At 41.1% G+C, this 119914-nt stretch overlaps 2 protein-coding genes across 8 annotated transcripts; both read left to right on the top strand.

Annotated features, from left to right (window-relative positions):
* Nucleotides 1–2722: 2722 nt before the first annotated feature.
* arhgap21a (Rho GTPase activating protein 21a) lies at nt 2723–103119 on the top strand. Of its 6 annotated transcripts, none has more exons than XM_026180094.1 (26): nt 2723–3149; nt 3838–4097; nt 51688–51876; nt 55489–55510; nt 71507–71599; nt 72499–72577; nt 74938–74992; nt 78003–78026; nt 79448–81416; nt 87971–88117; nt 88208–88310; nt 88832–88868; nt 89163–89282; nt 89581–89880; nt 91571–91635; nt 91729–91871; nt 92744–92886; nt 92977–93135; nt 93433–93511; nt 93601–93674; nt 93788–93877; nt 94050–94175; nt 94254–94295; nt 95284–95389; nt 98821–98852; nt 100227–103119. In XM_026180094.1, exons 2-26 carry the CDS (start codon nt 4020–4022, stop codon nt 101910–101912), a joined length of 5961 nt encoding a protein of 1986 aa, XP_026035879.1. In that variant the 5' UTR covers nt 2723–3149; nt 3838–4019; the 3' UTR covers nt 101913–103119. The 6 variants fall into 6 exon arrangements, with proteins under 6 accessions (XP_026035879.1, XP_026035881.1, XP_026035878.1 ...); XM_026180096.1 differs by lacking the exon at nt 2723–3149 and adding an exon at nt 3623–3671; XM_026180093.1 differs by lacking the exons at nt 2723–3149; nt 3838–4097 and adding an exon at nt 12492–14138.
* Nucleotides 103120–103901: 782 nt separating this feature from the next.
* LOC113029294 (apolipoprotein D-like) lies at nt 103902–111105 on the top strand. 2 transcript variants are annotated; one of them, XM_026180097.1, is made up of 6 exons: nt 103903–105301; nt 105597–105666; nt 108355–108470; nt 108554–108675; nt 109293–109378; nt 110361–111105. In XM_026180097.1, exons 3-6 carry the CDS (start codon nt 108360–108362, stop codon nt 110588–110590), a joined length of 549 nt encoding a protein of 182 aa, XP_026035882.1. In that variant the 5' UTR covers nt 103903–105301; nt 105597–105666; nt 108355–108359; the 3' UTR covers nt 110591–111105. The 2 variants fall into 2 exon arrangements, with proteins under 2 accessions (XP_026035883.1, XP_026035882.1); XM_026180098.1 differs by lacking the exon at nt 105597–105666 and having other exon boundaries at nt 103902–105301.
* Nucleotides 111106–119914: the final 8809 nt, after the last annotated feature.

The raw sequence follows: 119914 nt of genomic DNA on the forward strand, positions 1-119914 counted from the left end.
TGGATAAGTGGCAGAACACGGATGAGCAGAAAATTGTAATTACGGCTAAAATTACAGGCTTTAAAGGTGTTTATTTCTGCTGTAAAGTTGGGTATTTTAACACAGGAGTCAATGGAGCCCGACTCACTTTTGAAACCAACGTCAAGTGGCCATTAGATGAATTGCAGTTTTTGGCTCTGCCACACTGTCTTCATTTTATCACACATCAGCTTTGGCTTAACAAAAAAACAAAAAAGAACAGAAATTTTGTGAAATACAATCATTGCACAACCTTTTGTTTCTGAGAGCTTGATTAGAAAAATATGTTTGAAACTTTAAATTTCACTAATTAACACAAAAACCTTGTTATTTCTTTATGCTTGCAGATTCAGCTTTAAAATAAATTATTATGTACTGGACTTTTTACTCTACCCATTTATTATATATATGCATAATATTAATTAACAGAATTTGGATCTTAATAAAATACTGCTTCACTTTTACTGACGTGTCTCAGTACACAAATAGAAAGAACATCCTCTCCGCTTCTGTATTCCACTCAGTGACTGGCTGTCCAGTGTGCTTGATAGATTGACTGCCGCTGACTTTCGTCCAGTCATCGAACTGTGTGCCAGATCCACTTACACAACCTGGAGTAGGGAGTGATCCTCATCCTCTTAAACTCTCAAACTCTGCTACAGCTTAAAAAAATCCTTAATGAAGTTATATATGCCATGTCTGATGAATGTAAACCTTGCCCAAAGATTGTTTATGCCTCATGGGTTGTTGAGAACCTATTTTACATACACTCAGCATGCTGTGCTGGAAAGGCGTTTCCACCTGTCCTAATCCTAACGCTGCTGGGCTTTGAACTTGGGCTTCATGTGATGTACTAATCCAGCCAAGCATTTTGCTGCCACGAGAGAGCTGGTAATCTCCTCTCTGCTGAATGTCTGAGTCAGTCTGACTCTGCAGCGTTTGGCACGATGGAATCAGCAGTGAAAGTATTTTAAACAAAGTTTGAAACCCTGGAAAAATGCAGGGGAGATTTATCTGCTTCAGTGAGATATGAAAGAGGTTTCACCCACTCGAATACAGCAGCCTGCAGACTTTCTACAAGCTCTCAATGAGCTTTGTTCATTGATCTAAAATCCTCTGTCCTCACCATTCATAAAAACAGAACTGCGTGCACTCAATGTGTTGTGCACGTCAGAGTCTGCAGTGTTGAAGTAACTGAAGTGGAGGGAAAGCCCCACGTAAACAGAAACCAGTAAAACGTTTTATTTTTTATTTTATAGTTTTCTGGAGAATTTTTATGCACACGTGTGATTCATAGAGAAGCAGATTGTGGGTTGTTTGTGTGGGAAAATACTCCACCTCCAACTGAGTTTTGTCTCTGATGCAGAATAACACTTGATGTCAACTGCATTGAATAATGTGGCACGGGTTCAGTAAACAAATTAAATGAATATGAACCTCATGTTTACCATCACATAATGCAAGAGTCTCACTTGAATCATTTTAAAGTTCCCCATTGTCTGAATGAGGGTGCACCGGCTCTTTAGACAATAGAGATGCTCTCTGAAACCGGGGAAACCTCACCACAGTATGGGTGAAAAGAGTCCTATTGTCCTATCTTCTATTGTGCTGCTGGAGTAGCCTGCAAACAGAACACTGTCAGTCTTTGTCTTTGTCCGGATCAGCTGGGCATCCCTGTTTTTTCATGCTCTGCGGAGCCCCATGTGGCTGCCATGCCCTACATGTCACCGTAATAAAGTTAAGGACACTGCTGTTACAGTTGATAATGGAAAGGCAAATATGTTAGAAGCTCGGCATATGTGTAGCCCTCAAGCCTTTTTCCCCCCTCAGTATTTACAATGATGTTCTTGTGATTTCATTTGCTGTCTTTAAAAGGCTTAAATGGCTTATTGACACAGTAAGTGCTGATTAGCAAATGACTAGCTGTTTATTCTGTGAGTGTATAGTTGTCCCTGTCATTGTCACGAATGCCGATCATTAGTCATCAGTATTGGAAGATGATTTAAAAAGGGGTGGGAGGGTAAGGAGTTCAGTACTTCGGTAATTTTCAGATAAGCAGATTGACAATACGTATAAAGCACTAAAGCAAAAATAAAGTGCTAAAGTACTTAAGATTAGGAAACCACTTGAGAAGCCCCTCTTTTATTTATTGATTCATTCATTTATTTAAATTTTCCATTACTGAATTTAAAAAGACAATCTCAGTCATGTAAAAACATGAAGCTGTATTTGAATATAAAAGTGGTAACATAGTAACAAGCCTGTTCAAACAAAGAGTAAAGCTTCTGTTCTCAAATTTATTTTGAGTTTAAATGAAAAAGTGTTATCAGAAAAACTACATCAGAAGATTTATAAGGAGTATGTATAGTACTTTGAAATTATTTTTCAGTGTGTACAACATGTTATGCTTTAATAAAAATTAACTGGAAAATTAATTAGAAAAAAAATATATGGGTAAAAAATATATTTTGTTCATAGACTGGGGTAAGAAATACCGTACACACCGGAATACAAACTTAGTGTAACATAAAATACTATAGTAACAATGTAGCAAATAATAGTTTTCATCCAGTAACCAGAATGAACCAGCTTCTACCTTTTACTGAAATTGTTATGTAACAATGCTTTCCATTGGCCCGCTTTAAAATTCCAAATTTAAACTGATCACCTGATTGGGTTTCCACCAGCGGGAAGGCAAGGCCGAGGGGCGGAGCTTTGTGCTGGTCCGGAGATTCGTCAATCTATGTACAGATTGTCGCGCCGCCAACCGGGACCACATAGGAGTACACGTTACTTTTTTGTCTCTATTTGGAGAAATTTAACATCGAAGTGAAACACGCAAATGAGTGGAAATGAATGAGGTTTAATTTTCGTCGGGTCTCCCTGACGGAGAAATGTACACTGAAGGGCGTTTTCCGTATTTTTTCCAGTGTGTTTTTCCTAACAGGTAGTGAGCCTGAGCGCTCAGTCAGTGCAGCTCTGTAAGGAGACTGAATATCCCGCTTTGTAATCTCTTGACAGCCTTTTTAACCCATCTTTGGCTCGACGGAGGCTTGTCTACTCTCAACAGAAATATGGACTGTGTGTTTTTTTTGGATATTTTTGGGCGTTATTTTCTGAATTTGTAATAGGTATGGGTTTCTTCTTTTTCTCTTTTTTTCAATGTTCGCATTTATGGCAACAACCTGTCGTCCGCCTGGTTAGTATTTGGCAACAGGGAACCGTATTCATAGCCACAGGGGACGATTTTGTTGTTTAAAGTAGCCGAAAAATAACAAAAATGTTGCTTTTTCTGCAGCCTTTGTGTCATGTGTGAGAGAGAGTGAGCAGCGTATAGTATTATACACGGTGGCTGATGTATTGCCTTTACACCGCAGTGGCATACGTGGGGCTTGATGTGCACTTTCCTCCCCATGGAGTCACGAATAACGCTTTCATTTAACGCGCATATATTTGTGCAGATTATTATTTCAGGTGTGTCTTTAATTAAAAGCATTCGTTTAAAGAAAACAAACCCACTCCCCCTATGCACCTGCCACCGCTCACTTTTAGCTCTCCCTCAATTGAACTAGAGCTAGATTTTAGACAGGTGCTGACTGATTTCCCACTTTGGTATCTGTGTGCTACGATATCACTGTCATATTTCTAATTCTGTAAGAATTTAAGGCGGTATAAAGTCTATTAGAGACGTGTTGTTTTCTATCAATAATGATGCAAGGATGTGGCGTTCAGTGGCTGTAGTAATTTTCTAAAGGCTTGCAAAAGTCTGCAAAAGCTTGACTTAGTTTAACTTTTTTTTTTTAAATTATTTGTGCGTAGGTTTGAGCCATTGATGGACATGAAGAAGGAAGACGGTGTGGATTAGGATCTTCCCCTACCCATTTTTTCTTTTCTTTTTTCTTTCTTTCTTTCTATCTTTCTTTCTTTGGTTTAATCCCCCCTCCTCTCGTCCTAAATGTGGGCTCTAAAGGACTTCTTCCCCCTCTGCGGCTTGGAATGAAATGATGGCAGCACGTTGGAGTGATTCACCCCAGGACAATGAGGAGCGTAAACACAGAGCCATAACTCCATGTGGCAAGGTAGGACTAGCTGCAGGATGGTGGCAGTTGATCATATAACTGTTTATTGAGTGCATCAAAGTTCATTAAGGGCATTTTTTCCCCCTTCCATATGGACCATCTGTTTTTGACACAATGTGAGTTCTGTGCTGTTGTGCAAGGTGCTTGCATGTGGACTCACTTGTCAGAACTCATCACCTAAAACCTCCAAAGTACCTAACATCATCAGCGCTGTCATATAGAGGTATCATCACTTGCACAAAACCTGGGGCAAAATTTCAGAAGAGGGCAAACAAGGGAGTGTGAGCGTAGCGCACAGCACATCTTTCAGTGTTCGGGTTGACAGGGTTCATCTTTTTTTCTTCACTCTTGCAACTGTTTAAGTGCACAAAGAGAGTTTTATACTTGCGGCACTAATCTTACTGGGTCCTTTGTGTGTCTGCATGCCAAACTCTGATAAATGGCACATTGTGGAGCTCATCCTTTTCCTCTTGTGCGCCAGAGCTTCAGCGGTTACATCATCATAATCATCATCTCGGACCAGCTAGGCTTGAAGCATGTCATAACAGCATTGGACTGGTGGCATGTTTTGGATTAATCCATCATCAGAAAATGGCAACAGTCCTCTCTCTCTCTCTCTGTTTGTGTGTGTGTGTGACTCTAATCCTCTTACTGTGTCAGTACTAGCTGTGGATGGAGGACATACATTTTTGGAAATGGAGTAACTCAGCATCCTAGCAGAGCTGGACTGTTTTTGCAGTGGTTGATGGGGTTAAAAAGGAGGTGCCTGCTAATGCTTTTGGTTTAAAGTGAATCTTAATGAGGCCATCAGGCTGGATTGTCAGCAAACATAGTTTATATGTTGTCTGTAAAAACAAACTGCCATGAGGCAAAACCTTTTCCTTGTGTCTCAGCGGTGAAGTTTTCCACTTGCCTGTTTCTGCAATCTAATAAATGCTTGCCACAACATCACTTAACTCTCCCACACTGCGGAAAACTCCAATCACCATATCCCAGCAAGCTCCCAGCTTCCTTTTTCACTGGAAGTCCGATACTTAGAGCTTTTAATCAGCTGAGAACCACAGCTGATACTCGTAACATGCTCAGGGACAGCCCACTGAATCTGCAGGTTGATACAATTGAAATCTGACTCTCCATCACACCTCTGCTTCGCTGCTGAAGCCGTGACTCACCCATGACTCACCCATGAGTCAGTGCCTGTGTTTAACCTGAATATTTGCAGCCCGGGGCCTGACATATGAGCGAGGCAGGTGTTTTTATCCACCTGATGCCTGCCGCAGACAAACGCCCAATTTTAAAGCTTGGCTGCTTATGAACTGCTGTCTCCTCCCAGGGGTCTAGTGAGAGTGCTCCCGCTCTTCCTTCTCCAGCTTCCCACCCCCACCTCCATCATCTTGGCTTGTTAATGAGGGAGAATTCAGGGGGTGGCTTCTCTAAACCTGCCCCCACCAAACCCCATCCTGCTACTGCCAAAGCAATGGCAGCAACTCTGTGATAATTTAGACACAGCTGCCCGGGTCATTAGGAGAAAAACACCCCACACTGTCTATCCGTCTTATTTGTGTTCTTTTCTTTAGTCGACCTACTGTCACGTTCAGGCTAGCAGGGCAGCTATAAGGCAGCTGAGGCCCTGAGTTGTTTACATCTCAAAGTTCCAGTAAAAATATATTGAAAAGCAAAAGACTACACTATCTGTGAATGTTGTTTTTTTTACTATGGAGTCAGAGTGTGTGTCCTAAATAACCTTTTGTTTCAAGAACAAAACACATCAAACCAAAAAGAATATAAGCAGGTTAGCTCTTGGTTGCAGCTCATGTGTGCATGCATTATTAAATAATACCATATTAGGTGCTTCTGTTATAATAATAATAATAATAATAATGGATTGGATTTATATTGCGCTTTTCAAGGCACCCAAAGCGCTTTACAATGCCACTATGTCCTGTGGACAGACAAATGAAGCAGTTCTCCACCTGCTGTGGGTTCTGGTTAGACCCTCCAGTTTGTGGTGGATCTCTAGAGCAGAACAGGGACTACTGTTCAAAGACCATCTGTATCCATCTGTAGAGTGTGAGCCTCACAGTCAGCACATGAGCGTCTCTGGGCATTGACTTACTTTTGCTCCCAACCTCAATCGTCCACCATAACAAGTTTTTGGCACTACTGTGCTGACTTTTATTCGGACTCAGAGGTTGCTGTCTGGTTATCAACAACCGAACTTTCAAACTAAGAACGAAGGGGTTGTGCTCTAGACGATTAGTCATGGATGGCCTTGGTTTTCTGGGACACATGAGGCAAAAACGGGAAGAAAGGCTAAAATGGCTTTTTTTGGTCCACATGATGACTACTACTGGGAAAAACCTTTCTCTCTCCAATTCAGTTTCATTGTTACTTTCGGTGAAGAAAGAATTTGGGTTTCCAAACTAAAGGAGAATGAGAAATTGTTTGTAAAGGATTGGAAACATGTATGAAACTCTCCAGCTCTCCATTGATTGCATCCCTTGTTGAGGAGGAGGAGACCAGTGATGGTGCTCTAAGCAGCGGTGATGCTCTCTTTCTTGGACTAAATATAGCCCTTACTAATTCTGTAAACCCCTGCGCTTTTTTTCTTCTTCCTCACCCGTCCACATGCTTGTCTTTCACCCGTCCTCTATTCCCGCGTGTTTTCTACGATGCTATATTTAACCCGTGGAAAGACGAATGCTGAGAGGGGAAAAATGGAGTCACTGTACTGGAATCGCTGCCTTTTTTCTCCCGAATGCAATTAAAAGCAGCAAACACGTGAATGTTGGTCAGCACAAGTATCATTTTAGGGTTCAGGGAATGCGACACTGGTCAGTTTCTGTGGAAATTACAGAAAGAGTCAGGTTTTTTTTTTCCAAACAGATACCCAGCTGGACACGTCTTCAGTGTCACCTCCCAACCCTAATATGATTTCATGAAAATGAAATATCTAGCTATGGAGTGCAAAGTCTCCAAAGGATCTAACCGTGTTTGGGCCATGATGTTTTATCAGTCAAAGCAGTGACAAAGGGATGTCGATTTGCATACATCTGAAAAACAAATGTGTCTCGTTGCAGTAGATCAGGCCGCTTTTATGTTCTGCAAACAAGGCATTGACTTGGACATGACCTGGCTTCTGATTTAGCACACACACACACACACACACACACACACACACACACACACACACATAGAAGGTGTAATGGGAATAACCAGGAGCACGGTCTTTGAAGGGTTTTCCCATTTGAGAACGCCACTTCTCCCTCGCTCTGGTGATCAAACTGAAAGTGGAGTGCATGTGTGTATATTTTGGCATCTCTTATCGGAATCAAGCTTCCCAGCTATTTTTTTTTTCCTGGAAAAGACAAAAAAGGAAATCTGCATGCATGCTGCACTCAAATCAAGGTCACCCGGGATATGTGTGCATATGTGTGTTGGACCGCACCCGTATCTTTTCCTCTTGTGGAGGGGGTGACATTAACGCTCGGTAAGGCTTCTCCGCTCGGCCACACAGGCTGCAGTCACGCTGGACGCTATTTTTCCATTAGTTAGAAGCACAGACAGATGATTGATGGATGTGTAGGGGGGAAACAAATGGGTGGGAGCAGGAAGCGGGAAGATGAGAGTTTATCCAGTGGAAAAAAAAACAAACCCTTTCCTCATCTTTTGTTTATTTATTTATTTATTTTTTTGTTGTTGTTGCCAATTGGCTCAGTGTCGCAGCCTCTTCTGCCTGGATGCCCCCGCCCCTACGTAAGATTAAGGGAGGGCAGGGGGGTGGTAGGAGTTTGGGTGGTGGTGGTAGTGGGGGGGTTGCACATGTAGGCAGACAGGCAGAACAGAACCAGTCTAATGCTCAGTGAGCATGATACACTATCCATTACACATGCCCAAGGCACCTCCATCAACACTTGCCCCCTATCTGGCTCTCTTTGGCTCCGAGGCATGACATACACTGCTCAGATGTGTGCTCAGTTGATCTGCATAGCACATTTCTTAAGGCGGTATTCACACTCCTCCTCCTTCATCCTGTCATATTCTACACCCTGCACGCTTCATGAACCACAGATTATGTAATGCACTGCGCTGTGGCTGCTGGTAGATAATGAATATGTGGAACACATACATCGAAAAAGAGCAAACATTTCATATGACCTTTTCTTACATTTATTATTTATTTTGGAAGTGAAGCATATACTGTATAGCTGTTATTCATTAGCAGTGTCTGCGTAGGTTCTCAGTCATCCAGGTCATGGTAATCTAATGAGCTTAAAGTTTCTTGAAGATGTTTCACCTCTCATCTGAGAAACTTCTTCAGTTCAGCGCATTAGCAGTGTTTGTTTTTGAAAGGACCTTATGTAACAGGCTGTTATCAGAATACATATCGTAACCTGTGGTGTTAGTCTGGGTTCTGAGGTCTTGGCAGGAAACCACATTATTTCCTGTTAGCATCAGCAGTGGAAGTGAACAAGGGCACTCTGATGAAGGAATGATTTCATGAATGGATGGCAGCAAAGCCACTGGAAGCTGTTGGAGGTTTATTTAATATGGCCTTTAAAGTGTACAACACCAAACTGAACACAGCTTCTTGATCACAGTCTGGCAGTTGTTCACAGAAAAATAAGTGGAACTGGTGAGGTCAGCGTGAGTATATTTAATGTTGCACATACTGGAGCGCTCTCGGTCTGCTATAATGCTAACTGAGTGACACAAGACAAATAGGTGAGCTGTGCAAGTGCTGCTCTGCATGCACATGGTGGGTGAGAGGAGAGACATGGAAGCATGTCAACTGAACAGGCAAATAAGTATGAAGTCATAATATTTGCCTGTTGTTTTCTATGTTTGTTTAAAGTTTCTTTATAGTTCTTTCGAGTTATTGTTGCAGGTGTTCAGGCCTGCCAGACTGTCGGGATGCATGCTGCTGGTAGGAACTCTTGACCACAGTTACTAAATGACAAGCTAACAGTTAATGCTAGAAAACCTCTGCGATTTAATACTCTAATTTACAGTTGGGGAATATGGGATGTTTTTTGTTTGTTGAAGCCTTAAATATAATTTTAATCAGAGCTAGGCCACACGGGAACCTTTTAGACCATGGGTCTTTGGTGGAAAAAAGTGGTCCCAGTGGGTTGTGGCATCCCCAGGAGAAGGAGCTGGGAATGACCTTTTGGCTGCTGGGGATGCCTTAGTCATGACTGATGAAAAGGTGGAGCACGAGCTGGGCTGGCGGATTGGTGTAATGTCATCAATAATAAAAGCATTGTACCAGACAGTTTTAGTCAAGAGAGGATTGAGCGGAACGTGTCTTTTTCGATTTTACCAGAGCAGAGAGTCTATGTTCCAGCCGTCACTTATGTTTGTGAGAGCTGAGTGATGACCGAAAGCATAAAGTTGCAAATACAAAGGTCGGAAGTTTGGCTAGCCTCTGCCTTAGAGACAGGGTGGGGAGGTCAGATAGAAGTCTCAGAGCGGAGCCCCTGCTCCTTCATGTTGAAAGGAGATAGTAAGGTGGTTAAGGCATCTGGTTTGGATGCCTCCTGGGCACCTCCTTTTGGAAGTTTTCCAGGCACGCCCAACTGGGAGGAGACCCTGGGGTAGACCCAGAACCTACTGAAGAGATTTTATATATATATATATATATATATATATATATATATATATATATATATAAAATCTCTTCAGTAGGTTCTGCTTCCACCAGGGGAACTTGAGAACGCCTCAAGTTCCCCTGGTGGAACTGGAAAGTGTTGCTGATTGATCAGCTATTTGTTTTGACAAAAATGTAATAATAATCAATGAAACCATTTTGCACATTATACAAACAAACAATAGCAAATGTGTTTCTAAATTAGTCTTAAAACGTTAGGTTGAAAGAACAAGCAGTCTGAAGTCATTACACAGGGTAAAATCGGCTGCATTTAGGCAGTGCTTTTCTAGACTTATTAATGTCTCACAGCACAAGTCATAATCAGATTATTCTGGTCACCATTGACGTCATGTTTATTTAACACAATAACTCAATAACTTTTGAAAGAGCTTAACAAAACAAATTGATTTGCAGCTGTTTTTTCTTGTTTGGCTTCTTGAAACTAAGGTTACCAAATGGCTTAATTTGTCGTAGCCTTCTTGTTCAATAACGACTTTCTTACTGTCATCTTGGTCCAAGCAGAACTAAACCTGAGCTAGCATGCTGCCGTCTGAGGTTTGAGTTTGAACACATAAAGTACAGTTTTTAAATATCACTCACATACACAAATTAATGATACATAGCGCAATGATTTTTTGGGGTGGGACCGTGGGAGGGTTTAGTTTCTTGACTAAAGGCACTTCCACGTACTTTCCTCTTAGCGGATCGCCTGCTCCACCTCCTTGGGATTTCTTTACCTGCATTTTCTGTTTAGCAGTCATAAAAATTAGCTATCTGGATGGATTTGGACTGAATAAAAATGCTAATTTTGATGTGTATTAACTCTTCTCCACTGATGTTAATAACCCACCTCATCCATCTGCTGTCTCAATAAGCCTCGTGTCCTTTTGTGACTTTCATGGCGTTCTCTTCCTGATGGCCTCATCTATTTTCCGTCAGTGAACTGAGGTAACGTGGATATCTGTGGAACACACATGCGCTGTGTGTTGTTTTGAATGCGAGGTCGTGTGGCACTGCCTGCGTGAGAGCGCCACGAGATCCATAACTCACAATTGATTGGATTATATTGGCTTCATCGTGGGGGGAGGGCACATGCTTTTGCTCTTTACCGGACTATTCCTGGCATGTGACGGGGGGAGTTTTGGAGCCACATGGTGCTGCATTATGTCACAGCGGTTTACTGTCTAGATGTTATTTAGACAGTTGTGTGTCAGTAATTCAGCATTTTATGCTTTAAATTATTCCAGCATGAGATAATTTGGACTAACGTGAGGTCTTTAATTTCCAGAAATCTAAAACAAATTCTGCTATTATAAGGAAAACTGAACTGATGCAAAGTCCTCTCTCACAAACTGCTTTCAGAATATTTTTCAGAAACATTTTGATGCCTTTTAAGAGGTAATTTCACTTTTTTGAAACATCGCCAAGGAATGACGCACTTTATTAGAATTGCCTGGCCTAGATTTAGATATTGTGGGAACAGTGAGTCCTCGTTGAAGATATTGGTCGAAGATTTGCTTGTATTAATCCCCCTGACTTCTTAAGCATTTTGTTGTGTTTTGTTTTAAATGTAAGATGTCAAAACATCGGCTTTGACGTCCTTAATCTCGCCAGGAAGTCTGCAGACAGCTGGACGGTTTGACTGACATCATGTTTTGACTTATTCTATGTGATATTTTGGCTTGTCTTGCTGAGCATCTTGACAGAAGCCCCCTCCACCCATGTGGTTATTTTTTTTAAGCTAACCAGACATATTTGGTGCCTCCACTCTGGAGGTAAAGTTAGCTGTAAGTTTAAAGAAGCAATTTCACAGTAAAATCAAATATGCATGTTTTAATTCCAGTCTGCAGACTTCACACCAAACATCTACATTTACATCTTGTCACTCCCATGAATGTCAGCCTCTCCTCACAGCTATATGCCATCGACTGCCTATAAAAGATAGAGATAGCCACTGTGACTTCATCCTTATTTACATATTATCTTTTTGTTCTGAAAGTGACCATATTATGGTGAGAGGGTGAGGTACTAAGTTAACTACTAGAGTCACTGCAACTGGTTAAAAATGTACATTTATAAATAGTACGGGTGCAGTGTATAGACACAGATATAGGTCATTAATGGTAAGTAACAGACTAAGAAATTCACGGGAACTGAAGCAAAATTTTTTTGACTCAATAAGCTGTAATGTTTGTCACATAATTACAATAAAAACAGTGTACTGAGACCTAGGACACTGTGTTTGCACACACTGGCCACACTTTATAAATGCTTAAAGCTGGGCTTAAAATCCACATGGATTATTATAAGTAAATTCACATGTTGCATAGTTGTTATCCATATAGATCTAAACAGTTTTTCATACTAGGCTATAATAAGCATGCTTTGGTGTAACGTTGAGCATTTTAACATGTGAGACCATAGTGACTGAAGCAAGCCTCAAGTGGCCAGGTGAGGAACTGCAGTTTCAGGTACTTATTGTGTCTGCACTTTGTTACAGGTTGATTTTGTAGTTTGATAGAATGAAAATAGTTCCTATATGAAATTGCTCACCACAAACTCCCACAGTGGACACCCCTTTAATTAAGTTTAGTAGACATCTCTATAGATGATATCCCTAAAAAAGGGAAACTCATATCAGAGCAATCTAGGTGGGTAAATAGCACTATAGCCCAGAGGAAAAAGCAGAGAAGAGCCAGTGAGTGTTCATCTCCCGAGCTGGTGAGCACTGAGTTTTGGGTAGCCATGTCTGGTCTCCGGTCGAGTGTGGGGACTTGGCTGACCTTTTGGGCCAGACTGTGTTTGTAGCCTCCTGACCTGACACAGTCTCATGTCTGCATGATTACTTAAGCTGTCTCACTCTTCTTTTAAAAATATGAAAGGAGTACTGCTGCTGCTGTTGGTGCCAGTTCACTGTTGTCCCCTTGTGTGTGCAGATGTCACTCAAAAGTTGAACGTTTTCAGATGAGGGCACGATAATTTTATGGATTACATATTCTGAATTTTGCACACGTTTAATTATAATTCCTGCTTAGGCTTTGCAATCTTTAGAGAAGGAGAAAAACAGAAGCTTTTATTAAAAATGTATGAATATTTTAAATCCCACCTCAGGCTGCTTTGTAGTTATGGCGTTTCTCATTTGAAGTGGATTTAATGCATCTCCCTGATGAAGCAGGCTGTCACAGTCACAAGCATCTGGACGTCATAGAGCATCAAAGGAGTGGAAGAAACATAAGTAGTCCCAGGCAGCTGTTTACTGGCATCCAGTAGTTTGCAGATTCTGTCTTCTCACATGTTAAAATGATTCACTGCATACTTTTTCTTTCTTTTAAAAGCTTTATTTCTTTGATATCCCACAGCGAGAGGAAGTCTTAAACTGGACGCTCATTTACTTAAGAGCGCAAGGTGGGACTTTGCTCTGTGAGGGTGGGGGCTGCGGCACTCCTCCAGCCTTTTGTCAGGGAGTCTGAAGAGTTTTTTGCAGAGTAATGAAATAAATAACTCAGGCTGCACAGCGTCCCGCATTGCCGGCAAAGTGCAGCATCACTCAGGTTTTCAGATTGAGGCAGAGCGCCTGCATAGCGCCTCCCTACTATACCTTCTTGCAGAATATCTTGTGCCCCGTTTAGGTATTACAAGCATTTAATTGAGCTTCAGTATGAGACTGCAGAGGAAGATATGGATCAAGTCAAAGACAGAGACTTTTAAGGAGGCAGAGGAAGAGAGGAGGGTAGTCATTTGGTTGTCCTGCATTGTGGCCTGATGCATGTAGATTAAGAGTGATCCTGTGCCGCTCTCAATCTCAAGCTGCCTGTGCCTGGTACCACTACAGAGATGAGCACCGGGAGGCACAGCCAGCCTGGAAGAGAGACAGAGAACATCAAAAAGAGCCTAGCAAAACGCAGAGGCGCATAGCAAGGAGAGGCGCATCCTTCTGCGTTGTCTTTTAGGCGTCGCCGCCGCCGGTCAGCATGCTGTTAACTCTTTTCTCCTACTCCTCTCTCTTTTTTCTTTCTTTTAAATGCAAAGATAATCCCCCGAGTTTCTGTGCAGCCTGAATCATTAACATATTGTTCATTAAGCGTGTCTGGGGCGATGGCCACAGCTGACAGGGTACCTGCTGGGCTTGCAGATGGGCACGTGGACGTACCCTTCTGCTGATGCTTCTCTCTCGGCTCCTCGCACTCGCCTCTCCGGGGTGGAGAAGAAGTAGCGACGGTGCCAGCAGGGTGCCGCTGGGCACAGCGGGGTATGGTACACACAGCTGAGGGGCAGGTGTCTGGGCGGCTCATGTTTCTTCAGTGATAATGGCTCATCTTAAAGTTCTCGACTGTATGATTAACAACAACTGGAGGTTGATCTGTGATCTGTACTGCGCCTGGAGCAATCAGGTCAGTCTTCTCTTTTCTTTTTTCTTTGGTATTATAACAATATTTAGAGCCATCTTGCTGTAAGGCTGTTTTTAGCTATCAGACTAACATAGTTCCCTTACGCGAGTCATTCCCATTGCAGCAGTCATGCAGCAGCATTACTTTGACCTGTAGATATCAGTCACCTCTCCTTACTCTTCTTTACGAACTCGCCTTCCTCCCTAGCCCCTGTTTCTCTCTGGAGTTCTCCAGCAAAGGCATCCCTGACATTTCGGGTATTAATAGCCAGCATTCATTCAGAAGTGCAGTGTGGAATTAGAGACTGTGGAGTGCTCGGCATGCTGACCTCTGAGTGTCCCTGTTCTTGCAGACAGAGTGCCTCGTGTAGCCTCAGGTGGCTCGACGCTAAACTTGGTTTTATAAAATCAGTCTTACGAAGTGATTTAATAAGAAGTATTCTCTGTCCAGCACAACTTATTGGAAGGACTGTGGAGGAAAAACTAGATTGAATACGATAAGCGCGATAAGAGAAATACTGACCCAGTTGGGAGCAGTGGTACATTTTTTGCATCAATTACTATGATGATGGTTGTTTTCTTGCATTGGTTTGCATTTTTTTTTTAAATTAAATTTTTGTTGATTCTATAAATTCAGGTGGAAAGATAATGCTGGACATATTTTAAAGCAAAGGTGTTGGGATAATGTGAATATCACTGTTATATAGCTATTGGAGAAAGCAAAATAACCTTAAAATTATAGAAAAAGACTGAAAAAAATGCTGAACAACTTTTTTTAAAAATTTAGCTTGAAGCAGCAAATGAAACAGGCATTTTCCAAATTTTTGGCAACGTTATCATGCAGACTGAGCTTACAAGCTATCTGAGAGCACATGCCAGGTGTTTAGCTGCGTCTGTGTGCTGCTAGCTCTATCGGCAGTTACCGTAATGCGGTGGCCGGCTTCAACATATCGCCCAACATTGATTCGGGCTCATTTGTAAATGCAAAAAATACTCTTGATTGGTGTTCAAAAGTGAAGAATAAACTTATCGGGTTAGCTTAGAATCAAAGCCTGGCTGCTGAAATCTAGAGGAAGTTGTACTTTTACTCTTTAATGGGGGTGGGATGTCTAGTAAAGGGTGAAGTCGTCCTATGTTGAGAGAATGATGTAAGCGCCAGGACATCCAAGTATATGAATATGGATGTCTCGTCCATACAATGCTGTTTTCTGTGTTATCTAGTTTGGATCCATCTGTCTTTACATGCAGAGAAGTCAACTTGGCACCATAACAAACCCTTCATATCTCTGACATGCCTCTTAGGCTTTTTCACTGGATACCCACACAGACAGCTCATTGTTTCATGCATTTTTCCCCTCTCCCTTTTTTCATTTTGCCATGGAATGCCTGATGTGAGGACTAAAGAAGTCTTGCCGTGTTGAGCAATGTGGCAGCTCTGCTCTCTGGCTTGCCCCTTCCCCTAATTTAATTTTAGCTGCGCTGAAAATTGTTTGCGTCCCAAGCCGAACTGATAGGCCTCTGTTTCCAGAGAGCCGCTGCTGTCCAGGGCGCTGAAAACAGCCTTTGTGTGCCAGTAGCACAGCACCGAGGCTCCATAAAATATTTACAGGCTCACACCTGGTGTGAAACTACGAGAGAGAGGCCAGGGAATCAACAACACTGCCACCAAATAACTGTGAGGCCCCGGCACTATTAATATTCAAGTTAAACAAATAATCAAAGACTATCTCAAAGTTATTATTTGGTTGGGGGATTGCTTTATTCTTAACAGGTTTGAATTAAACACTTATACATCAGATAACACTTGAAATTAATGTCATGTTGTTTAAACATTGTGTTTTATCAGTCGCATGTCTAAATAAAGAAGTAAAAGAAAGTTTTTCAGGCACCAGATGGGGTTAAGTTAAAGCTGTTGGATCTACTCCTAATTTTGGAAACTCCTTCAACCTCCCCTCTATACTGCATTGGATACGGGAGCGACATCTGTAACCCTCTGAAACCAACAGTTGACCAGCTGTGTGACAGTGAGAGTAGCTGGTAATATAGCCTACTTTTGGTTCTTTTTGTTTCCATATATTACTTATTACTGGAGTGTTATGTATATGAAAACCTCCTGAGAGGCCATTACTTGGACCTTTGTACAAGTGCTGTAACCTTTGTGATGGACATTTAGAAATAGAATTTCTCCAGCAGAACTATGGTTGTTTGCCGTTTTATTCTACGAATGCCAATTTTTTTCACCAAACAATGCACCTTAACTCCAACTAGGACTAGGCCAATTAATCACATTTTATTTTCACATTACAATTGGCTTCCTGGGGTCCAACTATCATGGAAACAAGATTGATTACTCTCCTTCGTGAAGCCCGCCCTGTTGAGATTCACTTGAGCCAAGATGAAGGAAAGAGAGTGTTTGGTTATCAGAGCTGTTAGAAGATTAAAAAGTTGTATCAGTGTTTTTGAAGATGAACATAATCACTGCTGCTGTAGACCTTCTGTGGCTCGCAAGATGCAAGATTCACAGTAAAAAAACACATCCTGGTTTTGGCCAAACTCCCATTTGTATCCTGGGAGTGTCCCACTGTCCATCTGTCCACAGTTCACATGCATTGCTACTCCTCCTACAGTATTGGGAAGGATTTGGTCAAACTTGCATGCAACAATCATCCGATGGGTCCTCATCCAGATTGGACTCTAGGTCAAGGTCATATATGTTGTTTTGAGATTATGGTTTTTTTTATACTACTAGAAAAAATCTGATGCCCAACAAATATGTTTCATGCAGCACTGTAATAAAATCATTTCCAGATTTTTTAAGCAGGGTTTAATTTTTCAGTCATCTTTGCATGCATAATTATACCCCAAAGGCCAATTAGGCAACAGAAAGAAACCCTTCATTATAATTTTCTTTTGTTCTGAGCAGCCTCACCTCCAATAGTTAAATCAAAGATTTACTGTAGCTTGTGTTATGCTAATAGTGGCTAACAGACTGGTAGATTATTAGCATCATGCAGATGTGTTGATGTTGATAAAAAAACAAAAAAAAAAAAAACTTCATCAAACAGCATAGTGTTATTTTTTTTTTTTTTTAGGTTTTTTCAGTTTCACTATTTTAAAAACTTGTTATGAGTAAAAACTGTTACTCTTGTCTTTAGGTTTAAGTCTCTTTTAATATGCATACAAACTAAAGCAACTACCAGTCGTAGGTAGCATCAGTTCCACCTTGGCTGGTTGGATGTTTCACCTCACTTTGGTCTGAGGAGTACTTCTGACATGGCACTAGGGGGTTAAACATGAGAGTGTATGTGTCATGGGGGCACACTGTCACGACCTTACGCTGTCAAAAGACCTCAAAGAGCAACTAGAATTAATAATTCATCGATGAGGAAAGCAATTATACAGGGCCTTGCTTGCATTGGGGGTGGGGGGACCCTGGGGACTCTAATTGGCCCACCTGCTCTCTTTTCTCTAAGGGGTTGGTGAGGTGACTGGATGTAAGGGCGCTGTGTATATCCGCACTGTCTTTGTTTGGATGCCTCTGGCTCTGAGCTGTACACGTGGGGGGATGGCTTTTTTTGTTGGTGTGTTGGAAGCCATCTCTGACATCCCCATATTGATGGACCACACCCAAAACCAGAGGAAGGGCTTTCCAAGCGCTCCATGAAGCTTTATTAGTATTTTTATTGGTATTTTAGTAGTATTAGTAAAATGATTTTCCTAAACAGCAGATCCTTGTGTATATTAATAATAAGTTAAATGCGATGGTTTATTTCAAGGTGTTGGGTATGTTAATGCACTTTGACTACTTCTTGGGGCTGAGGTTTTAATTAATTAATGGCAGCAGGAAGCTGCAGATTAGTTAATAGCTCTAAACATAATTAAACTGGCATACACTTGAGTAGAAAACCTTTTTTTTGGCTTCGTGTGGTCTTGCAGTAAACCCCTTTTCAGCGTCTGATGTGTGTCGGCCCACTGTCGGCTGGTCTTTCTCTCTGTCCGTCTGTCCCTTTCTCTCCTTTCTCCTTCCATCTCCATTTCTCCTTTGTGGAGAGGAATTCCAGGCTGTTGGCCCGCACAATTGCCCGTCCATTAGCATATGAAAGCAGCCGAGGGGCAGTGAGATGAGGCGGGAAAAAGGGAGGGAAGGGGAGTCATAAAACTTTCAAATCAGTTCCGAGCAGACTTCAGAACTTTAATCAGCCCCATGCTAGCACATGTGCCTCTGTGGCATGCATTTTCCTCGGGGAAATCTTTATGTTTGTTAATGAAGAAGCGCATAGTTGTCTGCTCATTTGGTTTGATGCTTGAGGTTTTACTCTCGAATTATGTTGAACTATTATGCTTGACAATTTGAGCATGTCAGTAAAAAAAAAAAAAGAGAGAGAAACTTGTTTATCTGTTCAACTACGTTTTTTCAGCCTGAAATGTCCGAACACTCATGATGATATAGTCTGATCATGTGCTTGTCTCAGGCATAAAATCAGTCATTCATAAGGATTTGATTCCTTGAACTTAGATCATAAGGTGGAGGATACATCTAATCACTTGTTTTCTGAGACTTTCTAGCATTCTGTCATCAACACTAGAAGAAGAAAATAATGTGAAAATATTGACATTTTCAGTATTTGATGATTTTTATATAATTTCTGTTTTTTGGAAGTGATAGGTTTGATTGACAGAGAATCCATAAATCACTGGTGTGTGTCGGTCACCCTCTCCATGAAACCCTTGTTCCTCAGTGGCTCATTTAGCTAAGATGGATTGATGAATAACTTGAGATTTTTTTTTCCCTCTTAGTAAGTAATTTAAAGAATTAAAACCTCCATCATGGGGTATCTAGGGTTTCCAGCACCTGGGCTGCATTCAGTCTCAAGAAAAAAAAAAAAGGAAAACATTTTATTAAATTAAACAGCACTTAAGTTATGCAAACAAGGCACTACTGGGAGCAAATCCCCTTTACTTCTAGGTTAATATCTGTGGGTTTATATATATGTGCGTGTATATACGTCGCTGCCGATTGGGTAACACTTCTGACACTCCCACGAAAGAAGAAAAAAACAAATCCTCAAATCCTGCTGCACAGCATTGCAACACATTTGAAGGAAACATGTTGTTCAACCAAAGGTTTTTGGTTTGAATGTGCCCTTCTGTGGTGGACTGACTGTACTTGGTATTCATAATAACACTAAAAGAGAGGACGGGAGGGTTGTTGACATTACTGCTACACATAATTTTGTAAGAGTGGATTTTCATACTCATCCCCAGCAGAGAACATTTTTCATGGCTCTAACTGACTTAATGTTTATGAAAGGAGCTAGAAAAGGAAAAGATTCTGGTAGTAGGCTGTAGCAGCACTCAGGCAGAACTGTACAACAGAAAAATGCTTTGTTTTTGTCTTATTAAACTGATATAAATGTCAATTCAATTAATTTCAATTTTATTTTTTTATAGCACAATATCACAGCAACAGTCACCTCAAGGCGCTTTATACTAGCTAACTGTAAGTTAAAGACAGTACAAAAGTAGAGAGAAAACCCCAGCAATCAGATGACCACCTATGAGCAAGTACTTGGAGACAGTGAGAAGGAAAAACTCCCTTTTATAGGAAGAAACATCCAGCATATCCCGGCTCATGGAGGGGCAATCATCTTGTGGATGGAAGATAGGATAAAAGACACTGTGGAAGACAACATCGTGTATTAAAGTGATGTGTTTAGCCTAGTGCAGTCCACATGCCACCATAGGAGTCTCTGCTGGGGTTTCAATAGTCCGCTGAGCTCATTGAGCTGTGAAAGATGTTGACTTGAAGTGGTAAAACATGTTGCTTTTTCTGTTTGATAAAGGTGAGCAAGCTGAAACTGACAGTTTTGTGCTTTGAAAAGGTTAGGGCTAAAAGGGTAATATTTCAAACTATTGCTTATATAAATAATTAATCAACAGTAAGTGCTGCTCAACAAGTGGTAGTGGACATTTCCAGTAAAAAAATTGATTTTCACTGAAAACTATTCAGCTATTCTTCGAAGATTACCTCCAACACCAAACTGCTCACTTATAGTTTTGGACCACATTGGGCGTACTGAGGCATGAAACCATTAGGCAATGCCTCCCACTGAGACAGGTTAATGTTTACATACTAGAAATATAAGCCACTTTTGGCTGTTTCCTTATTCACAAGGGGTTGCCATAGCAGGTAGCTCTGGGTGTGTGATTTAGGAGAGGATGCCCTTCCTGAAACAACCCCAAAGGGATACGTGTCTCCTCCCAGAACTGAAGCGAGGATCTTTTGCTTGTTAGGCAAATGTGTAAACCACTATACTATGGAGCCACTTGGTTAATGTTTACATGCAAAGGGCACTGCTTGTAACAAAACCCTGTGTGTGAAGATAGTTTATCTATGGGTGCATGAACCTTGAAGATGACAGTAGAAGCATTTTAACAGGGTTTTGTTACAAGCAGTGCTCGCTGGAGGCACACAATTGTGCTCATTTGAGCACAAAACACAGCTAAACAGCCTAGCAACATCAAATCATTCCTAAAGTAACAGAATATCATGAATCGACTTATACTTTTTTTGTTCTCGCACAAAATTAGGTCACGTCTGATACCTAGAAAGGAAACATTTGCATCCTTTGGTGTTACTCCTGCTGCATCAAACTGCCGCAAATTTGGTTTTGAGTCCTCAGCAGCTGTAGTGAAAAGCGGTGTGAACAGAATGCTGATTCACCCCTTACTGCCACAATAACCCCCTCACTCACTCCCCCTCCGCACGCAACCACACAGACGCATAATCCTGCCGACATATGTACTTAGTGCTGCCGTAAAAAGAAACAGGGATGCTGTTTCTACGGGTCTCTGTGGAGCTGAAAAAAATCAGCAAAACCAGCAAACGCCTCATCCTTGAAAGCGTAGACCCCTTTCTTCTTTTGAGTTTAATCAAGAGCAACAGTCTCCTAGAGGCAGAGTGCAGGATGCGAATAGGACGTGTCTGGATGCTGCTAAGACTCCTTGGCTTGGGTGAAAAACCTGCTTGGACAAGATGCAGCTCTCTTTGGTGCAATGCAGACAGGGCTGGGAGGAGCGTCGCCAGTGGGTGGAGCTGTGTGAGCATGCATGTATGTGCGATCGTGTGATTGTGAGAAGGTGTTGTTTTGTTTACACACTGCACACTGGCCTTTTTGACCGCCCCTCAGGATCTGTTGAGGTGATGTTATTAATATCACCCATATGATGGAGAAGAAATGCTGATTATACTGATTTTTATTTGTGTGGGTTTGTTTTCTGTAAATGCACACTGTATATTTAAACTCAGGCAGCCCACTAAGAGCAGTTACGTCATACAAGACGGGCAGAGGAGGAGTGATAATCCATCTGACAGAGAATCTATAGATCACTGGTGTGTGTCGGTCACCCTCTCCATGAAACCCTTGTTCCTCAGTGGCTGATTTAGCTGAGATGGATAAATGAATAAGTTGAGATGATTTTTTCCCCTCTCAGTAAGTAATTTAAAGCATCAAAACCCCAACCACGTCCTCCTTCTCTCCTCTTCCATAAAATGGTGAGCCCAGCATATTTTTGTGTTTTCCTCACACAACCCTGAGGCATCGCAGTAAACGAAGCGCTAATTGGCTGCCGGTCCAAAGCCAGAGCACGTGATTGGCAGGCAGCACAAACAGTGCAGGCTTTACAGTGATAATGATGCCCTCTGTCCCCTATCACTCAGCCTGTGAGCACAGCTTTGTTCTCATGCTGATGAGATGATACTGCATTAGCATTCAGAGCACTTCCACACCTATGGTCCTTTGATAGCATGTCAGAGATTGGCTGATCCCTGATTTATTAATCAGCAGTGATGAATTGCAACCAAAACCAATTTGACAGTGTCATAGGGGAGGTCACAAGAGGAAGATGGGGCTAAATTTGCTATTTTTTGGCAGTCTGAAATCTATTTCACTGCCATTGTTTGTCTTCATCGCGCAAACGACATCCATCTGTTTCTCGCTCTGTGTTTTCTTTTCTTTTCTTTTTTTTTTAAAAGAGGCCTGTGCATGCCAGAGAGGGTGGCTCACTGGTTGACTATGTGTTTACTGTGGTGATGGAGAATGCAGTGGACACTCCCGCTCTGTAATATGGGGCCCACAGATGATTGGAAAACCATCCGATGCGAGCAGACAAAAGGAATGGAAGTGCAAAGGGAAAGAGACACAAAATTAGAGACTGAGATCTAAAGTTGCTGTCAGGAGCAGCGAGAAGGGGCAACAATACAGGACCAGAGATGGAGTGAAAGAGATGAGGAGCACGAGGCTTTATCATTTCCAGCTGGGCCCGGGTGTGGCCATCATGGCCCGGAGACCTGCTGCGTTTACTTCTGCTCCTTCACAGTCCCTGATCCATCTGCCAAATGGCTTCTCTGTGTGTTGTTTTGTTGCTGCAGATGATCCTGCATGTGTTTGACCTAATAGTGATTTAATTCCGCTGTTGTGTGACATTATTTCTCATTGAAATTGTTCAATTTTAGGGATTTACGTGCAGACTGTAAACGTGCAGCAGCAGTGTTTGGCTGCAGTCGGTGCAGGTTCCTTGACAGAGTGATTTGTTGAAATGCACGGAAACCCAGGAACTCCAGATATGTGTCTGCAGCCTGTAAATCAAACTAGATGCTGCTGCGACATGTTTTATTATTTGTTCAGGGTCAGCTGAGGTAAAAACTGACAAGGCTGCAACTTAGTCAGCACTTCCTGTCCTGTCAGGTTACTGTGTATTCTCTTTGTCATCACTGTTGTCTTGTCTTTCATGACAGGTTGAAAGACTATTATATGTACATGAATACTGTACATTGTATACGAGGTAGGGTTTTCCCACCCATACAGTTTACTTAGCCAGGCTTTTGAGGTATATTAATGGCTGCCTAAATAGATTTTGCAAGTCACTTTGTTGTGATTTGGCCCTATATAAATAAAATTGAATCGAAATTGAATTGAATTGAAAAAAATGTAAGCATCTCAGTGTCTTGTTCAGAAGTGAAGGGAAACTGACAAGTGGATTGGTGCAGTGTAAGTTGTGTGCCTTTTTGTTGGGGTGGGGAGAGAGCTGAGTGCAAAAGGCAAACTGTTAATTTACTGGTTAATCTGCGTTGCTATCCTCACCTGTGGCTACGAGCTCTGGCAGTCACTAGAAGGATGAGTTTGTGGGTAGAAGATGCAGAAATAAGCTTTCTTTTAAGCACAATGTAAGTCTCCCTCAGAGTTAGGTTGAAGAGACTCAGAATACAGCTGCTACTCCTCGACATCAACATGAGCCAGTTTAGGTGGTTCAGGCATCTGATTAGGATGCGTCCTGGAAAACCCTGGACCTGAGTGAGGCATTTTATGTCTCTGTTGGCTTGGGAATGCCTCTATGTCTCCTCTGAGGAGGTGGAGGCGGCCATGGAGAGGGAGACCTGGGCTTTTCTGGTTAGACTGCTCCCCCCTGTAACCTGGACCAGGTAAGTGGTAGAAAATGGATAGATGGGTAAATTTTAGCATTTTAAATAAATTTTCCATTTGGTCCAAAAGAGTGACCCACATTTCAGTTGCTCCTAAATGTTAACCAGGTAGCACCTGCTAGCAGCCTGACCTGGTTGCTGTTTTACTGGGTTCCTTGATGTTGGTAGTAACAGTCATTTTCTTAGAGTATCTTGATCCTGGTTGCATGAACTCCTACTCCAGTGTCATGGAGTGCAGCTGGTGAGAGCGATCCTCAGTTTGCTCTGGAGTCTCTTTAACCATAGCATGCAAAAATCAAATAGGATTTTGCATTTCACATCACATTTTTCTTTTCCTTTTTTGTTGTTTATGTTATACATTAAGCAGACCCCTCTTGTTTACGCTGGCATGCTTTTGCTTCTCACTCAGCAGCCAGACCCTGAACTTCAACAGGTAACAAACTGATGAACAATCAGGCTGCAGCCTCCATTTCCACCTATTCATGTTTCTAAAGTCGAATCATTGTGGCGATTGCTTTAAAGTCTCTCTGTGCTGGTTTTCATTTTTGCTTTTTGCTGTTGTCTTTGGGTTCTTACCAAAGTACCAGGACAAAGATCATATGCATGTCCTCATTAGCATAGGGATTTATGTTGATTTGTGGAACTGTAGCCTAGATGTTTATATTGTTAAATGGTAATTGTGAGACGATGCTTTTTGTGTCATTTTATGGAGAAACATGAAAGTAACATAACTTTTGCATTACTTTTAAGAAAATCGTTCTGTGTAATGTGCATAATACATTATTTAATGTAATGACCACAACACTGATCACAACAAACAGGGAAAATAACTCCAACTTGCCCAAACCATTATTTTTTAATGGTTTATTATTATTAGTAGTATTATTATTTTTTACCACAGAGTCAGCTGATTAATTAAACATTTTCCAATTTTATTTATATAGCATGAAATCACAATACCAGTTTCCTCTAGGTGCTTTATATTGGAAGGTAAAGACCGTACAATAATATAAAGAAAAGCGAGAAAACCCCCTATGATGACCCCCTATGATAAAGCGCTTTGGCAACAGTGGGAAGGAAAAACTCCCTTTTAACAGGAAGAATAGCTCTGTTTTATGTTGTTATGATATATGCTTTATTCAGTATTTAATATTTAATTTAAAAATGCATGATTGGGCTTCAGCCTGCTACCATAAATGAAATTTTAATCTATGTGAAACACTGATGAGGAATGTTTTCATTAGAGTGAAACATGCTTTGGTTTTCTGTTTTCCAGTTTCCAGAAAAGTAAAGAAACACCTGCAGCTTCATTGTTTCATTATTCACTGATAATTGTGTGGAGACACTGTGTACAGATAGGATGGAAAAAAATCCAAACAGTTACGGGAAGAAAACAGGCAGCCAGATGGACGGTAAAAAAAACCCATTAGCGAAAAACCTGGCTTGAATTGACTTATATTAGGAAAACTAAATTAGAAAGCATGGATTCAATTAAATATCATAATGGCAGACTTAAAACAGTTGCTTTTGTGATCACTTTGATGGATGGCCTGTGACAGAGGGCTGTGGGGTGGTCAGTTTTGGTGCTCTGTGCAGGATTCACTTTTAGTGAGATAATGAAAGTGTCGCTGACAAGTCGTACAGCCACAGCGGTTATGAAAACACCGCTTTTAAACCAAAGTATTCGTCTCTCACCGCACAATCCTCCTCTGGCAGCCTTTTGGTGCAGATCTCGGTCGTGTGGTTTTTCCTCCTCTCTCATCGCTTCATTATTCAATTAAGCCGTAAAACACATGTTAAGCTTGACATTAACCGCATGGAGGAGCCCCTATTGGGACGAGAGCAGTAAAGCTCAACCGTGGGCTCTTATATCATGCTCTAGCGGCTGCCATGAGACTCTCGGCCTGGTTTCCATTTCGACTAGGGTGATGCTGCTCAACGGGTGCTGCTAGTAAATGCTCGTGGCTTGAAGGGTGTAGAAAGCCAGGTTGGCAGGTCTGGGGTGGATGAGGAGCAGATGGTTAGGTAGAAAAAGTGAAGGCAGAGGCAGGAAAAACACTTCAGTCTATGTGGAAGGAGACTTTTAGTTGCTGTTGATGGAGGTCAATGGGCATAATCCTAAACACTGGATGTGCAGGAGCCATTATGTGTAGGCTAACAGGGTCAAGGAACAGTAAGGCACAGAGCTGTGATTCTGGTGCAGAGATGCTCCCATTCAGCCAGCCAATCAGTCCCAGAGGGGCATCCATCCATCAGCTGAGCTCAGGGCCCCTTCGTCTCAGATTTGATTGATTGCTGTTGACTGGCACTAATGGACGCAAGGCTGCTCACAGATGTGTGATTCAAATGCTCTAATGGATGCATAGACACACAGAGAGCACATTGAATATCCCATACACATTTTTATGAATTTACACACCTCTTAGACACACTTACTCTGGGCCTTTTCTACAGTCTCCACATTCCACTGGCCGTATCTCACTTAAGGCCCCAACTGCTTTTAATCAGCCAGGTCACGAGGCACTCCAGATGGGCCTCAGCGTTGGGTGGGACTGCCGCGGACGTGGTGGAGAAGCAGGAGGAGGGGGGGGGGTTTCAGCTCGTAATAGTCAACATACTTCAGCCCCCTCTCCTCTCTCCTCAACATCCCCTCCCGTCCTGTATTGCGTCACCCTCCTCAGAGACCTGTGTTGGACAGCACGCACTACACTGGCCCTACGGTCTTCAGCTCATGTATTTCTAAGGCTCACACTTTTCCAGCGGTTTAAAAGCAAACATTTTCCATCATCAGACTGCATGTTCCGAGTGTTTTGAAAGGAGCACTGTGTGCCTTTGGAGAACATCATCACAGGATTTGCTTTTATAGCCTCAGCAATGATGTAGGTGTACATTGAAATGTAGTTGCTGAGTTCAATGAGTGCAGAATATCTTGATTTTGAAGACAGAGTATGTGCAGAATGTGGCTTGAGTCTCTTTAGTCCAGGAATCCGTGTAGAAATGTGGTCTTGTGGATGCTTCGCGTCCTTCTTTTGCTCAATATCAAATAAAGTTCTGTCTGTCTGTCTCTTTTTTTCTTTGCACAGTCGAGGAGCGTATCAGGTCACATTTCACTGCGTGTTATACCTGTATAACCATGCACGTGACAAATAAAGAATCTTGAGTCTTCAATTGAATGAATATCAAAGGAAGAAGTTGGCTAAGGAAATTTTGTGAAGCAAAGTGCAGATCAGTAGCCAAAAAGTGGCTGAATGAACGATTCTACTGGCAGGTGTAATATTCACTTTCCGCCATAACGACATACAGCAAGCACGCAAACACAGTGAGTAATTTTATCCATTCAGTTGGTTAACTACCACAAAAGCTGGTCTTTGTCTGCGTATCATTATGCGGTCCAGGGCTTTGATTCGCTCTGAGTTCAGTTGTGCTTTGGCACTGTTTATGACTGTTACCTGGATACTGTAGTACTAATCTCCCATTTCCTCTCTCCCTTGATGTTGAGGTGTCACATTACGGGGACTGTTGTTGTCTCATTCTCAGCTCAGGCCTGTTGGGCTGATACTCGTGCAGGCCTATCGGGGTGAAGACGTGCACTCTGGCTGAAGGTCACAACACATCCGCGCTACAGGAAACGTCTGGGTCACACACACAGGTTGTTCCTCAAAGCTCACCCCAAGCAGAGCAGTTCATAACCTCATACAGAGAATGTGGGTTCAATTTACAAAATGTGGTGTGACACTGAGCTCAGTAGCAGTGATTGTTACCCTTCACTTTATGTAATTTTTGCCAACTTACCAACTTTGTCACTGATATTTCCCAATTTTCACACGCCTTCAGTGGTTTAAAAAATGTCTGAGGGATTAGGATTAGTCTTTGTTATGTTTTTTGAGGGACAGAGCATGCAATGTTTTTATTTTCCTGGCCTAAAATAGACCTTTTTATGTAGTCGGGTCACTATACAAATATGCATGAATCGTCCATGTGTGATTAAAGCAGTCATTCAACATTTTATTTTAAGCTTGAGTAAAGGTGATGTTTTGATCATTAGCTATTGTCTGCAAACGAGGCTTTGGGAGTTAAAAGTGGTATTTTCCCAGCAAGTGACAAAGCCGTGTGGCTATTGTATAATTAGGGCAGATGCAAACAGGGAAGTCCATTTACGCAGAAATGCAGAATGTTAAAAAACCCCCAAAACATCCCACTTCCAACCATGAACATAATTGTTTTCTTACCTTATTTAAACATAATAATTATGATGGTGCAAAAGAACATCTAACCTTGTGTCATAAAGTAATGCAGTACTTGTTCACTCTCTGGCCCCTTGATTGGAGAATGGCTGCTTCAGCTTTTGCTTCCAGTTTATTGCAGTAAAGTCCTGAGGCAGCAACGCAGGGCTATAAAGTGTCTCCTGCCACTATTCCTGATGTGATTGGTGGAACATTCCTGTCAATGGGATTGACTGGGCGAGGTTTACTCTGTTTAGCAGCTGATCTTGGCTCTCCTAAATGGATTAGGAGTTGTTGTGCGTACAGAGTAGATGTTAGGTATTCTTTGACGGCTGATACTGTTACTTAAAGTTATCTGTGGCTGTATTGCTGCCAGTCTTGTCTCACTCTTACCTGCTTGATTGGTCCATGCCAATTTAGATGTCCAAGGTGCTAAATTAATGAGGTCTGGATTTAGCTGAACCCCTGCTGCTTTGCCTTTTTTTTGTCTTTGCACTTCTTCCTTGAGAGCTATTTAATTGTAGCTTTTTGCTTTTACAGCAATCCACAGCCCTCTTAGTATCACTACGTGGCAGTTTCCTACTATAAACAGGTTAAGGGTACCATTGCTACGTTTTGAACTACTTTCTCTGCTTTTCCCTCTTTTTTTTCCTCCAAAGATTAACCTTAGATTTTTTTTCTCATGTCAGTTTAGATGGATTAAGCTTCCAGTAAGCTTTTTTGCATTTGCATTAATGTAAAAAATAACCTCCAGACAGGAGACTACCCCAACAATGACCTGTTTAAATTGTTGTTTAAGTATCAAAACACTGTAGGTTTGTGAAATAAACAAAGACTGTCTGAAGCCTTCCCACCTCGCTTGACTCGGTGCCTTTGTCTCTTGGCGTCTCCACTAAGACTAAGTGTCTTGTGTGCTGCTCTCCTATAACCCTTGACCTTTAGCCTTAACCTTGAAACCTTACACCATTTTACATGCCAGTGAAAGCTCAGTGTGTTTGTGTATGTCAGTGTTTTCGGCACTGTTTTCTCTTTAGTTTTAATATGTGTGAAAGCTGCACAAAAGTCCTCTCTGTCTCCTGTAGAAATCACCCGCCAGCAGATTAGAAACAGATTTAATACTTAACCACCATCACTGACTTCTTCTTGTACATACAAACACACCCATACACACACATACACACAAACCCTCTCCCTCCTCCCATGGTGGTGGCACAAGCAAGTGGCAGTCAGAGTGGTTTGCTTGTGAAGCCATCTGGCCTTCAATCTGGACATGCAGTAGCACCAACAGCCCTTTCTCTTTCCCTTTTACAGTAGCACATAAGCTCACACATGTGCCTTATCCCAGTATAAACAATAGATGCTGCTGAGTCACAGTTTTTGACACCTTTTATTCATGTGGACATGCAATTGTTTGTATTGTTGGGCCCCTCTTTTATATTCTTGAGTTTTGTTTTCCTTCCACTAATTCTGCTAGCCTGCTAGTCCTTTTTTCCAGGAATGGTTTTTGCTCATTTGTATATATTTGTAAACATTATTTATGCATGCTATGTTTGGTTGAATATTTTATGGTTGGTGCAAACCGAGTTTTCTTTGAGGGGAGATCGTTAATAAGCACAAAGGAGACTCTCCCTGAACTGGTTGTAAATGCTAAGAATGTTGACACAAGAAGAACGCAGCTGAAATAATGATGCTCACAAATAAATTAACCAAAATGCCAGTTTTAAAATAACTAGGCAGCAGTGTTCGCTATTATAAGCTTTAGTTGAAAGCTAAAAAATGCAGCAGAGTAACAAGCAGTGATTTATTTTAATTCATGTTTAGATTGTATATTAATGCTTAGGTCGTGTGGACAGCCCCAAGTGGGGAGTAAGGAAATTTGTGACAGTGAGACAGAAAATTTCAATTTAAAGTTCTACGACTGTGCATGGCAGCTGGCACATATGTTAACAATTACTGTCGATCCACACTTTCTTCCTCAGTTAGCAGTCACACTTCAGATCCTTTAGATAATCTGAGTATGAGCCAACAGATGAGGACTCGGAGCACAACTGTCAGAGCAGCCGGATGTTTTCCTCTAAAGTTTAGTAAAGTGAGCATAAAACTGACATCTCATTTTATGCCAAAAGAAAACTGCAACAAGCTTAACAGGCTACAAACCACAATTTGCTAAGAGAACATCCTGAAACCTTTTGTGATCCAGGCTCCTCTACGTGGCCATGTTGAAGGGATTTTACAAAGCTTCTTCAGGACCTTGAGTTGTTTGATCAGTGTGATTTGTCCAAATTGTTATAGAAAATGTGCAGCGTTGTTCCTTTATTTCATAAACGGCTACATTCATTATTTTAGCAGAGAAGGAGTCACGGTTAGAAGATAAGCCTTGTATCAAAGTGCACGTAGAAATGAGATAATGTACCAAAAACTGACTTATTCAGTTCAGTTGAATAAGTTTAAATAATTCCAAATTCAATTAAAAGTAGTGCTGTCAGCGTTAATCTCATTAAAATTATGTTAACGCCATAACTGCATTAACGTGGCAAATCTCTGTTAGCGAGTTAACGTGGATCGCCCCGTGCGTGGGGCTGCAACGAGCCAACCGCGCTAAAGCGTTGACGCCATTAAAAGTAAAATTAGAATTGCATCATGCTTGATATTCATTTTGCTACCAAAACAAAATTAGTATCACATATGCTTAAATTTTAAATCCCCAACATAGTGGCATTAGACAGTTTATTTGAAATGTTAACATTGACTGAAATCGTAGGATGGTTGCCAAGTAGTCTACATAATGTTATTAAAAAGGTCGTTGCATGAGCATAACCTTTTATTTGCAAACATTTTATCTTGTGCACGAATAGTATAAAACATTTTCATCTGGGTCAGAAAAAAAAGTGTCTTTAACCTGCATTTCACATGGAGGCCACCAGATGGCGATAGCTGTGGTTGCAAAAATTGTTCCGGGTCCTTTAGAAGTCTGCGGGAAAACGACTTTCTGTCTTTACCTCCGTAAACACTTTCATGATAAGCCCACTCACTCATTTTAGGTAAATTTGAATTAAAATGGTGATGGGGATTACAGAAGTTCTTATCTTAAGGCTTCAAAATGGGACTTCAGTAAGAAATAGATGACATCAAAGTAGCCACCTCCGTGTTTTCTACTGTCTGTGAGCCAATGCTAGTTGTTCTTAAGCAAAATGGTAACATGGAGAAGGATGTAAAGTACTTCCACACCAAATTTTTACTGCACTAGTCACCAACTTTCCATTTTGCTGGCAATCTTCTGCTTCTTCTTCTTCAGCAGGTAAGACTTAACACTTGTAGGTGTCTGCTGCCTTTATCGGTTCCGGAAGAATTGTATCCTACATATGTACACTGCTTACAGTACCTGCAGTGCTTCAGAAAACCAAGTACTGGCATGTTTTCTGAGTTTATTAGAAAGATCTCTTATTGTTTCCTAGTGTCATTCCTATTCTGATCCTCTACATCCTTGACATTAAAATAACCCAATTTTTGTTGAAACTATGATATTAATTTTGATATAAAGAACAAACTAACAAAAAAACCCTTCCAAGTTCTTGGGGGATTTGCCCACATAACTCATTATTATAGACTCTGGACATGTTTGATGCGCAAGGCATTACAGATTAAAAGTGTTTAAACATGTCTAAGAAAAGCTATTGTTTAAGTGGTTCCTGTAAAAGGTTACTCATCAGTCAGAGTGGTCTCATTTACTCCAGATTTAAAAAGTACAGTCACACAAACATACGTGGTGCTGATTTGTCGACTGTGTGGCTTCAGAGCTTTTGTCCTTCTGGACAAACATGGGAGGAAAACATTCCAGTGAATAATGGCTTGAGCTGCTCCGTGCTGTAGGGAGGGAGGTGGAAAGCTAAATAGTCTTTTCTTCAGCTCAGCTGGCCTAGGTCCTTATTACATAACTGGGTTTTGTTGGATAGACTCACAGAGAGCAGAATAGAACAGGTCTAAGAAAAGCAGGGACCTGTGTAGCTGCAGAGAGCCTGTGATGTCAGCTGAATACATGGATGCTGTTTGTGTAAATACTCTGCATTAAAAGAATGCTTTGATTCAGTATTTGTGTGATGGTCCTTCTTTGAATGAAACGAGGCAGCCTTTAGACTCGAACGGATGCTAGATGTTGGTCAATAATTCAAATGCGCTTGTTAAAACCCAGACGGACATCAAACAGCATCAGTCAGGGAACTGTTCTCCTCCAGGTGACGTCAGCGCTCAGCTGAAAGACAACATTCTTGTCTCCACAGCTAATACAGGACATTACTGTTCGGCCACACCTGCCCCGCCCCGTACAAATCCAATGTCTGTCTCTCTTTCTGCAGCAGGTCACACGAACCCTCATGAACTCCACCCTGAGCGGCAGTGCTGGCTGACGTTAGCAACAGCTATGCACGGTCCAGACCATTTTTCAGTTGAGTCCATCATCTCTTGGGGCTCTTAGTTTATCTGCAATCCCTTATTTCACCCTGAATTCATGGCCTTATCTCACTGATGTCTCCTGGCCCTCCTTTTTCTTCCGAAGACACTAACTTGGAACATCCAGTTTCTGAACTGTTCCCTCTGTTTTTCACTGCCGCTTCCGTCACATCCTCATTCCGATCTTTTCTGGAACGACACAGTGAGAAGTAAGTCCTGACTTCCACCTGTGATTAAAGTCATGGCAAAATCAGACAAAATCACATTTGATCTTTCAAAACACTGGCATAAATCCCTAGGAGATACAAAACTACTACATCCATTCATCCATCCGCCCACTTCCTTCCACTTATCTGACAGACTGGCCTAAAAGAGTGCAGTAAAAAACAAAAGAACCAGACAGATGTTATGACTTAATGCTACTCATTCACTTCCAGTTGTTCAGCTCATATCACTCCATTTATATTTCCAAATGACACTAGGTTAATTCAGTCTGTTCTCTCCTGCTTTCTCCCTCCTAGCAGGAGGCAGTTTATCCAGCCTGTCAAATTCATAGACTTCACAACTGCTGGCATGCAATGCTCTTTGGGTTCACACAACCTGTGACCAACACATCAAACATAAACCATTGCCATGTGGCTGTTCCTAATTTGCAACAACATATGTGGTAATGCAAATACAAAGTGATCAATTAACCCCAGCAGCGCTTTGTCTAACAATGTTTCTGGTCCTGATGCAGCTTTACGTCTTGTGCCATTAAGGAGACAAAAAGCTGCTGGTGCTGCTGCTTTTTCCCACAGTCGATTATTCATTTTCACCATCAAATACTGAATTTGTTTTAATATTTGATTATATAATTGAATCTGGAATATTTGTTGCTTTAATGTTGATCCATCATAAATCAGACCCGGATCATATGCCACCCAGCGAGCTGAGAAGTAATACCCGAACCCAATCAGCTATTAATACATATATGTTTTCTCATAAAGCTGAAATTAGACAGTGTAATTCTGTCCCAGAGATCCTGTTTGTTTGTTTTTTTGTTTTATTTTTACATATTACATCACATCTTCATAATGGCACAGGCTCATGTGCTGTGTCGGACTGTTACTATGCAACAACTGTGGTTTTGCAGAGCGGTCATTTTGATTGAATGCAACATGATGTCACTGAGTGACTTGCTGGGCGTGCATGTCAACGTTTAAACTGATGAAGCTTCTGCGGCTAAACTCGGCGGTCTGATGAAGTGCAGCAAAGGGCGTCGGGAGAAGAGGGGGAGTTTAGAGGACACGCCCGTTGGCAGAAAAATGAGGGATGAAAGGAAGTGGATGAAGGAGGAGGGGAGATCTGCAGTACTGTATGTTCTCCAAGTCAGGCCATGTGTATGCAGGGAAAGCACCATGGTGTTTTCCAAGGACCATCATTCCTTTCTCACACACTCTGGGCTTCCACACTCAGAGTGCTCATTTTCTTTAACTCTTCCTCTCTGTTTCTCTCATATTCTGTCTCACTATTCTCCATCACACAGTCCCTCGCTTCCTGGGTCTTAATAGTGGTGTAATTTACAGCTCTTGGTCAGACCAGCACTGTGTGTGTGTGTTTTAAAGGGCGTGTCCCACAGCCCTCATCAGTGTTGGCTCGAGTGCAGAGTGCCTCTTGTCATAACCAGTACCAGATCTGTCACATACCAGATCTGTTACAGTCCACTAAATGCAGAAATGCATTACAGATTATCTTTTATATGTTGGCGTTAGCATTAGCCAAATACCCATAAATGTTTTGTTACCAGGACTCATCTATTAGTGAAAAGAAGGCCCTCAGCTGTTATTTTCATTATTATGTAATGAATTCAATGTTAAATTACTAAAATTACAGGGCATCAGGGCTGGGTATTAATATTATTTAAATCTCAAGTGTGATTTTGGTTTCCAGTGATTATGAAAACACGATAATTGAGATAAAATGAACTAATTTCTGTTATAAAGTTCTCATTTTGCCTGGTGTTATAATTCAAGCACACACCTTTACTTTACAGAGGTATGCTTTCACCCCACCCTAACAGCCCGAACTCACCGTCTCAGCTGAAGCCAAAATTATGGAAATTCAACCTTTAGTCAATGTGGTCTGTCTAGCGCCATGTAGGTGAACCTATGGAAAGCTGTCTTAGTCTCCAATCACCAATGGTTTCTGCTGTCAGTTGGCTGACAGTTTTGGCTCTTCATTGCTCTACTGGTTGCTGCTACCTGAGAGTCATTTTGCACCCATCTGAACCTGCAGACTTCCTGCAATGGAGCCTCGGGCTATAAAATTGGAATTAATGACTAATTTTCACATTTTACAAACCCATCCAGTGGGCTGGATCAAACCTTTAGCAGGCCACTTTGACGATCCTCCTTTAGCAAGTGAATTGAAATTGTATTTGTAACTACATGTTAAACATGTCATAGTTGGTTACATTTCAAAGAAAACATGAAAAATTCATATTAGGAAGCCAAAAGCCTGAAAAGTAGTGATACAATCCTGAAAGCAGGCTCACTCCTGTTCTGCAGAGCTGTGTGTCAGTCCTCTCTAAAGTAGATGACTCTCAGCAGTAATAATTGCAATCAAGAGAATATTTACTGCTGCTTTCAGCAATGTGCTGCACGTGACAGAAGTAAACATGAGACATTGCCAGACAAGCTGAAAGTGTTCATATCAAGATGAATATTTCATATTCTGTTATGTAGTAAAGGGTATTTTTAGAGCTTGATAGCATCTCTCCAGTAGCTTATGAATTTTGAATGGCAGCTTTGAATATTTCACCAGTCGACTAGAATAGCCGGGGCTGGATGCAAGATATGACAGGCTGGGTATTTACTGAGTGGTGCAGTGACAGGTGATCGCGCGCTTCATTCTGCCTTGTCTTTTTATTAATGGTTGTCTTCTCCAATCATTCACTAATCGTCTTCCTGTAGCAGTTAAGTGTTGTTTTGATGGCATCACATGATATGATTTGCTCTAAATTAAATAACAGATGAGTTGTAGATTAAATGTAAAGCATGTGATTAGAGCTGAAAAGAATATCAAATTTATCAATTAGCCAATCAACAAGAAAAACTATTTGGCAACTTTTCAGTTACCAGTATTTGTTGTAGTGATTTTAACAAATAAAAAAGTAAAATATTCTCTGGCTCTAGTGTCTTTGGATGTGAGGATTTGATGTTACTTGATGTTACTTAGTAAGGATGGTCTGAATTAGGTATGCACCAATCAGTTCCAATCAATTCTGGGCTCATATGAATAGTGATTAAAATGGTAATTTGGTTGGTTAGTGCTGCACATTATTTTTTTTACATTGCTTAATCTCTCAAATTGTGCCACGATAACAAAACAAATCTTCAATGTGCATCCATTCTGAAGTATTTCAGCTCTTCATTGTGCCATAAAATTGATAATATTAGCTAAATACATTCACACTTTGTTAGGCATACCTTTCTAATTCCAGCTTGGATCCTCGTTTGCCTCTTGAATTGCCTCAGTTCTTCTTTGTATAAGTTCAACATGGTGCTGGAAGGATTCCTGAGAGATTTTGGTTTGTACATATGATAGCTTCAAACAGTTGCTGAAGATTTGTCAGCTCCACATTCATGATGCCAATCTCCTGGTCCACCATATCCCAAAGGTGCTCTTTTTTCACACCATTGTGAAAATGATGATTTTGTGGGAAAATCCAGGTAGTTCAGCAGTTTCTGAAATACTCAGACCAGCCTGTCTGACACCAACAAACCAATGCCATTTGACAGTTAACATTTGAATTGTTATACCTAATAAAGTAGCCAGTGACTATAGGTTGATAGTCATTATTTCATTTCCTATAGTAATGACAAACACACATGTGAAACAGGGTTTTGAAATCCCAATAATCCCTCATTTAATTATTAAAGTAGTTTTTAAAAGGTGCTAAGTCGGACATTCTGCTCCCATTCTCACAGGCCGTCATCAGCCCCTGTTAATCCTACATGGTTTATGTGTCATTATACGCCGCTTGAACTCCTGCTGCACCAGTTAAACCACAGTGACAGCCTGCACTACATTATCTTTGCTTTAATGAATCAACATTTTATTAAATGAAGTTTCTTTATGCTGAGCCAAGTGTGTCTGCCTGGCTGGGCGCTGTTCTCCATGTGTTGTCACCCATTACACCATCATTATGCATCCATCAGGCATGCGTCTGGAATGAGTGGACCCTCCACTCCTATCCTCCCTCCAGCAGTGTAGCCTCAAACCTCAGCTATTGGAATTCCAAGATCAGCTTACACCGTTGCTATATGCTCTCTTTATGAAGCGCACGGTGGCAAATAGGAGTAATACAACTTCTCAAAGGAGCCTTTCAGACAGCTCCAAAGCCAGAGTTTACATTCAGGGTGGACAGCTTAGCCTATGTACCATATTCCCACATTTCTGACTCAGGTGTTTGTCCGCACGTGCCAGTGACTGATTGATGATGTCTGCGCTCAGTTTCCACATGTGGGTGGTTTATGGCATTCTGGATGAATAGTGGTATCTTATGTACGGTGAATCCTGTTTCATTTTCATCGGGTTTTTTTGGTTTCTGAAGCCTAAACAGACCCTATAGAACCACATTTAATCACAAATCCTGTGTATGATGTGTTAAATCTGACCCAGTCACATCAAACTGCTCCCACAGTTAATCCCTGATAGCATCTGCTACTGCTGTAGAGTCATTCACACCATTGCCATGCTACATGGTTAAAAATATATTGCTTCAATGAGATTTCTTCATGTCAGGTTCATCAGTACTGGTTGCAGTTGTACTGGAAATGGAACAAAGCAGATATGTGTGAAGTGGTGCATTATTCTGCATTATCCATCCATAATCTATATCCTCTTTGCCCTCCAGTGGGTCACGGGGGGTTAGTAGAAATCCCAGGTGACATTGGAAGAGAGTTTAAAGTCACCAATAATTTTGTGTAGGTATTTATTTATTTATTTTAAGGAATTTTGAGAATCCCGTGGTTTGAGGACCATCTGTCCCAAAATCAGTGACAGAACGGTCGTTGTTAAGGAATAACAGGACAAACTGGGTTGACTGTGAATAAACATCCAGTCTTCTCACAATTCACTTTTTAGTTCTTTAGAAGCAAATGTCAGCTGCATGTTATGGATTTTTTGCAAGCAATTTGAACAGCTGCAACTTGCGAATGTTTAGCGACTCTGCATGATTATTTATCACTGCAAACAAATTCTGCACATTCATCTGCAACTGGAAGCTTTTTGCTTTCTGTCTGAAGTCCTCGAGTAGTATGAGTTCTGTTCAACACTTGGATTTGAGTAGATTTTCTTTGCACAAATGAAAACTTATGATGGTTTAGCTCTTTATTAGCCCATTAATAGTTTTTGGCTACACAGGAAGTCTTGAAAAATTGACCAGTGTCCACAGAGGCTAGCCAACGGGTCCCATGTTGCTTGAAACAGCTGATCTGTCTGATCATTTTAACGCTTTTTTGTTATTATCCCAACTCGTTAAGATCATCACCTTGGTGCTCAACTCGTATTCTGTAAATCTGGATAGTCCTAGACTGAAAAAAGCAATAGTATAGTGTCAAGAGTTGAGAAACCCACTCTTTTATTCTTTGCAGGTAGTCAGCCTTAAAATCTTTATGATAATGCAACACAAAAACAGGGTTGTCAGAATCTGTAGATTGTTACTTTCTGGGATCTTATTATTGCGGTGTTGTGTATGACTTTCAGCTGGAGCTAAGAGGCTCAGAAGAGAGCTTGAGGCACACATTGTCTGTTTCAGCTGTGTCTAATTGGTAGATATGTGTGTCCTTCTGCATTTTGTGTGAAGCTTGTAGTGATTACTGTGTGCCTGTCTGATAAATTATTAAGTTATAACCAGTCAACCTTCTCGTTCCAGTCCCTTTAACTGGTGAGCTCCACAAACCCAGTGGAAAACACCCAGTGGTCTACCCATCTGCTTGTCTTTATTGCTTTATAGCTTTTAATGCAACCAAGTGACATGACTGAAACACATATCCTGATTGCCCTGATTTTCCTAAAAAATAAAAAGTATATAGCTTGATTGTGTCTTACACGCTTGAGGTTACATAATCATTTACAAACATGGAATTCAGAAGAGCCAAAAATAGGGACATAAGTCTGAGATGTCTGAGAGTTAAGCAGGGCCATGTCAGACCTGCTTTGTTTGCATAGTAGCGGCGGCGGGTAAGATGATGCATGTTGACCCAGTGAGGCGGACTTCAAACAAAGGTTTATCGCACATCTCTGTCAGTCCGACAGGAGCATTGCTGTGTCTTCATTAACGCTCTGAGATGATCTGGGCCTCTTTGTCATCTCACCTCTTCTGAACCATATGGTTTCTCCCTGAGGGAAACTGCCTGAGTGAGAAGGAGAGATGTAATAATTAAACATCGGCAGCGATTTTTCTTTTTCATTCGAGAGGTGTGGGTCGGGCTGTCATCAGAAACATATTTGCTGCTTTTCTTTCTGTGTGAGAGCAGCTGCTGAGGAGTGAATGTGCAGACTACTGAATGCTTGATTGGCAGAAGCATTTGTCTGAAGGTGCCTGGGGACAATTGTCCAGATCAGGCAGGGCTCCTTCACAGGGGAGCTTGCTAATACACCAAGCTTATGCAAACCCCCCCACCCACACCCCTGCCACCCTCCTCCTCCTCCTCCTGGACCCAGGCTTTTGTCTTCAACTGTTAGTTTTTCCGTGAGTGTCCAACACATACTTCTCACTGCAGCCGACCTGAAGGAAATCCCCTGGTTTTTTTTTTCTTTCCTGGAAGTTTGAGGCTGTCATGCAATTTCTTCTCTGCTCCACACAGATGGTCTCCATAGCAAACTGTGGATTTTGATAATTGTTTTTGCCAGTGGAAGAGAAGCAATGCAGTGGTTCATAAATATGTCGTGGGCATGACTCACAGGGACTTGGACTGGTAGATTTTGAGATGTTGCATCATGGCTTATGTTTGAGTTGGATGCTTTTTAACATGAAAAGAAAGAAAGCTTGTGCTAACATCCTCCTCATGACCAAAGCATGCAGGAGAAAAGTCCGCTGTTGTGTTGGTAGAGGATTTTTTAGCTTGAGGCTTTTGACTTTTGAAAATCGATTGCAAATGTATCAGCTTTTTAGCAGTCATGGACATGAATTGCCAGGTATTTATCATGTCAGTAAGCTCAAATTCACACGTAATGTTTTTTGATAGGAAGTAGGTAGAAGTGAGGCGTTACCATGGCAAACAAGGAAACAAAGATTAACAAGATGCATCTATTGATGTATGTGAACACAAACTTAAGCAATAAAAAGACGCTTATTTATGTTTTTGTGCAAGCTTCTCCTATTGTATGTTCTTATTTAACTCACTAAAGTATTTCTGATTTTTACTGCTTTAAAGACACTGTTTATACTATTTCTAACTGCAACAGCTTCCCTGACTTTCTTGCTTTGTCTTTATTTACTATCCCTTCCCTCCAGGAGAAAGAGGCTGGTTGTGCATGTACACCCAAACTCTGTCCTCCCTGGCAGATAGAGTGCACTAAAATTATATTATAACCCCTTATAAACAATCATGGCCTCATACACTCAGATTTGGGTACTTAACTGAGCTTAAAACAAGCTCAGTCTGCTTGGATATCTGCCTGATCAGCTCAGCAGCCTGTTACTTCCCCACAGTAGTAACTTGCAGGGTTCATACCCCTTCTGTACCCCTCTGAGAGCATTATGAAGAAGGGCTTTATGGGTGTGCAACAGTGTGGGTGCAGTCTGTCCCCTGTCCCTCATTAGCCAGTCCTTTGTTACAGTAAGCCATACCGCGCGGATCCCAGATGCAGCATGTCCAGATTAGATCTTACACCCGCCAGGAGTCTTGAAAAGCTACCCCTGAATCGAGCCTAATCCTCCTGCAAGACTTTCTCTTTTTTTCTGGCTCTCTGCACCACACACAGACACAAAAACACACACATTCACAGCCACAGATACATAATGGGTAACACGCACACATACACACACTAATTGGAGACTTCAAAATTACTTATTGTAGTTTTTGGAGCCTGGTCGGTGCCTTGTGTCTTTAATCCCCATCCAGAGATCCTGTCAGCTGCGCACAGACCACAGGCCTTTTCTCCTTTGTTATACAAATAAGAGCTGCAGATAATCATCTAATAAATCCGAGACTCCAAGATTTGAGTGGATTAAAATGAAGCAGCAATTCGTTTCCATTGTGTTGTGTCCCTTAGAAATATAAACATCTGATATGAGTTTAACAACTGACGAAACACAACTTTGGCTGTTAGATTTTGAGGATATTTCTGTTGTAAGAGCTAGCTTATTCCTTTACAAGTAAAAGAACAGGACGAGCTCCAGCTTGTTTTAGGCTATCCAAATCCAGAAATCCAAACTGGACTTGATCTGGTCTGGTCTAGTGTATAAGCATGTCACTAATGTGATTTCATCTTAAAGACTCATAAGTGGTCTTTAAAAATCCCACACTAGTCCCTAAAACGCTTGGTTGTTTCTTCATCTATGCCTTTATTTCACCACAGCTGCAGTCTTTAAGTTGTCTTTGGCCTTACAAGTGATGTTGTGTGACACCACAAGGCCATTTGTAGAATTATCAGCAGGGGAGACTCCAGTACCTAATTTTCACCAGTATGGTGCCACTGCCAATGGTGAGCCAGTTTTTGTCCTTTTAGAACACCGCAGCATTTCAGGAATGTGTAGAGCTGAGCATTATGTAGCAGAGACTGGGCTTAACGCCGCTCACAGTTGTCAAAATAACAGCAAAGCTCTTGCTTTAGTCGTAACATCTTGTGCCAGTCTTCTCAGCAACACAACACCAGCACTAGATCCAGTTTTGGTGCTTTTTGAGAACCAGCCCAAGATGGCATTAGATGATTAGATTAGATGGTACTCTGCAAACATGCAAAGCTATAGATGACTACAGCTGTCAAAATCTGTCAAAATACAATCCAGAGTGAACTCTGACACTAACATGTCACAAGTGTGCCACAACAATGCAGAGTTATTATTTATTTATTTATTTTTAGAGGATATGACTGTGGAAAGATCTTTGAACCAAACATTTCAAACTCTATAGAAGTCATAGCAGTTTTCATGGGTGGATAACCAAAATGGACAAAATATACTTACTCATTAGTTTCATGGTACCAATTTTAGGACTAGCCTTTTGTTTTGTTTCAGAACGGGTTTTAGATTAAGCAACAACACCAGACTGGTTAAAAATATGACCAGAACTAGTCTTTTTTTCTGTGTAATGGATGGCTGCATGGAGTTCATGAATGGGCAACAACTCTGCAAGTCCAAACTGCAGTGTGTTGGGTTTAGGCAACAACAAGGGCAGTGACCAGCAACAATCAGTAAACCCTCTGTCTGATGGTCAGTTTTTCACAGTGCCACCCTCCACACCCACTGATAGAATTTCACAACCATCCGTGACTGGCCTCAGGTTGTTTCTCTCAGCTGGTCCAGGCTCGAGTTGTTGTTACTGCTTTTCTTGGGTTGACAGCATTGGACAATTTACACATTTGTGTTGTCTCATAAATTTCTTCAAAGTATTTTCGTGGTTGGTGTTAAAGAGCTGTTTTATTATGTGTTTGAACATGGGCAGCGCCCCATTAACCTGTTGCAGCTCTTCTCTGTTTAATAAACTGAATACTTTTGGTTTTTTGGCTGTCTGAAAGACACGATAAGGTTGACAGTTTTTCAGATTTCATGACATTTTATGAAGTTTATTTAGTGTTTTTTATTTAAAGTTAATGACATTTATTTTATTTCACTTTCTTTATAAACTAACAAAAACATAGGCTGTGCGCTACACAAAAGCCTGAGAAAGACTTGAGTCTTTAAGGCCTTGTAGCATTAATGTTTTTTTTTTTTTGTAGTATTAGACTGCAAAGGTTTGAGCTTAGTGTATTTTATACAGTTAAGTTACAACTACACAAACATGGAAAACACTGAATTAGTTTTTTTTTTCTGAATAGATTTTTTCTTTGGTTGGCCGCCCGATGAATGTTGCCATGAAATGTCTCTGTAGACACAGTCCTTGCAGCAATTATGGTAATTCACTAATATGCCCTGAATTATCCCAGAAGCTGTGAATATTTCAGCCTACAATCCAATTTCCCCTAATAATAATAAAAAAAACCCCAAAGCCAAATCCACAACTCAGTACTTTTTAAAGTTTTTACTACTCCTGTGTCAAACTTTTATATCCATATAAAAAGTTGTACCTATTATGGTCTTCCTTATTTTCTGTCAAATATTTGATTATAATGCTGCACGCTCATATTGAAGATAACCAAAATTTCAAATGCTGAGTTAGGTGTATGTGCAAATAATCCCTGTGAGACAGTAAACACTCATTTTGAGGAGGCCGTTTATTATACTCTTGGCTCTGCATGAAGACAATAAAGGCAGATATTCTCTGTGGTCGAGTCAGTCACACAGCTCTGGGCGTGACCTTAGAAACCCCACCCACCTACCGTTAAGACGTTTTGTTTGCAAGTGGGAGACAGTCAAACAAAAGTTTGATAAAAGGGAGAGGAACTAAAACAGCTTGCACTGAGGTTCACGGTAAGTATTTATAACTGTAACTATAAATCATGTAAAGCTACTTGAACTGAGTTCAATAAAAACATTTAGCTAGAAATTTGCATATCAGATCCCTTTTAAGTCCAATGTGAAGAAAATGATGATTTTTAACATCAAAGAAAGTCAAAGGAAATGATAAACAAACAGTTTTCATAGCTCAAGACGCAAAAAAGTGCTAGAAAGATGAAGTTGATTTTATTTCAGCTTTATTTGATAGACACAGTTTAGAAAGGATAGAAAGGTGAGGGCAGAGATGCGGTAAAGGGCCGTAGGTCTGATTCGAACCTGGGCTGGCCACTCTCAGTCGTATGGCATGTGGTTGCCTACTCCACGCAATGAGCTAAACCAGCACCAAGACAATTAATCAATTAATTAATTTTTGGACCATCCATGTAGAAATTGTTTGCAAAAAACAAACTAACATCCAAAACAAAAAGAAAACAAAAAAAAGCAAAGCAAGTGCTGATCAAAATGAACAGGATGGGAAAGAAAGCATGTAAAAGGACACTGTTGTAATTATTAAGATGTATGAAAGTTGCCATGTATACTTAATAATATCCTTAAACATGACATCCTATTTTTACACTCACATTCACCGATTTCAACTCAACTGCTAAACTCTGCAAAAGTTGAAAAAAATAAAGTAACTTCCTGAGGCTGGAAAAGAGAATCTGTTACCATAACTGCACAAAAACACACAAAGAGAACAATTATGTAGTTATTTAGACAGCTAAAATGGATTATTTCAGTGGAGGAATGCAGGGGCTGCACCAAAGCCTAGTAAAGGAGAGATAAGAATTATTCTTTTAACTGTGAATCATGCACGGCTGTAACACATGACCCCTTTAGGTCCAGTTTGTGGCAAATCATCACCTTCTGTGAGTGGTAACATTAAAAGACATCAGGAGAAATGAGACGGACAGCCAGCGTCAAGCCTCAAATCAGCACTAGTTGCTGTTCCTCTTGATCACGGACACACACAAACCATGAAATCACACTGAGAACACCCGTTTCCAGTGGATGGCATTGTTGTGGTCAGGTATATTGCCGGGGTAACGGCATAATATTTCTGTTTGGCGTGTCTGGTTCTTTCTGTTTGCTTGGCACCAAGCGTAATTCCCAGCCAACACAAATTCATTTTTCTTATCATGTGTTTTAGATTTACAGGAATTCCGATACATATGATGTGGTTTGAAACCCTATAACATCCTTAAATGCATTAATAGAGGTAAGAAGTCTTGTTTGCCTTGAGACACAAGCGGTACCTCATGACTTACCCCCCATGTGTGTAACACACTGTATGCATCTTGTACATAACCATTCTTGTGAGACTTAATCCTTGTTTTGGCTTCCTCAAGTCAAGTGTCTCAGCTGCCTGTGTTTGGCGACTTCTATTTTTGCTGTCTTTTCCATACAGCATACCACATGCTATATCGAGCCGAGTGAATGTGGTAACAAGATGCTCATAACCAAACGCGGAGAAGGAACATTCCACGACTGGGTTCCTGATGTTGTTTTCATGGTCGCTGCTGTCTCGGATGGCAAATATTCCTCAGAATCAAAATAGGCCTGTATTTACATTTTCTCTCTCATTCTAAACGACTTTACACACCACGCCGGCTGTTCACTGATATGCATTAGCTGTTGCTAGAAGTGAACTGCTAATTTGTCCAGTCATAATGCCTCACTCTGGAGACACGCCGGGCTATTAAAGATGGCACCACTTTGTGTAAAGCGCACCCATTGAACATCGGAATCCTGAAGTTGCTGTTAAAGCGGCACAAATGCTCCAGAGAGTGCTTGGATGAAAAATGTGATTAAATATTAAGTTGATGTTTGGGCCGTGCTCTCTTCCGGAGAGATTTACTAAAAGGTATGAGAGCTGAGGTCATCCCAGACATCTCACTGCTCCTAAAATAAAAGGCAGTTGCTGAGCCTCTGTGGAGCTTGAGAGGTGGAAGGATTTGAGAGGTGTTCCCTTGGGGACGTATGAAGGCGTTGGCTGTAGGGTTGCAGAGTTTGAGGGTCTAATTGAGAACAAATTGTTCTGGGCAAAGAGGCGGGGTATCGCTGTCATGCTCAAGGTTATTTGGGGGTTTTATGGAACGCAACTAATGTTGAAAAGCTCAAATGCAGTTAGTGGTTCTTGTACCAGTTGTGTCCCCTCGTGTCTGCAGACAGAGTTTAAAATACCAGAGTGTGCATGCAGAAGACGTCACAGGTGAAGGTAGATAACCTTCTGTGACATGTAAGACCTCAAATTGTGTTTTTGTGGGATTTGTTTTGTCTGCACGCCTTTATTTATTGTGCTAAAGGTGCCTCACAGATGTTCTCAATGACTTGCTACTTCCAAGACGTCACGTGAAGTAATAATGGATTACGAGACTACCCGACAGTCCCTGGTTGAATTCCAGTCTAATCTGAGTGCATCTAATTCCCCTGCTGTCTTTCCCCACACTTTTCAGGAGGAAGCAGCTACAATGCTAACGCTGTAAAGTGATCTAAGAATCCCACAAACCTCTTGCTGCCCATTTCCTGGAATGAGTTGAAAGCTATATAATAACAGATGGGAAAGAGATCCATGCTTTTTGTTCAGTATATAAATTAATTCTAAAGTTCATCTGATTATTTCAGCAGTCGGAGAAGTCAGATAAAAGGGAATTTTAGAAATGACACTTGCTCACTCTGTTTCCTCAGGTTCTGTTTCTTTATTCATGGAATAGTAGCAACAGAAACACCACATTAAAAAGGTTTTCTAAAGACACCTGTTATACTTTCACACATCACCTCCTATTATTTCCTGTTGTAACAGTGGATGCTCTTATTAAAGATGGTCAGCACTTGTACTAGTAAACACTGAGCCTAAGGCTTAGGCTTAAGACTGCAGTAAACACTGTGGTTCAGACAGGTTTTTTTCTTAGTCTTGGCTGTGTATGAACAATCCCTGAAAATCTTAAACTCTATTAACTTTATTCCGGCATCTGTCTTTTGGCTTTGGACAACAGCTGCTAACTCAGCCAGATTGTAGGCAAAATGTGGCCAGAAGCCTAACAGGGACATGCTGCAGATTAACGTTCGCTTTGTAGCTCTGCTTAACTGTATGGTTTCTGTTAAATAAGCAAATAAATAAAGGGGAAATATGCAGCAGTCACCGTGTGTTTGTGCAACTTCTGGTATTCTCTCCGACCACCGTGTGTGCCACCCAGGCATCAGCTCTTTGTAGTTGCCAGATGAGCTGCAGGCATGTAAAGGTGGGTGGATTATTATTAGTACATTTTTGTGGGTTATAGATTTCTCTGGACTATATATATTTCCTTATCTGCCTTAGGCCCACTTGCCTCCTTCCAAAGATGAAGTTGTTCATTTTTCCTGTCAGATAACTTGAAAAACTTTCAGAAACTTTAAATTTGAGAACATTTTTTCTTTCCTTTGACTTGTGTGCGCCTTTTGTTTTCTCCTTTTATTTGTTCTTATGATTTATTGATTGCCCTCGGCACGTGTTGGTGCATGCGCGAGTTGGCAAGCGCACAACTAAAAGTTTTAAGGGGGTTTGCTGTGGGAGAGAAGAGTGAGAGAGAGAGAGATGAAGGGGACTGGAAAGGAGGAGAATTCACTTCAGGCTGCCTGAAAGTGTGTGTGTGTCTGTGTGTGTGTGCATACTTCAAGGAGAGTTTTGTGTGGTAAGTGGGTGGGTGCGTCAGTTAGTCGGCCTGGGCTCTCTGCAGTGCGCTCAGCCGCTGTGCTCTCCTCTCGGCTGACTGGAAACATCATGTATCTCTTGGACGCTTATAGGAACAGCCTTGTTTCCCCAGACTGAGACCAGAACAGACTGAGGAAGAGAGACGCAGCAAAATGAGCTTTGCCAGAAACTTGAAGTAGAATATCCAGAAGAAAAGACACACAAACAGGGGCATTTTTTGAAGGCAGTTTTCATCTATTCGGTCTTGGCTATGCCATGCTGGCCCAGAGGAACGGGCTCCCTCCAGGCTGTAAGCCAGCTCACCTGAAGGATCACCCTGATCTACGGGATGTGGATGTGAAATCCCAGGGTTGTTGTTCTCTCTCTCCTTCCCCATCTTCCGGAGGATGCCCTTGGGCTCGACTAGCGGGTGTGGATGGCTGCTTGTCAGAGCCATACTGTCTTTGGTTCCAGCTTTTGGCCAGAGCCTACTGGGGCGAAGTGGAACTGGGGCTCACCAGTCCCAACCGCAACGTGTCCTGGGCTCGGCTTCGAGAAGCCTCCAGGAAGAACTGCGTCCGATCTCGGGTAAGGAGTGGGTGTACATGTGCATGAGAGCATCCTGGAGAGCATCTTGGCAATTTGAGATTGTGAAGAGTGGAGCTGTGCTCGAGTTTTGAGGCGCTGGGGGATAACCAAACTCCCTAAAAAATGTGTTTAAGGCATATCTGGCAGAGGCATATAGGTTTACATAGGAAGCATCTGAGCGGGGAGGAGAGGTTAGGGGCAGCTACACTTTGTTGTACTGTCTGAGGAATTTTGTGTGCGTCATCCTGCTCCCCAACAGCAGGGTAGTCCTGTTTCACTGACCGATATCTCTGGTAATGTGAGTGTGTCTCTGTGTGTTTGGGTTAGGTTTCGTTTATTGTTATTGGTCCCTAGGGTAGATTCAGAATGACATTGTCAGGGGACAATATTGTTTTTGGTTCCATCTGCACCTCATATTTTCACGATTATTTTCTTAAATATAACCATGACAGCAGCCATTCTTTATTTTCTGTGGAGTGGGCTAAACCTTAGTGAAATGAAGTCAACCGTTGCGCTGCCAAATTAGGGAATTAAAGGCATATTTTCCTATGATAGAGTGAATAAGGATTACTAATGTTAGAGCCTGTGGGGAGAGAAGTTTGGAAAGAAAACGAAGACAGTATGAAAGCTGCAGAGTGTGACTCACACACTTTTTTTAAGAAAAGGAAAGAAAACTGAGTCCACAAGTAATGCCATTTAGATTTGGTCAAACTGCATATACATAAAGAAGCGGGAACAGGTTTGGAAATGTACTTTGATGTCTGTGTTGCCATATGGTACCAGAGCCTGCAGCAAGCCCTCAGCGTGCACATAATGGTGAGTGTTTTGATGAACAGATTGCATGCATAATTGATTAGTATTTATCAGGTAATTGTGAGCTTGTTTAGAAAAGATTTATAGCATTATACATTTCAAATATCTAGACAGTAATAGTTTCCCTTCTATCCTGCTTCTCTTTTTTCTATAATTCAGTAGTAAGAAAAATAAAGCTTTGCCATAGGCATTTAAGCCTAATAGCTCAACTATTGCATAATGCGAATTTAAATTTTAAACACGAAATCAAAACAAACAGCTGAGTTGCACTGCGTCAGCTCTTTTCCCTCTTCTCCTCTGGTTACATTATGGACTGTGGCTTACATCCAGCTCCACACCACTGGATATTGGTGGTGATTTCACCAGTCATACCATTAGGCCCACACCCATCCCACTCTCTGGAGGTTTCTACATGTGCTGCTCCCAGGCAGACAGGCAGGAGAGAGGAAAGAGGAACCAGAGAAACAATGTCTTTGTTTTGGATCCATACCTAAGCCGTATTTTGGTAGGAGAAGAGCCTGTGGAGAGATCTGGGTTGAGGCTGAAACTCTTGGCAGGCTCCCGCATCCTGGAACGACTATGGTAGTGTTAGCAGTAACCGCTAACGCACTCCCTGTGGTGCAGTGGTTCAGCTCCATCGTTACTTTGGTGATGGATGTGACAGGAGTCTCGCTGCTCAGACAGCACAAGGAAAGATCGCTTATGCCGTCATACTGAGTCGCTGTGATTGAGACGATAAAATATTTCCTATTGCTTGAACAAGGTGCAATGTTAGTACTGTTGTAAAGGTTACAAAAATAGTTTGAAAATTTACTTTGGACTAAGCAAAAGATCATTACTTGTGATTTAATGCTTCGTAGTTGATTTTAACACACCAAGCATTGGAAGAGAAGCTCATTTGTACTCTTTTACTCAAAAGTGCGGCTATTTCCTCCTCCATCAGTACTTTATTAATGGTATTGTGGGAAAATTTGAAAGATGAAAGGCTGATCGCTCATGGTGTTCAGCTCTTTCCCTGTGTCCTGTCTCATCATGAGGAGACAGAGCAACAGAGTTGCACCCACTCCGGGTGTCTGCATCTCTTTCAGTGGAAGGATGAGGAGAATGATGGACCTCCATCTCCTTTGTTTTTTTTTGATGGAGGCAGTCTTCAATCAGTCTAACACCTAAATCCAGTCTGCGGCTCGTATTAGATGAGAAATAAATTACTTCACCCCTCCAGTATGTTGTGGTACTTTCTGCCACCAAATCTTCTTCAGTCCTCAATGGTTATTTTGCTATGTGGGCATGTAAATAAAGTTTTTCTACAGCTGTGCATCCAAGAATTCTTACAAAAACTCTTGCATCAGACGAAATGATTTTATATCAGATAGACTTCTCTTGTAGATTAGAAATAACATTAGAAGTTCCAGCAATGTTGCAGCATGAACAGATGGCAGTAAGATAATTAAGCCTTATTTCCTTCCTGTAATGTGGCTATTCATTATGAACACAGTATCGATTCAGCCAAACACCGTGTGATATACTTAGTCGCTACTTTGGTTTCAATTGAGTCGAAATTGGAAAACAAGTGAATACTACTCAAATTTTCCCAGTAATATTCTCAGTGCTCCAAAAACTTAGTTTCACTTAATAGTCCAAAAGTTTAGGAATGGTTAAGGAATCGCAACAGATTACTAATTATTGAGTAATTAACTAATAATAACAATGATACTAACTAATAATGCACTATTAAAGCTAATAATGTTTAATAGTTTTTAGGACTTTGCTGTATGTTATGTTCATCTATATACATGCATATCTCCTTTTTTTCCACATAATGCTCTTGAAAAATGTATTGGCTCACAAACCGATCACATTTCATCAACATGCAACCCTAGATCTATAAGCCCAGATATGAACAACCACACAGCCTTTCTGCACATACAGTTTTAATTTTCATCTTCAGAAAATGAGCATGGTGTGCAGTCAGTGACGCACTGTGTTATCATCTCGGCTACACTTTCTTTTTTCCCCCCCTTATACAACGATTAAAGTGAGAGTTTTGCAGCTCATGTGCCACATGTGTTGTGTTACGTAGGCATAACTGTAATGTTACGCAACATGAGAGCTGCCAGCATTTAAAAAGGTTGTTTTGGGGTTTTTTTTTAATCTTGTGCTAGTCACAGTTGGTATGTAGAAGATAAGTCTGTCATCACGCAAGTATGTCAAATAGCCCTGCAAAGCCCCGAATGTGCAATAACTGAAGCCATATGTACTGTATGGCTGTGTGGAGGTTGAGGAAGCAGAAAAAGGCTTAAATGACAGTCCTGATTATTTTGACAGATACTGTGATCTCTGACATTAACCACAACCCAAGAACAAAATCTTTTTACTGTTTTTAGTCAGAATTTCAACTGTTTTAAACAAAAACATGTGCCCGAAATGAGGTCTTAATCAACAGCTTTCACAGAGTTTGATGAATTTCTCACCATTTTGGCAGATCGTATTGATAATTTTATATTTGAGACATTTTGAGCTGGAGTGCAAAATGTCAGTGAAGTCAAAGTTTAGAAAAGTCCATAAAACAAAACCAAAATAATCCCCTTACGAGCTTCAGGTGCTTTGGTGGAAGTAATCATAAAAATATGTAGCTGTTTGACTTCCCACAGATGTTATATTACAGATTTACTGAATGTTAATCATCCACTGCGATGGTGTTAATCTTCCAAAGTGTTTGTGATGAGAGGAACAAAGAAAGATATTCAACAGCTCTTTTTTCAGGTGGCAGTTATTTATGAAGTATTACTTAACATGAAAACACACTGAACTAACAGTGAACCCTCTTGTTGACTCTATCTTCCTGTTTCTGAAACCACAAAATGACCCGGTGTTATTCAGCTGGAACAACCTGCTCCTCTGTGATACCTGTGAAGAATCGCCAACAAGGGATTTCTCGTGTTTTTACATCAAGTTGATGAATAAGATCTGTGCATAGCCATGGGCAGTTTTTTTTAAAAGTAAAAACACACTTCTCTTTGTTTGACCAAAAACCACTTTGCTTTACACAATTATCAGGGGTGTTGTTAGCGGAGTGAGTGCTCTTTTATGTGGCTCTTAGTTTGTTCTGACTCTGAAATAGCAGATTTCATATCTGATAATGCAGAACAACATCTGCAGCAGGGATTTCCACTCATTTTTAGGGGTGAGGTTATGATCAATTATGCAATTTTTTTTGTTTAGTTTTCATGTTAAAAACAAATTCTCAGTCAAGCTATACTTACAATCTTAGACATTTAACGGGAACCTATTATCCTAATTCGTGCCTGTTTTTATTTTTGCACTCTACTAGTCTAGTTTTCTATTAGTGGTGCATCCCCTCAGCTCATTAACTGTTTGAAATAAGCTGTTTTAGTTCCTCTTCCTTTAAGCCACCTTTGTAGTGATTGGCTGGAATAAGTAAACAGCTCATTAACGACCTCGGAAAAAAGCGAAACCAGTGGTGCTGACGTCAGCTACCGAGCAAATTCTTATTTTAAGAAGAAAGTGAAACCATATCATTAACCTAACACTAGAAAATTAGTTTGTAAAACGTCAAGCTAATGTTTTAAAGACCTCCTTTCTAGTATTTATGTCCGGCTTCCACCTGCACTTTCTGTTCTGAAGATAAACACTCAAGTTCCTGTTTGTTTTTCCTCTTTTCAGGCCAAGCAGAAGGATGGGCGGGATCAGAGCGAGGCGTCAGCCGCCGCTTCTCCCGGAGTGGACGACGAGCCTTTTTCCTGGCCGGGGCCCAAGACGCTTCGCCTGCGCCGGACATCCCAGGGCTTCGGCTTCACACTGCGACACTTTATCGTCTACCCGCCTGAGTCTGCCGTCCACAACTCACTAAAGGTCAATGAATATCTCTGACCTCTCTGGTGACATTAATATATTAAAAAAAAAACTCCCAATACAACCAACCGAAGAAGGATCTCACTTAATTTAAAATAAAGATGCCTCCATAAAAGGTTATTGGTTGATCAAACTTGGGGATCTGATATCAGGCCTTTGGTATTTTTGAGGCATGTTAAACTTGGTTTCATATATAAACATTCAGGAGATCTTTTAGACTTTGTTTTAGCTTCTGTTATACTGCATCCACATTTTATTGGACAATATTGATATTAAAGACATTTTTAAAGTTTTATACTTGGAGGAACTTCAACTTCAGTGTTTTCATCCTTTTATTAGTCTTTTTTTTATCTTTCTTTTACGTTAAATAGCTTTATGGTAGCCACACTGATTAGTGATCATCAAATTTGCGTGAGACTAGAAAAATACATAATCCCAGTTCTTTTAACTGCCAAGAAAAAGCAGCTGGGTTTGTTTTAACACAGTCATATATGCAAATGATAGCACATTCTCTTTAAATTCAAAAGTTTTACATATTAGTAGATAAGAAAAAAATATGCGATTCCCAGCAAATCTTAAATTTATGGTATTACAACATCAGAAGAACAACACTACAGGATGTATCACACCCTGCCAAGCCAAAATGCAGTTTTATGTGGAAGGTGCAATAAGTAGCTGCCAGGAGTATTCAGGTGTGTAAACACAGTGCTGAGAGAGAAAGACATCTTAAAAACTAATTTTAAAGAATAAACCTTTGCTGCTCACCAACCTGGGAAGGCTTATGAGGCCATTTCCATACAATTTGAAGTCCATCATTCTATAGAGAGAAACCTACAGATGTAGGATAGAAATTCAACATTTAATACAGTTAGCAAATTTTCCCAAGATTGGACGTCCCGACATATTCACCCCAATGCTCAGAGAAACTACAAAAAACCCTAAAGCTGCATGTCAGACTCTGTAGGGCTCACTTTGGACAGCACACTGAACAAGTATGGATTGTTTGGAAGTGGCCAGAAGAAAACCTCTTCTCTCTAAAGAGAACATGGCACAGCTTAGGTTTGCAAATTTGCTTCTGAGGAGACCACAAGACCTCTTGAACAATGTGGAGACAGAGCTCCGCGTTTGGGGAAAACCAACGACAACATATTAACACAAATGCCCCATACCAACTGTCAAGCACAGAGGTGGAGAGGTGATGATTTAAGCTTGTTTTGCAGCCACAGGACCTGGATACTATTAAAAACTCCATGAAGCCCAACTCAGGTCATATTAAAAGATTCTCCCAAGTCTTTTTTTAACTGGCACAGATAAAAAATGTCATATTTTCCCTCCAAAACGTCTGCTCTGGCCTTCTCCAAAATATAGATTAAGGGTTAAAGTTAGAGGTGCCAAATACGATGACTTAAACCTCAGAGGGCTAATCTTGTTCTTTTTTAAAAAATAATCAAATTAATAAAAATGTAACATTTTTGTTATTCTCCTGAAAGTTGTTGATTATTTTCTTTATCCAAGCCATAAAAGTGTTCCAACTGTGTTAAGAGGAAAAGATTTATTGGATTTATAAATGTAACGACAGTGTCTAAAATAAAAATGTGAAAAACAGTGTCCAGAAATGGCATGCTAAAAATAAAGCACATATCTTTCATACAAACTTTTGCCACTTTTAAAGTGTGGACAAAAGTCAAAGAGCTGCTTGGAATTAGTTTGCAGTTCGGCATCTGCTTTTGTAAGAGCGTTATGGAAAACTGGAAGCTCCGCCATCACAGACACCAACCTCACTGTGTTTTAGTTAAACTCTAATGTTAATATTCCTGTGTAGTGTTAGTTATGTTCAACAGCACGGGTTTTAGCCATGCCTCACTTCTTTGATCCCACCTAGGAACTCTGCCAGCCATCCTCTAGATAACATCAGGACCAATCTGCCCTTTGGTATTAATCCAGTCGTTGCAGTGCTTCCGGCTCTGAATGGGCACAGACTAACATGGGGTAAAGGGCTCTGGCTGCACACATAGGTCTCCTTTAATGGGAAAATGTGCCGATGTTTTGAGTCAGTTCACTCAAAGCTTATCATAGCATGCCTCTTATTAGTTTTTGTAAGTGATAATTCTGGATAAGTTGCGTTTACTTTCCTCTGAAGTCTATTTTGACAACCTCTTGTTTTTGCACAGAAGGATTTCCTACAAAGTCAGCATAGCATGTTCTGTTTATAGCTTTTGGCTTCGGTTCTGCATGTTGAAAGAGAAACTGTGGCACGACAGTTAGGATTTTCAGACTTTTATGAAACCAGAGAGATAGATAGATTCTCCCAGAGGTCTTCTTGGGTATCACAGTGTTGTTTCGGGCACTTTCAAGTCCAGTCTGGGTCTACTTGTTTTTTCTGTGATCTTGCTGTAACATTTTCAATATGGAGCTGGCATTAGAAAGAAAACTCGAGGCACTAATGTCGTCTCCCACACTTGGCAATTAGCACTTTTCTCTCTGTTCTTTTAGTTATGTTGGTGTAAAGAATTACAAGCTGTTTTGCAAGATTTCTCTTCCTTTTAGCTCAGTGAAAAAGCATTCAGAATGAAACATTACATTTGACCATAACGAGCTCTTCTATTACATAACCTTAGCCGACAAGAGGACAGTTAAAAAGGAGCTCATGCCTGTACATCCATCACTTCTTCTCATTGTAATTACTTTTAGAGTCTTGGATTCGAGTTCTTGACTAATCGCAATGTGAGGATATTGGAGTTAGTTTGAAGAGGGTCAGGCCGTCTTAAGCAAAGCCTTGGGAGAGCAGGGTGACTTAGAGGGTACATGCAGAACATGTGTGTCACAGAGCGGAGGTGGATTAAAGCAGAAGTGTGTGGGCTCTGAAGGAAATAACAGTTTTATGTGTTAAATAAGTGGAAAAACACAAGCATGGCTATGAAATGTGTTTCCTTTAGTCTAAACTGTTTAAGAGATTGTTGTTGTAATCTTCACTTTCATTGGCAATCACTGTAGTCCCTCACCTAAAACTTCAGAAAAGGAAATGCTTCGACCGTGCACACAGCGTAAGACGTACCTGCACGCTTACTTTGGTTTCTCAGCTCTTGAGTCTATCATAGTAAGATTTGCCAGCGTTTTTGTGCTTCACAAGTAGTTCATTTTTGTTACTTTCATTTTTGGAAACGTTTGTGAGTAAACATGGGGTGTGGTGATACGTTGAAGTTTTCCGAGCACCTGCTATAAGTCCAACAACCACAGTTTGATGCTACACTTGTGTTCCCCACAACCCACATGATGTCTGTGTACACATTTCCATTTTAGCATCACAGAACAAAAACAAAAAGGCACCATCGTATGGTGGTATTCAGCTCTGTGCTTCATTACACAAAACTGTATTTATAAGCTGAATTCTCACGAAAGCATATTAGCATATTAGATATAGGCTAATATTTAGCATAGGATGGGTATTGATGATTGACATGAGAAATGATCTGCATTTGTGTTTACAGAGTCTTTCTTGGCTTCTCCGAATGAAATGCAGTGGAGATATATGCCAATATAAAAGAATATTAAGAAATAATCAACAGGGGAAAATGCTGATGCTTATTTTCTCTTTTTTCTTTCCTCTACCAGGATGAAGAAAATGGCAGCAGAGGTAAGTCAGAGAGTATATTATCAAATTCTGCATGCATTAGATGTGCACTGTGAGCTGGACCTCAGGTGTTGCATGAGGGAGATGCACACAAACCATTTCCTTGCAGCTCTCCATCACAAGCCCCCTTGAATGATTATCTAATTAGGATTGACAGTCCATTACTCTAATGTGTTCTTGCTTTGCGTGGATAGAATTAATGCATTTTCAAGTCTTTGTTAGAGCATCACATTAACACTAGGAGTTGAATCTCATTGAGTGCCTTATAAAAGCACAGTTTTCACCCAGGAGTGGTTGTAAAACATTTAGAAAAACAACACGTTAAAGGCGAAGGTGTCTTTCCTGCACGCTGTGTGGCAGTAGGGTGGCTTTGTGCTGCACTTTTGCATTTCAAGCCCTCACTCTTTAGAGGGGCAGTCAGAGCTGCATGTGCCGTTGGCTTGGCAAGGCCTCAGCATTCCTTGGAGCATCCGGCTTGTCATTCCAGTCCCTCAGTATGCTGCTCACGTCTGCAGCCCAGCATGAATGCAGGAGGGTCGCTCTGCTGCTCTTCATCAAAAGCCTTCCTAAGCAGGCCTTGTCTGTATATAGAAACACAATGCTTGTTTACATGGACTCCTATTGTTACACACAGACAGGACAGCTACAGCGCACTCTTAAAGAAATAATCCAAAGCATTTTTATTGCTGCACATATCTGTGTTTTTCTAAGACATCAGTTTATTTAGTCTTCTGTATTTACTCATCTAAGATTTCCTTTTAAAAACAAAGTTGTGTATTTTTAAACTGAAGTAAACATGGAAATTTGAGAAGATAACCACAATTAGATGTTTGTTTAGCTTGCAGTGACCCTAAAGCCTTGCCAGACGTGTTTCAGTAAACCATTAAGGCATGAGCGGAAAGAGAAAGTGAAAAATCCAGGGTTAGGCTTTTTATAAATATGACTCTTAAATGCCTCTCAGTGGGAAATTGTGAGATTCCTGCAAGCGACCTTCATCATCTCTCTTTGCTCGTGGTGTCACATTCCTCATGCTACCCCCTCCCTACCCAGTTTAACCACTACATGCTTATCCATCCTCATTTAAAGCAGGCCTCCAAGTATTTAACACGCACGTGGGGTCTTCGCTTTGGCAAAAGGAAACCCCTTAGGGAGTAAGTGTCTGCACATTCTTTGCATGGCAGTATTATAGTTTATGAACTTTAATTTCTTTGTGTGAATTTAGCTCAAGTGCATTAGAGCAATTCCTGTTAAAACTCACTAGATGAAGAATAATGATTCTGGTCTTGAGAGCCTCTCTCCTGCGGAGCAGGAAGCCTCTTAGCTCCTCATACTAAATTCCTTTTTGTGTCTCAGAGGGCAGTGTTGATGATGCTGAAGGGTCCTAGATGTATGATATCAGGGACATCAGGGACCTCCCTGTGAGGCCTCTACAATAAGCACATAATGACTTATAAAATATTGATGTTGTGGGTTCTTAGACTGTAGTTACATACTTAAAGGCAATTTCTTCTTCTTATTATTATTACTATTATTACCAGTTGTAGGAATAGTAGTAGAAATTGCCTATTATGTGTTTCTATCCGAGGTCTGACATTGATTTGATGAACAGCAATCATTGTAATGCACCAATCTGAAAGTGTTTTTTGAAGCTGCCGCATGCTTGTGTTTGTTTGTGGATTTGATTTCTTGTTGACGTGTTTAAACACTTCTCGCTATCGTGACAGACAGAGCAGCCTTTGATGGTCCTGTTTTAGAGCCAGTAAGAAGCTGAATAAGATGAAAGAAGCAAAGGTAAAACGCTTTTAAGCTGACTGAGAAATTGCTTCTCGACATGGAGCTAGATATTTGAATGATAAAAGCTGACTGTGTTCAAATGGTGGAGGAGACCGGCAGTTAATTATAGGGTTGGTTATGTGTGTCACCAGATAATCTATGTTGAGGCAAGACGCTGAACACTATACTGGTGTGGACAACAGGACTCAAATTTATTGTAACGACTTCCTCTCAAATGCAGAGTTGTTGGGACTGTTTGTATCAGAAGCTTGTTTAAATTTTACACGTGGGTGGAAAAAAAAAGTCATTTAGCAAAAACTAGGCTTTAAAAATTATGTTAAATTCTAACTTTAGTTAGTTTCGTAATAAGCTGTAATGTTGAACGTCTACACTAGTCTAGTTTTTTTGCTAATAACAGTCTCCCCATCAGGATGTCTGTGGAGTCTCAAAATGTAAGGTCTTATTAGTCTACAATTGAATATTACTGTTTGGATAAAAAAATATTTAAAATGCCACAGACTTTGCTATGACGCTAAATACTGTACTGATAAATTTGATTTCTTGCATTTCTCAGTCTTTGTAAAGAACTGGTCTGGTAAACCATCTCCAATTGAGTTTTATAATGAACAGTTAGCCCCCAGTTAGTCTCTTGTCCCACAGATGTACTCCATCTGCAACTAAATGTCCTTTTACGTCCCAGTCACATAGGCCTAGAAACTGGTTAATGCAGTGGTTCCCAACCTTTTGGAGCCACGGCACATATTTCACATTAGAAAAATTACCAAACAAAAATGTCACAAAAAGCATATTGATAATTTTACCCACGCACCAGACAGCGGTACCTTTTTGAGCTTTTTTCTGACCACTACTCATGCTAGGGCCTTCATCTGGGTGGGAATTTTCTCCAGGGCCCAGGCCAGATTGACTACTTTTTCATTTCAAATATTTATCTGTTGCTATTATGCGCTGTGTCATCTCATAAAAGCATGACTATTATGTAATTTCTTCTTCCTCTTCTTCTGTGTTACTGGCAGTTGACAACCCATTTAATTAGAGCAGGTAGTTGTACTGCCCTCTAGTGGAAGGCAATATAATTGTTTTGCCCATTACTCTCGCCAATCGCTTAGAATACGAATCAGGTGGAACCAGATACTCTTCCATGGCACACTTGATCATTTCTCGCAGCACTCACAGCAATGTTTTCAACAGGGTCCAGGAAGCATCCAGATTATACATTTTTCCCTAGCGACCAGGTTGTCACCAACCAGTCTGTAGGCTTGTGGGATTAAAACTGCTCTTATAAAAATAACAAACGATCTTCTTATGGCAGCTGATTCTGGTCTCCTCTCCATCCTTATTCTCCTTGAGTGCAGCCTTTGACACCATATCTCATCCCATTCTTCTTAGCAGATTAGCTTCTCTTGGTCTCTCTCATACTCCATTAGCCTGGTTTAAATCATACCTGTCTGACCGCACTCAGTTCATTCAATTAAAACCCTTCACTTCTCAGCCTTCTCCTTTATCTACTGGGGTGCCCCAGGGATCTGTCCTCGGGCCCCTCCTTTTCATGATTTACCTTCTTCCACTTGGACACATTTTTTGTAAATATAACATTCAGTTCCACTGCTATGCCGATGACACCCAGCTTTACCTCTCTACCAAACCCGATTCTACTCTTCCTCCACCCTCCCTCACCCTCTGCTTAGCTGAACTCAATTCCTGGTTCTCCTCCAACTTCCTTAAACTCAACAGCAATAAATCAGAACTTCTCCTGGTCGGCACTAAACGATTGCTATCCAGAATTAACGATTTCTCTCTCACTATCAATAATTCGTTGGTCCCTATCTCTCCCTCTGTGAAAAGCTTGGGTGCAGTGTTGGTCAAGTTACTTGAAAAAAGTAATCAGTAACTAATTACTGATTACTTCCCCAAAAAAGTAATCCTGTTACTTTACTGATTACTTATTTTCAAAAGTAATTAATTACTTAGTTACTTAGTTACTTTTTAAAAACACGATTTACAACCTGAATAGGTGATAAAGCGATAGATCTTTCAGCCCAATTCTACTTTTTCTGCACAATCCATCATACAAAATGTAATCAAATGGAAAAGTATCTTTTTTTAAAAACTTGTTTTATCAGTTTTAATCTTTTAACTTTATGCATCAAGCAAAAATGTAATTATATGCAACATTCTCTGACTTGAATAAATTAGTTTAACATTTAAACCTATTTTCTGCACATTCCAGCACATAAAATAAAATATTTTTTGTGTTTACATTCAGTCTTTCAAATAGATGCAAGTAAAACACAGCAGAAAATAAATAAAGTCAAAGACTCAGCGGTCCTTTTGCTCTATTTTCACCTGTAAAGCAGGACTGGGGTAGGCGGAGGTTTACCCTGGTGCAGGTGTGCTGCGGTCAGTTGAAGAATCCGCGAGTTTCTCTGTGAATTTCCCATTACGTGGTAGCGCACTCGGTGCTTGTTTAGGGGTTTTTTTTCCCTGTAAAAAGAAGTTTTCTTCCCACGCACAATGGACACTAATGTTTTTGTCACTTTTTATGGAATCAAACTCAAAGTAAGGTCAGTACTTCCACGCTTTAAACGCTGCACGCTCATGCTCTCTCCCACAATCGATATATGATCCATTGTTGATCTGCACACAGCTGTTGTCACTAACGGCGCACTCGCTTACCTCACTGTCGTGAGACATTCTCGCAAAAAAATCACGGTTTTAGTAACGCAGTAATGCAGCGTTCCTACGGGAAAGTAACGGTAATCTAATTACCGTTTTTGCAATAGTAATCCCTTACTTTACTCGTTACTTGAAAAAAGTAATCAGATTACAGTAACGCGTTACAAGTAACGCGTTACTGCCCATCTCTGCTTGGGTGTCATTCTCGATAGCACATTATTTTTTAATTCACATATCAATAATGTCACACGTGCAGCATATTTTCAACTCCGTAAAATCAATCGCCTCCGCCCTTTCCTCACTCCTCATGCCACTGCCATTCTCGTCCATAATCTTGTTATGTCTCGAATTGATTACCGTAACTCACTATTATTTGGCCTTACACAAAAATCCATTAACAAGCTCCAACGTGTCCAGAACTCTGCCGCCCGTATTATTACTAGAACTTCCTCTACCCACCACATCTCCCCAATCCTGAAGCAGCTACACTGGCTCCCGGTTAAATTTCGCATCCATTTTAAAAGAATCCTTTATACATTTAAGGCTATTCATTCTCTCTCTCCACCATACCTCTCTGATTTAGTACAGATGAACTTCCCATCCCGGTGCCTCAGATCTTCATCTTCTCTTTCTCTCCTTCCGCTCGTCTGATTACAATGGGGGGCGGGGCTTTTAGTTGCTCTGCCCCTCGACTTTGGAATTCCTTACCCCCTGACCTCAGAAATATTAGTTCATTCCCTCTTTTTAAGTCCACCCTCAAAACTCATCTGTTTAAAATTGCTTATGTTTAAACCTCTGTATGCTCCTAACTTGTATCTGTTATTCTTATTATTGTGTATATTTCCAGTTTTTGTGTTTTTATTTGTTGTACAGTGTCCTTGGGTGCTTTCAAAGGCGCGATTTTTAAATAAAATGTATTATTATTGTTATTATTATTGAGGCCTTATGCTCTGTAACCTCAGTTAGCAGCTCGATTATATCAATGTTGTATTTGGGACCTGGTAAACGACTGACGCCACATTCCAGATATCTCGGAACTTGGATGCCGGAACTTGGTAGTGACATCACACCTGAGTTTATTTTAAAAGCAACCCTTTAAAATAAAGTAGAGGGCATTGTCCACTGTTTAAGTCAGTCGTGGATGGCTTGGCTTTCTTTGACAAAAAGAAATAAATAAAATGCTGAAATGAGTCACTAAATGACATCTATATATTTTAGCTTTTGATCCTACAAAATATTACACAGTCTTTTCCAGAAGGAGATGTTTCCTCAATTTCCTAATAATCTGTTATTTGCTGTATGTCATAAAATAGCATGCGGCAGAGAACTAAGAAGGATGAGTGCAATAAAAGACTTTGGCATGTGTTTGTGCTTCTAAACATTCGGCTTTGGAATTATTACTCACTGATGTGTTCAAATTGTGGATGTTGCTATGTGACAACCACTGATCACTATCATAGCAAACGACATACGCTCAAAAACACTCATAGCATCATCGAAAAACCATGTGAAACCCAGACAGATAATCCGTCCCATGTGCTTGGTTGTTTTAATGTTTCGAGAAAAAAAAAAAAAGATAGAATGAAAAAAAGTTGCATTCAGCTCGAGTCAGGTCTGCGAGGTTCACTGCGGCCTCCCCATCGCGCTGCACTGGAGTTTATTTGCTTGATTCCGGGCCAGGGCGTGTGATGAGTCTATTGGTGTTTAGTGGAGGAGGGAGGGGGGGAGCTGACCGCATGTCGACTAGCTGGGTGTTGCCGCTGGAAACACTTCAAACTTCTAGAAAGCAGAAACATACGCTGATGTAGATTTAGAGATACGTAAACCCTGACGTACAGAGACATAAAAACAACATGGATATTCCTTACTGTGCCTGTCTCAAATGTGGATGTGTTTATTTCCCTTCACAGCGGTTGTGTACATACCAAGCGGCTGTTATCCCAAATCGTCCTCTCTATCTCACTTCCTCTCTTCTTCCCTCCCTCTTCTGCCTGTCTCTCCCTTTCCTGTATGTCTTTTCTCTTCAGTTGTGTGTTTTAGCGAGCTGTTGAAGGGTGAAATCTGAATGAGGCGTAGTGTGCAATGCTTATGAAACTACACAGCGAGAGAAGCAACACAAAAATTTCTCCATCTGTTCAAATATTTGTTTTTCATTCAATGTGAAACTCTTTTCTCTGCAGCTTTATTTTCTCTGCAGCTTTATTTTAAAAGTCAAATTTCAGATTGTTCCCATAAATTCTGCAGAGGGAATGTAATGCAGCACAAGCAAACAGAATTCCCCTGTATTCTCCAGTGGGCTTTTTGATGCCCCACCTTTTTTAACAAAGCTACATCCAAAGTTTAATCTTTTCTCCCCCTTTTTGCTTCTCATACTGCCTTTCTTTTGATTGCTCTTTCCCTTTCTCCCCCTCTGTCTTTCCCTTTCTTTCTCTGTTTTCTCAATTCCCATAGTGACTTCTTTCCTCTGCAACTCTAGTTTCTTACAAATAGTTTTCCTGTCATGTCCTTCTTTCACCCCATTGAGCTCTCAATCAGTGTTTTTCTGCACCGACTCCACAGGCATGTATGAGTAATGGTAAATCTAACATATTATCGGTATTATTTAGCTCATACACCCACTCAAACTGAAAATGTGACATTAATTATCAGGATGATTCTTAATTGTCGAACATGAATGGTTGCCTGTCTGTGTGTGTTAGCCCTGTGACAGGCTGGTGAGCTGTCCAGGGTGTACCTCACCTCTTGCACCGGGTTAGGGCTCCAGCCCCTCACAACCCTGAACTGGATAACCAGAAGAGATTGGATCGATGGTTGAACATATTAGATATTTTGAGTATAAAAGCTGGGAAATCTAATAGGAAAAAAGGTTCTAAAAACAAGATTTTCTTGTAATTTGCCTTTTTGTCTCAAGAATTTGTTTTTACCTTTCAGAAATGTTTCTATTTTTTTAATACAAATTTAAATGTAAGTCTTTATTCTTAAAAATGTTGTTTGTTGGCCAGCCACAAATTTATTTTTTATCCATCATAATATGTTATTGAAGACTCCCATGGAGAGCCTCTGTAAACTGAAATGCAAAGCTTTGTAATTGTATCTAGCTAGTTCACAGTGCTAATGCAATAACCATTAGTCTGCCTGTGTGGACTTATGCTGTTTGGTTGTTTTCTTAGCTGTGAAAATACATGTACTGAAGTATCACCCCACCCCCAACGCCAACTCCCCCAACTGATTTATCAGGTCCAGGTCCAATATAAACAGCCTGGTTTCACTTGTGATGATAGAGCAATGCAGACCCACCAGTGCTCAATTATAAATGCAAACAACGAACATCACTTACTGCATTATGTCAGCTCTGCAACGATTCAACATACTACTGTAAATAGATCTTTTGCTGTGACTGTCTAGCTTTCTGTTGCAACAGAGAACACACAGAGCAATTGGTCTACAGGCTAATCACTTCTACCTGGCAAACATCACTTTTCCTGAAACAACAATTGTCGGTTGCAGATATAGTGAGTGAGGGAAGTTATAAATGTTCTTGTTTGACTGGTTCTAAAGTCAGTATTTTGTAAAAACAACTCTTAAATATGCACTTGATGGCTGCTTAAGCCTATTTAGGACTTCTGGGTGAAGCTATGTAAAGCCTGCTACATTGCGTACGCACGTGGCTAAGGTCCTTGCTTGTGGGAGACCCTTAGCTTTGCGCGCGGTATGTCGGGCATTCCTCTGCAACTTTGCCATTGCAACTTAAGTTGCCAATGAGGTTTGGCTCATCAGGTTGATCTTCTCTCTTTCAGTCAGCTTGAAAAGTGGCAGCAGAAGGAGAGCTAGCCGGAAATGCACCAGTGCAACTAGACTGGCCAATCACAGTTGTTGTAGGCTGAAGTGACATGAGATTATGCTACATTCACAATAGGTTATGGCATAAGTTGTGATGTAGGAAAGATTAGATTTAATGCAAAAATATAAATCCCCCCATTACTTACATCGTTGTGCGTAAAAAGTGATGCAAACATTAAACAACCCAGTCAAAATCATCTGACCAGATGGCTCTGAGTCAAATGAAAAAAAAAATCCACAGAAAAGGGAAATACAAAAACAAAACAAACCCCCTTAAAAACATCAGTACATTGGTTGCCTCACAAACAGAATTAAATAAGATACTTTAAAAGCTGAATTTTACAAACTACTAACTATTTCACACTGGTAACTACAGCCAAACTCACCTCAAGAGGTAATAAAGTATATGAAAATGTCACATTTCAACCCACATGACAAGTAAATCAGTAGTTTTGATGTCACGGTGCTCCATGAGTAACACCTGCCCTTTGTACAAAATGTGCACGGTGTGATCAGTTTGCTTGGCATGTGTTTGAAAGGAGCACGACACTGAGCAGGAATTTCAAAGCTGAAGCTGTTTTGAAATTCATTCTAAGTGGATGAATTTCAAAACAGCTTCAGTTATTATAAAGCTGTGATGGTAAGATAAAATTAACTACACCTAAATGGACAAAAAGTATTATTAAACTGAATGACTCAAGCATAGATTACACCGTAATCCACCTACAAAATTGCACGTTCATGTAAAAAGAACAATTAACAGCCAACGCGAATAGCACATTTCTTGGGCTTTGCCACTCCTTCGATATTTGATTTGGTATTTTGGTTACGAAAAGGCAACGAAAGCAATAATTCACAGTACAGACCCATGAATGCAGCTTCAACATGTGTGAAGTAATTAGAAGCTCGACAGGCCTGGTTACTGTTGTTGAGTTGCAAGTGGAAAATCAGTGTTAAGGGGACAGGTTTAGCTCATTTTCCAAGAGACCCGAGACAACATTTTAGACTAAAATTACCCCATGTGCCTCCAGATGTTTGTCACTTGTTCCCTCACTTGAACTTGAACTCCCCTGGTGGATAGTTTGGCTTGTTTCACAGAAAGAAAACAAAATACTGATTTTTTTCTTTTTGCTGTGCATGTCAGTGTAATGTCAATACATATCCGCTTTCCCCTCAGTGGATTGTGGTATGTGTGATTCTTAGAAAAAAAGTGATGGAAAGTACTCCACCACCTTCCTGCCCTGGTGAGAAAAAACACCAGACATGTTTGTGTGTAAATCTGATGTGATGAGTGGACATATGCACACAGTACTGTTAGGCATGTGTTTCTACCTCGGCGTGTGTCCCAGGTTAGGAATGCTGGAGTCCTGGAAGTAACTTATATTCTAATGATCCCGGAACTGCAGGAATCCAGCCCTGCTGGGTGTTACACATACATATTAGGTTACATTTCTTACTACATATTGTGTTGATGATATCATTACTTGGATTGTGAATAATAGTAGCATTGTATGTGGTGGCCAAATTTACCAGGAATTTGTATTTGAGGTATTTTAGAATCTGTTTGATGAAAACATGGTACTTCAGGGCGCATAAATGCTGTTTTTCTTGCTCAACCAATAGCATGTGGTCAGTCTTCATTATTCATATGTTGAAGAGGTGCAGTTTCTTTATTACAAATTAGATTTCCAGTGAAATGAACAGAAGAGAATGTTATTACTTTTATATAGTAAATACAGTAGGTCCCTTTTGAGATGTCTACATTTTAGGTTTTGATTAATATTTATGTGAAAACTTTCCGTTTTAGATTTACAGAGAGAAACTCCCTTCGCCAACTAGTGTCTTGGCAAAATTGCATAAAAGTTCAGGCGTATGGATACAAGTATAAATACTTGCAACAGCGTCAGACACTTGCATTTACATGGATTAAAGGCAGAAGTAGAAATTGATCTTGAGACATCATCATTGATGACAACAACTCTAACTCTGTGTAACTGGAATTAGAAGCTGACCAATCACAGCTTGTTTGCTCCTGACAAGCCACAACTTCAGTCAACATTCGAAACCTTAACAGTTTTCACCACTGGCCTCAAAAATACAGCAACACTCTGGCCTGTGTAGAGGTGCCACAAACACAGCTGACTCACTCCTGAGTTAACTCGAATGGTGATGACAGGGGTTTCAAGATGTATTGACATGCCCTGCTCCAGCGTGTGTTTATGTTACTGTCAGAAAGCTGTGTGGCTGTTAACAAAAACCAGTGTTTAGTGAAATAAGACTGGCCCGTCTGATGTCGGCAGCTACAAGTCGCCGCATCATTGTTGATGCAGTTTGTAAGGATGTGGGTTTGTTCAGTGTTTCAGAGAGGTCGGGGCTCGGGTACACAGGTGTTTCAGCAGAGTTTAGGCTTTCACAGTAGAGTTGTCTTTGGACTGGCTTGTGTGAACTGTGTACGTTGTTTCTTTATGGAAACTGAAGAAGGAAGGGCAGAATTACAGTATTTATTTTCATGATCTTCTGCCTTGAAGCAATTCAGTTTCTTTGAGCGCATGTTTGGCCTTAAAACAAGCTCTGCTTTTCGAGGAAGTTAGAGTTTATGGATTTATGTGCAGTGTACTTGTGCTTTGACCTTCCTGCACTATGGGGGGACTGCCTTGTGTCAGGGTCAGGCACCTCCCATTTTGATATTTCCCCAATGGAGCGGACCTGTCATAGATAACCATCTAAACTCCAGCACAGACCTTTTTATTAGTATTTGAAATGCTTACAAATGCACGAGTGACACAAGTGGTAGAGAACAGCGAGATGGACAGAGAGGCATTACGCCAGGGTTAATCCAGGGAGTGGGCAGCGGGCCCAGCCCTCTGTAGAATAACATTATCTAACCCAAAACAACGGGGGGGCGGGGAGCTGGCCCACGCAACCAGGCCCAGCTGTGCAGCCAGGGACCTGAGCCAGACACAAGCTTGTTGAAGTCAGGAAGTAGTGCTGAAGCCTTTGACTGTAAAATTCTAGATTGGAACATAAATACAAAGGAAGAAATACAGATAAATACTGCTGCATATGTGCAAGCCGTAATACAGACGTAATGAATACAAAGCATCTAGCTGGAGCTAATTTGCAGCATCCATTAAGCATTTAAATCTAGGTTCAAAAATAAAACTGATTCAAACTGAAAACAACAGAAAAAACAGACTGAACGCATGTCTATGCACGTATGTCTGCTTTCCTCTTCTCTCTGACTTTGTTTCAGTTATGGAGGAAATGAACAAAAATGCATGGTATTTGGTATTTGGAGACTATTTGAACAGTGCCAAAAGGCCTTGATAAGAAGCTGTCTCGGGTTTGAATGGATTAAGATGTGTCAACATTGCGTTTCAGTTTTACATTTGTGGAACCAAAAGTACATCTGAAAGAATTGCTTCTCTAAACAAGTCAAAATAATAATATGTTAGTAATGGATTAGTCATTTAAGGACCTTTTTTCAAGCAAATGAGCTCATCCCATTCGATGTTTTCCCTTGCCTTTACATGGATAAACAGAATACCTGAAGTCATTTTTAAAGGCATTTTGTCTAATGGCTGCTTGAGGCTGGCTCCACCACAGAGTCAACTGTAAAATTCTCATTTTTAAAGATAAAATAAACATGTTTATTGCCTGTTATAGATCTTTTGTCTATAAGTAGTATTTTTCTTTTTAGCAGGTCAACCATTTCAGTTATATAGTATCTTAAAGCGTGGCTGCTTTAGGATTCAGACTGATTTGATATCTCACTCAATTATAGTTTAATCCAACCACCTATGTAGGATTATATCTAGGATTATAGAAATTAATAGGTGATGATATGGCTTCTAATCCCATCTTTTATATACAGTCTGTGGTTTATATACTCTATATGTACTGGGCCACACATATTAAATGTTTTCAGTCCATTTGGTGCATAAAATGAAAGCAGTCTGCCTTTACAAACCTTTGTGAACCAGTGGGTAATGTTGCATCAAGTATGTTAGTGAGTGTTTTTCCCTCTTAGATATTTCACAATCAGCTGTTAGTGGTATTATTGCAATCTGGAAGTATTAAGAAACCACAGCAACTCAGCTATGAAGTGCCAGGCCAGGTAAAGTTAAAGAGCGAGGTCACCAAGTGCAAAGGCCTAGTGTGTAAAAACTGCCAATGCTCTGCTGACTCAGTAACTCCTCTGACATTACCGGCAGCACAAAACTGAACGCCAGGAGCTTCTTGGCATGGGTGTCCATAGTAGAACAGATCATGGGTAGGTGGTAGAGTGTAGGTGGCTCGGTACCTTTGACATTATAGTGTATATACCTATGCTGGCACCTTACAGGTTGCACATGCTTTCTTTGCCACAGTTTGCTTTAGTCATATGCCTTTTTACTGTGACGTAAAAGGGTGACGCAAGCTGGTTCATAAGTGTTATTTGTGAAAGATTTTCCCGCCAAAAATCACTGTGGTTATTCAGCTGTCCATCTGTGTTTCAGATGAGCTGAAATCATTTTGAGGCGGACTGATGTATTTCATTAATCCACATAATAGTTTCTGCTTTAAGACAGTTGGGAGCATTAAATCTATCCAAAGCTTTCCATATTTAATCCCGTTCATCCAGCTGCAGCGCATGGAAACTTCCACAATCCAATTTCTGCTGCAGAGCTGGAGCCTGCTGAGGTTGGCTAATAGCAGAGGGGGAACCTGCTTAGTACACACACTGAGAGGGGGGAGGGAGGGGAGAGTATTTGTTGACATCTGTAGCTACGGCATGGGTCAGTCACGTCCTTAAATGTGCCTGCAACATCACGCCCTAATGCATCAGTGCAGCTTTCATCGCTTGTTTTGGAGTGCTGAAGAGCCACAATGTCAGCATGCAAAGGTTTTGGTAACTGTTTAGTCACCGGGTAATTCAATGACATCATATCAGCATGAAGAGTGAAAAGCTGCTCTTAACAGTTTTACGCTATACCTGGGTGATGAGTCATTTTACAGCCTCTGCTGCCTTCTGCTGGATCAGAAACAACCGTGCAGCTGCTCTCAGTCAAACTCTGAAGTGCATTTAATGTTGACATCAAAGTAATAAACTGACTTTTGTATACCTAAAGCTTGCATATGAAATCTGTGACATTATAGCTTCCTGAACTAACATGGTTGAGATAATGGTATTGTCATTGTGAGGATTAAATAAACCAGAACATACAAGGGACAACATTTATCAGCAGATGCTGTTCCTTTTAGTAAATATTATAAACCTCCAGTATAATGGATGTTAATTTCCTGCAGTAACACATTCAGCCACAGGAGGGAGGCAGTGGTATAAACATTGAACATGCTGGCTTGCAGGGAAAGAGGACGACTAAGGTGACACACTTGCATTACAACGGGCTCTTCTGGAAACATTTCTGTGGTTCCTCCCAGCAGGAATTCGACATTAAATGCATGCAGTCTGGATGTAGTCATGATTTTAGGAAAAAAGGGACACAGTGTTACAAGTTGGATCCCAGACCAACATGTGTAAACTCAGTGAATGTTTCCTCATCTTTGAAGTTTTTCTTTAGCAACATCTGCTCCGGTCCAGCTGTTCAGAGCTCTAAAACACACCGACTGTCAGAGTAACCTCTGGCTAGTAAATGCATGTGTGAACTCAAAGCAGGGCACGGTCGTCAGCGTTCCCTGAGGGAAGAACAGTGGGGATGCTCTGATGTTGCACTTCCGCAAAGCCCGTGGGCTCTCAAAGGCAGCTGATGTTAACTGAGATTGTGGCTTAATGGGCTCAGTTAAAGACAGTTATTATCTTCATTACACACAAGGATAACTGCTGGCTATACCTTTAGATAGATGCTGTCTGAATATGTTTGAAATATGATAGTATTGATCCTTAATCAGCTACGTTTTCTCCACTAGCCTGCCTCACTGTACGTCACATGGCATGCTGTGGTAGCTTTCCCTCTGCCATATGAAAGTGACCTCCTTTGTGGCTTGTTCGCGTGCAGCCATGTCAGCATCCTGTGACCTCCCCTCGCTGTCCTTAGCCAGTGAAAGGATGTGAACTGATGCACAGTGTTTGGATGTTATGATGATGACATTTTGAGATGTGAAATAATATATTTTTCTGTGTAGCTCTGCTAAAGAAGTCGGTGTGTTAAGTTTGAAAATGCAACACTGATCAGAACTGAAAATAAGGCGTCATTCAGTGTTAGCTAATGTAATAAAATTAACCTGTTTGGCTATTTTCTGAGCAGATATCAAACATTTTAGCTATTTAATCCTAGCTTGTAATATGTTTTTCATTGTTTTAATTTAATTCAATGCATTTCCTTTTGTTTTTTGAATTACTGATAAGAAAAACAACAAAAGATCTGACCTTGGACTTTAAGGACAATTGAAACCCTCTGTGACAGTGCATATGACAATGAAAGGTTTTTCTCATTCACCAAACAGCTGACTAACTGTTAGCTGCAGCATGTTTAGTAAGATAGTGAAAAACACCCAAAATACAACATCTGGTGACAGCAGGCAACTTGATTATATATTAACAGCACTTATTTTGTTGCATTTCGACTTTTAAAGTAAAGAAAGAGCAAAATAAATCTCTGCTGCTTTAAACTGACTGAAAACCCAGGTGTTTCCTTTGGACAAGAGGAAAAATGAAAATGGCTGAAAATTTTTCCAAATATTTAGTTCTGATGGAAGTGATTTTTATCACTACTGAACCTTCCAACTTTATTCATTGGATTCTTTTTCTATTTTTGTAAGCTGTTTTTCCTGAGTAAAGTTATCTTTACTAAGTAGGTATTCTCACAAATAACAGGAGAATGCACAGACTATCCTTTGCCCTAACTATACTCAATATGAACATATTGGGGTATACATCTTAAACTTTTGAATTTTCAGTCCCATAGCAGCGAGCACCCAGTCATGTAGTCTGCCTTTACAAACATTCATGAAAGAATGGGTTTCTCCAAAGAGCTCATTGAATTTGAGCGTGGTGCTGTAACAGGATGCCACCATTGCAACAAGTCAGTTCTTGAAATGTATTCTGCGCTAGCTTTTCATTCATCAACTGTAAGTGGTATTATTGCAAAGGGGAAGTGTTTAGGAACCACAGCAACTCAGCCATGAAGTGGCAGACCGCATAAAGTTGCAGAGCGGGAATCGCAGAGTGTTAAAAGTGTGTAAAAGCTGCTAAATAAATTGAACTGTAGCGCTCCAAACCTCCTCTGGCATTGACATCAGCACAAAAACGGTTCGCCAGAACCTTTGTAGTATCAGTTTCCCAAGCTTAGCAGCTCCCAGTACAGGTGGCCCAGTATATTTATCCATAAAGTGTATGTGTAGCAGTCATACTCATGTACACAATCACCTTCAAAAAATAACTCTTTGAGACAGGAAAAAAAACTCTGCAAGTCATCATCTATCAACAGTCTAAAATTTATAGACTCTCCTTTTTCTATACTTTCCTTGGACTTTGTGTTTTTGCTACAAACTGTGTGCATTTACATCATTTCAGGGCTTCAAAGGGGAAATATGCAATAATCAGCATCATCAGCAGAATATTGAAGCTGTTAAATTCTCCCAATGCAATTTGGCCTAGTTATGACTCCACTGCTGCTGCTTTTCCTAACTGTGTGACCAATCGCCATTCTGCATGTGTGCTCACTCTCTCTCTCACTCTCTGGTTGCCAGGGAGACAGAGGAATCGTCTGGAGCCAATGGACACGATTTTCGTCAAGCAAGTGAAGGAGGGAGGTCCCGCCCACGGAGCTGGACTCTGTACAGGTACACACAAAAACACACACACACACACACACACACACACACACACACACACACACACACACACACACACACACACACACACACACACAGTCACATTAACACACACACAGTGTAATAACCGGCAGATCTGATTAACTCTGCCTGTCTCATATCTGACCTCAAAGTGCTTTTCTATGCCAAGATTTCTTCACGTCTGTACTGTAGGTAACTCACTTCCTTGTAAACTGCCAGGCAAAACAGATATGAGGTTACAAAATAACAGATGGCTCCTTCGTGGGGGGTTGAGCAAAGTGTAATATGCACGCTGTTATTCTGACCTCTCCTTAAATTTGTCTTTGTACATCTCCCACTTTTTTTCTTGTCTTATCAAAACAGGAATCAGTTCTAATTTTAATCAGCGAACATAAAAATATCCCCTTTTTGGTGAAAGCATGGATCAGCTCCTGCTCTTTACAGTTTCCCTGGAATTTAGGTGATGGCTTACTGCTGCCAGAATTACTGCCAGGTTAGCACGTTGTTTTACAGGAAATGTAAAGCGGTCCAGACAAGCCGTCTAAAGCTGCCTGCCTTTATCTGTTCGCTCTCCTCCTGGGACAAGCAAGTGGTATTTTCCCACAATTATTTAGTTTCACTCCTAAACTCACCTCCCCTCTCTTCCTGTATGATGGCCATCTTCAGAAAACTTGGAGATAGGTCCTAACATGGGGTTTTTACATACATAAACATGCGCTGGTATTACGATTCTCCTTTGATCTGAACACAAATGTGTGTTTGTGCTGGAAGGAGTCACTCCATCGTGGTTTCTTCAGTCAATAATCACGTTGACTGTGATTTCAGATCATTTTTCAGAGCACAAACACGTGCTGCTCTTTCATCTATTCTTTTTCTTTTCTGCCCAGGGGATCGGATAGTGAAGGTGAATGGAGAGAGCATCATTGGGAAGACATACTCTCAAGTCATAGCCTTGATCCAGAACAGGTAAGATTGCACGTTTCAGTTAATGATTCATTTTGAGGGAAAAAAAATGCCTGAATGACTCACAAGATCTAATCCTTTCATAAATGTTTGTGGCTTATTGATGGGAAAGGAGTTAGAGATGTTGGGAAACATGTTCCTTTTTAGCAGAGAGTTTCCTTCTCAGAGAAAGCCCACATGCTTTCACATCCACGTGTTACATTTAGCTGTGAAAAGATGTACAGAGACGTGACAAAAGAATACTAGCATAAATCAAAGTCTGACTCTTTTATCCTCTTTGGTGCACTTTGATTGGGGCACTGTGTTGTGGACCAAAAAACAGTCTTTTTCATGATCTCCATTTATGATGAAAACGTGATCTGACCCCAGTCTGGCCCACCTAGTCTAAGTGAAATGTTTCCTGTCGTCATGCACCGAGGTGCGTGTGCACAAAAGGATCCAGAAGCAGACTCAAGTGTTAGCAGGAAAGGACACTTTACTGTAAATAACAAAAGGCGGCCCGGGAAAACCAGAGGAGCAAATAAGGAACTAAAAAACCCGGGGAAACAAATGACACGGGGAAGCCGGAATCGGGACCGTGGGAGGCTGCAACAGAAAGGGGAGAAGATTACTAGTGAGCCGGGAAGCTGGGGAGCACAACAAGACAAGGTTAGAGTAGCGGGCTTACACTCGGAGTGGGACCGTGGGGCTCGGGAGGGAAGTGGGAAGGTCCGTGAAAAGGGAATTCGTGGAGTTAGTGACGAGGCCAGATGAAGCACCGGGTGATCCAATCGAGCAGGAGGACAGGCAGGTGGCAGACACTGGACGCCGGATCGAAATCTTAAACACAAGAAGGCAGGTTTAACGCAGTTCCAATAAAACATTAGCGCAACGCTTTCGCGGGAGTCTAGTTACCACAGAGAGGTGATTAACGGACTGGCGTGGAGCATCCGTCAGCGCAGGGTTACGTAGTCCTCCAGGTAATCGCCCCGAGTATGCTGAGTATGATAACCTTGGCAACTGGCCATAAATTTAAAGAGCTCGCTTAGACAAGCAACAAGGTACGCTTCCATATTGATTGATTTTTGTTTCTCCCGTCTCCGACACATGTGGCCAATAAGCGGACTCAACATTCTCACGTAGTTTTTATTGTTAGTGTTATTAAAAGAAACCAAAAAATGGGAAACATCTAGAGTTTTACAAATTTATCAGCTGATTCAGACCAAAGTAAACAAACTACAGTTGGGAAAATGCCAGTTTCTGTTACTCTGTGGCAACACCGTTATGATTTTGGAGAGTGCTGCCTCATGCAGAATATGAGGCCCTGCATTTGTGTTTGCTTGCATGACTTTTTGGTTGCACTTAGAGAGAGAAAGACTGTAATATGCAGATGCTTTGGAGAAACACTTGCATGCAGTCCTCCCAAGAATGGTGAATGTTTGAAATGGAACAGGAAAGAGAATGATAGCAGGCTTCACCAGGGAGAGGAAGAAATGTGGAAAAAACAATCTAAATAGCAGCACATGTTGTTTTTAACATTCGGTTTCACGTCATTCTTAATAGACCAATCCCAGTGCCCAGCTTAACAGCCTCACACACTTTGAGACACTTTCCAGCTAAGCCCATGAGTGCTTCCCGGCAGATGCTTTGACGTTTACGCACACTTTCTGTTAGTCAAAGGGACTTTCAGTGTGGTGCTTTGAAAAAACAAAAAAGGACAATGTTGTACAAACAAGCTCGGGAGGTGAACCAGAAAAAAGAAGAACGGGAATGTGAAACATAAGGCCCGTGGCCCAGAAAAGACTCCAATCCAGACATTTTATTTGAATTAACATAAACTTAAGATCAAAGTGGGGTGTATTTGGCTCATAAAGTGAAATGAGTTTAACATCCCTGCTTCAGAAATAACAACACAAATAAGAGTAGCCCTCATATTTTTGACTCTTCCTTCTGGTGACAGTGCACAGCTACAGCAGACCTGAGTCATCCACGCATCAGCACATGCAGACATGGCGAGACCTTAATCTGATGAGTCCAACATCTCCCAGAGATGTTCAGTTGGGTTGAGATCTCATTTAACATTTGCTTTGAAACTTTAGTCATTCAGCCCTTTAATGTATGTCCTGCTGGTGTGGCCTGGCCCAGGTTCTCATTCTAGAAGATACCAATCACATTACAATCCAAAGTTTGCCATTGAAATGCCCCCAATGGCATAACAAAGACACCCAACCCTGTCACTGCAGTGGTTAAGAGTCAAGTTTTTTTTTCCTTTTAATATGTCACCTGGCCATTTCTTACGAGAAATGTTCACACGTCCTTGAGGTCTATGTTATAACTGTTTCTCTCTCTGTCTTTCTCTCTCTCTTATGTTTATCATCCATCAGTGATGCCTTGCTGGAACTCTGTGTGATGCCAAAGGATGAGGACATTTTGCAGCTGGTAAGCATTTGTTTATCTGTAAATACCACAAGTGCACAAACATCTAAAGAGATAATCCCCAGTTGTAAAACTGGAGAGCAGCTTTTAAGACTCTAGGATTAGGTTATGAATGGCTATAATTAATTTTCACTTATGTTGACATTAAAATGTCTGTCTCTTCATTCCATCCATCGTGCAGTATGTGTGCAGGCATACTAAAACTTAACCTGTTAATCTTTTGAAATTACATTAAATAATCACCTTTGTTCTGCTGAAGAAAAATACTCTGGATGTGTCAAACAAACCAGACTCAATGAGATACTTTACAGTATTTTACTTTGTTCGCTGTCACTGTTTTGCTTGTGATTGTGTCAAACAGTCGGGTATATACAGTAACGTATAGTCAGCTAACCTGTGTAGCAATATACAAAAGCATTACCTTGGTTGCACCTGGTTTCCCGGCTCAATGAACAAATATGACTCAGTAAGGAATTTTTTTATCCAACAATAGTCACATTCATCATCCCTTTCAAAATGCTGGCTACAGACAAGATCATTCTTGAAGTTTGCTTTTAGATTCATTTTCTGTGGCTCTCCACTGTGCAGCTGGAGCCAGAGAAAACTTTACTTGTCAGATTTTTCTTGCAGCAGCTCCACAGATGCTTGCCATGTAGCCAAACAGTTGCTTTAAATTGTCAGTTTGGTGTCCAGACTCCAAAGCAGACAACTTCTGTTACTGGCTGCAAATTATGCTGTTTTGCCTAACCCTCTGAGGTCTGTGACTCTAAAGTGGGATCTAAGCTTCTGAGTTAAATCTATGCCGGAGGTACGCTGTGACCACAAACCCTTCTGAAACCCGACGCCGTGACTCTTAGAAACTAACTGCGCTGCATCAGTGCAGCCTGTAAAGACTGTGATTGGCCTGTTCAGTACCATCATCGGTTTATCTTCATTTTTCACCTTGACTGGAATACAATGGATCCATTCAAATAGAGAAACTCCAGAACCAACTAGTGTGTTGGTGGCACAATGCTGGCAACAGCACTGGCCACTTGCATAGGTTACTTGGTGGCCTCTACATGGATTCAGCATAGATGCAAATCATGCATAACCCAGGCAAACAGAATACACAAGTTTTGTTTTCATTAAAATATTCTGCTAGTCTTTGCAATCAATAAACAACTAAAATAATCATTCTGACTGGCACACGTCAAAAACTATTCACATTTTTATCTAAAAGAGTCTGTTTTACCTTTCTCCAAATGAAAGGGTTAGGGTTGTGTTAGGGTTTACCAAGTATGATGACCTCAGATGTCATATGGCGCCACAGTACAGTATTAATGACAATTACACCATAATTTATTATTTTATTTACGTTTTTAAATAAAACAAATATTTACATCAATTTGAGCATCAGGAGAAAACATCTTATGATGAGAAAAATGTGTCGTTAACGTCTGATTATGGCTAGCTAGTCAAGACTAGCAGGGATTTACAGGCTGCAGTTTGTAGTCACATGATTAATCCACTGTGGAGGAACTCTAGTAATCATTCCAGTGTTGAGTCAATGTTTAACCACCCACTCTATGCAATGTTTCTTAAGGGTTGTTCTTATACTTAAAGCTTGTATTGATTGTCCCATGTGGGTGGGCTAGTTTTCAAAAAGCCAGGAGTAAAACCAGCAAATAGGAACGCCGCCTAGCCGGGTTTCGTGCCGCAGCTCCGCGAGTTTATACCGATCAGCCTGAGGAGCTCAGTGACGCAAACAACCAGCATAAGGCATCATTCAGGGTCCAGAGCACCTCAGACGATAACATTGCAAAGCCGTGTCAAACCAGTCGCCACACGTTTCTCACCTCTGCTTGGGAAAATCACCGTTGAAGCAGAGAGCTGAGTCAGATCCCACCGTGTTGCTAAATTCCTCACATAGCTTGTTAGTTTGGCCTCAGCTCACCAAAAAGCCACAGAAAGTTGCTTTTGGCCTTTTGGAATGAATCAGAGCTCACAAGGGATTCAAAGGAAGCAATTAGCTGTTTCTCCTCATGGAGGAAAACAACAATCAGAGTTAATTTCACCATTTTAATGTACAGTTCACAACAATCTGACCTATTTAAAATCTAGAATGAGCCCCCACATAAAAGTGAAATGTGAATAAACAAGCTCATAGTTCTCATTCCATATTTAATATTTGATCTTGTGCATTAGATTCTATCCCATAAAACGGAAATATATGAAATTTCTGGTATTCATGTGGAGCTCATATTGACAAGATTGAGAAGACTCGATCTAATATTGTTTCCATAAGATAAAAGGAGCTTGAAGCGGCAACACAAGTACCAGTAAATATGTTTTGGGAGATACTGAGTCCTAACTGGAGGGAGTGCAGCTGCAGTCAGCTGACTCCCCTCAGTGCTCTGTTTACAAGGCGGAAGCTGGTGCAGATCAGGCAAGTAAGGGTGCTCACCCAAAAGAGCAAAAAAAAAAAAAAAAAAAAAATCTGACAGTGCAGCATCTGACAGATCAGAGGGAAGACGAGGAAAGAGGCAAGTGTGGAGAGAGTGTAACACACAAGGGCGACGAAATGCTCCAGGAGCCGGCGAGGAAGGGCAAGGGAGGGGCGTTACCACAGTGAGCAGGTGAGAGTGACAGAGCAAAGGGAAGAAATGCAGAGTATGTAGAAGGAGAAAAAGCCAGCAGAATATATTTGCCAGTGTGTTCTGACAGCGACTGTGCTGTGTGGTGGAGGCGGAGGAAGGTGAGGGGACGAAATAATGGGGACAAACAACGAGGCTCAGGAAGGTATTCAGGTCTAAGACGAACACCAAATGGGCAGCTGCGCTCTTTTCAATTCTTATTTTTCCACTTTGACTGACCGTGATGCCTCTGTTCAGCCTTCCTACAGCGAGATGTATTTTTAGCTTTTGCCGAAGTCTATCGTTGGTACCTCTTTATCTCTTTATTCTTACCTGTTTACTCTCTTTATTTCCTTTTTTCTCTCTCTGCTTCCATTTATCTAACCTGTGGACTGCAGTTTTCCAGGGATATCACTGCTCTGGTAAGAAGGGAAATCATACTAATCTTCTCATCTTCCACTTTCCTTCACCTCTTATGAAAGATCTCCCCTTGTCTTGAGATTGTGTTTGCAGTGGTAGGACAGGTAGAGCAGGGTGTTTTTCTCTTACCCTGATAAGTAGGTTAAGGGAAAGACGGGAAAGATGTGTTTAAAGGATAAACAAATGCCCTGAAATCGTCTGTCAACAGACCTTCTAAATTTCCCTCTGTGCTTTCCACGGTGAGGAAATTGACTTCTCTTGGATTGAACGTAGTTTCAGAGGGAGGCACCCGGCAGCTGAGGTAGTGCTGTTACTGTTAATGCAGCTGTAATCTGACACCTCAGGTAGAGTGCAATCGATTAAAGTCCAACGCCACAACTCTCTCCCTTTCATTTTCTCAAGAACGTCTGTGCTGAAAGGATGTGGAAATACAGTCTGTTCAGTATGCAGCCAGGAGTTTTTTCCTGACGCCATCTGTGGCAAAACAAAGTGTTTTTCTTTAACTTTTTATCACGGAAAGTACCTCGGTGGCTTCAGTGACTGTAGAATTGTGAAGCCATGCTGACAGAAGTAACGTTAGCTGCCAACGGCAGACAGAGGAGACCCCCGTTCACCCTCTCCTCATGCCTCAGGGCACACTCTTCGGTACCAAAGGTGGGTAAGCCCCTGCCAGATTAATCCTCACTCAGACTCTGAGGGTTTATTCTGGATTTTCCAGCTTTCTTTCTCTACTTATTGCCCTCTCTGGCAGCCTCCTTTTCCCACTTGTTTCTTTTTTTACAGAGGAGTTTAGGCTGCAACATTTGTTTGCCGTCTCCTAGAAAAAGAATTGAGAAACTTTGAGCAGAGCTGTGTTTGATTTGAAGAAATGGCGTGCTATTCATTTAGTGGTATAGACGGGATCAATCCAGTTGTCCCATCTGTCACGTCCAGTTTGCTGTGGGTATGCAGCAGTGTTTGACTTTCTGATAATCTTGTCAGCTCATACAAAGACTCCTGTCAATAAATGACACTTGTGGATTACGAGCCCTTCTCCAGTTTTGTAACTTGAGCTACAATGTTTTTGTACTGCAGATGTAGTATTTCTATAGGAACATGCTATTGTGGCTGAAATGGCAGTGGAGGTGTAATATGAGATGTGGTTGTAAATGCATCTTTAGCAATACTGCTTGAGAAATGAGATGACAGGGCAAAAATGGATATCCCACTCTTTGTATTCTTGGATATTTTTGGAAATGCGTCTGCACCAGTTATATTTGTGTCAAGTGTTGTTGTGTCAACTCTACAGCACTTCCCACTCCATGCTTGTCCTTTAAGAGAGTTTAAAATATCTGTTCTCTGGTTAGGTTGATGTGATGGGATTGGTTTAGCTCTTAAACCTCTCTGCAACCAAAGTGATATAATTTCTTATAATCTCTTGCAGGCGTATTCCCAGGATGCATACCTCAAAGGAAATGAGGCATACAGCGGAAATGCCCAGAATATCCCTGAGCCCCCTCCCATATGTTACCCACGGATAGAAGTCAAGGCTGCAGGCATGGCTCAGTCATCAGAGCCTGTCACTGTCACTGAGACTCCCAGAGGGCCAGTTCAAGGACCAGGGAGGCGAGGGGGCGCCACAGAGAAGAGCTATCGGGTGGAAATTCCTGTTCCTCCTTCTCCTCCCCAGCAGACGTCAAAGTCTCAGACAGTGGTGTGTGTCTGTAATGACAATGTGAGGACAGTGCCCCCTGATCAGATCGAGAGGGGGTCTCGGGTGGCCCGGGCTGGACCCAGCCACAGGACTGAGGAAAACCGGTATGGTCCTACAACAGATTCTGGCTTGGCCCGACCAAGACCCCTTATTCCCTCAGTCCCTGGGAGCGCTCAGTTACAGTACCCCTCCTCACGCACCACAGAAATGCCAGTCTACCCCCCTTCCTCAACTTCTAGACCTGGAATCTATCCTGACACCTTATCTCCACCTGGACGGGCCTCGCAGGACACGTTCTCCACTGCCATCTCACCCAGCGCCAACCACTACTCACCCTCTCCCACAGCTCCCTCCACCTCCCCTCACCAGAACATTGACTGGAAAAACTACACCACCTATAAGGACTATATTGATGCCAAAAGACTGCACAGTTATGGCTGCCGCACCATCCAGGAACGCTTGGACACCTTGCGTGCAGCTTCCAGTTCTAGTTCTGTCTACACCCAGCAACGAACAACATCTCCTCCCGTTGCCAGTCAGAGAGGGGCACTGGAATCCCAGGTTAGACGCAGGAGTGCATCCAGTGACCGTGGGGTGGATACAGGTAGTCAAGGTGCTGCAGTGACAGCTCCTTTACGCAGCGCCTCCCAGGAGAGGCTAGGAGGCGGGGCAGAGAGGACGATAACAACTAGGAACTGGCCTCGTAGCGCTTCACAGGATGCTCTGCCTTTCTCAACCCCAACAGGAGTCACCAAACCTCGTGCTCGGTCTTGTGATTACCTGGGTCAGCATCCCGGAGAGCTAGGTGGGCGTCTCTCTGGAGACAGGTTGGGAGTGGAGGACAGGCTTCAGCTGGGTCAGGGAGAGGAAGCCAGGGCTAGCAGGCAGGGATCTGAGTTGAGGGCTTTACCTCATCTAAACAGGAGTCTCACTGGACAAGAGGAAGAAGGACAGGGATTTTCCAACTCGCCTCTAGCAGCTCCTGTGTTTACTAAAGGTACAACAGATTCTGCACTACCATCGAGGACAGATGGCATCATAATGAGGCCGTCACGTCTGCCTGTCAAAAATGCCATTTCAGACGCCTCACCTGCTATACCTTCCACTAAACCCATGGACCCTCTAAAAGACCAAAGAGCTAACATCATGGGCAACCATATGGGCTACTCCTCCCCTCTGCACCTGCAGCTCAGGTCCAGGGCTGACAGTCTGAAAATAGAGAGCAGGTCAGAGGCGGGGCTAGCAGCCAGATCCTCCTCTTGCTCTGGTCCTTCGTCTAAACTGCCCACGCAGAGACAACTACAAAGTGCTGGCAGTGCTTCTACCAGTAATGGAGCTGTCACCCAAAAGCCAAAGGTCAAAGAAACCTCTAGTTCCACTAATTCTCTTGTATGGACTAACGGCAGTCTTGCAGAAGGTGTTGAAGGACCTGATGCTACCGTTGTGGTCCTCAGAAGGGACAAAAACTCTGGAACTGCTCATGTTCGCCCTCCGTCCTATGTAATAGCTGTTAACGACAACCAGAGAGGAGTGACTCATAAGTCACCACACTTAGTGAAAGCAGGCTCTGCAGATGCAGCGATGTGCTGGACGTCTAGTGACAGCTACAGGGAGATGCATCTGAGAAGGCTGGGAGACACACGGCAAAAGTCCGGATCCAACAACTTGGATGACTCTCTGGATTCAATCCCCTTCATAGGTAAGACCTCCTTATCTTTATATGTTCTTTCTATAGCAACAAATTTGACACAAGAACAGTCTGTTTTGTTAAAGTACTGCTGGAATTCATTTTAAGCTTCAACTATCAGAAAGCTGCCATCAAATCATCAGGCACAATCTTGCTTTCATGTCTACTTATTAGGTAAAACTGTATTTCCCCATTCAGAACTTGGAAGCAGAAAATTCAGACTGCAGTTAATTTGAGGATGGTTGTTGGCACCTGTTGGCACTACGCATAGAGTTTAGCATAGTATTAGTATAGACAGATCAAATGATCTTAGTGTGAGTTCACATCAGCTAATGATTTGGCTGATTTTACATAGGGTGAGCTATATAAGCTATATAAGCTGCTTTACCGCTGCTGTTCATCTGCAAGCCGCTTTGCTGCCCACCTCTTCAATTTATGCTGTGTCTAACTTAAATAATGTCTGTGGTCATTGATGCCTGCTCCTTTTTATACGAGGACCTTGCTGCTACTCTCCCGTCTTAGGTTTTCAACATATGAATGCATCAAGGAAAGATGGAAAGGTGAAAGACTAGAGCCATGCCACCAAATATAAATAACTGGGGATGCGAAGAACTGTCTTCTTTTGACTTAAGTGACTAAAATTAATTGTCATAAATGATCAAGTTCATTTTTAAATAAAAAGAGGTTTTACATAAAATAAATACTGACATGCTTCAGTGTTGAAATAATATATGTGTAAATACTGAGTCTAGATAAAAGGCTTTGTATCGAAAAGTTGAATGCTACTGTTAGCCATGAATGACAATGGGCATTAATCTTGCAGGACAGGCAGAACTTCACAGTAAAAATACAATCAGTAGTTTAACACACTCTTATAGATCAATAGATGAAGACATATGACATATTTAATTCTCTGTAGGTGAAATGATCATGCAGTAATGGGCTGTTGAGTTCACACTCTGGTTTGCTCATAGCTATATTTCAGGGGTTCCTTGGGTTTTTATAAAATCTTTTTAAAAATCTATAATACCCAGTGATACCTTCTCATGCATGTTTTGGTTATGTTTGTAATTTATTAAATGTTAAAAAAAGAGTAATTAATTCATAATTAATTCACATGTAATTTCCATATTTAGCAGTTAGAAACCCAAGTTTAAAGTGATATCAAATGAAAAGTGAGAAACATATTTTCCTTCCACATGACACTCCCATCTCAAAATCCACAGTTTAAGGTGGTGAGAGTGATATTCTCCACTGTTGGTTGCCTGAGGACAAAAATGCAGACACGCCTTCAGTATCTTCCTGTTTAAAGGAAATAAAAATCACCATAACCAAAAACCATGGAAGCCAAATAATTATAATAAAAAATTAGTCTGAACTTCCTGTTTCTGTAGCATTTCATCAGAAAAATGCATTAAAAATCAACTTTAAGCTTGTCCGTTGTTGCCCCACTTTTGCTGCTACAATGAAATACATTGTGTCTAAATGTCATCATGGCTATACTATTGCATAATCAGGTGGGGGAATTCCCTGCAAGGTTTGCTCAGTGTGAATAAGAATGAATCCAGTTAACCTGTGTTTTGGTGGTAAACTGCCTTTTAAAGGACACTGTTCAGTGTAGAAATTTAAATTTTTAAAAAGTTTTGCTGCTGTTAAGCAATGTTTGTGTTCAGCATTTTGAACTTGGGACAACGTGACACGGTACTGCCAGTAAGCATGACATATTCAGACAATCCTTCGGCATCCGAAAGGGCAGCACAGAAAAAGTACACAGGGTGCACACTATGCACACGTACGCACTCACAGAGCTGCTTTCCAAGTCAATAAACGCACACACACTCCCTGAAACATCTCATATTTCCACCAGTGTTGCACAGAGAAAGAAACCTAAGCGTATCGTCCTAATGGACTATGACATAGCGGAGAAATGAGAGCATTCCTGCAGCAATCTGCTTCAATTACATTTCATTGTAAGCTTCCAAACAATAAGTGGAACAACTGCTGTACATTATCTGCCTGCCAAAAGTTTATTTTATTTCATGTATTTCTTTTGCAGGGAACAGAATGTAACATACACTACTAGAAAAACATGCGATATGTCACGTCTGCTCATGTTTCTGATGATTCTTTTTTTTCTGTGTTTTTCCTCATGAACTGAAGCTGAGAGCTGCATTTACACGTTGAGGTGTTTATAGAATGACATTATTGAGTAATGTTTGAAGCATCTTCTGTCTTTCCAAATCTCGTACAACTCTAGAGGCTGACAAGCTTGAACTCGACCTTGCATCCTCAGTTGTGTCTTCATTGATGACTCATTACCATCCAATGAGAGCAGCTCTTGTGTCTGTCTGGTGTCCTAGAACCTGCAGGGATTAATCACATCCTCTTCCAGCAGCACTTCACAGAGGCAGCCCTCACATCTCATGGTCTCGTTCACAGCATTTCGATCAAGATTAGATGGAGATCTTGGTGCTATAGCAGTAATGTGCCTTAAATCAGAACAATCTGGGGTTGTTTTTTTTATCATGTTATGAGACGGCAGTGTGATATTGCTTATACTCTCATGGCAGTCTGCTGTATATTAAGCAACAGCATGGAGTTAGTTTAGCTGAGAATAGAGGATGGAAAGAGGTTTAGCATGGTTTTTACCCAAAGATAACAAAATCAACCAACAAGTAACTTTGAAGCTCATTAATTTACTATTTACGTGTTATTTACTTGATGTGAAGCATCTGGAGCCTGCATGCTGGACTCTTTCTTCTTGCATTGATTTTCCCAGAGTCCCTCATGGATGAGTGCCAAAACATAAAAAATCCACATGTAATAACTTTGGACAAGATCTAGGTTAGTTGGATCCCCTCTGTTTAAATCTACAGAAACTGATGGCAGTGTGTAAATTCATTCTATCTTGCTATGAAAGTTGGAGGGTAGTTTGTTTATTTATCCCATTTCCTCTCACTTTAAATTACTCCAAGCAACAGCAGACTTGTCCCAGACTCCAGTGTATTTACTTGTTAGATCCACTTTGTGTTTGTGAATTCTGTACTTTGAAGTCCAAGCATTTATTTTGAAAATCAGAACTACAACATATTTCCAAGATTCAGAGGAAGAAATGAGCCTCATTTAAAATACTAGCTTTATTGCTGACAAGTCAAAAAGTTGAGCTCAGTTTGCAGTCCTGTTACTTGATAACAACAGTGCTACCTACCATGGGAAGGTAGGGACCCCCCAGAAAAGAGCAATACTGCCTAATGTTTGGAGACCACAGCATGTGCAATGAACATGGCATCTTGTTGACTTTGAGCTAGTTGCTTGGAAGTCAGCTGTTGTCTTCAAAGCAACTTTGGTGCATCAACAATGGCAATTAAACGGCAATAAGGTGGAGTCAGTCAGCTGTCAGTCAATTTGGGGTCAAGTTGGCATTAACGTGCAATCTATTTGTGATAATTAGTGATTAGCTGTGAGAAATTGGTGAAAATCCAAAATTGTGTGCATGCAGAGAAATTTACATTAAACAGAAATGTATGTTGCTGTAAATTGATTGCTGTGTTGGCAATCTGTCTGCATCAATAAATTAGCTATTAGTAAGCCTGTGACAGTCTGTCTATGACTGATTGCAGTCGGTCCAAGCTGTGCTGCAATTATTTGGAGACAGGTTGCCTCCCATCAGGCAACCTGTCCAATTGCTTTGCAGTCATTAGTGGTGACCCAATCGCTTGCCATCGGTGTGTGACAGCAGAAAAATTCGATGCAGTTACCAGGCAACCACCGATTTTTCCTAGTCACAAGGCGGTAGAAGCTTATTTGTACTTCAGTTGTGATTGAAGCATAATATGAATTACTGCAGACTGAAATACAGTAACAGGCTTTTTCACTACAGTGGTTCTGACTGAATTGGAGTCACCATTTGCTTTTATGTAGTGTGCCTATATTCTAACGATTTTGGTAAATATATTGGAACAGATCTGGAAGGTTAATGAGTTTATGCTGTTATTTTCCACACGGAACACAAATAAAACCATATGAAAGTCATATCTGTAGAGATGTTTTATGAGAACTTTATTGTACCCACAGAAACGACGTACACTTGTATTTACTATATTGACCAGAAACAAAAAGACACCAAACATGTTGTCTAGATGTGGATAGGTGCATGTTCTCCTGCTTAAAGCCAAATCAGTCTTGATGTATGAAAGTGAAATAAATAAATTGTAATTGTACGTGTTAAAACTCGCTGGCTGCCACCATCTTCCCAGAAACAGAGTTAGAGGTATATAAACAAGTGATTAAAGCAAATGGGCATCTGGCTTGCTTGCAGAAATGAGGTTTGCAGTGTCATGGGAGATGTCTTTGCGGTTTGAGGAAAGAGAGGTTTCACAGCAGGAATCTGTACCCTACAATGAGCACATGTTTCACGTTAAATGGCACCACTGAAAGTAAACAGTTTGCAAGGAAATTGTGTCTTTTAGATCTTTTCGCTGTTGTTCTTTTTAGCTATTTGTCTTTTGTAGTCAGGGCACTTTTCAAGTTAAATAACAGCGACAGTTACGTTTCTGGAGATGAATTTGTAAGAATTTGAAAAAGGTATTCTTTCCTTCAGGTGTGCCACAATGACCTGACAAGTTGGAAGTCTCTGGTTGAACCATTTACTTGTGCTCTGCACTATTATAAAGAGAGCTTTCAGTAACAATATCCGCGGTGTGGTCTCGCCCTACTTTCTTCATCACCATATTCGCTGATAAGATTCATTTCTGCAACTACTTGTTCGCTGTACCGGTCTCCTAATTTGTTTTTAGGGTTTGCCGCTTTGCAGATATTGCATATCACTCATTATGACACAGTCTCGCCTGTGATGATATAATGCAAGCTGACTGTACTGCATCTATGTATTTAAAGGAAAGGGGTTGTAGCAGCTTATCTGGACTGAAGTGCTTATCAGCTGACTGACTGACTGAGTCTCTGTCTGCATCATGTAGTCTTCTCTCCGTATGTCTTATCGCTGCTTTTTATTGCGGTTTGCTGCAATGTTTATTCAAGTTGAGACAGCAGACATGACGTAGACCTTGGTTAATGTTGCTCTAATTTGCAGTATTATGGCTCCTATTGAGTTAAGTTGAATACATTTCAAAGATGTGGTATGATTAGCATCTCCAGCAGATTAACTGTGTTAGGAAAATACATATTTGGATCATGATTATGCCATGGTTGGAATTGTTGGTTTGTCACAGCTCTCTTCCCTTTAAGTGACAGCGTCAGCTTATCTGTACACTTTATGGCCGTGTACCATTAATGGTATTCACTTTCCTGTGGTTGTGCAACCTCTGTCATACACTGGAAGAGCCTCATGTTTTTGACTTGAACAGTTTGAAACTGAATTGTGAACTTTTGAGGACTTAATGTAATCATTGATTTGTTGTCAGGTCTTCCTGAATCATCACCATGTCTGTCTTCTCTGAGCCTCGGGCTCAGGCTGCTTCATAACAATAAGTGGCCTGTGTCTGTACTCATAGATGTGCCTGCCATTTGTGACAAGCCTGATTGAGTCACAGTAGTTTATTAACTTCATGATGATTTTTGTCTTTGATGTTTTTTCTTATGCTGTATAAATTATTGACTTTTATTCATATTAGTTTCACAAATGTTCTTCTTTACTTCTTACCCTAATATAATAGTGATTTTAAAAAATCTTTTAAAATCTTATTATAAACTTAGTGAAAATCTATGATGAAGTTCCTAATTTAAATACAACTTTCACTGAATCTTTGCATAATTTATAAGAGATGGACTTCAGTGAAAAACTAGAATTACTAATGACTTCTTTGCAAGTTTGACTCTATGCAAAACTGGCCAGTGACCGTTTTGCATGCAGGTTCTGACCATCTGCTCTACCAGGTGAGCTACCAGGCTGCCTACAATACAAGCCCCATGCACAGGGCGCTAGTAGGAATCTGGTTACGACTGCTACGATACGTTTGCACATTTACTTTGGTTACATGCACACAGTTTTTCACGTTGTTTAAAGCCAATTCTAATTACAGTTCTGGATCAGGTGTTGTGCTACCTGTATAAAAGCCTCCTGTCAGCGGCACTCTTTGAGCTTACATTTTAAGAATTAAATGTGTAAAACTACAGAAATCTGTAACTTAATTATTTTGGTGTAGCATGAATTTAAATGGGGGAGATCTTTATTAGTAGAAAAAGCTGTGAAACTTAGAAATGCAATTAAAAGTCCAACATTTATGCTCGCATTTTACGTTTTCCAAAGCCAGCCTGGTCCTTATGTTAGACACTCTGTAGCCAAGCAACCAACCCGAGGGATCCACCCAGTGAAATAGTCAAATATATGAAAAGTTGAATATTTGGGTAAAAACCTAGTTAACATGTTGTAATTTTACTACAGTTTGTTTAAGAAATGTTTTAAAACCAGCCTGAGTGTTCATGTGATCCTTTTTTAAGTATGTTTAAGCTTTTAGCGGATATATTCTGACTATTATACTTCATGTTCAGGGGAGTGTTTTATGATTTTCTTGCCTTGCTGAACTCAGTTTCCTCTTTTCTGTCCTCAGATGAACCGTCCAGTCCGAGCATCGACCTGGAGAGTGCGCACATCCCCGCCTCAGCCGTGATATCTGGAACTCCCATCATCACCACCATCCCAGCCAGCCCCCCTTCTCCGTCCCCTCTCATTCGCCGCCAGCTGTCACATGACCAAGGTGTGTTTTCCATATCAAAGGGTTAGTCAGCTGCTGAATTTGGCGCAGAAAGGGACAGTTTCAAATAATTATGTGACCCTCTTTTAATAGATTCTCTCCGTCTCACAATTATTGAGTCAGATTCTGGTTCTAAAACTGAGCGCTCCAAGTCGTACGATGAAGGCCTCGATAACTACCGGGAAGAAGGCAAAGGGTAAGATGCTCTCACAACAGTGCATGTAAAAACTTGTGAAAACAGCCACTATCAGTCTTGTATTTAAAAAAAACAGGACAAACAAAGGCAGGTTTTAGTAGATTATTTACAGTTTAGTAGTAAAAACATGACGCTGCACAAAAAGCGAAACGTACCTCTGGGTTTAACTCCGATGCGGGTCCATCAGCTGTGTGCAGAGTTTTAACAATTTACTGATCACTTGTTAGGTCACATTTCTGGAAAGCTTATTGGCAGTGGATGGATTTATGGGTACCTTACTCCTGTGACTGATCAATTTTGCTTTTACACTCTCAAGAAAGAGAGGGTGTTGTCTTTCCTAAGCAGTAAAGTCAGAGGTTGTTTTGGTTCTGTTTTACTCCAAAACCAAAGAGAACGAGCACATTTTGTTTGAACCAATCCCACTGAAGCAGGTTTTATTATTTGATGTAGTTTTAAACGCTTATTCTCACACACATCTCATACTTTCTGCTGCCCTCACATTTTTTTCCATTTCTGTCTAGGCGGTCCTTGATACCTGGTCTGAAAAGTCTTATGAAGGTAAGTTTTTTTTTTTATGAGCTCACTGTCGGCTCTTTGTTTTATCAGCGTTTCCTGCTCAGATATTTATGCAACCTTTGTTTCACACCCACATTATAAACGTCTCTCACCGTAATGTGAATATATTGTGGAAACTGGGAGAGCCGTGGGAGTTGCGTCATGCTGCTTTTGTAAATGATTCATTTAAAAGGAGTTTTTAATTTACTGTATATCACTGGTGCACTTTCGCCTCGTCTTGCACTTGAAAACCTTTCGGGCTTTCATGCGTTTGCATTGGTTTCGTCTCCGTTTCAGGCTGTGGACAGGTCATCGGATGATTCAGGGTCAAGGAGAGATTCCTCATCAGACGTCTTCTGTGACGCCACCAAGGAGGGATTGCTGCATTTTAAGCAGCTTCATACAGAAAAGGCCAAGGTGTGCACCGTCTCTGTTTAAAACCCACACAGTGCCACAGAAATCATGCCTCACACACTTTTATATCCATTGACCTGCTCGAAATTTGGGTTATTAACCATAACAGCTCCTTCTTGATGATATCTTATCTATATTTCCTCTGCTGTTTGTTTTACTTGCTTGAGCAGTTTAGATTTTCTTGTCTCATATTGTCCACAACACCGTGATTATAAAGCAATAGTAGTGCTTTTAAGATTGGTTGAATTCCTGCTGTTTTGCTTTGTAAACTATTCTCTTCTTCATGACGTGTTTTATGTAGCGTGTCGGAGGCGGCATGCGGCCGTGGAAACAGATGTACGCCGTGTTGAGAGGAAACTACCTCTGCCTATACAAAGACAAAAAGGAGGGCCAAGCACACGCCAACTGCCAAGCAGTGGATGAGCCGCTGCCGATCAGCATCAAGTCCTGCCTGATTGACATCTCCTACAGCGACACAAAGCGGAAGAACGTCCTGAGGCTGACCACATCGGACTGCGAGTACCTGTTCCAGGCTGAGGACCGGGAAGACATGCTGGCCTGGATCAGAGTCATACAGGAGAACAGCAACCTGGATGACGAGGTGCGAGTCTTGGGTTCAAACTGTTGGGACAGTCATTATACAAAAAGCAGTCACAAGACCCAAACTTTCATAAGCAGGCAAATTAAGTTAAAGTTAAGTTGTTTGAGTCCAAGTGCTGTGACTCTGCTCATCTCCTCGGGAGAAAAAAAAAACACTGAAAGAATTTGAAAAATTTTGTTTTCAGATGTGATAAAGTCATAAAAACAGATACCAATATTATCATGTTCGTCACGGGTTGAATAAGCGGTTTGGCAGTTTTAATTTTACGATTTTTACTGATATATTTGGCAGCTTGCAGCTCAGTAGTTCTCACTAAGAGTGTCCTCGGGGGCTTTCATGCGCATTAGCTTTCATCTCCTTTGATTGAGCAAAGCTTTTAAAGCATGTAACCTTCTTGCAAGGCAAGTTTAGACATTTTCCTCAACCCATAGCTGTGTGATTAGCATCTGTTTATTTGTTGAAACTTTATGAAGTACAGTGCATGGGTTACAGGCTGACATATGCGAGTACACTGGGGTTTAAAAAGCAGATAAACGGGAATTTGATTCCTGTAAAAGACGGACAAAATTCATAATGTTTAGCACAGAAAACAGCTTCCAGATTCAGCGAGAACATGTGTTGTACAGCTCTAATCTAAACAAAGATTTACAACTTTCTTCTTAAACAGATGAGCTGTTGGAATATTTTTACTCAAGTTATCGAATTAAAATATTAATGGAAAATATCAAATTAGCGATCCATAAGCCACCCTCTTCTCTCACATACAGTGCTGCTCTAATTTTCCGCTCAGTTATTGATATTTTCTAATAATTAGGGGCTTTCTAAAAGCCACTGAGGCAGCGACGATCTTTGCTACATAAATGCAGAATTTCTGCATGGCGTTTCATCAAAACTCCCCACACCAGTTAGTTTTTCTTCAAATTTGTATTTACTTGTTTCCTCAATTGTGCTCTTTCCGCGTTCTTTCGATTGTAAACATTCATGTGATTCTTGGTACTGTCGGCTGCTCCCTTATTTCCCAGGGGGTCGCCTCTGTGGATAGAGCCGCATATTTGATTTGGCACAGATTTTATTCTGGTTGCTCTTCGTGACGCAATCCTCCCATTTATCCGAGCTTGGGATCAGGACTAGGAGTACGCTAGCTTGTGACTCCATGGTGTTTATTATGGTGCTTATTCTAGTTCTAATTATTTGTTTTAAATATGCGGGATTTCAAAATAAATGCGCCAGTTAAGGATGACACAGTTACATTTCAGTTGCACAGGGACAATAAAGTAGCTGAATTTGTGTGTTCATCTGCAGAGTTCTGTCAGCAGGACTCGTTGTGTTCATTTCTTTTTCTGGACTTCTGGGTAACATTTATGTGACTAAAACTGAATAAACTGAATCTCTTTGAGTTTTGGTTGGATGAAACTTTTTGGAATGTTTTGTGACATTTTGGAGATGAAATGAAGAACAAAGTAGGTGCATCTTCCCGTATTTGAAATATAAACTCTTTTGAGGACCTAACCAGCCAAATGTTTTGTTCTAACAGTCCTCCCTGTGACACCTGAGAGCTGCAGGTTATATAACGATCTGTCATAGTCTGTAAGGCCGGGCTGAAGGGCACAATTGCACCAGATTCCCGTAAACATTTGTTATCACGTCTCATATCACGCCCTGTCGTTTTTTCCGTCTTCCCTTTTTTTAGAATGCCGACTTTACTAGCCACGACCTCATCAGCAGGAAGATCAAAGAGTACAACACCTTGATGAGGTAAGGGTGACATGAAAGCAGGTGAGCGGGGAAGGGAGGTGTCTCATAGCTCATGGGAAAGCTCTGAAAGTTTCGTGTCCATGTCTCATGCAGCCCGACTGGCAGCAAGACGGAGCCGTCTCCCAGAACTTCACGCCAGTCGCTAAGGCAGACGCTGCTGGGAGGGAAAGGAGAGACCAAAGCAACAAGCCCACACTCACCCAAAGCTGAGCAGGAGAGGAAGAACATGCACAAAGGTATGAAAAGGAAGAACATTTTATATCTGATAAATAATAAAATTAATTACTAATGCTTCCTTCATTTGTTATGTAAAAGTAGTATATAAACATTTACTGGGGTGGCTGTGGCTCAGGAGGCAGAGCAGGTCATCTACAAATCAGAAGGCTGGCAGTTTGATCACTGGTTTTCATTTTGAGTACAGTGCAGTGCCTCTGCTTTATGCAGCCTTTACATATTTAGATCAGGCAGCGTGACTATATGGTTAATACAATGCTTTGTAGTTAAACTCTTACAGGCTGTTTTTAAAGGGGTACAAATGGTTAAAGGAAATGAATCATAAATGCTCACAGAGCAAACTGCACAGTGCGTTGAAGGTGTTTTGATGATGACGATGGAGGGTATCACTTCTGGAAGTAATAACTCATTGTTTTACAGTTAATGTTACTTTAATGCAAGTAAGTACACGTTCAATGAGCTGTGCCTCAAGTACAACACCCGTAGAGCTTGATTCGTGCCTGTTAAAGGTAATAAACTTGAAGATTGTTGCACCTTGTGCCAGAAACTGCTCAGCTTAGCAGTACAAAACGTATTAGAGTGGCAAGAAGACTGCAAGAAAACAGTCAGTATAGTTCTGTATTCATATCTGGAGCATCACAATAATCCTGACAGTCGAATCCATTCTGTGCTTAATAAATCCTGTATTTGACAGCATTTGGATCCAGATAAGAATAAAAGCAGAAGTGCTCAGGATTTATACACAGTAGCTAAACATCAATCATATAAAAGGAGTTATTGGATTTTACTACATATCCTTAACTTATCCTTCTCAGACATGTTGTAATTAGAAGCTACTATTCACGGTATCCTGTGTGTTGTCCTGTGTGTGCAGATGACACCAGCCCTCCCAAGGATAAAGGGACATGGCGAAAGGGCATCCCAGGACTGATGAGGAAACCTTTCGAGAAGAAGCCATCTCCTGGAGTCACGTTTGGAGTGAGACTGGACGACTGTCCTCCTGCACAGACCAACAAGGTTCGGGCTGGTTTTATTCAGTGCACAAACCCAATGTTCTGCTCTGGAATGGGCCTTTTAAAACACGGTCCTCATTCCTCTGTGTTCCAGTTTGTGCCTCTGATTGTGGAGGTTTGCTGTAAGCTGGTGGAAGAGAGGGGGCTGGAGTACACGGGCATTTACAGAGTTCCTGGAAACAATGCTGCGATCTCCAACATGCAGGAGGAGCTCAATAACAAGGGCATGAATGATATCGACATCCAAGACGATGTGAGTGTCCTTTCATTGATCTGCTGCTGCTTTAATTAAACTCTCCTTGAAGTGCGTTTCCCTAATGGCCTGAAGTATTTTTAAAAGCTGCAGACTGACAGGTCTCTTTTCTACATCTTTGTACTCTGGCCAGTGATGGGTAAATCTTTAAAATGTAATATCTATTTATTGCAGAAGCTGGGTAAGCTTGTATTTCTGGATCACAAACATTATGCAGCAGCAGTGGAAGCTGTAGAAAACCATCATACTTGTTTTCCCAAATGAGCCTTTTGCTAAATTAATTGTGTTTTTGTACAGAAATGGAGGGACCTCAATGTGATCAGTAGTTTACTCAAGTCCTTCTTTCGGAAACTCCCCGAGCCCCTGTTCACCAATGGTAAGTTGATTCTTCTTGCCATCTAGTGGTTAAAAAGGAGAACTGTCATCTGTAAAAGTACTTTTACTTCTTCTTTTTTCGTCCTGCAGAGAGGTACTCAGATTTTATAGAGGCCAACAGGATAGAGGACCCAGTGGAGAGACTCAAAGTGCTGAAGAGACTGGTGAGTAGAAGTCGTTTTGTAACATTTAACCTCATTAAAATTACACAAAATGCAAGAAACTAAGATGTCAGACATTCAATTTGTGTTTTGTGTAATTTCTCTTTTCCTTACAGCTTCACGAGTTACCCGCTCATCATTACGAGACCCTCAAGTTCCTCTCAGCTCACCTGAAAACTGTGGCTGACAACTCTGAGAAAAATAAGGTATTTGTTGTTGTTGTCATTGTTGCTTTTGTTGTTTACATATTTTTGTTCTTGTCTGTAGTGTAATTTATAGTCTTATTATACAATTATGTAGACCCCTCTGTTCTGAGTTACTCAGTTTGGAGACAAACAAAAAAAAGAAAAAAACAACTTTTTTAAAAAAAAATGTCAGATGGAACCGAGGAACCTGGCCATCGTGTTCGGCCCAACTCTGGTGCGCACCACCGAGGACAACATGACCCATATGGTGACGCACATGCCCGACCAGTACAAGATAGTGGAGACGCTCATTCAAAATGTGAGTTTCAGTGTTGGGTCACTGATTCAAACATGCACACAAATTTTTATTTTCTCACGTTTATTTCGTGTCTTGCAGTACGATTGGTTCTTCACTGAAGATGGAAATGGAGAGCCAGTGGTGGGTACAGACGTTACTACAATAACATTGTTTTCTTCTCTAAATACTAAAACAAAAAAGGCAGTTTTGGTGAAGGGAGTTGGCAAAAAAAATGTAGATGGCAAAGAGAAAAAACACTGAATCAGTTCGAAAGCATTGATCAGTTTTTACTCAGTGAAAACAAAAACATTGCGGTTCAAAAACATGATTGGTGTTACTACCCAGCTCTGTTAGGAAGGAGGGAAGTAACATAAAACCAGATGGACGTGGCTCAGCCACGGTATTTATTGCTTAGAGGTTTTCCAAAGGCGAAGAAAAGAGGCAGACTGCAAGGGAAAGGAGGGTTTGTGGGTGCTGCTAAATCAAATAGAAAAGCAAAAAGTGGTAGGACAAAATTTTAGTGTTTTTTTTTTTTCTTCCACCACCAACAAATTGCTGGTGCCATTCTGTGGCTACTGGATGTGATTTTCAGTTGCATCCTGCAGAATCTGCCCACCATGATTTTCCTAAAAGAAACACTTTCATCTTTGTAATGCTTCGTTCTCCTATTGGTTGAAATGTGGAACCTCATCAGTGTGAAAGAAGTAACAGTACAACTGCAGCAATGCTTCCTACCCCAACTAAAACACTCTAGTAGCAACACCACTGTCCCTTGTGGTGTTTCTGAGTATTTCCCATGTGCTGTGTGCTACATGTGAGAAAGGACAGCTTTAGACTCCTGATGTTGTTCAGAGTACATGTTTGAAAATTGGTTTCAACTAACTTATGCAGCACCCAAGAAGTTAAGTATGTGTTCTTTCAAAGGATAGTTCACAGTTACAACAGCAAAGTTAATGGAAGAATGAGGTGCCCAACACCGAGCTGCATTCACTGAACATTGCTATGAAGTTGACCTGCTTTTTGATTGGACGTTGAATGAAGAAAATTAACAAACCAGCAAAAAACTGTTTTACCTTTTATGATGAAAGATACCCAAATCAAATCATTAACTTCTCCTTCCTCCTTTCAGACTGTGTCCCAGGAGGAGAGTGCAGTGGAGTCTCAGCCCCTCCCCAACATCGATCACCTGCTCACCAACATCGGCCGTACGGGCACATCGCAGGGTGAAGTATCAGGTAACACGCTGCATTTTGGCAGGCCAACTCTGTGGTGGGTTAACCTTTCTCTACCCTTTCACCGCTGAGCACTGTGGTCAAAGCTGGGAGGGACCGGTTGTGTTTAAGATTAGAAACAAATGTTGATGATGCTGCTTCTTCCCCAGGCCAAGCTTCCCCTTTTGCTCCTTTGGCTGTTGCCATTAGGAAGAATGGCTAACACTGAGTCCAAACAATGAATTCTCATTCTGGGACGTTACATAATGCCCTTTTGTCAGGTGTCTTTTGGCCCTGCTTTTGCAGTTCTGTAAACTTATTAGGTGTTAGGAATTAGGACATCGGTAAGGGTGGCAGTGTCAGAAATTACAAGCTTAACAGCACGATTATTGTGGTTGATGCCACTGTGGTTCGCATCCTGTTTTGAGCTTAGAAGACTTTTTATTACCTCAAACTGGGCTTTTGGGGGCCACATATTACATAACAAAAGTCTGAATTTTCATCTTAATTCTGACCATTTCAAGAACTTAACTTCTGTAAATGAAACCCCACGTAGCTCACCTGGTAAAAAAACATCTTTATTCCAATTTATTCCAAGTTTTGTGCACAGGGAAAAATCATGGATTGTCTTAATATTTATTCCTTGGTTAAGTTTACACCTCTTTAAAGATCCATTCGTTGATTCTATAACCCGGCGTGTTATGCACGCTACTGCGAAAGGACACCTTCTGCTGAGACACGCCAGCAGCTTTGACAAAACGGCATTATCTGACAGCCCCGATATGAGAACAGGCCGGTCCAAATCCCTGTGTGGGATTCAGTGGGCAATTTATTTGCATCCCCAAAAGGATGCAAAAAATTGCCTCCCTCCTTCATTTGCTTTAAAATCTATTCCTCCTTTTCGGTATATGCTAGCCTTTTAAGCAGTTCTTTTTAAACAACCTTCTGCCCTTTTTGGTACCCCCATTTCCCCCTCTTTTTCCTGCCTACTGTTGCACTAATACGGCATGTTCTTTGGCACGTCAGAACTAGATGTTTTTACAGTAAAAGGCGACCTCTGATTCCTCTGTCTCTAGTGAGGCTCTGTCGGGTGTCCTAACGGCTTTCCCAGCATTCACACATACTGATCTTGACACAGGCCAAGTGGGAGGAGTCTATCACACCATGATGTCACTGATGGACTCTATAATGTCTGTGATGGACAGCTGGAACTGTAGGAAGAAGGAGGATTGTTGCCCGCAGTGTAGCTGCCTAGTCTGCAGGAACCCGCAGCTCTATTAAGAAATGCCAAAGAGAGAGAAGAAAACAAAACAAACAAACAAACAAAAAAGTTAATCAAAGAAAGCTTGATGAAAAGGGGAAGCGAAGCGGCAACACGGTACTGTACGGTGTCCGGTTTTCTATCAGAGTATACCTAACACAGGCCGGTGCTACTGTCTGAAAGGCTCTCCGCTGTCTCTCCTCACTGTCTCGCAAGCTTGCCAACAGGAGAGATAGCATGGTACGGTTTCTACGTCACTGGTCAGTGTGCACCTGCATATTGTGCCTCCATCTGTATTGTAAGGGGTGTATAGGGGGGCTTGGCTATGTCACACAAACACAAATTTTAGCTAAGGGATGCTATGAGTGACAGATTGCAGAGCAGGTGAGGACTGATTATAGGTTTTCCTTGCTGACACACTCATTCTCATGTAGTGTCCTCTCTTCTCATATAGCTAGCCCCTCTGTGACCCCCCCGTCACCTTCATTTCTTTTTTTCTTTATTTGGTTTCTTCCATAGATGTTTTTTGTCATCACTGTGTCAATGTGTCTGAGACCTCATATCATCTCACACTGCTTCATTGGCAAATTTGGTATCAACCTGTTTTGACAGAAATGGATCGGTGACATTGATCTCCAGTTAGAAGCTTAAACCATATTTGTTATTTTAATACTGAAGTTTAATTTTAGGCTTTTTTTAAAATAAGGTTGACAGTTACAAAAAAACATGGCTAGGAAAAGGGCTGTCACATCATTAGATTGTCATTGTACAAATATTTGTGCTAAAAAGCTTCATGACAACATTATTGCAATATCTGGAAAATCAGAAAAAGAATATTCAGATCATTCAAATTATTTGCAACTTTGTTTATTATGTGTTTATTTCCTTTCTGGCAAACGAATCTTAGTCAGAAAAAAGAAGCTATGACGACGTGTCTCCAAAATCTCTATATACTGTGGTTTTATCATAGACTGTATGTAAAAGATGGAAGCAACCGCTTCTGTTGACTTTTAAGGTTCTGTGTAAAACATGAACTGGGAATTTAGACTTTCACCTTAAACTTGACATGACGAGAGGTTTGGATCTCACTGAGGAACTGAAAATACTGCCCATTCATAAAATAGTGACCAGTCAGTCAAAATGAAGCCAGACTCTATTGTCCATTTTACGCTACATGAAATCATAATTTACTGTATGAACATCAGCTGAACACTGACTTTTTAAAGAAGCAATTTCAGTCTGTGCTTGCTATTTTAAAAGTACAGGTAATAGAAGCCTTTTTGGTGGCTCTTGCATTTTTTATATACAGTCTATGGGTTGTAGCTAGCTAGCAGTTACTGTGTCATCAGGAGGCAATCAACATTAATGTGCAGTGCTCCTAGCTGATATTCTAGCATGTGAATGATATGAACTGGGTCATCTACAGTAACAAATTACATGCTTTTTGGACAGTTTCACCTCTTCATGGCTTTGAAAATGATAGTAAACTCAAGTGTTTCTTAACCTAAAGAAACTTTTTAAAACCTAGTTGGATGATCTGAAAAGTAGCACAAACCACAGAGATTAAGACACGTGAGAGGTTGACACTTGCAGTGACAATTACAACAGAAGCATTTGTTCATAATTCTTACAGTGCAGCCCAAGAAATTGTTGAAAGTATCAGGAGAAATCCTCATATGTGGCCACTACCAATTTTTTTTTCTATCAGAAAATGCTACCACAGGACCACGGTTTCATTCCTGGATAACAAATCGATCACCATCCTCGTGTTGCATGGCACGTCATCTGCCCCGCTGCTGTTCGTTGCAAAAGTTGCACTCAGAATCACCAAGATGAGCTTTGATGGAAATAGCCGTCAGCATCTTCTGTGGGTTTTCTGACACCCTCTGGTCTACACTTAATTAGGAAACAATGTCATGTCACATGTCATGTCACATGTCACACATACAGACGTGGACCTGAGTGTAACGCTGAGCTCATCTGTCCCCGTGTGCAGCATGGCCTGTTGTCCGCTTGTGTTTGCTCTCACCTCTCATCGGTCTCGTGTTTTTCATCATGCTTCTTCTCATCAACATGGTTCTTTCTCCTCCTTTGTTTCCTGTCACACTCATTTCCACACATTTAACCCCCTCTGTGTGCTCACCTGTGTTGTTAAATCATCTAACGTGTCTCTCTTTTTCTCTTTTACCTACAGATTCCCCAACTAGTGACTCGGCTAAATCAAAGGTGAGTGTGTGTCTCCAGTGTCTGATGGTGTGAGATGAGAGGAGGTAGGAAGAGAACAGACGATATAAACTTACTGCTGAAGGCATTTTCACCTAATTTAATTTATAGCAGCATCTTGTTTACTTGTTCTGATTTTCTGCCTTATTCCTGAACAGTGAAAAAGACTAATTTGTGGTACTCACAACACTACTAGAATACATATAAGAAGTTAAACAGCAACATCTGCAATGTTCTCATTAAGAGACAGATGTGATGCTGGACTTTGTTTTATGGTTCAAAGACAGCCTGTCAAAAAATAAGGAACGTTAAAAAGATAATTTGGTGTTAAATACCAGAGGATCAGAAAGAAAGATTGTAAACACAAAACTTAAACAAATGACTGACCACAAAATTTGTTTGGCGTTTGAAAACATGCACGATTGCTGTCACAGGGTGCAGGGATTTTGTACTTCAAAACACCCACAGACCTCACTGTGAACAGTTTTCACTCATCTGTTGCTACACACTGGGCCTCATTCACAAAAATTAAAAGATCACGTGGTCCCTGTCCTCCACCTGCTTCTTTCATTTTCTTCTAGTTGTGGTTCAAAGGGCTCCACATCTGTTATTGCAGCCCAGCTCTCTCAGTTTACCCGAGGAGGAGGTGTGCCGCTTCCGGCTTTCATTCACCAAAGTCTTCCTTTTTTGCATTTTGCAAGTGTTCCGTTTTACAGCAACTTCATTGATTTCTCAGTAGTTTCTGGGAAAATCTTTGTCCTGGTGAATAACAAAAAAGTTCACTATGAATCTGATGGTAATTCAGAATATTTGTCTGGACATACAAGTGATTGAGGCCCATTGTGTATTCTCAGTGCTGTGACCACACATTATTTGACCCTCACATCCACAGTGAAAACGAAACAATTTCCATGGTTAGATGGTCAGCGAGTTGGAGCCATAAAGGCTGCTGTGCATCAAGTCTTTCATGAAGTCCTTCTCGGGGACACCCTGGATTAAAAACTTGTGGCTGAGGAACTTGGGAGTGTTCAACAGCTTGTTAGGATGTAGGAGGGAAAAAAAGGCAGATGCTTTCCATCATTGCACTGCTGTTCTCTTCAGCTTCAGCCGCGCTTCAGTTCATGCTGTGCTGCTGCTTCTGCTTCTGCTTTAAAGCCAGCATGAATCAGTACTGTGCTCCCTGTTTATGATGCTGCTAATGTCCCTCTTTCTGTCTACTTGTTTGTCTGGTGCTTCATGGGAACAGGTGGAGTACAGACTTGAGGAAAGGGGTTGGGGTTAAAAGTTTCTGTGTCGTCTTTTGTGTTTCTTAGATTCAGCAGTGCTCATTTTGTTCTTCTTGTGCTCTCTCTTTCTGTTCCCCTCTCCTCTGTGCAGGGTTCCTCAGGGAAGGATCAGTGCAGCAGAGACCTCCTGGTCTCCTCCATCTTTGCTGTAGCCAGCCGCAAAAGAAAGAAGTCAAGGGAGAAGCCGCAGCCTAGCAGCTCAGACGATGATCTGGATTCTGTATTCCTCAAGAAGGAAATCCTTGGCCAGAAGCCAAACCAGCAGACCGAGGCACAGGGCGAGACTCGTCCCAGCCCTAACACCAAACCCAGCACGAAGCAGCAAGCACGGACAGAAGAGAGGAAGGAGAACGGGAGGACAGTGGAGCTCACACCTAAAGCTAAGAGAGAGCACCGAAACTCTTTATTCCTGAGGGAGAAGATTACCCCCAGACGCTCCTCGCCTTCACCTTTACCTTCCCCAAAGATTTCCAACTCTCCCAACATCAGCTACCAAACAGCTCCTCAGGGAAAATCCTCATTGTCAGACCCTCCGTCCCAGCTTGATGAAAACACCTCAGACCTTGGGACCATGAGCTCTGGAGCATCAGTGCCACGATCCAGACCGAAAAAGTGGATTGCGGGAGTGTCCCCTGACCTGCCAGCAGGAGCCGCTCTGGGAGCAGGTGCGGGGGCGTCCGCTGGCGCAGAGGTGAGCTCTATCACCTCTGACTACTCCACCACCTCCTCTATCACGTTCCTGACTGGAGCGGAATCAAGCGTGCTGAGTCCAGAGCTGCAGGGTGGCGAGGAGGCAGATGATGAGCGCAGTGAGCTCATCAGCGAGGGACGACCGATGGAGACAGACAGCGAGAGCGACTTTCCAGTTTTTGCTCCAGGCGGCGGCAGCAGCCAGTCCACACCCTGCCCAGCGCAAAGTCAAGAAAAGGCAGAGGCCAAAGGGGGCAGTGCTATCGAAGGGGGCACCTCACCAAAACTGGAAGCACGGCGGCTCTTCCCAACACACCGCATGATCGAGTGCGATACCCTCTCAAGAAGGTGGTCCCTGAAACAGAAAACAGACAGTGAATCATCAGTCGAAGGGGCTGCTGGCAGCGGGGAGCGAAGCGAGGGCAGGGCGGAGTCTTCCAGCCGGTTGTCTCGAGTCCTGGAGGTGATGAAAAAGGGCCGATCCACGAGCAGCCTCAGCTCTTCTTCGCGCAGTGAGTCAGAGCGATCCGAACCAGCCTGGCACCTTAAGATCACAGAGAGGCTCAAGTTTAGGCTACGAACGTCCGCTGATGACATGTTTACTCAGAAGAACCGATCTCCCGACGGTCGCAGTAAGAAAAAGAACATCCGACGGAGGCACACCATGGGTGGGCAGAGAGACTTCGCAGAGCTGGCAATCATCAACGACTGGCGGGAGCAGGGTGGGGTGGACCAGGCGGCTGAACTCTCAGCTCTAGACCCCCTGAGGCCTAGATGCTCCTCTCAGGACTTATCCATTCGAGACTGGATTGCGAGGGAGCAAAGCAGAGGCTCCGAGCCAAGCGTCGAGGTTGCGCCCAAAGCGGTGCCTGAGGATGATCACGCAGAAGTGCATGAAGAAAGACCTCCCGAAAGACCTCCACCTCCACCGCCTTCGGATTCCCCTGGGGCTCAGCCTCCAGCCGGGGAGCACATTAACGGCAGAGGGCTGCAAAGCAAAAACAAAGGCTCCTTAGGGGACGACGCTCACCCACACAAACTCTCTGGAGCGCAAGTTGTCCGCTCACGGTTCTACCAGTATCTGTGAAATGGAAAACAAAAAACAAAACCGGGATGAATGTGTACGTGTATGAATGTGGGTATTTTAGCTGAGGTTACTGCACAATATTTTTTCTACAAAGTATACTTTATGTATCTACTGTACATACTTATTATGATTGTTACTGGAATTCGACTGAAGAGATGTCTAACACAGACTTTTCTCCTGTAAGATCGAACCCAACGAGTGCAAGAATCTGACTTTAATAGGACACGATGACAAATATAAGGGTCAACTCGAGTATTACTGAGGAAAGCAGGTGCAAGAGTTTTTTTTAATAAGGAATCATGACTCAGTTCTTCCTCTTTGGAGCGGTATGAAGAATGTATTACACTTTTTGGACTAACATGAGTTGCTTGTGACAATAATGTCTTTTTCAAAACGGCATGTCTGTGTTTTTCTCGGCTGTACTTGAAGTACGTGGAAGTAACTGAGGGCTGCTTTCTGAGCTGAGTGCTGTGGGAAGTTTATTTTTTTCTTTTTATGTTTCTTGTCGTTTTATTTTGTATTTTCACAGCACACTCACAACAGCCAGATATTAGCTTGAGGAACTGGGGGATTATTATAGTTTTATGAAATAAAAGACTGAGAAAACAGTAATAAAAGCTGATACTACAGTATGTAATGCTTGGTACAGTAGTTTTGTGAAGGTATAGTCCAAAAAGTGAGTTTTTACATACGAAAAAAAAGTGCCTCTTTTATTTGTTTTGTTTTTAAACTGTTTTTATGGATGGTTGGAAACACAAGGAGGGTTGTTTTTTTTTCTTTTAACCTCACAGGCATTCCAGATTTTATCCTGTTTTTAGTTAAACTCACAGCAGCATCGGAGCAACATCGGATTTTTATCGCGGTAATGTTTCATTATAGTTTTATTTCAGTCCCCCCCCCCGGGTTTTGCAGTAAAAATTGAACGGGTGCTTTAAAAAGCTGGGAGAAAAAAAATATGTTTGAAACTGCATGAGACAATGTTTGCTGAAGAGTGAACATCTCGCCCGTGTTTACAGAAAAACATGGGCGCAACACCACGTCCTCCCCTCAACAAACACTGGAAATAAATAACCTTTATTTAGACCCTCGTCTCTTTGGCGTCATTGTTGTTATTCTCAGAAAACATCTGGGAAGAATAATAGACCAGATTTTTTTTTTGTCCAAACAAATATATTTATTACAATAAATCGCATATGTTTTTATCAAAGCATTGTGTTGCTCTTCAGATTTGTATGCTTGCATCACGTTGAAATATTACAACAGCCTGATTTAAATCACAACAATCATGACAGCTGTTGTAATGCAACACCAGCTTCAAAGCTCAGGAATATACAATGATCTCTTGGCTTACTTTCCTGCTTTAAACAGATGGGGTGAAACTGACAGGGATCGTAGACAAATGTTTCTTAATTTTGATGCCTTCAAGATATAAAATTCTGCCTCATTCCAAGAAGTTTAAATAGAAATCTGAGATCAGGTCATGTGCTGCAAACAATATGAAGCATAAATAGTTGCAGAAATAAACAAATTACAAATAACTGACACAAAAAACTTACTGCTCTTGTAATTTACAGCCAAAGTTTGTAGATTTTCCTGTTTTATAACAAAAGTCATAATTAGGGTGGCAAACCAGAGGCTCGGGGTCCAGAAGCAGCCCACAGAAAGAAAGGCTTTGGAAAACGGGAAGGAGGGTTTTACAACTTTTCCTACTGATGAAGACCTCATCATTGGCCACTCATACTAAACAAACGTAATTTAGTAAAGAGAAAAGTTCCTGTTTTTCCACCAACTTTTTCCTGTAGTTTTATAAATTGATTCAAAATATTAAATGTCAAAGAGCCATGCTGACAGATTGCTTTCATTAACTACAGTAACTTTTCTTAAAAATGCAGAAAACCTGAGACGTATGCTGAAATTCAGTTAAATAATTAGCAACATGAATTATCATATTAAAGATTGTATCTTTTAAAAATAGGAATGTATATTTTTATATTTTTATTCTCAACTCTTTTATATGACCTAATCCTACAGAATAAAACAGAATGAAATTGTAGGATAAGTTGCACAGTAAACCAAAAGGATCTGATGAATTTTAATTTTTTTGATTTTTCTATTTTTTCTTCTGAAAAGAACTACTTTCTTTTCTGGCCCATCTTTTGTTTTCTCTTCCATTATTAGTTGGGAAGAACTAATTTGGAAAGTGAAGCTGTTCGCGGAGCATGAATTTCAACAAGTAAAACACCAGAAGAGCTAAATGAATAAATGAAAACACAAAGGATACTGTAGAATGACCACTCGGTAGCTTTCCTTATCAGCAGCTCAGCATCCATCACTTAGAACAACACAACAACGGGTACGACAGCTAGGAATAAACTACTAGACAGCCCTGCCGCAAAAGCATATCATATGGCTTAAATCCACAATACCCCACGGCTCAATGTAGGCACTAACATAACCCAGTATATGACAGATACTACTTAGCTCTCTGCTTTTGTAATGATCAGAGCTGATCAGAGTAAAGGTTTGAATGGGTGTCATTACCCTGTCTTACTTGGCTAGTTAAAAATCTACTTATGTGGTTAAAATCAGAATAAAGTTATATTAACAAATACAGCATGAAAACTGGTTTAGAGGATTAAACTGCTCCTGAAGAATTTCTTTTTTTATTTTACTCATTTTTTACTAGAGTGAGATGGAGTTTGTTTTCATTATGAAGGACATTTTCATATTTACTCTAATGCCTCGCGATTGTTTTTTTTTCCTTTCTTCTTTTTTTAAACCTAGAATTAGAAGGGTGGAGTTTAGGACGCAGATACAAATGACACAAATCTCGCTCATTTCTTGATATGTGTTATAAATAAATAAGTAAATAAATAAATAATGGCTTATTAAATGTCGTTTCCCATCACAGTACGGCAGTACTCACGGTATCCATGGCAACTCTATACTTCCTGTTTCTGGGTGACATACCAATCAGCCTCACACTTCCGTAATCAGCATACATAAGCGTGTTGAACAATTCAAAATACATAAAAGTAAACTCCATTATGAGGAAGAAGCGAATCAGAGCTGACAACATCAATCCTGTGGGGTCTGAATGGATCCTTTACTACACTGACACAGCAAGGCAATTAGCATATTTTGCTTTATTATTATTGATTGTATGTTTTGCAAAAGACGGAGCCTTGCCCTGTCATTGCACCAAATCATCAAAAGCTGCAATAACCATGAACCAAGATGCACAATTGTCACGGTCCTTCCACATAAAGCGCACATAAAGCTCTGCTTCGCGTGACGTAACGTAAAGGCGAGCCCGTGTTTTTCCGTAGAGCTGGAGACATTCACTTTATGCAAGCCTCCACCTGACCTGACGCCTGTGCACCGCTCAGGTAAGACAGAGTTATTTACTTTAATAAACGAAACGAAAAGAGCACCTATCTGAAAGTGGAAGATGGCATGCGTTTATTTGGCAAGGTTTTTTTTTTTTTTGGTTTTGTTTTGTTTTATTTATTCAATTTTTAGATAACAAAACAAAAGATTATTTTCTACGGTTTGATCTTCTTTTCTTCTCGTTGGTTTAACCGTCCGTTGTCTTAGATGAGAGTTTACTGTGATTTTTCTTTAATAATATTATGGAATCCCGTCTTTGGATATATTTCAAATATTTGCATTCTTGTTACATAGCACTGAGAAGAAGCAGCACCTGAGTCCCACAGGAATTTGTTACGTGACACCAGAAGAACAGGTGTAACAGGTGCGACAAACAACCTGTTTGCTGTCCGAAACTAAAACACCGAGCAGCAGAGATTTTCTCAAGTAAAATAAAGTAAAACAATGCAAACAATTACAAAAAAGCAAGTATTGTGTATACATGGTGTCTACCATTGAAAGTTAAATTCTTTTTACAAAACAATCATGTTTAAAACATTTACTTAACTTTGAAAGCTTTTAAACTACTAAAAACAGCCATGCTGTTTTGTGTTAAAACAATACCCTGAACCTGACATTGGCTGGACTCTCACTAATACTACTTTCTGTTTTTAAACCACATTAAGTCAGGGTAACATTCAACCCTGACTCTTACATGACACATTCCTGCTTTATTTAAGCAAACCCAGTTCTTGTAAAAATCAAGCACACATACTAGTAGAATACTGCCTCCATGTGGTTGAAATTTTCATTACACTTGAGAGATTATTAGGCTCTTTGGCCTAGATTGAGTGGAGTGAAGCTGCCACTCCTCCACATTGGGAAGAAGTCAGCTCAGGGGAATATTGAGAAGTTCAATATGTAGCCCACTAAATTCTGTTAAATAAATAAATAAATAAATAAATAAACCTCAATCATACACTGTGAAAAATTGCTGAACCCTTTTGTGGTGATCTTCATGATGGTGTAATTTACAGCCCACAGCACATTTAAACAGACAAACATTTTTACATTCCAGATCTAAAAAACAACAACAACACAGTTTCAAAATAAATGAAAGCTGAAAAGTGTGTTATGTCGTGTTAGCTAATTATTGTGGAAAGTAAAATCACAGTGATTTCGACAACATGGGTTCAGAAATTTCAAACTGATTCATCCCGTAAATCACAAGACACTGTGCTCACCTGCATAAGCTCCCTTTGTAGGATAAAATTATTGGTAGTAGATGTCAGCCATTTAAGCCAAAACCAATTACCAATAAGAATAATTATCATAAGAATATGCTTTAAAACATGTCAGCTAGTGCAGCTGTTTACATCATGAGAGTTTTCAATAATAGATGTAGATTGTACCACCTGTTAGCTAGCTGTGTACACAAAGGTTTTATAATCTAGGGTCAATAGTTTTGGTCAAGTGTTCACATATATCTCTTCGTCTGTTGCTTTATATCTTATAAACCTGGGGCCCGGCTGTTTGCAGTGTTATTCAATCAGTACTCTTGTGAACATACAGTGCTGTGAAAAAAGTATCTGGCCCCTTCCTGATTTCTTAACTTTGCACATTTGTCACACTTAAATGTTTCACAGAAAGTAAAGTTTATTATTAACTAAAGATAACTTGATTAAATACAAAATGCATTATCCAGACATGATTACTGCCAGAGCAGTTGAATCAAGAAATTACTTGAATAGAATCAGTTAAAAGATCTCGAAAAGCAACACGTCATGGCTCGATCTAGAGCAACTCAACGGAAGATGAGAAACAAAGTCATTGACATGCCATCATCAGTCTGCAAAGGGTTACAATGCCACATTGAGACCATTATCCACAAATGAGGAAAACTTGGAACACTGGTGAATCTTCCCAGGTTAAATTAGTCCAAGATCACTGACTCACCCAGGAGCTCACAAAAGAACCCATGACAACATCTAAAGAACTCCAGGCCTCACTTGCCTCAGATAAGGTCAATGTTGCTGATACAGTTACAAAAAAAAAGTCTGGACAAAAATAGCATCCATGAGAGACTTCCAAGGCAAAAATTACTGCTGAACAAAAAAGAACACATTTACCCCCCAAAAAACCCATCATGATTCCCAAAACTTTTAGGAAAATATTCTGTCCACTGACAAGACAAAAAAATGAACTTTTTGGAAGTCTTGTGCCTTGTTATGTCAGATCTAAAACTAACAAAGCTTTTTATAAAAAGAAGATCATACTAACATTCTAACCCAATTCTGCTCTCTAGCAGAAAATCCCGAAGGATAATGTCTGACCATCAGTTTGTGCCCTGACGCTCAAAAACACTTGGGTTATACTTAAGACAATGATCTGAAACAAACCAGCAAGTCCACCTCTGAATGGCTCAAAAATATAAAGAAATAAATAAATGAAGGTTTTGGAATGGGCTACTTAAAATCTGACTGAGATGCTTTGGCATGACCCTAAACAGGGCTGTTTGCGCTCAAAACTCTCCAGCGTGGCTGAATATAAAAAATTCTGCAAAGAAGAGTGGGCCAAAATCCTTCCAAAGTGTATGAGAGACTCATTGCCAGTTATCACAAACACTTGATATGCAGTTCTTGCTGCCAAGGGTGACACAATCCGTTCTTAGGTTAGTGTTAGAGAGTTATCTCTGGGATGCTGGTGTGATAACTCCCTGAGGACAAGGACTCCGATCAGAGAGTGGGGCCCAGAGAGTGCTTTCCAGATATACTTTAATGAACATTAACTGATTCAACAGCAGGCCAGTAGTACAGCAATTGGCATACTCAGTGAGAGTATGTGAGTGGTTCTAAATAACAAGAAAACAGGGAGAAAATTACTTTTTAACATAGAGCCAGATAGATCTGAACATTTTTTTCCCCTTAATAAATTAATTTACCATTTAAAAAATGGATTTCGGTATTTCCTGCAAATACTGCACTGTACAGCCTGCTGTATTAAACTGCCAGTGGACAAAATGGATGAGCTGTAGGTGCAACTCTTGTGTAACATACCTTATCATATCCTAAAGGAACCATGTCTGCTGTCTACCTTCTCCTCCTGCTGGTCCCCACAATCTCGGCTCAGACTTTTCGCTTTGGTGCCTGCCCTACTCCGAAGGTGCAGTCTAACTTCAGCCTTCAGCTGGTGAGCACAAACAGTATTCTGTATACATACATACAAAGTAAGCAAAGAGCTGTACAGAAATGATTGTTCATCTTTATTTACAGTACCTGGATAAGTGGTATGAGATTGAGAAGCTGCCTGCTTCTTTTGCCAGAGGACAGTGCATTGAAGCGAATTATTCCGTAAGGAAAGATGGGACCATCCGAGTCTTGAACTCTCAGGTTTTGTAAGTAGTAAGCAACTTGTGGTTTGCTAAAGGAAAACACCACTTTAATTGTAACAGGTGATAACATAGCAATTGATTTTCATTATGTTTTTGCACGGACGACCAGTCCAGCCACTACACTTCTCCAGCCCGAACGACATTCCGATGTCATTGCTGTATATCCTGGTGGTGTGGATCAGTGAATCGATGTTTTATTATTGCACCTGTGTATTTGCTGTATCAATATGTACATCACTGAAAAAACAAACAAAGACAAAAAAACCTTTCACCAAACAAACCTCAATATTGGCAACAATGACGGGTATTTTTTTTCTCCCCTGCAAGGTGCAGTTCAGGGTGTGGATTTAACGTGTACACTAGGCACCTTTCTTCTTATGTATTGTACGAGGAGAATGAAAACAAACCTGAGTGACATGATTAACATCTTGACCCTGAACTGTTGCCTGAAGGCTCGGTGGCGGCACACCTCATGTGGCGTTTGCTGTAATGACACAGGGTGCTTGCTCGTGCTGAACAGAAGTTTGCACAAAGGAAAGAGATTTTGTCTAATTTGCTGTAATTGATTGTGGTAACAAGTAATTTGCTTGATAAACTCATACAGTATCTGTGTGTCTCAGGGGTGGTAAAAGGGAGTTTTTAGAAGGGACAGCTGTGGTTCCAGACCGACAAGAACCAGCTAAGCTTGGAGTTTCCTTCTCATATTGTAAGTATTTTGTTATCATCCCATTTAAATCATAAAGTACTCTATCATCATTAAAGGGCAAAAAAAGTACATAACTTATGGCATTTTTATTGGACCGCATTAAAAATGACCATAAAATCATTCTCTGTAGCGTTGGTAGAGATAGATTGTGGTTCTTTAGTGTAGTAGCTTAAATATTCACCTTGCAAGCAAAAGATTTGTGGTTTAATTCTAGGAGGGTTTGGGGGTGTGTCAGGATGAACAACTGGTGTAAAAACCTGCCAAATGAGACATGTGGAACCAGCTGCTGTGGGAGCCCTTTGTGAATAAGGGAACAGCTGGAAGTAGTTTCAGTGCCAGTGACCTCTCAGAAACAATTTGGTGCCCCTTATTTAGGGCTTTGAGAATGCCAGCAACCAAGAGATGGCAATGTCACGCCAAAAACTGAATATTAAAGATGGAAGGAGTAATCAAATGTTAGTGGTATACCATTTCACAACTTCAGGTTTAGCTGGCAAATTCATGTTTAAAAAAAAAAAACAAAAACAAAAAACTAAGAAACTCAGTCACCTTTTGGATCGGATGATAGCGCAGATCTGCAATTTGTAGCCAAGGTGCTAAGTGTCATCCATAACACTTCACACTAGGACACACACCACTTTAGTGCAAGCTGGAGATCATTAGTCAACAAGTCAGCAGGATAACAAATTCAAATTGGAGACATGATCCTGAGATGACCAAAGGTGTCACTGTATGCTCTGTTTGACATCTAAATGCAGCAAAGGGGCAATGTGGACCAAGATCTCACTGCAGCTGTATGGATCATTAGACCTCATATATAGTGGCTTTGTCATTTTACTTTTTATGGCTTTGTATTTGGAGTAATGTATATCATGTTGCATCAATTCTGCTTTACAAATCTAAATCATTTGCAAACTCACCCATATAAAAGTTTGCTATTGTCTGTATTTTATCTTTCTGTGGCTGTGCTTTCTGTTACCAGTTACACCCTATGGCCCATACTGGGTGCTGGAGACAAACTACACCAACTACACCATTGTGTACTCCTGCACAGACATTCTGCGCATATTCCACGTTTACTACGCCTGGATTCTCGCACGGTCACCCTCCCTGCCTCCAGAGACGGTGCATTACGCCAAGCAGTTGCTGACTGATAAAGGAATCGATATTTCCAAGATGACGCCCACATATCAGAGCTGTGGAAATATTTAGGAACTGACAGAGAGGTTCATTCATTAAAGGGTTTTTCTGTTTGTAGAACTAATTATTTATCCTACCAGCCATGAAATCATAGTACATCTGTTACATTGTTGTTTCTTTTTATTTCATCATTGTTTTCATCATTTTAATTTTGTCATTTGATTACAAAGTGAATGGATTAAAGTAATATTTTGAGATAAAATTCATTTGATAATTAAAACATTTATATAGTACATATTCTTGCAAAGAATTAAATACTAAATCTGTAAAAAAGTGATTGGTTTGCATAGTAATTAGTCAACGAAAATAGCAACATCCTTTTTATATTCTATCTATAGTGCATCTTTTATTATTTACAACAATGAGCAAATCAAGCTGTTCTTGGTGATGGAGGGAAAAAGAAACTGTGGATCTGTTCTACTTAAATTAGAGCTGTTTTTTTTCCCCATTTGAACTGGAAATAATCTATTGAACATGCAGTCCTGTCTCACAGTGATGCAATAAATGATTCTATGTGCAACTTTAAATACTGATGAAATTAATCAGAATTCACTGATGAGTGGGTGACAACATCAACACTGTGCAGTGACAAAGAAGGTGAGAAACTAAGTGTACTCCTACTGTGACTTTCTGTACTCTTACAGGGTCTTCTCAGGAGTTGACATTGCAGCAAATTCACTCCAAAGCCAGACTGTGCATTGCTCAGAGAAACTGCAAAAAACCCAAGAGCTACTCGTCAAATTCTACAGGCCTCATTTAGCGTTACGGTCCTGGGTCGGTGACCTGGTGTTTTGAGTCTTGTACTTTTGTTTTCTTAGGATGGTTGTGTTTTGAGTTTTTGGTTTCCTGTCCTGTTTCTGTGCCCCTTCCTGTGTTCCACACGTCTGTTTTATTTTGAATGCTCTGCCCTATCTGCAGTGTGTCTAGTTTTGGTTTTCCTCATCTCGTTTTTTGTCCGATTACCGGTAGTCCCAGCTGTGTTTCCACCTGTTTCCTATCTCCTCGTTTTCCATCCTGTGTATTTTAGTTCTCAGTCTTTACCCGCTGTGCTGTGTGTTTTGTCGGCCAGCCTGTCTGTTTAGTTTTCAGTTTAGTTATGGTATTCAGCAATAAAGTCTCTGAGAGTCGGCACTTTGGGCCCTATCTTGCCTGCACACAGCCCTCATATGTTAAATGTTAATGTTCATGACAGGAAAAAAAAAGATACTGAACTAATAGGACTTTTTGGGAATGGGTGCTAGGAGAAAGCCTCTTCTCTTTAAAAACAACATGGCAGCATGGCTTAGGCTTGCAAAGTTGGATCTGAACAAAGCTCAAGACTCCTGAACAATGTCGTTTGGACACACAAGACCGTAATGAAGATGTTTGGTCCTAAACCCACAGGTCCACATTTTTTATTTATTTTTTTTAATATTTTTATTGAGAGACAAGTTCAATTCAATTTCAATTCAATTTTATTTATATAGCACCAAATCACAACAAAAGTTGCCTCAAGGCGCTTCATAGATACAGAGAAAAACCCAACAATCATATGACCCCCTATGAGCAAGCACTTTGGCGACAGTGGGAAGGAAAAACTCCCTTTTAACAGGAAGAAACCTCCGGCAGAACCAGGCTCAGGGAGGGGCGGCCATCTGCTGCGACCGGTTGGGGTGAGAGAAGGAAGACAGGATAAAAGACATGCTGTGGAAGAGAGACAGAGGTTAATAACAGATATGATTCAATGCAGAGAGGTCTATTAATTAATAGACAAGTGTACATTAGTTTACAATGACAATACAATCTGTTCCCCTCACATATTTGTTAGTTTTTCTTACATGAACAGATACAATAATACACACACATACGCTTAAATAAAATTGAAAAAACAAACAAACAAACAAAACCTAAGAAGAAACCCAAAACAAACACACAGCTCCACATTTGGAGAAAACCAAATACAAGATATCAGCACAAACACCCTATACAAACTGCAAAGCAAACTGGTGATGGAGGGATGATGATTTGAGTGGGCTCAAACTCTGCACAAGCAACTGATAAAATCAAATGGAAAATAATTACTCAAGGCATCACTGCCAAAGATACAAGTGACTGAATCGCAAGATGAAGTTTTCACATGACTCAGTGACTCATGGGCAGTGTTGGTCAAGTTACTTGAAAAAAGTAATCAGTAGCTAATTACTTATTACTTCCCCCAAAAAGTAATCCCGTTACTTTACTGATTACTTATTTTCAAAAGTAATTAATTACTTAGTTACTTTTTAAAAACACGATTTACATCCTGAATAGGTGATAAAGCGATAGATCTTTCCGCCCAATTCTACTTTTTCTACATAATCCATCATACAAAATGTAATCAAGTGGAAAAGTCTCTTTTTAAAACTTGTTTTATTGGTTTAATCTTTTAACTTTATGCATTAATGTAAATGTAATTAATGTAATGTAATTATATGCAACATTCTCTGACTGGAAGAAATTTGTTTAACATTTAAACCTATTTTCTGCACATTCCAGCTCATAAAATAAAATATTTTGTGTGTTTACACTCAGTCTTTCAAATAGATGCAAGTAAAACACAGCAGAAAATAAATAAAATCAAAGACTAGCGGTCCTGTTGCTCTATTTTCACCTGGAAAGCAGGAGTGGGGTAGGCGGAGGTTTGCCCTGGTGCAGGTGTGCCGCAGCGGTCAGTGGAAGAATCCGCGAGTTTCTCTGTGAATTTCACATTACGTCGTTGCGCACTCGGTGCTTGTTTAGGGGTTTTTTTTTCGCTGTAAAAGGAAGTTTTCTTCCCACGCACAACGGATGCTAATATTTTTGTCACTTTTTATGGAATCAAACTCAAAGTAAGGTCAGTACTTCCACGCTTTAAACGCTGCACGCTCATACTGTCTCTTGCACTCGATATATGATCCATTGTTGATCTGCACACAGCTGTTGTCACGAACATCACACTCGCTTACGTCATTGTCATGAGACATTCCTGCAAAAAAAATGCTGGCATGTGATCCGTGCATCACAGTTAGTGATGTAATGTGAATTCTCTCTTGTATTTTTCCATAGACTGTTTATGAAAGGTTTGACCAAAGAGCTCACTCACTCAGCTCAGACCTCTATTAGATATCCGAGTGCCTTTATTGTAATCTCGGGCGACTTCAACCATGTATCACTGGACAATACACTACCAACATTCAGACAATATGTGGACTGTCCAACCAGGGGAGAAAAAATTCTCCCCTGGTTCTCAGCTCCTCCTCCCTCTGAGTGAATGGGTTAAATGCAGAGAGCAATTTCCCCACGGGGCTCAATAAAGTACAATAATGTACACACTTTCTCCCCCCACTTGGTAGGTCAGATCATAATCTGATTCATCTCACCCCTGCTATGTGCCAATTGTGAGGAGGGAACCTGTGACCACGAGGAGCGTTAGGAGATGGTCAGAGGAGGCCTTAGCGGAACTACAGGGCTGTTTCGAGGTGACCAACTGGGAAACACTCTGTGAGCCTCACGCTGAGGACATCAGTGGGCTTACTGAGTGTATTACAGACTACATAACTTTGTGCACCGACTCCATTGTTCCAGCTCAGACTGTTCATTGTTACCCAAATAACAAGCCGTGGGTGACTAAGGACATCAAAGCCCCCCTCAACAACAACAAGAGGGCTTTCAGAGGGGGCAATAAAGAGGAGGTGTCATGGTCCTGAGTCTGAGGACTCGGTGTTTTGTGTTTCTTTATATTATTCTTTGTTCTCGGTTATTCTGTTTTGTCTTTTGTTTAGGTTTGCTATGTGTTAGCATCGGGCGGTATAGTGTGAGACCTGCATCGTGACCTACCAACTTCTAACCCCTGCGAGTAAATCGTGCAGTTTGAGCAGGAGCTGTATTGCGCGACTAAAAAAAATCGCACAGTGTATGTCCAGCTTTAGGTGTACTGTCGTCCGAGACTTGCACTGCAGTGTCGGCGTTTGTTCCCCTGTTGGCCATGCTTCTTGTTGTGGTCATCTGTTGTCTTCCGGTATTTTCTCCGCAAGCGACCTTTCCTCGACCAATGAGATAAGCGGTAATCTGAATTGTCATACTCGAATTGTCATAAGTGTGCTGTCAGGTCATTGGTCACAAAGCAGGAGAGGGGCTGGGAATTATGTTTTCAAACAAAGCGTTAATTCCATTAAAAGTTATAGACTACTTTTGATTCTCACTGTATTACGGGACAAAGTGCGTCCCTTATTAGCTCAATACGGGACGTGTACTTTTGTTTCGAAATACAGGACGATTCCGTTTTTTAAGGGACGGTTGGCAACCCTAACCTCACCTGTAGTCAGCCTGGAATCCAGAGCCACACCGCTGTGCCAGCCTCTCTCTTCACATGGCGCTGTTGCCTCCTGTGAGATTCCTGACACCCCTCCCCCACCCATCACCTTCACTCAATACCAGGTTGAGATGCAAATGAGGAGACTCAACTCAGGCAAGTCTGCTGGACCAGACGGAGTGAGTCCCCTCGTCCTCAAGACCTGTGCCCCCCAGCTGTGTGGAGTCTTTCATAAACTGTGTAGGAGCCATATGAGTTGTTCCTTTCTGACTAAGTGGGTTGGTTTAAATGGACTCACTGTATTGGTGCACGGGTGTGGGGAGACCACATAAACGAGGCGGCTAGCTAGGAAGGAGGTCGGTCGGTTTGCAGAGTGAAGGAGGAAGTCCGTGGGGATCAAGGACGCATCTGTCCACTAAGTTAACTGGCGTGTTTTGTGATTCGTCTTTTGGTGGTTTGGTGTGTGAGTGAGGTAAGTAGGAGAGTCGGCCGAAGGCCTGTACAGGTCTGGTAACGGTCTCCTGCAGACTTCTTCTCATAGACCAGGGTTGGCACTGATGGAGAGCGGGAGGAGTGAGTGGAATAGTATGGATGGTAGTGAAGAGGAAGAGATTGTCCAGGGTGATGAGAATGAGTGGGAAAAAGTGGGAAAGGGGGGGAAGAGGCGCAGAGCTGGTGAAAGGAAGAGGAAAAAGAGAACTGAGGGTAGTAAGGAAGGGACTGACAGTGAAGGTAATGAAGAAGGAACGACTCAGAGTATGAATGTCATTGTCAGGTTTGAGGCAGAGGGTGTGAAGAAAATAGATCCACTTAAGCTGACAAGAGCACTTAAGGCACAAGTTGGGGAAATCAAGTATGCTAAGATACTCAGGGATGGCAATTTACTGGTGGGTTGTAACATGGAAGTGCAGGTGGAAAGATCTAGGAAACTTGTGGGGGTGTGCAAAGCCAAAGTGAAGAATACTGCAAGAGTAGGGGAAAGGAGCACTAGTGGAAATAAAGGAGTTATTGTGGGTGTGCCGTTGAATGTAAGTATGAAAGAACTGATGGAGAATTTAACACTGAGAAATGGGGAAGTTAAAGGAGCAAGGAGAATGACGAGCGGTCCTGAGAAAGTAGAAACAGAAACTGTGGTGGTGGAATTTGACACGAAAGAGGTGCCAAAAGAGGTCTTCTTTGGATTAATAAGGTTCAGTGTGCGGGAGTTTGTGCCTAAACCAATGAGGTGTTTCAATTGCCAAGAATTTGGACATGTTTCCAAAGTGTGTAGAGGGAAGAGGAGATGTGCTCGATGTTCTGGTGATCATGAATGTGGGAAGTGTGGTGTGGGAGTAAAACCTAAATGCTGTACTTGTGGAGAGGAGCACAGTGTTGCTTTTTGGGGATGTGAAGTGTTGAGGCAGCAGACAGTCATTCAAAAAACCAGGGTACTGCAGAGAGTGTCATATGCAGAGGCATTGGGAAACACGGGATGGAGGAGAAACACGTAATGGTGAAGGTTATGGCAATGGTTGAAAGGAAAATAGAAGAAGAGAGGAAGAAGATGGTGACATTTATTGCGGGGGTAATAAATGCAACTTCAGATGTGAAGTCCAAGACAGAGGATCCAGATTATTGTGAAGGCGGTGTTGCAACTTTCATCCGTAAATAAAGCCGTAAATAAAGCCGGCTGAGTTGGTTGTGTCCCTGTGACGCGCCTCCAATAATCCATAATGAGTCGTACTTGTACTTTGCGCATTTATTTTAAGAACAAAACAAGAACAAACATTTGCGCTTTCAATCAATTTCCAACTAGCGCATGGATTAACTGGTGTGCCAAAAAATGACGGTCAACAGAAAAGTTTGCCCACAAACCACTCACCCAACACACCTGCTGCGAACACCGACATCAGGTAAATAGACTGTGACCACACCCACATACATCACCTGAGACACAGGTAAAGCTATACACCTGTGCCACCAAAACAAAAAGGAAAAACATAAACATTGACTTTGGCTCTTACAGGCGGCATGTCATAGTTTAGACATGAAGAATATCAGGTGGGAGGATATAAGAGGTGAACTACTTAGTCAGGCAAGTCAAGAGGGATAATGTGGTGGTTAGTTCTTATAACCATATTACTCTTACAGTGGAATGCCAGGAGTTTCTTGTCAAATGGTCAAGATTTTAAGCAGTTTATTTACGCACAGGCGGAAAAACTTGACCTAATTTGTATTCAGGAAACATACTTGAAGCCTTTTTTGGATTTTAGAGTGTATTGGTTTGTTGCTGTTAGATGTGATAGGGAAGAAGGGTCTGGTGGTGGGTGTCTTACGTTGATTAAGGAAGGTATTCCGTACAAGATAGGAGACCGGGAAGGGGTTTTGGAGTATGTAGTGATACAGGTTTGGATGGGAGGGAAGGTGATTATGGTTGTAAATTTTTATAATCCTTGTAAAAAGTTAGCGTTAAATAAGCTGGAGGAATTGGACATGAAAGGAAATATTATATGGTGTGGGGATTTTAATGCACACCATTTGTTATGGGGGAGTGACAAAACTGACTACAATGGGGGAGTGTTAGAGGAATTTCTGGACAGTAAAAATCTTGTCTGTTTGAATGATGGGAGGAAGACACGAATTGATGTTAGCTCTGGTAAGGAATCTGTTTTAGACTTGACTTTTGCTTCTAGTTCTTTAGCACCATTATGTGAGTGGCAAGTAAAGAATAAGCTTTTTGGTAGTGATCATTATCTGGTTGTGAGTAAGATAAGGTTTGGTCTCATACAGGTACCTGAAATGTTAGGGGGGGGGGGGGGGGGGGGGGGAGTGGGTGTTTGGGAAGGCAAATTGGGGGAAATTTAGTAGGTTGTGTGAGAGGAAGCTTTTACAAGTTCAAAGTCATTTGAGTGTCGAAATTATGACTCGTAAAATCAGTCAATGTATTTTAAGTGCTGCTGGGGAGGCTATTCCAAAGACAACAGGGAAAGCTAGAAGGAGAGACGTCCCATGGTGGAATGATGAATATCAGTTAGTAGTTGGAGAACGAAATGGAGCCTTTAAGTTGGTCAAACGGTCTCATAATTTTCAACACTTAATTGATTACAAAAGAGCACAAGCAAGAGTCAGAAGTACAATAAGAAGAACTAAGAGAACTTACTGGAGAGGCTTCTGTAGTACGCTTGGTAGTAATACTCAATTGGGGGAAGTGTGGGGGATGATCAGGAAAATGGGGGGTGACAGAAGAGGCTGGAGTTATCAATTCTTGAAAAGAATAGTCGAGTAGCTGTTACTGATGGGGAAAAAGCTGATTTGTTGGCAAGTACTTTTGTTGATGTACATAGTGGGAGAAATTTATCAGAGGAAAGTAAACGAGGACGTGAGAGAACTAAAGAAAGATATCTTGACGCTTTAGGGAGGAAGGACAGTACTGCGGATGTAATGGGTTGTCCCTTCTCTATTGGGGAACTGAAAAGAGCTTTGGGCAGAAGTAGGAACAGTGCTCCAGGGAAGAATGAGATCAAGTGTCCACTTCCTGCTGTGACAAAACAAATTTCCCACGTGTGGGACTAATAAAGGTTATCTTATCTTATGTTATGCTGAAACATCTAATTCAATTCAATTTTATTTATATAGCGCCAAATCACAACAAAAGTCGCCTCAAGGCGCTTCATAGATACAGAGAAAAACCCAACAATCATATGACCCCCTATGAGCAAGCACTTTGGTGACAGTGGGAAGGAAAAACTCCCTTTTAACAGGAAGAAACCTAAATCTAAGTGATGCAGCATTAAATATATTGCTAATGTTCTTTAATAAGGTATGGACAGTAGGGCGTCTCCCACGTCATGGAAAGAAGCGCTAATTGTACCAATAAAGAAACCAGGGAAAGACAATAGCAATCCTGGAAACTATAGGCCCATTGCTCTGACTTCCAATATGTGTAAACTAATGGAAAGGATGGTGAATGTGAGATTGGTTCACTTTTTGGAGTCAAGAAATGTCTTAGCACCCTGTCAGAGTGATTTTCGTAGAGGAAGAGGGCCGATGGATCCTGTCTTATGTCTGGAAGATGATATCAGGAAAGCGCAAGTTAATAAAGAGGTGGTGGTTGCTGTCTTTGATGTAGTGAGGGGGAAGAATGTTGACCATCTCGTCTGGAAACTTCAAGAGGGGATAGGTAAAGTGGAAAAGTGGGGTGTAGACTGGGGTTTTAAATTTTCTGTTGAGAAAACTAAAGTAATGTTTTTCACAAATAAGAAAATTGGGGGTAATGAATTGTTGTACTTGTATGGGAAAGAGTTAGAAAGGGTGGATTGTTTTGGTTTTTGGGTGTGGTTTTTGACAAGAGATTGACTTGGAAACATCACGTAGAGCACGTTGTGGGGAATAGTAAAAAGGTTCTTAATATTTTGAGGTGTTTAGCGGGACTGTCATGGGGTGCTAATTTTGCTGCACTTAAGAGTATTTATCTCGCGTTGATTCGATCAAGATTGGATTATGGGTGTGTGGTATATGGATCAGCGGCTAAGACTTCCTTGAAGAAGCTGGATGTAATTCAAGCTCGAGCACTGAGACTGCTTAGGGGCAGTTAAAACAACGCCAATATGTGCTCTACAAGTGGAATCAGGAGAAATGCCGCTGTGTATTAGAAGGCAACAGCTGTTGGTTAATTATTGGATAAATTTGAAAGGTCATGCCGAAACCCATCCTGTTAAGAAAGCGTTAGGGGCTTGTTGGGAAAGAGGGAAGGTTTTTAAAAATAGTTTTGGGTGGGTTGGAGATGATGGTGCAAGAACTTTTAAAGTGTCTGACAAAGTCTTTAATCAGACAGTGTTGTGGCCTTTACGTCCCATATGGACACTGAAGTGTCTTGTCGTGGACAGCTCTTTAACGGACACTGGAAAGCGGAAAGTGACCACAGATATTTGTCAAAAATTCTATAACAGATTGGACAGCAAATACAGTGACTTTTTACAGGTGTATACAGATGGGTCAAAAGATCCTAAGACAGAAGCAACTGGTGTAGCAGTGGTAATTCCGGTGTT

Source organism: Astatotilapia calliptera, chromosome 9 (genome assembly GCF_900246225.1).
Source record: "Astatotilapia calliptera chromosome 9, fAstCal1.2, whole genome shotgun sequence".
NCBI lineage: Eukaryota > Metazoa > Chordata > Actinopteri > Cichliformes > Cichlidae > Astatotilapia > Astatotilapia calliptera.

Bases quoted from the DNA above. Each gene is read 5' to 3' on its own strand.
- LOC113029294 (XM_026180098.1), top strand. From the start codon at position 108,360: ATGTCTGCTGTCTACCTTCTCCTCCTGCTGGTCCCCACAATCTCGGCT. The intron at 108,676-109,292 runs GTAAGTAGTAAG...TGTGTGTCTCAG, and splicing joins GTCTTGAACTCTCAGGTTTT to GGGTGGTAAAAGGGAGTTTT. The intron at 109,379-110,360 runs GTAAGTATTTTG...TTCTGTTACCAG, and splicing joins TGGAGTTTCCTTCTCATATT to TTACACCCTATGGCCCATAC.
- arhgap21a (XM_026180090.1), top strand. From the start codon at position 46,879: ATGCTGGCCCAGAGGAACGGGCTCCCTCCAGGCTGTAAGCCAGCTCAC. The intron at 88,311-88,831 runs GTAAGATGCTCT...ATTTCTGTCTAG, and splicing joins TACCGGGAAGAAGGCAAAGG to GCGGTCCTTGATACCTGGTC. The intron at 93,512-93,600 runs GTAAGTTGATTC...TTCGTCCTGCAG, and splicing joins CGAGCCCCTGTTCACCAATG to AGAGGTACTCAGATTTTATA.